Raw genomic sequence first — 103,829 nt, 5'->3', positions numbered from 1 at the left:
TTGTTTTGTTGTTGCTTTTTGTAATAATTTGTATTTGGTTGTTCCCATCAAGCTGCATAACCTGGGGCTTGAGGCATACAAAAACAAAATCAGGTTGTCTAAGTCGTTCTAGAAGCAAACACAAGGGTTAGGAGTGTGTTTATGGGAATTTTTGACCTTTCTTATAGAAGTGCATTTGTGAGGTTAGACATTGATGTTGGATGAGAAGGCCTGGCTTGCAGTCTCTGCTCTAATTCAGCCAAAGGTGTTCTATCGGGTTGAGATCAGGACTCTGTGCAGGCCAGTCATGTTCTTCGTCACCAAACTCACTCATCCATGTCTTTATGGATCTTGCCTTATCAGTCATATTGGAACAGGAAGGGGCCATCCCCAAACAAAGATATTCCCACAAAGTTGGGAGCATGAAATTGTCCAAAATCTCTTGATCTGCTGAAGCATTAAGACTTCCTTTCACTGGAGCTAAGGGGCAGAGCCCAACTCCTGAAAACAACCCCACACCATAATCCCCCCTCCACCAAACTGTACACTTGGTACAATGCAGTCAGAAAAGTACCGTCAAACCCAGACTCATCCATCGGATTGCCAGACAGAGACGTGTGATTTGTCACTTCAGAGAACACATCTCCACTGCTCTAGAGTCCAATGGCTTTACACCACTTAATTTGACGCTTTGCATTGCGCTTGGTGATGTAAGGCTGGGATGCAGCTGCTTGACCATGGAAACCCATTCCATGAAGGTCTCTATGCACTGATCTTGAGCTAATCTGAAGGCCACGTGAAGTTTGGAGGTGTGCAGCGATTGACTCTGCAGAAAGTTGTTGACCTCTGAGCACTATGCGCATCAGCATCCGCTGACCTCACTCTATCATTTTATGTGGCCTACTACTTTGTGGCTGAGTTGCTGTCGTTCCCAATCGCTTCCACTTTGTTTTAATACCACTGACAGTTGACTGTGGAACATTTAGTAGTGAGAAAATTTCACGACTGGACTTGCACAGGTGACATCCTATCACGGTATCACACTGGAATTCACTGAGCTCCTGAGAGCGACCCATTCTTTCACAAATGTCTGCATGCCTAGGTGCTTGGTTTTATACACCTGTGGCCATGGAAGTGAATGGAACCCATAAATGCAATACTTTGGATGGGTGAGTGAATACTTTTGGCAATATAGTGTAAATAAAATCATCAAGCATCTTAAGCTAAAGTACACGGACACAGCAGACGTGGAAAATGTTTATAAACCATTTATATCAATATTCAGCAAAGATGCACAGAGTGTCATAATTATGATTTGCAAGGTTGAAATCAGGTTGAAATGTGACAAGGTTGAAATCAGTTTGGTTTTTTTTATTTTTTTACTGTACTGCTGCTAAAATTCCTGCTGTGTGTCAAGTAACTGATCCAGTAATTGATAGCTGCTGCAGTAACAACACTCCTTAGCTCTTTGACATGAATTAAAGTTCATATGTAAATATGTTCATGATTGTGACACCACAATAATGGTAAATACAAAATAGACTTTTTTTACATCTTAGTTTCCATATATGGACTACATGGACTGAGCACCTACATACATTTTTAAATATTTACATATCATATCAAACTGTTTTATGTCAAAAGGAAAGAAAATGTGTTTTGCATAATATGTAACCTTTAACTAAATTTTTCAGTTAACATGTATGTAGCTGTTCCGTAGTATAGAGCCAGTTCTGAGATGCTAACTGATGTTTCACAGTGTACAGTGTCTTTCAATATCTTCATGTAATCAGTCTGATTAGAGCCTAGGTTTTAATATCTGTGGCAGCACTTTAGAAAAATGCATTAATGAACTGCATTAACACTCTCATGGGATGACACTACCACCACAGCCTACACACTGATCTGGTACAGTACATGATCCTCCCTAAATTCTGTACCCAGTCATGCAACACCTACATATTCCTCTATTGCAACAGACTCATATGTTTTCTGTGAATTTGTAATGATGCAGAGTTTTTGAAGAAGAAGTCACTTGAATCATCTTGTTGTGTTAATCTGTGGTTCTGCTAATAGAAAAGTAGAATCACAGTGACAAAAAGTGTAACGACTTTGACATAATTTCCCTTTGTATAGCCTAGAGACCATATACTGCTAATTTTGAAGAATTTATTCAGTATGACACAACTAATGTGTCTTTTCTCCTAGGAGCATGGAAGAGGCTCATAAGATCACGTCAAAGCATTTCAAAGAGCCTGACGTATTCTGTCATAGATTATCCAGTGGTGTAGGTGTTTAGGCTATGCTAATGTTAATCATGGCATGTGACATGCAGCTTGGTCACAGATACAAACTAGTCACTGCTCCTATTTCTGCAAACATGCCAAGAAAGCAACTCAAATTATGTTCTCAAGGCTGCTATTGGTCTGGCTTGACAAATGAAAGTGTCTTAAATTTAGGAAATCTATCTAACTTGATTTAAATTTAGGAAATCTATCTAACTCTGATTACGAGTAACTTTGATATAAAGTGATCTTCTCTGGGGGAAATTAATCTACTGCACTGGCTGATCATTTTTCTTTCTAATTACTTAAAATCACTAACTAGAAAGAATCTTACAACAATCCCACAATGAAAATTATTAGATAGACTGACTGTGTTTAAGATGCTTCCACTTGCTAAGATATTATTTTTGACAAAGTGCCTCTGATGTTCGGCTATGGCAGCGCAAGCTGCTGTAGTGCTGTCCTGGTGATTTTATAGTGTACTTTTGGCTAAACTTATCCTCTAATGGGGGAATTTGAGGAAGCATGTCTGGGGCGGCCAGAGCCATGGTGGCAAACAGGCATTTGCCCCAACACTTTTTGACACCCCACTACTTTTTGAGTAAAAACCTCCTCATTGGTCTCTGTAATTTGGTCCCTTGCAGTCCACTATTGGATCCAAAGAAAGAGATACAGTATCACTAAAAACCAAATTGCGGTGCAGTCTTTCAAACATGACATGGATATAAAAACAGCCAGATGTTTTTTTAGAGATGTTAGCTAAAAAAATACTGCTATCTGAACCTGCTGCTACGGAAGCAGGATGAAAACAAACACTGATCACTGTTCTTAATCAGGTTCAGAGGTGGGAATATTCGCCTAAATTAATAGTCAAGTAAAAGGTCAAAGTACTGATACTTGAAATACATGAAATAATTAGCTAAAAGTAAAATTACATTCACTAAAAAAAAACTTTAATAGAAATACAAAAGTAGCAGGTCATCAGTCTACTTAAGTACTGAGTACTGTGGTGGAACTTCTTAGTACACCCAGCATTTGTGAGCATAGGAACTAAAGATTGTATGAAGCTGTTCTTATTTTTTTGGGATTCTTTTGGTCTAAAATACAAAGCTCCAAAGTCAGAGATTGTAAAGAAGTAGAGGACTTGCCACCATTGAAACATATTGAAATTAAACACAAAAAAGGAAATAGTATCTAACTATGAATGACTAAAATGTAACAGAGTAAAATGATTCCTTTATTCACTTCAGTATACTTCAGTAGAAGTAAAAGTAATATGATCTGAAAATATGCAGCAGAGCAAAAATTCATTAATGTTTCACTAAGGCACATATACATTAATAAATGTAACCAGTTACCATCTGCCTCTTATAGGTTTATAAATACGTGTTATTAGCATAACATGAAAGGCAATTTTAGTCAGTGGCCTGATTGCATTTTGTCACTCAGTCAGCCCCTTATTTTTGTTTTGAAACAAGATGTTTTGCCCCACCACTTTTGGAGGTGTGGCGCCCCCCCTGGATGTGTATTAAACACCCAGACGTGTATGTAAATGTTGTTAAAGTTTCAAAATGTAATGATGATGTCCCAGTTTAAGCTTTCCATATCTGGAAATTAAAATGTGAAATGTACTATATAACCATTTTAAATGTGCATGTAGTTAATACATTGTGTAGTGATGTAGTTAATAAACTAAGCCCTCAAACTGATTGGGTTAAGGAGACTTTCTCTTTGGAAAGTAATACACTTTTACCAGCCAGTTCAGGCTTATTTTTCTACTAAGCTAAATAAAACCCAAGTCTGACTAAAATGGCTTAATCAATCAATTTAGTTGAATGTAATATCTAACCCTAAACCCAAACTTGACTTCCACTCAAAACTTAAATCTAGTAAGGGGAAACACAAAAGCATTAACATATTTTGCTTCATCACATAATAAGAATGTAGAAATGTGACTGATTTGGATAACACGATAACACGTGAGTGAACTTTCAAATAAGGACAGAACTTGGCACAGGTGATGTCACATCTGCTGAAGAACCCATCAAAGTTAGCAATATGTGCTATGGCCTCTTCCTCACATATAGTGACTGCTCTCCTGCTATTAACTGTGTTGTTTGTGTAAACATAACTTGTTATGAAGGTTTGTTACGCTGTTGTTTGTAGCGTAACTACAGAGTGGTTGAACCACTCAGATCTTGCATGTGTGTGCTGTTTTTAGCATCACTGGTGGTGGTGGACAATTTTTATTTGGTTATGCCACACATTTCCATTAAATTAAATTGAGAAGAGTCAATATACATGGAGTTTGTTAGTCCAAAGTAAAATTTAGTTGTTGATGGAATAATATTGAAGCATTTCAGTGTAATTTATTTGATTGATTTTATGAATTGAAAGGCACTTTTGTAGTTTTAGTCCATTTTACAGAAACTAGTTACTTAAAGAGAACACAATTCATTTATTTAATGTGGGTGTATTATCACTGTGTTAGTAAAACAGCCCGGTTAGTTCAATTTTTGAGTGTGCGCTGTTGACATTGCCAGCAAGACGCTGCTGTCAATCGTTACATGATCTGACACACTCACATAGTTCTATGTAGGCAGCAGCTCAGAATTTTTGAAGCATAAATCTACAATTATTTTGTATTTCATGTACATGTTTTTGAATATAACACTGGTAAACCGTTTTCCATTTGAGACCATGTTAACAGAGGCTTTAATGTGATCCTATGAGACTTTGTAAAGATTTTGCCCTTGGCCTGTAGACTGAGACTTAGCAAGATATTCTGGTATGTTGCATTGTCTCCAGGGTTATCCACTTTGAAACAACAGAACTGAAACATATGGGCATTCTCAGAATCACAAGACTAATCCAAGGCTCAGTGCAGTTTTGGCTTGAGCTGCCTCTCTGCGGAGGGGTGTTACACATTACACACACTCGTTGAAGGAAATATCTCTAGGTTCCAATACGTCATGGCCATCTGCTAGAGTCAGATTCTCTCATGCTACAGTACTGAGCTCACTGGACTTTACAAGCACAGCTAATACACATCGTGACACCGTGTACTCATATATTAGCCTGCTTGGGTGCACAGCATGGCCTGTTGCAGTGTGCAGGAAAATGCAAGTGATAAATGATAAGTAACAAATGAAAATCACGTCAAATCATTTTTAAAGGTCCAAATTACAGAGTTAAATGCATTTTAATTGCTACCAAATAATTACAGAGAGAAAGAAATCCTGGCAACAGTGCTAATTATAATGACTCATTATCAACAGAGTTTCAGAGCTAATACTGTCTAAGGCCACAAGCCATTTTATAGGCTGTGACACCAGCTAAAACCTTATAATTATGAAAAGAAGTGACTGATGCTTTTAAATGCTGTGGTTTAAATGATGTCATGTGATAAGCTTTTACATATTGAGGTCATGTTTGGAAGACATTCTACATATGGGTGTGAAAGGAAATAGATTGCACTGGGAGTGGTGGTTCAGACAATTAATAAAACATGGAGGAAAAGATGGAATGAGTGATAATTTATATAAACTAAAAATACAGAAGAAGCCCATGTTTTATTGAAAAATGGGGCTTATTCCTTTTCTTAACATGTGCCTATGTCTCCCTGTCCTTCCATGTCCTTGCAGTTACACACTCATGCATCTAATCATGCATTGTGACTGATGAGGGAGAGTTTCTTGAGTGTGGTTCTAATAAGGACTGTCACTGACAAAAATCTCTCAACATTCTTAAAGTCTGACAGGGATCGTTGATAGCTCATATATCTTCAAGAAGGAAGGAAAAGAGTTGGAGAAAATATTCAAACAGTACTTTTTTTTTTACAGTGTATGGCATTTTCACTTTGTAAGGGGTTCATTGTTGGTGACTCAGAATTAATACTCAACCTTTAGAAGACTGAGTCACAGAAAACAGACTCTTTTCCAAAGAGCAAATGTCACAGCCCACAGTAATCAAACTTGGCTAGTTTGTGATTCAGGCGTTTGGCTCTGTCTGAGTGTCATATTGAGGCTCTTCTGTTCTAGTGCTTGTTATTGGATACTTTGCACACTCCCTCATTCTTATTAAGAATGCTTTCCTTTCATTTACTTGTGGAAATGCAGTACTATGAAACATTCACTGTACAAACTGAAATTATAGGGAGTTACTAGTTGCGTTATTTTCATAATAATTTACTGTAGCATATTAACAGTAAATAATACTGTGACTAAATAGTAAATTAAATAATAAAATTGAATCATTTTATTAAAATCTTTACTGAACATGTAGACTGAAATATTAGTACATCAAATGTAAGCTGGTGGTTTGTTCATAATTTTAAATATTTTGGGAACAATGAGTAGTTTTGATGTAGAAAAAATGAAATGTTAATTATTAAATAATAAATGGTAATGGTCAATTTTAGTTATTTTTTATATAAAATAGCTACAGGCATTTTTTATTGCTTTGGTCACTGCTGTTTAGATATATGGATTCATTTTATTAAAGTTCATTCTTGATAGCTTCCACAATTTTTACATATCATTTTTACAACTTCCTACAAATGGTTTGTAACCTTTAGTACAGGGGTGTCCAGTCTTATCTGCAAAGGGCCGCTGTGGCTGCAGGTTTTCATTACATTCATGCAGAATCATATATGATCCGTTGTTTGAAGACTGAGACCTGCGGCCTTTTGCAGATAAGACTGGGCACCCCTGCTATAAAATATAAGCATTACATTAAAATAATTTTGTAAATGTATCTGCAACAAACTGTGTTATATATTGTTAAAAACGTTAATTCCAAAGTTTGAACTGTACTATACATTTAATACTTACATACAAGTAATTTTGGGTAATTTATTGGTCCATCAATAAATACTCAAAATATGTACATATATTACAACACATATATAATTTAATTATATCAGTACACTCATTGTCATATGAGAGGAGGGTTTATATGAACACTGTAATATCTCAGGCTGGTTTGTGGAAACGCTCTCTGTGCAGTATGAACATGCTGTAGGGTTCCCTTCTAGCAGAACTGCTTCAACCTCTCAAAGAAATGTCTTGAAAAAGCAATGATCGCCTTTAGGCAAAATACTGCAAAAATGTAGGTCATGTAATGTATATACCTGCAGTTTGAAGGCTGTTTTCCCAAAGCAAGATACTGTATTATTTTATGATACAATCAACAAAAAATGCAACCCCAAACACACTTTACATTTTAATGCATACTTACTCATTCTACACTTTCTATGCCTCAGTAATCGCATGCAGCTATTACTGATATGATTGTTCTGTACCGCGTGACCCTAGTGTTCTTCTGAACATATACATGCCCATGTTTTTTGCATGACTTTATTTGTTCACTGTCTAGCCTTTGTCCAGCCCAACTGTGTATCAGTGTGTACTTCTTTTGTGTGAGCCAGGACAAATATGCAGCGATGTGAATATTCATCATCCTCCCCCAGAGCCGGCTTCACAGCACACACGGCTGGTGTGTGAACAATCGATCCAAGTGTCCATTGACCAGCTATGGACAACAGCGGTCTTATGTGGCTGCTAGGCGTATGGGTGTGCAACGGGTTTAGGGGTGGCGACGGGGTTCGTCACGACCAGCTGGTATGGAGGGTATCTCTGGGTGGAGGAGGGCCCATTGTTCTTCTGCTGTTGCAACAATGGTACATTTGAGAAGGTCACTCTGTCTCTGAGGGACAAGGCACACTCTGAGCACAGTGAGGGAAGGTCAGAGAAACAGACACTGCATGTGATTCAGGCCTGCTGACCACAATGGACTGCTGTTGATACTTGCTTTGGCTTTCTGTCATCACTTTGCCTTGGTATGTTTCCAGTATATGTCTTTTTGGCCTGCAGCCAAGAAGATTGGGCCTTCATGCAATAACATGTCTGGGGTTTATCTTAAAGGAGTGTGTAAACTTATTCAAACTTTTGAAACTGGAAGTGGTTATGAAACAGGTTTGCTGAAGAACAACGTCACTATCACTTTTTTTTAACCATCGCTAGGAAACACTAGCTAACCTTCACATTGTGTGAACATTCCATGATGAATGGACCAAAAGATACAGTTCAAAACGACTTGTAATAAAATCTTGTTAAGGGATTTGTTTGGCAAAAATACAGTACACAATATTCCACTTAACACAGATGTAGTCGATCAATCATGTCATGTTTGGTGTCCAAATTTCGCTTGTGTAGTTTAGCACTGGTGCTACAAGGCTACACATTGCTAATAAACACTAGAAGCCAAATCTTATTTCTAAATACATCCCCAACACTTCTCTCATACTGCATCCAGGTCTTCAACGTTTTGCCAACTTGTCAGCACATCCACGTGAACTTTTCTCTTATTGCTTTCTGCAGCACCAGATCTCTCTGCTTGCTGCTGATGGGCATTTTGATGCATTATAGAAATTAAGGAAGCCTACTGAACATATCTGGGGCAGTATACAATCTCATACACTGTTTGCTGATACACAGTTCTTTACAATGAGACTGTAATACAGAGTTAAGCTTTTTTATGCTTTTATATTTTTCAGAATATATCAGTCATCCACACAGGCTAAAATGCTTGTTCAGGCTCACAAACAAGAAATCTAAAAGTTTAGCTACATTTTGTTAAATCATGTAAACTACATCTTCCTCTGAATCTTCACTGTCAACAGTTCTGTGTAAAACCAGATATTTCCATTATTGTGCAAAACTTTCATGAACTGGCAGATGAGAAAGAGAGCCATTGTTGCCCCTCTCTACTTATTGAGAAAGTGGTTTGCTCTTTGTGATGAAGACCAGTCTATACACTAAAATTTGCAGAACTTTTTCACCACACGGGTGGTAGATTTTGCTGCAATGCAACCCATCATTTTCCGCATAAAGCAGCACAGAATTTTTCATGCCCTTATTAGTAACGCTGGGTCTCAGCTGGATTTCTCTATAGTAGGAATGAATGGGATTTTCAAATATCACTACTGTCATGCTCTGTGGTACACACAAAAAAACACCAAAACTTGAGGTTTTGTTGTACATACATTTTGGCAGTGAATGTCACTGGATCTTCTGAGTTATAAGGTTATTAAGAAGTTAAAATATCAGCTACATCCATGCTAACAGCAAACTACTACTCAAATGACATGAGTGAAATGATGTTGCATGAAAGTAAGTCTAGTATTAAACTTGAAGACTAACATAATAACACCAACTGCTCCTAATATACTTTACTTCTGTCAGAACAACTTCATTACCTCACTTAATAGAGCTTGCTGTTTTTTTTTTTTTTTTTTTAGGTCCTTAACAGCCTCATGATTCAAAGGATAGTGGTGACATTCAGAACAAACATGTGCACAGGAGAAAATCTATAGTTTATAATAATTTTTTATGTGCAGGGAGTGATAGCAGAAATTTTAAAAATCCCATTTCTTTTTGCCATAGAGAAATCCAGCTTAGACTCAACTTAGAATGACAACACAGTACACACGTAGACACACACACAAACTCACTCACTTGTTCAGCTGTGTGGCTCTGCACAAGCTCCATAGTGTTTCATACTAATAAGAAACAATGGAGGTCTACAGTAGAGCAGACAGATCAATATTTCCCATTAGCACTCTCGAGCTGCAGGCTGGGGGCCTTGTGTTTTTATTTTCATCAAACTACCCCCTTCTCACCCACATACCACTCCAGTCTTAGAGCGATCAGAGGGAAACTTCAGGAAATTGATTTTCAGATAAATATGTTGCCTTTTTGTTGCCTGAGATTGCTGTTGAATGTGAATGCAGTGGAGCTGAAATGGCCTCTTATTGGACTTCACTTTCAATGGAGTAAAACACCCACACTAGTAGTCTCACACACACACACACACACACACGCACACACACACACACGCACACACACACACACACACACGTGTATATACACCCTTAAACATTGTACAAACATTTCTTGATGGACCAATAGAAATGGTTCAAAATTACTTGTAATACAATCTTTTTACAGGGATATACAGTACTGTGCAAAGTCACCATCCTTCATTTATTAAATGCCTTTATTACAGCTTCCATTCTTGCTTTCAGTTTAAATAAATCTGCAAAAATGTTTTCCCAACTCCAAAGTTCAGTCTTAAAAGTTGGTTGTATTTTTTGTTTGTCATAATTCAACTAATCGCAAACACATGCTTCTTTTATGTCTATTTCCTTTTCTCAGTAAGGGCACCTGCACACCCTTTCAGATTCATGGTATTGAGTTATCTTCTCACAGTGGAAGGATGGACAGAAACACCTGTGGATTTTTTAGATCTGAAGAAAAAGTGGAGCTTGATTTTCTCCTCTCTCCCAAAATGAAAGCATTAAGTACTGCTAATCTGCAAATATAGCAGAATTTATCTGGAGACTGTTTTGGTGGTCTGCCAGGTCTTGCATAATTGTTAGGAGTTTCTTTGACTTTCTGCTTCCTAATGTAAGTGGATTATCTTATGTCAAATCTCCTCAGAAATATCTCCTGTAAAATCAATAACTTGAAAAGAATGGCCATTCTGACATGAAAAAAAATGAAAGAACTATAGCTCTCTGACTTCTGCACGATACTGTACGTCCAAGACTTCTGCTGTAGAGTTAACACTTCAGAGATTTTGTTACAAGGCTTTGTTACAACAGGGATGATAGGAATATCTGCCACTTTTCTTAAGAAGGACAGCTTTCTTCCTTTAGAACAATACAGACTGTATCTTGCCAGGCCCTTTGCTTACTATTATTTTGTCTCTACATACATTTGTTACTGTCGCTCCCCCTCAACCCCCCTCCAAACAATCCATTTAACACAAACAGAAATTGTTTTCTTGGCAACCTGAGTTATGTGGGTGGTGAAATAGGACATACAGGCTGCCAGTGGGATTGATTGATGGAGCTATGAGAATGGACTCTGCATGTGTGTGTGTATGTGTGTGTGTGTGTCCGCGCTTAGGTGGAATTTTATAGTCATGCCCTTGCTGTCCGGGTCCAGATAACAACTCCCAGTGATGTTCTTTGCAGAGGCAAAGCCTCAACCAGTCTTTCACAAGGGTAACCTTGTTTGGCCACTAATGTAAGAGATGAAGGTGAAGGTGTATGTCTCTCCGGTGAGGATGCTTCATTTTTCCAACATTTTGTCTCTTCTTTCACTACCTAAGACAGCCTACAACAGTGCCTTTTCTGTCTATGTAAGGAATTTTTTATATTTTACTCTCTAGCCTCCACATCCTACCGAGCTTCTGGCAGTCAGAAAGGTTGAGAAAGTATTTTTAACAGGTCAACAAGTTCATTTAAAAAGAGGAAAACTCCAGTACTGTGAGCAGAGCTATAAGTACTACAAGGGGGCTACACACCTGAGATTTTCACTCACCTCCGCACCTGTGTAAATGTAATGTGACAATAAACGTGATTTGATATCCAGTTCCACCAACTAGTTAGTACCCCCCCAATCACATGACACCACCAGCGCTAGAAGGGCAAAAGCTAACACAGGATTGACATGAATCCTGTGACGCACCACCGCATCTTTTTGATGCTGCTGCTAACGCAACATCATTGGACAGCTGAACACGCTCAGAGGAGAACGCCAACCCCGAGATCTGTTACGTCAGCTAGCAGATGGCTGCACTGGCTAGCATCGTACTAGGTGATGGGACAGACAGGAGAGCCATCCTACCCACCCAGAGAGAGCGAGGCTCTAGCATCGCCAGGGATCGAACTTGTAATCTCCTGACAACAGGGCCAGTGCTTAGGTGATTACGCTTTTCCTTAAGGTGCACTTGAAAGGTTTGTGTGGATTTATGTGAAGAACAAAAAATCAATACCCAAACATTTTAAATCTCTCTTTATCCATTACAATTAAACTTTTTATTTTGGTTGTGGTGTCTTTGAGACTGATATATGTAAATAACCCGCGTTCTGGTTGGTTGCCATGTATTGTACCTCATTCAAAAGAAAACCTAAGCTGAAAAACTCCTTATAACTTCAGTGTGAATATCCGGATATGTACAAATACATTATGTTTTAATGGCATCACAGAAACAATGCATTCAAATTTTTGCAGCTTTAGTTCCATATACAGACTTTACTGACTACAGAGCAAATGGTATACATTAAAATGTTTACATACTACATCAAACTCTACTATTTCACACCAGTGAAGAAAATTCAGTTTTCCACATTACAGGCCCTTCAAAAGCTGCAGTCACATAGTGTAGCCTGAATGCAGATTTTACAGTTTCAGTCACAGAATGCTCAGGAGGCTTTGAGAGTAAAACTGTCTATTCCCCTTTTTCTCATGTGCTAAACATACATAACTCCATAGCCGGAAAAATTCAGTTTTCCTCAATGTAGGCCCTTTAACAAACATCCAGCTGCTCTTGAAGCTGACACAGGAAGGGGAGAGGATTTTTAAAAGCTCATTCAAAGCACACGGGAAGGAGGATTTCTGAAAGCACCATACACACAGTAAGCTGCAGTCACCCCTGTTGTAACGTTGCTGTAGTCTCCTGGTTATGCCTCAGTCAGCAGTACAGCACAGACAGCCATGCTGTAAATCACTTAATGAAGCATTCCCCTGAAGCCTCCCTCCATGTCACTCAGTGTCTCCATCCTAGCTTTAGCGTCTGAGTCACGTAGAATGAGAGCAGCCCTGAACTCTGGCCAAGCAGAGAGTGCAGACTGGTGGGGGATGTGTCTGAGGTCAGGGGCGTGTAAATATTTGATGGCCATGAGATTAATTATTGTCTAGCCATATGAACTACCTGTGAATAAAATGAAGTGTCTAGAATTGATACACTGATGTATGCATTAAGTAAATCACTCAGGTTATGGATACCTGTGTAGTGTGTTTCTGACCAACAGAGGCCTAGATATCATACTGAAACCATGTGGACACTGCCCCCCTGAGGAAGGCTATGTTTATATTTATGAAATATACACAAACATACACACAAAGTTCAGAATAAATGTATATCTGCTCATGAAAATTATTTCTACTCATCTTCCTGAGAAATGATCATTCAGTCAATCAATCAATTTTAAATAAATGCATTTTGGTTGAAAATTGTAATGTTACAAATACAGCCACAGCTAATGATATTAGCAATCAAGCAATTTACTCATTTTTGTGGCAAGTTATCAAACAAATTTTAGGCCAAACAATACAAAAACAAACTTAATATGTAATAATAAACCACTCCTTTTCTTTTAATCTTTAAGGAATCCAATAAACAAATTAATACATTCATACTACAATTTTATTGAATTTAATTTTTTCCCCCGAATGCCATATGTGATGTTTATAATAATTTTTACATGATCTTTTTCCACTGTTTCTTCATCCCTTAGAAGTAAACAGGCTGTGCTTTTTATTGAGCCTTTAAGACTGCTATATGTTAATGATTTCTCCTCTGATTGCCGGCCCTGTATTGTACCTCATTCAAAAGGCAGTCAGGACTGAAAAACTTCTTATAACTTCATAGTGAATGGACATGTCTTCCAGAAAAAAGATATGACACCGTCACTGGGGCAGTACACCTCTCGTCAATCAAGGATACATCTCGATACCTAGTCAGGTTACATAATTGTACCATAATCTCTCCATCCATCCATCCATCCATCCAGCTGCTTCTCCATCAGGGTCGCAGGGGGGATGCTGGAGCCTATCCCAGCGGTCATCAGGCGGAAGGCAGGACACACCCCGGACAGGCCGCCAGTCCATTGCAGGGCAGACAGACACACCTAGGGGCAATGTAACATGTCCAATTGGCCTGACTGCATGTCTTTGGACTGTGGGAGGAAACCAGACACAGGGAGAACATGCATACTCCACACAGAGAGGACCCCGGTCACCCGGCAGGGGAATCGAACCCCGGCCCTTCTCGCTGTGAGGCGACAGCACTACCCACCGTGCCGCCCCTGTACTATAATCTACTGAAGTTGTATTGACTCCACACACCCCATCTTGTCCCCAGGCTTTTTTATTTTATTGTTCTTTTTTATAACATTAGGCCACGGAAATGTACAAATATGCACTTTTCACCTGAGAAAACTTATTTCAGGTACAGAATTGGACCTTAAAACTACTGTTGTACCTTTGAGGGCACATTTACATTGTTGAACAAAAAATGTACCTGCACAGAACCTTTATTTCTAACAGTCTATTTTTACAGCTTAATTTCCATATAAAGACCATATGGACTGGGGAGCGAAAAGTAAGTTTGCATACTATATCAAGCTATTATTACCAAAAATGGTTTTCGAAAGCTTTTAAATATTAAAACTAAACTATAGACACTGTGTGGCAAAAAATTTAAAAAGTTTGTCCGTCAAGCTCACTTTCTTACTGTAGGAAAGAGCAGTATCAGCAGTAAATTGCAGACTAATCATTGCAGATTCCCTTAGAAAAGACATTTTAAAGAATGTATTCAAGTAATCAAATTTAACTTTGTGAGTCTTTGTGACAGCCTTGCTACTTAATCAAAAAAACAGCAATACTCCAAACACAATTCATCGGGGGAGTGCTGATCTGTTTGAGTGGCTAAGACAACCAGAGTTAGGGAAGGAATCTAATCCTAGATCAGCACTCCCACTTACTGAGGCTTTATGAACACCAGCCCTGACAGTTTTGGTTCAGTCTGCATGTGTCATGTGGTGTAACCCCTGATCCTGATCCCCATGTAATAGGTTTTTAACACAACTCACAGTTTCCATATAGAGTGTAAGGAGTTCACTTTGGAGCCCAGTTTTCTCACACCCTCCTTTATTTGGAGCAATGCTTTAGCTCTGTATTCTCTCTCTCTCGTGCTCAGTCAGATTGCTTAATGCCAGATCAGTGACAAATCAATCAGAAACACAAATCCCACGATGTTAACAAATACAGTAGCAATACTGCCATCTGCTGGTGACCATGCCGTAAGTGCACAGGGCAGTCTTATAGGTGTATTTCCATATGAGGGTTTAATGAGCTTCAGATTTACAAATGTGAACGTTTTATAATAGATTCTATGACAATCACTCAAACGACTCTATGTTAGGTTTTGTGTGCACGTGTTTGGGTAGATGCACATAGATCAATAAATACCACACGCTCCTCAGTGACTCCTGTATCATTCAAACAGACAGAGATCATGATCCCATTTAGCTGAGTGTGTGTGGGTTGCTCTCTCTCAGTGAGAGCAAAGTGATGTCTGGGTGATGAGGTGGAGACTTGCAGTTCTGCTTTATTAACCACCAGTGTGAGTAAATGGTTTTGTGTATACAAAACAAGCAAACAAACAAACAAACAATTTCACTGCTGACTGGAAACCCACCTTTAGAGACTGTCATTACACCTGCTGCCATGTTGATGTATGTATATGAAGGAGAGAAAACTTAGGTCAGCGGCACGTGAGCGCATGTATTAAGAAACATTAAATGCGGGTGCACATGTGTAGCAGGGAAAGGGGAGTTGAATGCTGCCTGCGGACCTCGCGGCAGCAGAGGGGAGGAAAGATGAGGCAATTTTCCAGCTGAAAGGAAATGACTGAACTGCAGAGCTCCCCAGAGATAGAACATATCATTCATCATAACGCTGTCTATACTGCCTGTACTGCCAGAGGAGAGAGGAAACAGAGGAAACAGCAGTGCACAATCAGAGATGGAGACAGACATCATACAGACATCTATCAAGTACATTTATCTATAGAATGTGTTGAAGTGCTGAACAATTGGTAGAATTCCCCTATGAATCAACTTGAAATCAAGATTGAACTTTTTGTAGCAACCCAATTTTTCGAAAAAAGTTGGGATGCTATGCAAAGCATAAAAAAACAGACTTTGATTTAAAATAGTAGAAAGACAACATATTAAATACTGAAACTGAGAAATGTTATTGCTTTTTAAGAATATATTCCCATTTTGAATTTGATACCAGCAACATGTTTAAAAAAAGTTGGGACAGGGGAAATGTTTATCACTGTGTTGCATCACCTCTTCTTTTAACAGCATTGTGTAAGGAACTGAGAGGACCAGTTGCTGTAGGCTTGAAAGTGATTTTAAATAAGATTTCAGCTGCTCAGTTCGTGGTCTCCTTTGTCATAAATTTCATTTCACAATGTGCCAAATTGTTTCAACGGTCTGCACTGTAGGTTGGCCAGTTTAGCAATGTGTACTGGCATTGTTTTGCTGAAATAAGCAAGGTCTTCACTGAAATATATGTCATCTGGATGGCAGCATGTGTTGCTCCAATACCTGTATAGATCAAACAGTAATGGTGCCTTCACAATGTGCAAGTCACCCATGCCATATGCACTAATGCCTCTATACATTCACGGATGCTGCCTTTTGAACTATATGCTGATAACAAGCCAGATGGTCCCTCTCCTCTTTAGCCTGAAGAATGCAGCATCCATGATTTCCAAATAAATAATAAATAATTAAAATGTTCTTTTGTTGGATCACTTTTCCAATTTGTATCAGTCTGTCTTAAATAAGATCGGGCCCAGAGAAGGTGGCAGAGTTTCTGGACCCTGTTTATATACGATTTCTTCTTTGTCTAGCAGAGTTTTAACTTGTGGACGCAGTGATGAACTATGTTACAGACAATGTTTTTTGGAAGTGTCCTTGAGCCCATGCAGTTATTTCCACTACAAAATCATGCCTTTTAATGATATTATGTACCATAGATGATGAAATCCCCAAATTCTTTGCAAATTTTTGTTGAGAATCATTATTCTTGAATTGTTGCTCTATTTGCCTGTGCAGCTTTTCACAAAGTGGTGAACCCCTCCCATCTTTATTTCTGAAAAACTCTGAAAGACTTTTCATACCAAATCATGTCAAGGAACCTGTTGCCAGTTAATCCAGTTAGTTGTGAGATCTTTTTTGAAACGTGCTGCTAGCATCAACTTCAATGATAGTTTGTCAAATTATGTTGTCTTTGTACTATTTTAATAAAGGTAGGTATAAATGATTTGCACATCAGTGCATTCTGTTTTTATTTCCATTTTGGACAGCATCCTAACTTTTCTGGAAATGGGGTTGTAACTTCATACCATTTTTCTGGTCATAAGCATGGCTCATCAAACCAGAACCAAAACCATTTGGGCTGTAATCTTTGATTGAAATATAGTGACTTTTGCCTGTCTCAAAAGAGTTTTGATTACATCACTGTGGCCCAGTGAACAAGGAAAAGTAATATCAACCAGCAACAGCATGTTTTATCTTCCATTTCCACCACCCCCATCTTCCATCAAGTGAAATTCTCAGCTAGCTCAGAGACCTACCTAACACTATGCTTAATGCTCAACTAATTATTGTATATGAAAAGAAATCATGTTATGATTTCAGATTCACCTTGACTTTACAGACATAGTTGGGCCTGACATAAAGCAACCTGAACCCATACTCAGGCAAAAGTATTGTTATAATAATCATAAAGCAGTGTAGATTTTGTCTTGTCAAATGATGAAATTATAAACAAAATTAGTAACTAACTGTGGGTAAAAGATTCCTTTCATCACAAAGATACCTGAGCAGATGTTTAAGTATAATTATCATTATAGCATTTATAATTACTACCCACCTCTGCCCATAGTGGTAGTGGCAGTGTTTGGAAAATGTTTGCAAAGATTCCAAAAGCAAAATATGGAATTACCATACCTTAATTTCATTTTAATTGGCTGGTAAACCCAGTGTAAACCTGCATAGTCAAAGTTCAGTTTAGAATGAAGCCACCAAAAAGTTAGGACACTGTAGCAATGATTTAAGGTTAGCTTTGTTTAAATGAAGTTTAAATGAAATTACTGCTCTTGGGAATTGAGTCCATAGCTCTCAGAATGTTGTTTTCATCTTCACTAGCTATAATGTTACTTCTGCTTAAGTAGCAATCAGGGAAATCATCAGGCACAAAGCATAGATAGATAAATATTACTTTTACAGCTAAGGGCAATAGTTCAGCAGGAACAGGGTGTAACCATAAGAAAAACATATTATACTTACACTAACATAATATTACCCACCCACCCACTGTGCACCCCTGATCTCTTTCTCTGATAGGCTTGTTTATATTGGTGTTAAGAACATCTCTGAAGCTTCAGGAAGTTTCTTCTCTTACTGGCCCAATTCTCTCATTGACACCTGCTGTGTTGGTTGGTGGGAGAAGGATTTAACCCCAGATAAACTTGAGAATCTTGACATTTGGGTCAGGTATTTGACCTACTTCTAATACCTTTTTGTCCTTATGCCTGAGAAATAAGTTATGTTAAATTTGAGTAGTTGTTGAACACTTGATGACATCATTAATACCCATTAAAAGCTCTCATTCAAAACTCTTATTTTAAAAAATGAATCACACTTACATTACATTAATACACTTTCCTTACCCTCCTCCTACAGCATCTGGCTTTTTATATCATAACAGCAATCTACTGTAATCAGCATACACACAGCATCTGGATTAATACCACCAGACTTCATTGCCTTTTTTTCAGTTTTGCCAATCATAACAAACCCAAGGCTGGAGTGAAAGAAAACAGGTCTAGGATCAAAGATGAGAAGCAGTTTTATAACCCATAAGGAATGTACTGGAACTGTCTCTGCCCTGTATTTGTCCTCACCCTGAGACATCCCTGGAAGTACCATGTTCAGGTGGATGCCAGTGGCATCTCTCCAGGTCATGTCTCTAGATCACCTGCCAACGGGCTTAGTTGCACACATACTAAAGCAGCTTACATTCCTTATCAGCTCAGCTGCTGTTTATGTGCTTTGCTGCAAACTAAAATACCTGAAGAAAGTTGTCCTCCTTAGCCCCCTTCACTTCTGATGCGTTTTTTTTTCCCTTACTTAGATCGGCTTTCTACTGTACAGCACTAAAATATACAGTGTATTATAAGCAAATTCAATTTTTGGGTGTAATTTTAGGCCTAATCCAAATAATACATAGGTAGATTTCACAGTGATCTACATTGTTATTCAGAGCGATGCCACAAAAGAACCACTTTTTGTTCTCTAAAGAATCTCTCAATGGAGGATTTTAGAGATTTTAAAGAACCATTTTTGCAAATGAAATGTTTGAAGATGATTATTTAAAGTTTAAAGAACCTCCAATAATGTAAAAGTTCCATATCAGTTCTAACTTTGGCTGTTCTTTTTTAAGCATAGCGAGATATTAAAAGCAGTTGAATGCATACAGTACTGATTGTTCTCAAACTTGTGTTATCCTAATATATTCACAGATAACCAATAACCAAGAACACAAAACAAGTGAAAATGTCCTCATTACTCTTCTAATTGCCATGTGTCAAGCAGGACAGACAACATGTTAATGCAATAATCACATAATTCGCACGCTGATCCAATGACTAAATCAGACCTCCTGTGGAGTTCCCAGAATGCTTTCATCCTTGATCTCTGTGTTAGAATATAGATAGAATATAATCATCACGACACTCTTGAACCATTTTATGGTCTATATTTTATTATAATATAGACTACATTTTATCTACACTTTATTTACAGTAATAAGTGCTACACACAAACACTCCTTCGTAATTAGGTTTTTACAAGAAACAGAATAATTACATTTATTCAATTGAATATTTACAAAAAATGAAGAAAAATATATAACAATTCTAAACTATTTACAGTTATGAGTACTAAAGTAACTTGTAGTGTCTTGCTTGGGAGACACCACAGAGACCAGCTGGTTTTAAAGTTGGGAGCACCCACAGCCAATGAAACAACAGCCAGGTGAGCCATTCGCCCATGCAGAGCTTAGAGTCAGAGGTCAGGGTTTAGCTGCCACTTTTAAAGTGTCCTCCTGAACTCCAGGGGTCTTTGCAGGCATTCCATTACCCTGTCACTGGATGTCCCTCTGCATCACATAAGCAGCCTCAAACACTTTCTAGTCTCCTAAACTTGTATCAGCTCATTCCATTTGTGAAAAGGACCACTTCCTCATAACTGCCATTTAAATATTTATGTTTCTTTTCAAGTCAGTGGTTTGTATAATCTGCACAAAAGCCTGTAAATATGATCTAATAGAAATCATTCTGAAAAGATAATTCACAAAAAGATCTCAGTATGACGAAAATATTAAAAAAAAAAAAAAAAAAGAAAGAAAGAAAGAAAGAATACAACCCATATCATTGTCCCCCTTCTCAGTCCCGGCCCCTAGTCTGCCCATGAGCATGGTTGGTACTTCAAAAATATGATTATACATTTATAAAAGACATTTATTGAAACTGTCAGTCAAAAAAGTGAAAAAAGCCTGCCTGATGTCTCTCTGTGAGTCAGGCAAGATTCAAACGTAAACTGTGTTAGCATTGAGGTGTTTCACCACAGTTAAACCAATATACCAGAGTAAAATGAGAGGTAAAATGGCACAAGCTGGTCGTGGAGCTAGGGGAGTCCTATTTAAAGAGCTCTGAAAAGATATATTGGGAAAAAAGGTAGAAGACTGGTGAAATGGGAAGATCATTGGCTCAGTTACTGAGAGTTCCATGATTAAAATACTTATGTAAATTTTACCAGGTTTAGATGGGAATTTATGTTGGTGATTATCTTCATGTTGAAAACTTATCAACAGTTGAAAATGGGTCAGTTACGAAACGACAGCTTTCTCTAGGCATCCTCACATGCTGTAGTGTAGCTTTTGTAAAATTAAATATATTCCGGAAGGATTGGTAAAAATGTGCTGCACACAGTCAGCTATGTTATTGAGTTAGCATCTCACATTCATGCTAGTGAGCCATAGTGTTCAGTACTGTTTGGAGACTTACAGTATTCTGATACAACAGCAGACAGAAGACCCGATGAAAGCTGCTTTGATGTTTCATTAAGAGTGTTGCTTCACTGACCTTCCTGTTTGTTCATGCATTTCAAAGTGATCACCGCACTGATTTGGCTATTTGGGAAACTACTTCTAACGACAGTGTTGGCTCAGCCCACGTGTCACATGCAGTGCAAAGTTCATTGAGCCTTGGTCAGATTGGGGATTGGAATAGGTGCAAATATAATTTACCACATCACTTTTAACAGGCTCTACTTCACAGGCTTTTCTATTCCATGGGAAAAAAAAGACAGTATAGCCTTCAAATGTGCTTAGATCAATGTTATACTTTGATTCTAACATTTGATTTGGTGTAACTGCTTTAAAACTGTTGACTGAGGTTTTGCATGTGCTGTTTAGCAACTTAGGAATAGTTGCCATGAGAAGATAATACATATGCTCTTGCTCTGTTATACATCTCACTACAACAGAGGCAGCTGTTGCTAGCCTGCCTCACAGTCAAACCATTAGCAAATAAAACTAATAACTAAAGTTAAACAGTGCATTTGTGCTGAACTACAATAGGAAAGAAAAAATTAAGATAAAGCTGACCGAAATTTTGCAGAGGAAGCAAATTTGTATTTGAATGAATTCATTGAATTTCTGTCTATAGTATCAATTTACAAAGAATTAGATAAAACAATTATCAAAAAATCAAACCAATTATCAAGGAACCCAATTTTTGTATGCCCTTTACCAAACCTCTAGCTCACTGGGTGTCTGTGTGTTCATGCAGTGTAGTCTGAGCTATGTGCTGGAGGTGTCAGAAAGGAAGTCTTTCACAGATCTTTAACTTCGGCTCTAGTGGCCAAAGTTCTAGTGGGTGGGACATGCTCAGCTCACCGTAGCAACAGCCTGCTCGTCTGCTCCTTCCTCTACCTGATTGCCTTTGCCCATGGCTTTCATTTTGGCCATGATATCAGTGAAGGTTTCCTTGACAGTTTTCTCCAGGATCCATCCCTCACTTTCACTCTCAGGGTCCTCTGGGTTGACCAGTGTGGAAAGAGAAGTATTCACATACTGTAGTCCCACCATCACAGCAACCTGAGGGATGAGAGAGAGAAAATATGTATTTCAGATTTACCTGAAGTGTGTGTGGAAGATTGTAACCTGCACTGTCTAACTGGAGTTAAACATTCAGTACATAACTAGGACACAGCTGAATATGCTCCATCTGTTTATGCTGTAGGGAGACTATTAATCTTCATGTTATGGTTAAACTGAATTGTCTTGTCCTTATTAGTGCTTTTTATCTCTATATTCACATCTTCAATGCAGTAAAGAATGCTGCCTTAATTTACAAGAAGGAAAGTGTGATTGGTATATCATGAATCCTCTGCTCACTGCACCTTCTCGTCCTCATAGTGTCCACTGTCTTATGAATCAATATTCGCACATGCTTATACTATATGAGCCACGCCCAGTTAGTATTAATGAATCCCTTACCTTCTGTACTGCTTATGACATATTGGTTTATGAAAAGTTGGGCAAACTCAAGTAATGAAAAATAAGTTGCATTTTAGAAAAGGAATAAAACTAAGAGCTCATAACAAGACAAATTCTGCCAAGGCAATTTCCCCACAGATGCCATAAAACCGTACAAGGAACTACTTGAGAAAGTAACGTCTCTTATCCGTAGCCTCCACCCTTGCAATTTACTTAATCAGGTTTCAGTGGGGTGATATTTTTTTGCTGTGTGCATTGAACTATGACAGTTCATTTTGAAGTGTTACATTTGTGGGCTGGATTTTTATTTTTTGTATCTATGAATAAGAGACTGCCAGCCATTATGCTTTGTGGTCTGTGATGAGAGGAGTTTTATAAAACACATGGTACAGTTAAGACTTACCTCTAGGATAGTAACTAACAGCACCAGTACACCAATAGTGTTCATCAGTCCTCCATAGTAGGAAACTAGAGCTTCCCTGCAGCCACGCTTCCAGATGTTCAGGTCCTCAGTTTGGTGCTCATAGCTGTAGTGGGCAGAGTTGTTGGTGACTTGGTGCTGGATGCAGGGCCTTGGAGAGCTGGGGTTGCAGCAGCTGAACGGGACTCCATCCAACAAGTATTGTCCATCTACATTGCTGCTAATTCGGCTATACATGAGGAAACCATCATTAGATTTTTTGGCATAGGGAGCCAGTCATTAATAATTTGTGTCTATGAGTAGAAACTGTATATATATATATATATATATATATATATATATATATATATATATATATATATATATATATGTATTTAGCAATATACAGCAATATATAGCAATAGTACAATCCTTTGCATGTACACACAAAAATATGGCATTTAAATTGATAAAAAAGAAGAAAATAATGGAGACATATACTTTAAGTTTTCTTTTCAGCAGCTCTAAAATAAGGAATTTATTCCTACATCACTGAGACTTGACTGACCATATTGAACATCAAATCCCAATACCATTATATCAAAACATGATTAAATGTTCAGCAACATTAAGACTTAAGGACTCGGCCTGTGACACCATGATCTATTCCCAGCCAATCATCTTAGCCTTCAAGTGATTGGAAAGGACAGTAAGCCCTAAAGGACGAGGAAATGTGATCCAAGAAGATTATCAACTAAGTCTGAACTGGCTCGCACGGTTGATACCACTTACAACGCAAACTCACCACCTAGATTACCTTTAAACTGTAAACTCACCACTTACACTGGAACTGGACAGCGAAAACAGTATCCCCAATGACCCTTCTGTAATTGTTAGTGCTGACCAAAATATCAAAATTCAGGTGCTCTATCTATGTAATACACACACACACACACACATCTTCTAAGCCACTTCTCCTTCTGGGTCGCAGGGTATCTATGTAATAATCATAATTTATTCAAAATCAGTAGAAGTCAACTATAACAAATCAAACTAATCAAACTTTATAGACATTACCTTGATTAGAAAGAAATCAGTATCAAATTTGCTTTATATTCTCTGAACATTTGAGAGACACTTACTCTTTGACCTCTTTAGAGCTGAAGTCCAGGTAGCGATTGCTAACCCACTGGATCTCAAACCAGTCTTTGTAGTTATTGTTGCCACAACAACGAAACTCCATCTGCATTAGATCCAGAGTTCTCTTCATGTAGCAGCGGCCGGGTACGTCCGTGTCCTTGTAGTACTTCATGCCGTTCTTCAGGCCTTCTGCCAGCGTAAACTGCAGAGGGATGCGCATGGTGAAGCACAAAAGTGCCGAAAAGAAGAGGAGAGCATTGAAAAGCACACAACAGATAAGGAAGGGCTTCATCACTGTCTTCCACTTGGCAAACTTGGAGGAATCCAATGAATCATAGCAGATCTTGCCACCAAAGGCATTGATGCCACAGGCCAACAGTCCTACTCCTATAAGTAGGTTGGGCACAAAGTGGCTTTCATTATTGTCCATAAGTTCACTTCGCTTACGCAATTCAATTTTAAAAAAGAGGCCCAAACTGAGAACCAGCACCCCAGCCATTATGGAGAACCAGTACATAAGCCATAGCATCTGAGCCAGCTTCACCCGCTTCTTCAGGTCAAACTTCACCTTCAAAAGAGCCATATTTGACAGCTACTTTTTATCCTAATAGTGAAAAACTGCCTATTTTTTTTTTTACTGTCTCTCTTCACTGTTTGACCCCTAACAACAGGTGTTAAGATTCCAATGAATTGTTTTAACTAGAGTTCGGTCTTCCTCAGGTGTATATATTCAAACAGGTCTTCAAGCGGCAATTTGTAATCCATTCCAGTGAAGTGGGGTCACATTAGTTGTTTTCATGGTCCTCTCTTCACCCATAATAGAAGTCCAGGTGCAAAGGTGAGCATAAGTCGCTGAGTTCTCTCCTCTTTTCACTTGACAAATGGGTTTCCACCTACAAGGAAAGCAGTTGCATTGATGGGTACTGATGCTAATGTCCCTTTTTACTGCATAGGGAAGTGGACGGCCAAGGATTCAAATGATTAAACCCAAAGTTACAGTACGTCATCCTAAACCCTGCTAATCAGCCTTATCCCATTTACAGAAATCCTTTGCCAGCAGATGAGCCTATCAGTAAGCTGCTGCCGTAGTATGTGATTGGTTTGATTGGTCACATGGTCAGACTAGCAACACTCGAAAGACACCAGAGACCAAAAAACTAAGGAGGACTTAAGACCACATTACTTCCACTGCAAGGGTCTTAGAGTGCATGAGAAACAACAGTGCATTTTTTCAGTGATATGACAGCAAAACACATAAAAAGATGGTTCTTTTCTTTAGTAAATTGTTCTATATGGAACCATGAACATTTAAAGAATCCTTTGCATGATTAAATTCTTTGCCACATTAAATTGTTCTTCAGACTGGTGGAGAATGTGCTGTAGATGGTTCTATGTAGCACATTTTTTCCAAAAAGTTCTAAATAGAACCAGCTACAGAACATTTTAAATCAATCTGAAGAAGCCTTTCGTGATGTGAAGAACCCTTTGATCATGCAAAGGGTTCCTTGAATGTTCATTGTTTTATATAGAAATATTCTCTTTACTGAAGAACAAGAAAAAGGACAAGAGTCAAGGACATACATTACAGCAAAAGCTGTGATGATTGTCATGACTATGCAGTCCATTAATAATATTGAAACAAAACTACATACTACAGAAGGTATCTGATAAAGTGATTTAGTCTTGCTCAAAGGCATGCATCACATCATCGCTGTCCAAAGAAAAGCATTTGTTTTCAAAATAGTAGCTGCAGGAGAAGACCAAAAAATGCTTAACTCTTTCTGTAAGTTAATATAAAGAGGTTTTCTTCCAAGTGATTTCCATCAGGATAAATACATTTCATCATTCTTCAAATTATTTATACGTGACATGAATCAGGATGGAAGAATAGTTGTTATTTCAGTAGCAACACCTGTGTTGAATCCCAGCTTATTATTATTTTCTATCATTTTAATTATCTGCATATGGCAAGGTGATCATAATAGGCTAAAACGGAATGTATTAAATTAATTAATCAAATTCCAAAGGCAAGAAAACAATTCATTATTGGTTAAAGTCATTGCGCAATGATGACCTTCAGTCATTGTTGGTTTGTGTTATGGCTTATGGTGGTATAGGAAAATTAACCATGTGATCTAGTATAGATGTCTCATTAATAATCTGAAATTACTTTGTCATCTCAAGAACTGCCTATGTAGATAAAAGAGTTAGGATACCTACACCTCAGTTTCATCTTGGGATTCCTGACTGAAATGAATGAACGTTAGCCATCTTTACATTGTGACACACCTGTGTTACAAGATTCAAGTTTGTAAACATATAATTGCAGAGACTGTCCAAGGCACATCTGTGTAGGCAGGAAATGTTGTTGTCACTGCAGCTCAATGCGACCTGTGGAATAATTTTATTAAAAATCCATAGCACTTAACACATGCACAAGGTGTTAATATGTCATTTATAAAGCATCCAGGGGTGCTTATGTAACTACCACAGGTAGTGTTATAACTGTTATAATTATATGCATTTCGTTGCTTGTACCCCCACGGTATGGTATGACGGGTCTGTTGATCAGCGCCAGATAATGGCTGCAGATCCGGATGGCCGCTTACTTTGCTGGGTTTCGGCTTAAGCAATGACAATAAATTGAATCCAAACTAGAACAATATGAAATACAAATGATACCAGAGCATGAGGACAACAGTAACTTCCTTTCTGGACCATAAATTAAGTGTTGCCCAAAAGTAAAAAGGATATTAAAGAGAAATATTAAGGAGAAATAACAGAGCATTCAAAATGATCTTGTTATAATGGAGTTTTATTCCATCCTATTAATCAGTGAGATCTAGGAGTGTATCATGATAGAATTTGACTGCATTACATGTTGTAGTGATTAGTAAAAGCATGTAACATTTAGAAGAAAATACACAGTTCACGAGGCTGTCTCCCAAGAAGATATCCTCTCGGGTTCTGCAATTATAGCCCAGTTGGGTGAGGGCGTTCCAGCAGCAAGCCAGTTGAAGTCATCCACCTCGGACCAGTTGTTTCTTTCAGGATCCAGTCCAGACACTTTGAAATCTTTGTCCATTCCATCATATGTCCAGTTAAAGGGAGCGAAAAGGAGTCCATGACAGTCTTCTATTATTGCTCGGCTGGTGACATGGAGGTATATCTGAGTGTGTGTGGTGTTGTGGGTGCGCAGCTGCTGGCAGGCAAAGCCAAGAGTGGAGCCTGTACACTCATCAACAAAAACAGAACTGGACACTGGCCCACTGAGAATCTGGCAATCTCGGACGTTCTTGATGTGCAAGGTGCTCGGGGAGCCATAAAGCCAAACCTTACAGTTAGTTAGGTGTGACAACAGCACATCCCGCTGCTGGATCTCTTCTGAGCGCTTGATTAAAACTACATTTTGGACGTTTGAGAAGCCACACTGTGTGGCACTGACGGCACCACCATCCACAGCAGTGCCGAGCCCAGCCGGTTTGTCGGTGCTGCCTGAAGACGCGGCGGCCGCTGGTGGCTGCTGGCTCGACCCAGCCGTAACGGTCCGAGATCGGAAAGCGAACTTCTTCTTCGGCTTGAGCTCTGCGATTGAAGCCTGGAGTTTCTGCAGAGTCGCCTGAGCCTGCCTCAGCTCGTACTGCGTGAGAAACATCGTGCTGTCATTCAGGAACTTCTGGAGCTGCTGGCTTTTGAGGGTCGCCTCCTCTAACGTGTTGGTGATCTTCTCGTGGTCAGCGCTACAACAGCTGGATACGAGCTCCTCTATCGCAGCCCTCTCCGCGCTGAAAGCAGCGCTGAAGTAAGCCGCGTTTTCCTCCGACACTGACTGACTGTCCTTCGCATTTCTCCGGCGCTCCAACTCCTCCTGCCTCGCCTGGTCCCTCCGTAAAACACTTTCAGGGATCCTGACAGGTTCGCTGGGACCCACCTCTGCTGAGAAAACCTCCATGTTGATGGAAAAGTGCCGCTAGTCCTCCAGCAGGAAGTAAATAGCACATCTTAGGCGTGTCTCAATAAACTCATATGTGATTGGACAGAAAAAGCCCCGCTCATCTTAACTCTGTTTTCATTGGTGCACACGCTTATTCGTAAGTGAATGGCGCAAGCTAACGACAACCCGAGAGCAGTGACGGGCAGAATTTGGCGGCGGATATTTAGTGGGAAAAAGTTTGGACGGTTTCCTTCAAATATTTTATTAAAAAGAAAATGAGAGAAATGGATTACAAAATATTACACCTTATTTATTTTTGCAAACATTAAAAAAAAAAAAGATATTGCTGTAGTTGTTCATTTTGTGACGCAGGTGTAGAAACCGTGTCTGTTTATGTTGGAATTGTCCCCTCGCTGTTTTATTTTATTTTAAGATGTTTTATTTGGGTTTTACAGCATATGTAAATGAAGGTAAAAAAGTATTCTCTGCTCAATCATCTTATACGTTTTTGCAAAGTTTGCATTCACAAAAATAAATTTTAACTGTGTGACCTTTTTTTATTTTTGAACAACACATTAAACAATATCTACATTATATTTCTGCTTCACCCAACATTAAAGGACTCAAGACTCTTACATTGTTTTCTTACTTTTTCTTGATTTTTTATTATTTTAACCCCTAACAGTCTTTTTTGTTATTGTCTGTTTCATTGTACATTATTATGTATAATAATATTATATATATATATATATATATATATATATATATATATATATATATATATATATATATATATATAATGAGCATAAGTTTTGTTTCGTTGTGCGCTATTTTAAAAAAGAACATGATAATGAGTGAGTGACTTTGCACAGTAAAAATGGTTGCAAAAAGAGTTTTTTTTTTTATTTCCAGAGTAGAAAATGTGGTTGTTGCTGCTGCATTGTTCGTGCTTCTTTCATTATCTGACACGGCTACTTCAAGCACCACCATGCAATCATACGTTATCAGAAAAAATCTCAAGATTATAAAAGATTTCAGTGTCATTTCCAATTCATGCTCTCTATTGCTGTTGTTGAGCATGTTCTAAAACTATCTGGAATCATTAAAACTCTGGACTGGAGTTCCTGAAAAAATAATTCGTACAGTAAAGATAGTAAGAGGCTGTTTGGGAAACCCTACAACTGACCCTGTTGAATGCTCTTAGTGTGAAGTTAGTAAGTAGTGGTATAGGCGTATGTATGCGTGTGTGTATATATATATATATATATATATATATATATATATATATATATATATATATGAGTGTGCCAGCGTATACTTTTTACATTACTACAACGTACACTTTTACAGTTTCACATAGCCTATGTATTTTGGGTGTGGTCGCAGTTAACACTCCGCCCCCTATCGCCGGTACTTGTTTTAATTCAACAATTATGTCAATTAGAGAAAACGAGGTGTTTTGGATACTGATTGCACAACTGAGCCGTTCACATTATCCTGAGTTACTGTCTTATACAGTCGTATCTCAGATGCTCTGTTTCTGTCTCCGAGGTGCTGCTATGCTCCTGAGAGAGTCTCCTGTAATGCACTACAGTCGGTGGTGGTTTCCCTTGGGCTGCAGATGCTGCCTTCTGCTGGAGCGGCACTGCTTCGCCGGCCCGTGCAGAGATGGCGAGGAAACCCCGTTGACAAGGCACTGCTTTTTCATGACGGTGAGTTTCCCTTTGAGTGTATTATAATTTTGTGATAAAAATTTCAAGGAAAAAACACACACAACCTCCTTCCTCCCCTTCCTTCGGGGAGGGAAGAGTGAGCGTGGAGAGAAAAATCTATCTGAGACAGAGCGAGGGACAGTGAGAAAAATAGATGAGTGGGAGAGGGAGAAGAAGAAGAAGGAGGAGGAGGAGGAGGAGGGGGAGCAAATTAAAAGTTGCCAAATGGAGATATTGGGTTTCAAGAGGAGTGAGACAGGAGTAAGGGTTTGCCTCTTTTTCAGCCGTCTTTATGTTATGCAGATCGAAATAAATATTTATGGTTCTACACCGGTTTACTTCGTTTATGTTTGTCGACGATTTCGACCCGTTTCTGGAGAGGTGGGGAAACGTCCCTGTAGCCAGCTAAGTTAGCGTTCACACCACCAGAGGAGGCCATTAGCTGTAAAAATGCTAAGATACAGCAGCTAATCTGCTTTCTTCTGTCAAACGGAGATTGCGCTTGTTTAGCAAGACGTCCGCAGTACTGTTAGCGCCGACCGTCTGCATTCCGCCAGCTCAGCCTCCAGAGCAGCGGCCGCTAAGTCAAACGGCGGCCGAGACCTGCGTCCCCCGTGTCCGCCTCGCGGACCGACAGAGCTGTGCGAGAGCGTTTTCGCCAGATCTGCCAATCGCCGTCTGTTAATTATCTCTTAAAAAAACAAACAAAAAAACAAAGGCTGGTCTCTGGTTGGCAGTAATCCTTTCCCCCCCTAAGAGCTGAAATTGGGACTCCTCTGGCTAAGCTAAACCCCGAGAAAGCTTTGTTTCCTGGCTCTAACCGCCCCTGTTTGACAGCTCGTCCAGTTCAAAAGCTGCTGAATGAACAGTCCTCTCCTGTCCTGTCCTCTCCTCGCTCAGACTCGGTTTAAATTAGACTGTACATCGAGGGTCGATGGTTTTTGCTGCGTCTCCTTTCCGCCCCCCTGCCTCAACAATCGAAGCGCACGGCTAACCTTTTGCTAGTCTTTCAGAGAGGAAGGGAAAGAGACATTTCTCCTCCCTTATTTGGCCAGTAAAGTATGACTGGAACTGGCCAGATTGGTGCTTGTAAAATATATTTGAGTCTGGCTCGTGCACTTCTTTTAACGTTATCTTTAAGCTTGAACGCTGTTTTAGTGTAACGTTAACGGCGGTGTGAATTAGCCGCCATGTGGCTGTTTAACAGGAAACAGTGTTTTTCCCCTCAAATACAGAATACAAAGCCAAAAACTAAAGCTGTTTAACTAAACTTCATCTCTGACCTCCCAACGCAGTGCCATAAGTCAACTTTGACATGCAGAAGGATAAGAAATTATCCAGGAACCGAACAGAAGCAGATGAGACAGTCAGTGTTGCCTGCTGACCTGTTTTATACCTGCTGGTGTCAAATGAGAAGAATAATTCGAGCGGTTTTATTCTTTATCGAATAAAGAGATTGTTAGGACAGAACTGCGTGTTGTAGGTCGTGTAACAAGTAGTTTTACATTCACACGGAAACGCACAAGTCACCATTTTCGCCAATGATCAGTCGATTTCCAGTCTGTGAGACTGTAAGTCGGCGAGACTGTCATAATCATGTTTCTTCTGAAAAACAACCTTATCAGTCTCCCGAGTTAAAGTCCAAACCACGAATACTGGCCAAGCAGGTTCTGCCCATCCCCCCTACACTTCCCCTTTAGCCACAGTCCTTTGTGCTTAACGGCTCATCACTCGATTTGTGTATCTGTTTATCAGTACGCAGTGTTTTCCCCCAGTATTCAAATCGCCGCCTTTTATTTTCTAGTTCGTGAGCTTTCTCTCTAATTTGGCTCTCGCTGTGTTCAGTTTGCCTGTGGCTAGAAGAGTGGCGCAGTTTCGCTACCAGCCGCCATTTTACACTCGTTGTGGAGAAGAGGTGCTTTGTGTCTGCGGGCATTACAGAAGCATGTCTAGAAATGCACACAGCTCCCCAAATACTCTTTTAAAGCATTTCAGTGTGTAGCGAATGTAATGTTTGAAAAAAAAAGACCTTCCATGACATACTAACCATCAACTTCTCTCTGTACAAATCTGCAGTTCATGTTATGGTTGTGTTGGTTCCACAAAAGCCGCCACAATTTACCACACAAGGTTGCGTTTTACACCCTGATGTAAACAAGTGTTTACAAATAAACTAAGAAAGTTTTTCTTAAAAACATATTTTCCTTGCATTCACTCATCAGCAATGACTTACATCTAAGTGACTTTTTAGATGACTACATGTCAAGCTTATTTTTATTAGAGGCCTCATTTTTTTAAACCCCAAACTTCCCATTTCAGGACATTCATTCTATTTAGAAACATATGCTACTTTTGAAAGTATATATTTGCAGAAACGATGTTGCCGATAGCTAAGCTGTGGCACTTGGTATCTGGTAGTTGTTAAAGACATCTATAAATATGTTATTCTGTAACCATGTATCCACAGGTGTCATGGATGATGAAGACGATCGCCGTCTTCTGGATTTTATAGGGTAGGTTGGATTATTGAAGTCCATAAATAATTAATAACTAAATGTTTCAGTTTTTCAAGTGGGTAGTGTTTTAACACAATAATACAAGCTTGTCTATGCTAGTGTTCACATTTGCAGCGCTTTGTTTGCCTTTTGTTTTCAAAACAGAGATGTGCAAGATTTGAATGAATATCTTCATGGCAACGATAACAAGTCGGTAAGTTTATAAGGATTGGTAGTACTGCATGTGGATTATTTATTACAGGAACATCCAGATCAGTAGTTTAGTTTTTTTTCCTTGCTCTAACACACCTGGTTTAATTCATCATCTTATAAAATCAGAATTTGAAGTATGAAAAAAAAGTGCTGTGGTTGTTCAGGACTAGGATTGGAACCCTCTGATTGGCAACCTTTTCTTTGAGCAGATAGAGGAGGATGACCTAACAAATGCTACATATGGGTCTGCAGGCTCCTTTTTCACAAGTGACACAGTGAGTTTGTTTTGTAAAAGAACCTATATAGTCAGTTGCTTCCACTGTAAATGACATTCAAAGGCAATTGGTGTTTTACTTTCTTGTCCAGGGTGGCTCAGACGAAGGGCTTAAAGATGGCCACAATCACCTGGAAGAGTTTGGGGAGGCTGGTGGAGCTGGACTTCAGCTCTCCAACAGTCTTCAGTTCATCGAAGATGAGCTTGAAGGTACCGTCTCCCCCAGTGGAATTGATCTTGGTGGTGAGGACCAGCCATTTGACATCCTTCAGAAGTCTTTGCTGGAGGCTGATATCACAGAGCAGACATTGGCTCAAGAGGCGTTGTTGGACTCCCAGCCTACTTTAGCCCCTGCCACTACCACCTTTCCTCAACAGCTGGTCTCTGGGGGATTTGGTGGCGTTTCAGGAGCTGGAGTGATGGCCCCATTGCCCCTTGCTGGGGCGCAACCTCAGGCTTTTATTCAGCAAGTTCCCCAGTTGCCGTTGGCAAATGGACCAGCAGGACATATTCAGTTAGTGGGCTCGTTTAATGGAGGTGCTCCCTCCATGATGACTATCAACAGCCTGGAGCGGCCTCAGATCCTGTTGAGACCTGGTGGAAATGCAGTGACGAACAGTACTGGCCAGGGTGCAGCTTTCGCCCCTTCTGCACCTGGACAAGTGTCCGTTCCCTTTAATAAAAGTGCAATACCATTGCAGAATATTATCATTCAGAGGGGCCCTTCACCACAGACATTAGTTAGGCCCATTCAGCCTAAGCCCCTTCAGACAGGTGGACAAACTGTGTACAATATCAGCAACATAGGGATCCAGCAAAACACCACCACTACTGTAAATCCAGGAAATAATGTCTACACGGTCAATGGATCTCCTCAGACTACTCAGCAGGTAAAAGTACTTAGTCAAGCCACCAGCATTGTAGTGCATTCTCCATTAGGACAGCAAGGTCAGCCACAAACCCAGCCCAGTCTGCCCCAGGGGCAGTTTTTGCTACCCAGTTCTCTGGGTCTCACCACTGGCAGCACTGTCCATGGCTTCCAGGCAGTGAATGGACAAGTTCTCCAATCCAACACACAAGTAGGTGACTCGTCCTTAACTAGCACTACATCCTACTCCATCTTGACCAATCAGAATACAGCAGTACAGATAATTGCTGGACAGAATTTTGCTGCTGGAGGGCAGTTGATAGTTAATCAAGGTGTGGTTGGTGCAGGTCAGATAGGGCAAGCTTCTCCTACAGCTGTTGTACAGGTCTCCCAGAGGCCTGGTGTCGCAGCCAAAGTCTGGACCGCCAATGCATCACCCAGTCCAGCAACTATACCAACCTCCCAGGCTCCAAGTCGTCTCACCATGGTTAACTCTGCAGCCCAGGGGCTCCAGGCACACCAGCAGATATCTGTCAGTGCAGTACCACGCCTTTTAGTGCCTGTGGCACAGAATGCCACAAGCTCTTCACATGTTGCAGGTCCAGAGCTACAGTTTGAAAAGCAGCAGGTACCCTTGAACCAGGTAAAATGTAATATATGAGTATTTTCTTGCTTTTCCATCCTTTTTCTGATAAAAGCATATCTCTGACTCTAAACAAGCAAAAATGTTTTTTTCAATTTCATAGGACTCCACATTACCAATACAAAAAGGGCAGACACAGTTGGTTAATCTTCTTGGTACCAAAGGTATGACTTTATATTGTTTTTTTAAGGTAACCAACTTTAAATGGTGACCTAATATTAATTGTTAAATTCACAGGTGTGAAAACGATAACTCCCACTAACCAGGAAAACACTTCGAAGAGACCCGCAACACAGCAGCTTACTAGAGGAGGAATGTGAGTGTCCAGTAGGATTAACTTATCCCTGCTCACTTGCTTTTTACCTGCAGTGTATTAAAGGGGAATCCCACCAATATTTACAAAATCTTGCATAATTCAGTCACTGAGATGTAAATAAAGTCATTTGGAGTGGTTTGTTGTGAGGTGTATCGTAGAGAAGAGCTCTTTACAGTATTGGTGTCAGGAACCATGGGCCATGATATCTACAACATGGCTATAGCCATTTTATTTGCTACTGAAAATGACCAGTATACCTACACATGTCTTCTACATTTTATATGTAATATTAATAGTGATAATACAGTAATTAAAAAGAGTGCTTTTGCCTTACAGCACCCTGTATCTTTCAGCAAGCAATGGATTCATGGAGGGAAAAAGTGTTTAGACCAAAATTATCACTAAACTGTCATAAAAGAGACATGTCTTGGGCATCAGGTAGCATATACTTAAGCTTTTTGTGTAATAACATACTGTAATGTAGTTTTTAGCATTAAAAGCCTTGGATGCTGTTCCTCTCACTGTCACTGAACAATTCTGACTGTAATTTTCTGTAGAATAGAGCATTTCACATTAAAACCACTCTGAATGATTTTGTTTATATTACAGTGATTGAATTAGGCAGCACTTTTGAGAAATCTATGAAATTCCCCTTTATTATCCTAAAAGACAGCATGACCTCCTTGAAACGAACCTGCCATCCTTTTGCAGGATCCTCCAGCAATTAAGAAGGGATCATACCGGAGTAATGTCTGCAAACCGAGCACCCTTCACTTCTCTGAATGATGTTATTGACAGATTACTACCCTATCATGTGTTCCAAGGAGCACCACCTTGTGAGGAGGATTTTACCAAAGGTATGATTTTCCTGTGCTTTTATTCCATCATGTTAGTACACTGACATTTTGAACGCAAGCTCTAAATGCTCTTTGTCTTTGCAGTGGATGAAGAATTTCAGGCAGTTGCTACACAAGTGTTGAAGAGAACACAAGCCATGGTGAACAAATACAGGCGCTTGCTCATGGTAGAGTCTGAGGTAGGATTACCTCAAGCTCCCTCATTTTAAAGTATTCTTCCAGGGGTCCCAATGAAATGATTCTACAGACTTATCAACATTCCTAAAATCTGTACTTTTTTCTATCACAGCGGTCCAGCCCATCATCAGAAATCGTGATGATCGACAGAACATTCAACCAAGAGGAACGGAGCACTCTGACTCAAGACAAACGAATGGTACTTGTAGACCCAGGTAAAACAAAACCGGGCAACTGACCTGATTTCTTGCTGTTGGAACAAGCATTCTTTACGTTAATGTAACAAGATTTCATTCCTAGCCACTTTGGATTATGTCTGTTGGTCATGAAATGTTCACATGCACACACAACCCTCCCCCCCCAACGAAAAAAAAAGTTCTAAAAGGTTTTGATAGGACAGCCCCAGTACTAACAACTCATTTAAATGAAGCATCAAATGTGAAGGCTATGTTACTGCCTACTTGTTTCAGATGGCTTCCTAGAGGACTTTTGCTGTGGGCCTAAGAAGATGACCTCTCGCTCAGAATCCCTGGATTCAGTTGAATATGAGGGCTTCCCTAGTTTAATGGGGGCATCTCCTAGCCAAGACACAACAAACATGGAAGGTGCACAGGGGACGGATATATGTACAGAGCCTGCTTATAGGACAGAATCCTATCCAGCTTTTGAGGAATCAGGTGGTGGGAAACAGGGAGAATATGGAGAGACTGCCATCAAAATCACCATAGACATGAAGAAAAAGAGGTCCAATAACATCATCAGTAGTAGCAGTCAGCACCATCAACGCCTTCACCATGCTCGGCACTCCACATCCCCCAGTCACTCTCAGCACAGCTCTGCCCAGCCCTATCCTCCAGAACAGGCCCTGTCTTTAGACCATAGTCAAGTCTCACTAGCTGACACAGACTCTGTGCTTGAAGCTGCGGTGAACAGCATATTAGAATGTTAGTGCCATGTTTTTTCTTTGTGTTTGAGAGATGTCAGTTGAATCCCATGATTTGTGCGATTGGAAAACGCATTTCAACAAAACAAAGGTTTATGCACGAAGTGTCCCTTCAGGTGAGTGGTAATTAGGAAAGGGAAAAATAGAATGATGGTGATGATCTATTGTGCCTATCATTCTGGAAACATTCACATTAGAAAGCCTTGTTCAACATTGCAAACACATACACACATGCCCACATATTCACACACAAGGCAGTTATGTTTGAGAAGTTCTGGTTAACCATCACTGATATCTGTAGCTCTTAGATCAATACTGAACATCCCAATGCATAGACCTGCTTTTCCAGCATCAGTTGTAGTGTACTCTTGGACTAAGTGTCCATGGAGGTTCTCTGTAGATTTAGCTTTTACCTGTTATCTAGCTAGCAACATGAGATGCTGGGTTAACATGTGCTTCCTTTTAGGATGGGCATTGTTGCAGGGCAGCTGAGTTCCCAGTTCTGAGCTTGTGACCTGACAGTTGCTCATGATTGGCCAGCGTCACTTTGGGTTTAATCTTTTTGTCCATTTATGCCACTCGAGAACCCAGAAAATTCTTTTTTAGTTTAAGACTGGGCTTCATCTGTGTCTGGAAAAGCAGCCTTTTGCTGATCTTTTTTGCACTTAAGGCTATATATCCTCCTAGATTTTAATGGTTGATTTAAAGTAGTAGTATTCAATCCCAGTCCTGTAAATTTCCTGCACTGCACGTTTTTGTGTTCTCTCTGCTTTTACAATCCTGAATCATTTCTAAAAGGGTTTGGAAATTAGCTAATGAGTGAATCAGATGGAAACACAAAACAGTACAGTCTTGGTGAGGGAATTGCGTACCACTGCAAGAGCATTCCCTGTGCTCGTGTTTCTTGTATTTAGCATTTGGTTTTATACCTTACAGGTATGCAACTACTCTCCACACAAACAAGCTCAACCTGAGTGGTTTTGTGCTCGGGGAACTTAAGTCCTCAGATTGAGGAATGTTACTTTTTCTGTCTTTTTTTTATTTTAACAATTAATTTTTTAATGACTTTGTTAGTCTGTGCTGCTCCTAGCCCTGGACAAAAAGACTGCTGTTGTGTACCTCTAGGATGTGTTTGGGTGAGCCTACAGTGAAAAATGCTGTCTTAAACATTTTTCATTTCCCTTGTGGATGGTGACCCCTGCTGGTCAGGCATTGCTCTCAGTGACAGTTGGTTTTCAGTCTTGGTAGCAACTAATGTTTGCACACAAACATGTTCGTCTCTTTCAAGTAGTCCTTTGTTTTCTGCAGCCAGTGGTCTAGATATCTAAGAACTAAGAACTAGATGAGACTTGTGGCTTTGCTTGCACATTGTTATTTAAGGGAGACTGACAAGTTACCACAAACTTTGTTTAAAGCATTTGTCATTTTATCCTGAGAACATAGTAAAGCCAAAATCAGACATTTCTGAGCTGTTTAAATGATCATTTTTTTGTATGTTACCATTCATTCTCAGAGGTAATGCCTTTTATAATTTGTTTTAACGTGGCTTCTCTGATATTTACAGAAAATAGAATTATACTCGATTTGCTTAGATCAGAAGGTGGCAAACACGACCCCACCTAGTAGTGTTTGAGAGTTCTGTGCTGGGGCTGCCAGATTGTGGCTTTGCAGTTCCTGATTGTGGCTTTAACCCTACTTATAACAAGTTAATAACAGACCTGTTTACTTCTGCAGGAAGAGTTAGACCACTGCAGTATAAAATAGTTTTAAATGAAGGCTGATTAACTGTATGTACATTTTCAGTTTAGCATTTCAGTGTTGAAATGTTGCTTGTTTGCATCTAAAATATCAGTTTCCTTAGTCAGCAACACTAAATGCTTACGTCTTTCCCAGCAATTCAACCAAATATGATGGACGAAAGAAGTTCAGGTTGTATATCTCTGTGAACTGAGCTGTTGTTTGTGTATGTGCGTGTGTGTGTGTGTGTGGAGGGGGTTCACTCAGAAGACCTTTTTGTTTGAAGGGCTTCTTTGCCTTAGGAGAGTGTATGTGAAAACACAGATTTGAATATTGTTTATTGTACTGTGTGAGTGTGGCCTTCACTGAATCCTAACAGCTGTGGTTGGGTTCCCATGCTTTGAACATTTCATTTTCTACATCACTCAAAAGTTTATTTGTAACATTTGTTTTATATGACAAAATGTGAAAAAAAGTGAAACACAAAATATTTATAATTTTTGTAAAGAATGTAAAAATGAAACAAAAATGAAGTTATTTTTATTATGTTCGTTAAACCATGTTTATGTGAAATTCAAATATATGGTCAGCTCTTGATTTTTTTGTGTCCACTACAACAGCAAGGATCAATCAATATTAAACTCATTTTGAATACAATGGTCTTTCATATTGCTGGATTCACTGGAATTACTGGAAGTTAAAATTGTTCTTATGTCATTTTATGACTTACAGTAGTTTGGACAGGAGCAAATGTAGAAATAAAGTATCCAGAATCCTTTTTTATTCAAGTATTTTTTACTAACATGTACTTAAGTATCAAAATTAGAAGTTGCTGCTTTGTGTTACCCCGCAACCCTGACGGAGAAGCGGCTTAGAAAATGGATGGATGGATGGATGCTTTGTGTTATCCATAGGATAAACAAAGGAATTCTTGAAAGGTCTGAAGTGTAGACTGAGCTGTTATTTCTATCTAAAAAAAAAACAACATAAGTACATCACAATACAGTTGAGCAACAACAAATAACAGTTTACTCTAAAGGATCATATCATGGAAAAACAAATCTTTATTATTATTTTTTAAATAAAAGAAGTAAATGTATGTAAATATAAGTCCTAAAATGTACCACTTACTTCCTAGTCCATCAGGTCTAGTTCAGTAAAAACCCATTTTGAAATAATTGCTTTAATAATGTCACATTTACATACAGTATTGTTGAAAAGTCTTAGGAACTGGTGGTAATTGTTTTAACATTAAGGCAGCAAAAAGATGTTTTTTTTTTTCCCTCAAAGTAGTTAATATCTTGATACGTTTAATTGCAGATTTCTCTTCAATACCTTCCACCATCATATGAATTTGTTGAGCAAATAATTATTTACTGCCCAAAATGATTTTTTTCTAGGTCAAATTTTCTTATATAATTTTGCACAGTACTGTAAATACATTCATACAGCCTACAGCCTTTAGCTCTGCTGCTTTGGACAACTTTTGAATGGGGCACAATACAGGGCAGCCAATCATAACAGAGCTTATTTGCATATACAAATCCTAAAGGATCAGTAACAAACAGCTAGTTTAATTTTAAGGTAAAATGAGAGGTTAGAAAATGGTCATGCATCAGTTTATTTTAAAGCTGAAGTACAACTTCAGTCACCATACCATGCATTTATCAGGACTCATAGAGGATTGTATCTGTATGTATGCAAGTGTGGCAGAAATTCATTGTTTTTATTTTTTTTATTAAAAACAAAACTTTAAAAAGTGAAAATAACAACAACAATAATAATAAATAATAATAATAATAACAATAATAACAATAACAATAATAGTAATAGACATTTTCTAAATAAAAAACATATCAATATGTTCTTAAATGTGTCACTTTGTATCCCTTCATATTTCCACTATGGTTCAAATACTTCTGAAACATCAATTCTAAAATCCTCCACTCTAGTGGTACTTCCTCCAGTGTTCTTTCTCTGTGAAGTAACAGATCACACATAGCACTCATTATAGACAACCTGGGAATTTGAAGAACAATCCATGACTGAGCTGTAAATTAGACTTACTGAGATGAGGATAACTCCATATGTAACTTAGTACACAGTAACCAGCAATCAGCATTGTAATTCCTCCAATTCCTCCTTTCTGCACGTCAATGTACTTTCTGTAATACCACTGCCAACCTGACCACACCAAAGATGAGAGCACACAGAAAAAGTCATCAGAACTGGAGCACATGTTTAGAAAACTCTACATTTGAACAAACTTTAAAGTACTTAAAATCACTAGTATGAATGTTTGGACGTTTTCAATCACAACTCTAGTTGTGGGAGTCAGAAGGTCGGAGTCCTGCAGAGCTCCTGCTCTAACACACTTAATTGACATTTTCAGCTACAAAGCCATTACATTTCAGGACTGTGAGTGTGCACCTTTGTCCTAACATTTGATATAAAAGGACATTTCTTTTCATACACTAACATGTGAACTAGACAAACACCTCTGCTCAACATGGTCATGGCCTCTCTGGGTGATTTTGGTGTCCGAGCACCAAGCCAGGCAGCAAGCTCGCCAAGTCTTACATCCCCTAGTCTCTGCTCTGTCACAGGACCTGTAGATGAAGAAGTTTAATCACAGTATGCCTTCTACTATACATATTCTGTATACATATTGAGAAGATCGCTTGTAAGAAAAAGAGAATTGGGATGACTGAGCAACTGCAAAAATAGAAGAAGTGAATTGAAAAGGTTGGTCAGTTGATTAATCAGTCAGTTTTAGAGATAATGAATCCTTACCTCAAAGACTCTTTACAACCACGCTGAAGGATATGTAACCCTATCATTTAATTCTAGTCAATCAAGAATGTTTATAACTGATAGCTTTAGGGTGACCTAATGTAAATATGAAGTAGTGATACTTTATCTCATTAAGATTTGCCTTAATTATATAATAAAATATTATAACAATAAAAACTGAACATTCCGTTTCACTAATCAGCTAATTTGGGGAACAAAAAAGTTTTTCTATTCTCTATATTTTAGATATTGAGTTCTTATGCTAGGATAAAGTTGTAAGCTTGTACTATATATGATATTTTACCTTGACTTTGTGGACGAGACCTTGTGGATTCACACTTTGCCCATAAATCTTCATTAGAGGAAATTTCTGGGTTCCTGAATGGTGAGAACAGTGCTCCATCATAACCTGCTGCCATCTCAGGTGTCCGTTTCACGACAGTCTTGCTTTCTAATACTAAAGTAAGCAAGTCTTCAGCAGGCCTTTTGACTGAAGTCTGGGCAGATGCAAGCAATGGTGCAGAGGATGCCTTTGTAACAGAATTCTGATTATTTTCTATATGAGCCTTGTGTAGAAAAACTGTAGTATTTTTACAGTTAGAAATAGATGCTTCATGTGTTTCTGCTGTGGGGTGTAACAATGACATAATACCAGATCTCCTGGCATAAAGTCCATGTTTAAAGTGGTCCCACACACAAGTCTTGGTTTGAAAGAAACTGAAATCTGCTCGCTCTTTTACTGTTGGAGTTGATGCATGATCTTTGGTCAAAGCCTTTGGGGTAATTTGTATTTCTTCCAAAATGTTTCCTTTTGCTTTACATTTTGGCATACTTCGCTCAGCCTGGGAGCCTGTGGTCCATGTAACATGCAAAACATCAGGGGCAGTGAACTTCTTGGTGGTTACTAGTGTGGTCAGTTTGGCCCCTGTAAGCATTTTCTGATTCTGGCCTTCTGTTTGAAGTGCTCCTTTAACTTGGCATTGCGATGTTTCAACTAAGCAGTTATCCTTCTCCTGTAGAGAGTCTGAGATTAATTTGCTTCCCTTTGGTGTTAAAAGTATAGCTTGTTTAGCCATCTCCTGTTCTCTTTTTGCAAGCCACTTGATTTTGGGCTTCACTGTAGCTGGGTTCCTTCGCTCTGATGTCAGGGCTTTGGTCACAGTGAGCTCATCCATATTTACCTTTTCAGCTGTCATACTGACCTTGGGTTTTGCTGAAATTTTTGAGATAGTCTGAAAGGAAGAGTCATTCAGCTTCTTGTCAAAGACATTTACTTTGCTTTTCTTTTCTTTAGGAGGTGTGTCTTTAGGAGAAGTAGTGAGTGATTCTGCAGGAGCTTTATTGTTTTTGGTGGTCTTAGAACCAGGAGACATTTTACAGTGAGGGAGGTGAGATTTCAGCCTTTTGAATGGCTTTCCACAATATGGACATGGCTCTGTGAGAGGATTTAAAAATGAAAGCTTAATTCATATGATGTAATAATAACAACAATAATAATAATAATTGTATATTTACAATACTTTCTGTATTTAAAGCACAGTTTTGTAAGAAATGTATTTGGAGTTATTAATTAAATTCTCTTGCAGTATAGAAACAAATTAAAGGGGAACACCACCATTTTTCAAAAATTATGCACGATTGAATGGTTAACATGTCAACAAAATCATTCTGAATGGTTTGGCGTGAAATGCTATGTTCTTGAGAAACTTATTTAGTCAGAATTGTTCACAGTGGTGGTGACAAGAACCAGATGTCTGAGGAGTTTAATGCGCCTAAAATCTAAAAGTTATTACATTAAATTGTTATGAGTACATTGCCTAAAGTCTGAGACATTGTCTTACAGCAGATCTGTGATATAATGTTGGTCTAAAACATATTTTAATCCATTTATCATAATCCACTTCTGGTGGATGGATACATGAAGGCAAAATAGTCCCTAAAGAAAACACATGCAGGTTCACTGATGGTCTTGGAGAGTAAATACAATGTCAATGTTTGCATTGTGTTCCTATCTCCACCGCTGTAATGAAATATGAGTCTATGATAGATTTCTCTGCGAATAAACCAGTTCTTATCAATCTGAATATCTTTATTTCTCCACCACTGAATTATACAGAAATTCTGAAAAGTCAGTGGAATTCCCTTTTGAGTGCCTGACTGTACTGGATCAAACTCGGTGCGTGATGACGATATTTATGATTATTTTACATCAAAGAAGGCATGATTACATGATTTAGTGCAGTGCATTATGTGAAACGTTGGACAAAAAACACTGTATTCGTAGTTTTTAGTAACCGAATATGTTTTAAAACGTGGCATTGACGGTTCTTTCCTTTCTGCTCCAACTGTGTTAACCCAGCGAACTTTAGAGAAAACTAAACGTCATGATCCACTGTGTCGTCATATAAAAAGTATCGCGATATTATATGTTTACTACATCACCCACAACTACTTCAGACTTATGTTAACTTATATAAGGTACTCACCTAAGCTCATCTTGAAATCTTCTCTAAACCGCGAGGTTTGTGGAGCCTTAATTAAAAGCAACGTTACTGAAACTCGCTACCTCCTCTGTGCTGAGCCGCTGCACAAACTTCTGCCATGTGTATTTTTTGCGAAGACATTTGAAAGACCCATATGGCTGTACTGCCAGTGCCTGAATATAAATAATAAAGTTAAAACGTTTTATTTAAAAGGCGTTATTGGAGAGCAGAAAATGTCGACATTCTTCCATAGCCAACGTGTGAGAGTATGTTAAAACTGAAAGCAGATAACGGGCTGCGGTCTGAAGCGATAACTACGCCTGACAGCGTTACGTCATTCACTGTCGCAGCTGAAACGGCTGAAACGTCACGTAAACAGCAGCAGATGGAAAAGGGTTCCTGCTAACTTAATACAGTCCAGTGTAGAGACAATGCTGGCTGTCAGGAGTGAGTTACTCAGTCCACCTGCGTCTGAGACGTTCAGTTGAGTGGTAGCTATTATCTTCTTTTTATGGATAGTTATAATGTGTCCGTGCTTGCCTTATTAAATCTTTTGCCGTGTTAAAGGACTGAGTACCATAGCCGCCAGGCAGTGGGCTGTACCACCCAGAAAACTATACAGGCTAGCCAGTACGCTAACTTGACCTGTCAGACCCATTAATGCACATTTAGCACTGACTGTGTCTGAACCGTCAGTGTGTTAACGTTAACTACATCTGCGTCATATTTAGGGCGAACAGGTCATTAACGTCGGGTAAAAGCAACCGTGTTTGTTCTAGCTAACCTAGCTTAGCTAGCGAACTAAGTTAGGCAGGTGAACGTGTGGCTAACTGGGTAGCCCGCCGGACTACAGAGCGAAGAGTCTGTATAGATATCTTACGCTCTGTGACCATCTATATCTGTCTTAACATCTTACAGCTGGAGCTGTTCTAAATGTTACCATTGTTCAGGGTGAAGGTGTTAGGTTTTGCATAAATGTCCACACAGTAGGACAGCTTAGCTAAGCAGCCTCCAAGATTTGGTTTAATGCTGACTGTGTGTCGTTAGATGTCTAACTGTTTGAGGGAAAACTAAGAAAAGCTGTTGGAGCCTGGTGGATCCACTAGAAGACGCACGAGTCTGGGCACAGAGCCCCCTCCCTTCCTAGTGTCTGCCTACCAAATGCACAGCTTCCCGATGCTGACAGAAAGCAGGTAGGATTTCTCAGCAGTATTTTTAAAATCCATTTTGTCTCGAAATATGTTCTGTTTTAGCCTCTTTCCTACCAGGCATGTAGGACATGTTACACTGACATCGTACATGTTGTGTGAATACGACGGCCAGCCATCCGAGAGCTATTTTTAGATTTTCAGCCAAGTGAAACGAGAGCTCGGCTTGGCCTCTTATAAAGGCTGAATTGTAAATAACTATGTTAAAGAATCTTCTTTGCAGTTGCGACTAAGACGGAATTATTGACTGCTCACGTCGATATGATCCTATGTTGAAGTAGCTGAGTCATAATTTGCAGTGAACGCTGATAACTAATGACCATTAGCTACCCTGTGTTGCTCTGCTGCTGAAGGAATGAACAATCGTGGCACTTATTAAAGCAGCACATACCATACAAGGTTAAAGCTGCATAATGTTCATAACCAGGCTAAATACCATATCATGGCCTATTATGGTGAATTATTCCAGTCATATCTATGAGACTTGGTGCAAACTGACCACGGAAAGTAACCTTTCATCCTCTTATTTCAACAGAAAACGGCGTCACAGCTGTGATGTCGAGGATGCGCAACATCTGCTCCAGGCTAAGCGGTTGGTAAGCCAGCCTTTCCTCCCTGAACTGGGCCGTGATGTTTGGGACTCTGAGGTGAGGATGTTGATCAGTGTCCTTGGTTTAATCAGTATTTTTTAAAACATGCAATGCAGATGACCATTGGTCAGATATCTGAAGAACTTATTTTGCTTCTGTTCTTTACACCAGTCTTCCAGCAGTGACAGCAGTGGCATTAGCAGTTCAGAGAGTCTGGCAGGAACCAGTTCCATCAGCCAGTCTACAGACCAAAAAGGAAAATGCATCCTAACGGATTCCTGTGGTTCCAGCAGCTCTAGCAATTGTGCTCACCTAGTTGAAGAGCCGGCCTTCTCCTTGAGTGAAAGTGATTCCTCTTACAGTCATATCAACCGTATCCTTAGAGAGGCCCACTTCAGCAGCCTGCAAACTCGTGGCCAGCCAGGTCCAACATGACCATCCCTGTCTCTTTTAACGCCCAATTACCCAAAGGCAAAAACGGCAGTGCATTGGGTCACTGTATATCTCCAGCTGTGGCACATGAGGTTCTCTTTTCTTAGTTTCTTTGGCTTGATTTTGTTCTTGTCCACTAGCACATTTCCAATTCCATTACTTGCTTGGAGTTTTTTGGTTGTTGTATTTATCATGATCTCCACTTGGGTGCTAGAGTACAAAAAGAAACCTCAAATGGCACTTAATGTTATGTGCTTGTGATATAATCTTCCCTTATTCCATTTACTCAACCAGGCAGATACACATGGTGCTATACACTAAATGATTCAGTAAAAGGTCATGTTTTCTTAAATGATGGGGTTGCACAAGGTTCTTTTTGTTAGATGAAGATTAATGAGTAGTGTGGGAAGGGGTGGTGTACGTGGAGAAATGATGCATATATATTTTTTACCCTTTTTGTACTACAGACCTCTGGGAGCATGTAGTAAGTGTACCTAAGCACACGTGAGTATTCCTGCAGTCTTTCTGTAGTTGACTGAGGAATTACTCCACAATAATAATTGCCTGTTGTAGTCTGTTCACAGAAGATCTGAAGGATAATTGTGTTGCCATAGGTTTTACTGGTCTTTTGACTCTTTCAGGAAGCTTTTGGAGCTCAATTATATCTTGCATATTAAAAACTCAGGCTTTAGGATTTCCTCCATGTGTGCCATGAAACCAAACTAATGGCAAGCTGTTAGTTCTAATACAGACCTGTGTCGAACAAGTATGTGGTTTAGGTTTCTAATTGTAAATAGATGAATAGTACAAGCTATTATTTTGCTTTATCTTAGCATTTGGATGTACAAGCTAGTACCACACTGTAAATGTAGTGCAGTGGGATTACTGGATTGTGAATATCTTGAAATACATGTTAGACTCAGGTCTGTTTTAAAGTATTTTTTGTAAGGAGGTCTTAGGAAGAATTCAGACTACTTTTGCACAGTGAAAGTAAACTGAGGTGCTCATAACTTAATTTTGACCCATAAAATTACTTAAGAGCCTTAAATGAAACTTGTCTTACTAAGGCCACTGGGTTCCCTGTAATAATAGGACTTACAAATTCCCTAGGAACAGACCACGGAAATGTTCAGCCCTAAAATTAGCCTTCTTAACATAGCACCCACGGCTCCAGTAACACCATCAGTCATGAAAAGCATAGGATGGTTTTAGTACCTACAGCTTTACATGTTCATGAATACTTTAGCTTTAGCTACATATATACATTGGCTATTTTTGTGATGTAATATATGCATTTTATGTGTTTGATATGCAGTGGCCTGTGTTCTGTTTAGAATGACTTCTCACTCACAGAGAATAATTTTCAGACAATGCTTGCAATTTCTGACCAACCCAAGCTCCACTAACATTTAGCACGATTCTGGTGTGAGTAATATGTATTTGACCCGAGGCCATAATTGAGTGTCCAGGCGAAATATTTGTGTGAGCATCTGTGCTTCTATATGAAGGGCACTGATACAGCCCTTTACTCATCATGCACTATTATGAAACACTGTGGTTTGTCCATGTGAAAGACTATCAGTTTTTGAGGATAATCATTACAATTTCTTTCATGTTTTGTATGTAGAATTGTACATACAACATATAGCTAGCACACTTACAAATTTTGAATTATTTTATGAAATGGTCCTCTAACAGTACTGAAAATAAACGTTTTTTTTAAAGTATTTTTATTGTGTTGGTTTGTAGATCCATACATAAAATGCAGAAATTGGAGGAATTGAGCAGATATTCTGTCAGAACCTACATTTGCCGTTACATGGCTTTTGTCACACATCCATGACATACAAATGTTTAATCAACTAAATGGCATAATCTGCAAAGACATGTGGTTAACTAATATTTCAGGGCCAGTTTTCATGAAGCTTTTTGAAGTAGAAACACTAATCTAGGATCTATTCCTGTCAGTAAAGTCATAGTAAATAAGAGAGGAACCTGATCCTACATCAGCACTTTCTTAGAAGCTTTGTGAATGCAATGAGGTTTGGTAACACCAAAAAAAAAAAAAAATCAACAAACAAAAACCCACATCTTTACGGTAAATGCTTAAAGTGGAATTCCATCCATTTTTTCTAATTTCTGCATAGGTCAGTTGCTGAGATGTACACAAAGTCATTCAGAGTGGTTTAAGTGAACTGCTGCATTGTAGAGAAACTGGCCCTCAAACCTCTCTGACAGACTCTGTATATATCTTTACTGTTTAGTTATGAAGATGTTTAAAGAAATCAGTGGAATTCAATTTTAAGGTGGCTATGCTTGTGTTATTTAATCATGTAAGATTGGAAGACACAAGTGCTTTTGAAGATTAACTCCATAGTGCAAAATACAAACATAACACTATATTAATCCTGATATATCTCTGTCTCAGCCGTCAAAGTAAAACACTCAAGTACTTAATTAGCTTTTGTTCATGATTAATACACAAAAAGACCAGACAGTGATGTGAGGAATTGGGTGTACAACTGCACTAAAGTGTATAAAGAGATCTTAAACCAAAGCCTTTCTTCATGTGCTGGAGGAATATGGATGATTTAGAACTTTCCATATAACCCCAGGAAAATTATGAAGTAATCCTGGGCTAGTTAGGGCAGACCTCACAGTACAAATGAGACCCTCTGAACACTTCAACCACATACACTGCACCACAGTTAAGTAACAGGATTCTGAAGCCAGGATGCAGATTAGCAACCCCAGGCAGTGAAATATTCCAGCTGTTTTCACTTTTGAACTCTTATTGTTCTGCAAATGGCCAAAACAGAATTACCAGATGAATGTGTAATTTGTAGGAGAGAACAGCATAATGTCAGCCTATGAAACCTTTGTAATTTGGACAATGTCCTACATAATTCTGATGTCAAACTGTAAACAGAATCATATTCTTGTCAAGGTCAGTCCCTGGTTGTGAACCACAGCAGCGTTCAGATACACAGAGTGTAAGTGTTCATTGCATTTTTGCACCCTACATGCATAAACATCTGTGGTGAACTTCCTGAAAATTGCAAGCTTGTTTGTTTACATTTTTTTTAAGAGTTAGTAATGGGACCACTGCCGAAGAAGAACAAAAAAAGACTGCCACTGTATGCTGAGTTCTGGAGAATTGATGTGTTTGGAATTCAGAGGTTTTGTTTAGGTTTATGTCATTAAATAATATTGCACCATTTATCATGGTGTTCTTCTGTCAGACACTTAGAGGTTGAGGAAGGTGAAGGCAGATACTTGTCCATTGCTGTGCTGGAGTTCACTGCTAGAGGAATCTGCCGATTTTTCTTTCCTTTTCTTCACAGCCAAATCTGTATAGCCTTCTGCCCCTGTCTGGCTATCTTGTTCCACAGGAACAGGCTCAACCAGACACACAGGTTTCCCTCTGTTTACCAGCTCCATGCCACTAAACAGTGACAGCGTGGTATGGTGTCTAAGGGGCTCGGGGGCCTCACAAGACTCTCTGGGTCTGTCCCTGTCCTGATGAATAGTCTGCTGGTCCTCTGCCTTTTCCTCTAACTGTGCTCCATGAGCAGATTCTTCAGCAACACTATCGGCCTCTTGCTCCAGGCCAAGTCTAGTAGAGAGAGCCTGTGGGCAATTTATTGATGAAATACTTGATGGTGCTACAGCATCCAATGGTGTTGGGAGAAGGGGGTTGGCAAGGGTGGAATCTAATGGCTGCCCTGAGAGTGAAGGGCTGGATGATTCTGGACAGATCATAACGTCACTCTTCGTCACCGGCGTGGGACTGCCCAAGAGAGCTTCAAATTGCCTAAGGAGCTATAGGAAGACACAAAACATCCACGTCTCCATTTCTTTTTCATGCTCAACTGTAAACAGCAGTCACTGAAGTCACAAAGACACATGTACTCCCTTATTTATACTTTACAGTACCTTGGTTGCTTTATTTGCTACAGGTCCTGCTGTTCCCTCACTCAGTTGGGCTAGGGGCTTCTGTGTGACACAGAAGATCTGGTCCAGAGAGAGGAGATCTGTAGACATCAGACAGGCAAGGCCACATAGCGCCCTCTGTAGAGAAAAAATAGAAATGATCACAACTGATTTTTCCAACAACATTCAGACTAGCAATCACATACAGTATAATGGGGCCATAGTTTGTTGATCTCCTTGCTCAAATGCAGCTATTAAACGCATGTCAAACCAGTCATTTGTGAGCAGGGAAATCACAAAACGTACTGGACAAAGGCCCTCCAGAACCAGGGCTGGAAACCCCTGTAGAACAAGATGGTGTGCTATGACACAATACTGTGTCATACATTTCAGATATGCTGAACAGGAGTAATACGAAGAGCTGTACCATTTGGACAGTCTGAGTGGGGTCCTTCAGTTTGTGAGAGAGAAGCTCCACCACTACCTCACAGTTTAAAGTGGAACACCTGAGAAAGTAGAAAGATGCTGATTAAGAGAACTTTACTGACCACCAGAAAAATACTAAATAACCTTTCATAGCTGTTCATTGTAGCAATGCACTAATTACACAATTCTCAGCCCATAATTATCTACCATGTTCCAAATGGTTCTAACACAGCTGCTTACTCTTTTATGAAACGCTGGCTTTCATCTCTAGACAGGAAGATTTTGGAACCGTTAGACAGATTGCTGATTAGTGCCAGCTCTTGGCCACAATCTCCCAACTGCATAGCCTCCACTCTGAAAAAAAGGTGTAAAAAGGTGAATACTGTACTCATCTGAGAGGCTTCTGAATGTGACTAATTAAGTCTGCCAAGAATGTTTTATTTAAATGTCATCAAGGTATATTATGTATTTGAAAGGGAAATGTTTTCAGTATTTCTTTACCTCTTTATGGTACAGAAATGAGCAATTATGGAAAACTATCCAAAAATGGTAACAGGACTACTGATTAACGAATCAGCATGACCTCAATTTTAATTTATGCTCTAGCTAGATTTAATCTGTTAGCAATATAATTTTTTTGGCAAAATATTAATTCAAAGTACATTACAAATAACTGCCTATGTGATAATCTTCACAATGAAATTCCTCTCCTATGCACATTGACCTTGCTTTCATGAATCCAGGTGCTTGAGCAGATAAGTATCACTAAAACTCTCTATTTACTGAACCCTACAGTTATAGTCTAAATCAGGATCTTTACCGTTCTGACAACTCTCCACTCTCTCGGCTGGCCCCTGAGTGGCTGCCTGTCTCACCGGATTTACTGCTGCCCCCCCTGGAAGTCTGGCTCAGTGGCTCAATCTCAAGAGAGGAGTTGTGAGAGGAGCTGTGACCACTGCTGGTCTCCTCCCAGCCACCACCAGCCTGCCCAGGGCACCTGTGAGAGGCTGAGAAAATCTAAAGCTAAGAGATTCTTCTTATTAACACAACTCTGAACACATAAGATTAATTACTCATATTTTGAAAATAATCAGAGTAACGATTATTACTCTGGTTTGCACTGTTTGAGTTTAGTACCACAGCCAGAGAATCAAAGGGTTGGCTCAACCTGTCATGTGGAGGGCTTGTACACGTAGCTTACCTTTATGGCTGTGTGAGGAAACATTGTAAGCACATGCTGGCACTGCCACCTCCACAGCAGCAGAGGGTGCAACCACAGCCCGGTAGAGGTTGTCATGGAGACGAATACCAGGCTGCTCGGTGGGTGGAAGGACAGCGCTGGCAACTACTTCTGCAGCTTTCTGAATCTTATCCAAAAGAGTCGCTCTGTCTTGGGAAGAGAAAGCAAAGATGCTGTATAAAATAAAAGGAGAATGCAAAAGCTTGGGCACATTTGGTCAAGTGACATATTTTGTTGATTTTTGTTCAAGTGAAAATAAATACTCATCCTCCACAGGGAATACTTCTGCACATTTTAATGCACAGTTAATATTTATTTGCTGAATGTAGCCTATTGGAAAAAATAACACAAAACATGGCCTGTGCAAAAGTTAGGCAAATTTTTTTTATTATTATTTTATGATTACTGTCTCTTACTGGATGGTTTCCTCCCAGGGCTGTTTCCAAATCCCTGCATTCCTGACCTGAGAGACTCTGATCCCATTCCTGACAAACAGAATACATTACTGGATGAAAATATAGAAAATGACAGAAGTCTTCATTTTTAACTGCAGTTAATGAGATAGCCAGTCCTTCAATGAAAACATCACACCAAAGTAATTAAATGTTCCTTTTTGTTTAACAACTTAGGTGCTGCTGACATGTCAAAGATTCCCATTCCTAACTCCTATAACTTACAATTTAAAAAATAAAAATGTTTTCTATTCAGCAATTACATGTAAAAGCACTGAGATGTAATATTATCCCCTGAAAATGGCAGGCTTATTACTCAGTAGTTAAATCTTCAGTAACTACTATGATTTACTTGGACACTACTACACAATTAACATGCAATTTTATATTATAAGAGTGAGGAACCGAAGTGTGGGAAGGCATACAGGTCATCACAGCTAAAAGTCAAATGAACAAATTATTATCAGTAAATAAATAGTTAGCTGTCAATAAAGAGGAAAGTGCTTGAAAAAACAGAAATGCACATACAATGAGCAATTCACTTTTCATCAAGGATCATTCTAGTTTTTTTAAATTAAACGTACTGTATGTACACAAAACATACTGCTTGTTTTAACTGTGACCACTGGACAAGTAAGGGCCGAATCACCAATGATTCACATCATGAGCACTTTCTTACCCAGGCTTGGAGTTGCTGCTTCACATGGAGAGAGTCCAGTGTTTGTGGACAATGTATCATTGAACATCACACTGGCCAGTTCCTATATAGAAGGAATTTTAAACCACTTATAAATAAGCAGGAAACATTTCCATTCAATCGAATGAAATCTCACCCAAAGACTATTTAGGCTAAACAACATTAACACATTACGTGGACACAGTAAGCAGCTGCAGACACAGAAAACAGCCCCAACTGATGAAAACACATATTGGCCCACCTGTCTCAACAGCTAAAAAAACAGAGTTTATATCTTACCTGCGCTGAGACACGGACTCTTTGAAAAGGTGCGTTGCCATGAATGGGGTCTGGGGGACCACTGTAAACTGAGGGAGACAGAAACACCATCCTGAAATTCACAGGCTGCCCTAAGTTATGCCTGCATTTATAAACTGAAAGAAAAAATGTAAAATAATATTTTTATTTTTATTCAAGTATATTTGTGTTTTTAATCAAGTATATTTACATTATTTAGTCATTAACATTAATCACTAGTTACCACTTTTTATATTTCATTTCATTATGTTTTACAATATAACATAAACAGATTTTATTATGTTAACTTTGTGACTAACAGATTTGCAACTGATAACCGATATCTTACCTATAGTACTTCAGTTCCAATGCTGACAGGTGCTGGACAGACTTAGTACATAAGAGGTTTTTTGACTAGATACTTTTGTACTTCTGCTTAAACTTTTTTCCTGCACATGTCATAATTTCTATCCTACCCATTTCTAAACAGCATTATTTTTTACTCAAAGGAAAATGAAATGTAAACAGGTACACTATATGTACATCATTCTACTGCACATCTGGATTTAGCGATTTGGGACAACAGTTGGTTCTCTTTTTCCTGATGCTATGAGGTTAGACACATTTTGTTGCTGTTCAATGAAAAATATATGTTTCTCCATTTTTTGTGATTTTTACTTTTCTGCATCATTTGAGCTCAGCAGCTGTCCTTTACATTATGTGGACGATTGGACCAACAGGAACACTCCAAAATTGCTTGGAATAAAATCTTTCCATTAATTTACATCGAAAGTAAAGAGCGTTTTTGCCCTCTCCTGTAAAGTTACTTTTATGGAGATACATGTTTTTCTTCGGACAGTGATAATTTGCAAGCTCCTTACCAGTTACTTCTTGGATAAACGTAGCATTTCGCCTCAGCTCTGTGAGAAAGGGAGGAGGACCGTGGCCACAAAGATGCAGGAGGATCTTCAGAACCTTGGACAGAGAATAGAGGGCTTGAATATCAAGGTAATTTGAAGAAATAGAATAACTAACATAATATTTCATCACTTCTATATCACAGGATGTATATGTATATTTGACATAAGCATAAGATACACCCAGTTTCATCCACCTTCAGCTTCACATGACAGGACTCCACCTGCAGACGCTCCAGGAGGTATTCAAGAAGACACTGACAGCAGCCCACTGACTCGTGTGAAATTTCTGGGATTTTATGTACATTAAGGACTCTGACTGACAATTGCTTTTGTAATCTCTAAACATTAATGTCAAACTGCTGGAAAACGGATACTGCTGATTTCTTCAAAGAGGTATCCGGGGCAGGGCGCTTCGTCATCTGCAGTCGCCTTCATAAGTGTCGGTACCTGAACAGTCAGAAAAGGCCAGAGTTAGCAGCTGGCAAAAAAAACCCTCTATGAATTCACCTCGAATCAGGAGGCAGATCAAGGTGTATAGCTAACTAAATAAACCTGAAATCTCGACGAGCCAAAGAGATGTTTCTGTTTCATCCATGGGAGTTTGCTAACGTTAACCTAGGTTAGCTTACTAGCTAGTGCTAGCTGCGGCTAAACACACCATAAACATTTCAAGGTAAAATTCAAACGGCCAAGGACTCAGCTGCCTTTCCAAACGGATGACATGAATGATACCTACTTTCTGAAGGAAAGCCAGTCGTTCCATTAACGTAGCCATCGCGTACCGCTGTGGAGGACGCCGCTGCTCTGTGTACCATTGCTGAACGGGACTGGGCGGATTACCGCGCACTTACTGATGTACCGACACCTCAATGAATCGCTCTTTTGAACTGAGCAAATAGCGAAACGGCTTACAGCTGAACTGCAGTTTCAATGGCAATATTTTAAATTCAACTAACATCGTAGAAAATGCGTCTATTCTTTCCTTACATTTCCTCTCTGTATGCTTCTTCCTTCCGGTATGTATACAATGTGTATGATGTCAGGTTGTTTACGGAGAAGGAAAAGTAAATATAGCCCTGGCTTGACTGATCTTCACACCCGCTGTCTCGGTACGACTCAGACACTCGGTTCAGTGAAACAATCACTTCGAAGGAATCGTTTAAATAGACTGAGCCGCCGTCACATAAGCCACATTCTTCACTGCACTCGTTCTGCGCGTTTTATTGGTCCGTCGCTTTGATGGAAATATCGGCGGCAGCGAATGAGCAAATAGAATTGAACTGTAGGGGCGGAGCACACGCAGGCTCGACCAATCACTGGTCAGACTTGAACAGCGGTCACTCTGGCGTGCTTTAGTTTGCGACGAGTGATTTGTGTTTTTACAAACTTTCAGATGATTCAGGTATAAACTGGATATTACAGTAATGAGTCCTATGGGCATTTAAATGCGTATCGCCTGTCAGCGGTGAAATGTTGGTTGGAACATAATTTAAATTTATCATTCTCATTGTTTGTCTACGGCTAGGCGTTAGCAAGTACGCTAACGTCAGGTAATGACCGAGCTCTGGTGAGAGCCGAGGCTGTGCAGTCATGTCAGGGCCAAACGTTTGGACGCGTAGCCGAGAGAGGATGAGGCGATTCCCCGACTTGCTTGCCCAGTGCTCCACAGAGGTATTTTGAGAAAATCGAGACTCTTAGCTCGTAACAGTTAGTGAAGAAACATTTCGGCTGTTTGTAAAACCTCAAGGTTAAGGCGAGCCTGGCGTTGGCTTCCTATTCTGCAGCTTCTTGTTCCAATTTTCCCGTTCCACCTTAAGTAGTGCAGTGTAACTGCCTCGCGTTTAAAGTGGAACTGGAAAATTCGAAGAAGAGACTGATTAAGTTTCTTGGGGTTAAGCAAGATGGCCAACTGTTCCACAGTAAACTGTTGTGTTTTGTTCTGTAGGCAGCGGCTTATGGCAAATGTGTGGTCGCCACGACTACTGGCAAGCAGGAGCTGAAGAAGGATTTATGTGCAAAAGAGTTTGAAGGACTGAAGGCCTGTTTTGTCTCTGCTGTGAGTGATACTGAACTCTGCAGTGAAATGAGCATTATTTACACCGATTAGCCATAACATTAAAACATAAAAATCCATATTTCTACACCCATTGTCCATTTTGTCAGCTCTTTCTAGTTCTACAGTTACAGACTGTAGTCCACCTGTTTCCATTCGTACTTTGTTAGTTTTTCCCCCTGTTGTACTGCAATGACACTGACGTGATGGTGGCCTGTTAGCGTGTGTTCCGCTGGTTTAGGTGATCAGACAAATCAGTCCTGCTGGAGAAACAGATGGACTGCTGTCTGTAATTGTATTGTAATAGAAATTAAGGATTACAAAACATTAAGGATAAAAACACAAGTATAAAAATATGCTCCTAAAAGAGTTTTCCCTTATTAGTGAGTGGTGTTTTCCAACGTACCGTCAAAACTGTATTCTAGTCATTCATATTCCAAGCATGATAAACTTTGAGTTAAATTAGGAGCTTTAACTTAATTTCTTAAATGTAATAATCAACTAAATGTCTAATTATTCACTTGTTTTTGCAGGCAAAGCGGGGTATGAAGTAAAGGGGCGAACTGCAGCCTTAGTCTGTATTGTGGATGTATACACTAATATAGGCTGTATAGATGACCAGTTTCTGTTATGGGACTTTTTTTTTTTAAACCACAATCAGCAGATATTGTATTATTTTATACAAAAATATTTAAATAGAAAATGAATGTTTAACTTATGTTTATATTGTCTTACTGCAAAAAAATAAACTATTTGTATGGCATCTTTTTTTTATGAAAACGAGAAAGAATTTTGTCATGAGCTTGACTGCATGGTGAATTTTTGCACAGCCACACTAAATAATGGATGAGAAAATCTGACAGTCATACTCTTTAATTTAATAGATTAGGCCATGAAACGGATGAAAGAATTGAACTAACCATAACCAGATTGTTCACTGGTTTTACACTGACGTAGCTAGATGGATGTAGAGGCCAAAACAGGCAGGATGAGTGATGAGGTGTGTTACAGCTCTAAGGGTGGCACAGTCTAGCCTTAATTGCTGCACTTGGATCTGTTTTTAATGCATACATTAAAAGACAAAGCTTTGAAGAACTGGTCCTAGCCTAGTCAGAACGAGAGATGGACATAAAAAGGCTAGCTGATTAATGTTTTGCCATGGGTTTCATGTCACTGGCACTCCAAAAGCTTATGTGCTCCAGCTTGCCACATATGGCAATGCAAGCTGCAGCAGTATTATTGACGCCCTGCTGGAGAACTCGCACCCTTGTTAGCCAGATGTTAATTGATGGAGTGACCATAAAGGCAAGTCAGTAATGACTTGGGATCAACATACAGTCCAAACAGCCAATTAGAGAATGAGCAACAGGCTTGAGTATATAAACGTTTGCAGCCAAGAACTGCGGCTAAACTCTGCTTAATCTATAGAAGAAACATGTTATGGAAATTCTACTTAAATTCACTCTGCTCTGGCTGAATCACTGTTTGAGGCTTGTCTTCATGTGGTGGTGAATCACATTTTCAGCAGTGTACAAGGTGTTAATTAATAGAGTCTGGCCCTGTGTATGTGCTTATGTTCTGCCAAACTTGGCCTTTAGCCTTGATGTTCAATGGGAACCTTTGAATTTCTTTGAGTATATGCTGCACTTAATAATTGAATTGCTTCATTCTTATTAATGCACAGTTATCCTTCATACTGTTTTAGCTAAACTCCACAACAGCAGTCATGTTACTTGTAAAATGCTGTTTTTCAAATCTTGGTAAATTTCTTTTTATAATTATCTGCAAACAAGTTACACACAAATAATGTCATTTATTATTTATTTATTTTTTAAAAATTTACTTAAGATTCTAAAATTTGTCAATTTTTAGAAAAGGAAATGGTTCTATATAACCTTTCGCATGATGTGCTGTAGATGGTTCTATATAGAACCTTTTTGAAAAGGGTTCTTCAATTGTTATTGTCAAACCTGTAACAATAGGACCTTTTTCAAAAAGGTTCTATATAGAACCATGTACAACACATCAATCTGAAGAACCCTTTAATCATGCAAAGGGTTCTTTGAGTATTCATGGTTCTATGTAGAAATGTTCATTACTAAAGGAACCATCTTTATAAAGTATGTATAGATAGTGTTAGGACACTAAAGAATGAGTTTGTTTGAATCAATATACTTGAGTTATGTTTCAAAGTAAAACCTACAAATAATTGAATGAGAGACTTGCATGATTTCAGTACTAGGTAACAACTAGGGCCGGATTCAGGAAAGCTTTCTTAAGAAAATACTTGCAAAGGTTCTAAAGACAAACCCTAAGAAGTTTATTGGGATGTTCTTAAATGCATTTCTGAAAGAAATGTTCTTAAATATTCTCTTAAGATATTCAGTTCCTTTTTTGGAAATTTTGCATTATTTTATGTATTCTATGGTGCATTTTGCATCTTAACAAATGCAGCAAAATGGAGGAAATACATTGAACAGTGTGTTTAAATGATAGCAAACAAGAACTAGAGGCGATGGTGAAAGAAACAACCAACAGGAAAAACAAATCATCCTTGCAGAAATCGATAATCATAAGGTTAATAAGGATAATAGTTTACTGTAAGGCTGAGATCACATTTAAGAACAATCTTTTCAATAATACCACTTTAAGAATGAAGTTAAGAAAACACATTTAAGATTTTCTTTCTTTAGATACTTATGAACCCGGCCCCTGATCTTTAAGCCAACAATTCAAAGCAGAGAAAAGCAATTACATTTCTCTAGTTTTGCTATTCAACTGAAGACAGCGTTATAATGCATGTAGAGAGTATGAATAAGGACTCCAAGCACAAGTTATTTACATTGAACTTTATTCCTGAAACACAAGGGATGTGGTAAACAATATTTCCACTCAAAGGTTGCTTGAGGGAAAAATGTCATTCATATCCTCCACAAAACAAAAGTCTTCATTGGTCAAGTGTCCAAACACGTCCTCATCAAAACTCCTGCAGGTATCTAAAGATTAGGTTCAATCTGATAAATAGACAATGAGTAGAAGACTTAGAAACAGAGTGACCGGTTGAAGCAGACTTAACCAAAAACACTAGCACTTAAACCACACCGGGGTCACTCAGAGTACTCTCAGTGAAGGAATAAAACCACAAGTTATAGGAGGCACTGGAAGAGCAAGAACACTCAGTGTGGGAGCGACACCCACAAGGCACTAGAAACATGAAACATTTGTAGATAGGAACAAGGAATGTAGAACCAGACCCTGAAAAATACTGCACACTTTCTGAACACTATGGATTAAACCCACACAAAATGGAAATTATATTTGTTAAAATGGTCCAATTTTAGTCCTCACAGTATCTTTCAGGTCTTGTGAGCAAAAAACACCAACACAGGAAAAAATACATTTTGTAATTATAAACAAACAACCTCAAACATCAAATGACTTAAGCAAGAATAAAGATACATTTGCTTTATATTTGTTGGAAATTAACCTTACAATGTTTATAAATAGCAAATTAACCATTGACAGTTGGGAAAGTTAATTTGTATTGAGCACAGCCATCCCGAAAAATAAATTACAAAACATTTAGGTCTAGAAAAATAGAATTTCATGAAACTTCACTATTACATTTTTTTGTAATGTATCATTTACGTTCCCATTACCTTCTATTAATGGAACATTCGCAAAGTGCTCCAAGCATTTGAAAACAATTTTATTCAAGGTGTGTAATTATGACCCAGGCACCTCATGTAGCCCTCATCTGTGTGGACATCAATGGCCATAAAGTTGGAGCCACAATTGAACAGAGCGCTGTGAGAGGCAGCATATGAGGAAAAACTTCACTTTTTGTTATGCAGCTTTCCAAATACTGCCTTTGACATGACTCTTAGGTTCAAAGCAAGCTCACCAGCACAGCATCTCCACAAGACAACTTAAAACAGAGCAAAGCTGGCAACTTGGGTATTTTTACAGTGATAGGTCCAGTAATCAAATGTATATGGATTATAAACAGTCAACTCCAGCACTCAGTTATATCTCACTTCAGAGAATGTTTTACATACATTTGTCATTAAACAAGAAACTTTTCAGCTTACTATATAAAATAACAGTGGAAGTGCATTCAAATGACCTAAAACACACTGCACAAATCCATGAAGCCTTGACCTCATATAAATAACACAACAAACGATGGACTCAAATCTTTGGAAATAAAGACAACTGGATGGAACATACTACTGACATACATCCCAACCTTTACATTGAGTGTAATAATGTTCCCGCAACCACTTAGCTGTTCTAGGACATGACTTAGTCTAGTGCACTACGTCTGCTGCACAGAAGCAGAAGAGAGCACAGGTGTGTAAGTACTGGTTGCTCTTGCCGACAGCTATTAAGCCTATTTGAGATGGTGGTAGATGCTCTTAAAATTTCTCAAGTGTCAAAGTGACCCTCAACCACTAAATGTAAAACTAAGCATGTTCATCAGAAGGTTTGCTGAAATGCTTAGTTTATGACTCACATCTGACCCTAAGCTGCTGGACATCTCTTTGATTCATACCTCTTTCATATCCAAAGTCTCTTGACTTCAAGACAATGTGACCCATGGTTATTATTTAGAATGAACATAGTGTGTCCAAGTACCAAGTACTGGTGTATAATCAATGAAGTCAAAAGCATCAAAACACAGGCCCTGACACAAATACCGACTTGGTGTCATTGACCATAAAAATGTTTTGGGAAGAAAAAAGAAACCGAATTGTTACTCCACAAAAGATAACACACCTCTGTAGTCAGAGTCATGCCCGTATTAGGAATGCTGAGTCCCAAAAAAAAAAAAAAAAAAGAAAAGACAATTGATGCAGGAAATCAAAGCTATCGCACCTTGTGGTAAAGAAATATGTTCAAAACATGATACCTCTTCTCATGTACAGTTCCCCCATTACTGGTTGTGTGGTGTATTTTTTGAGAGGCTGTCAGTTTTATGCACAGCAGTGTTAGTTTGGATTTTGCAATAGTCATATTTAGACTCTTTAATAGTCTTGTAATTTAGAGGATCAAGTGACGTTAGCAGGAAAAAAGTATGTTTGGCAAAATGTACTGAGTCAGGAACATTGTTTACCAAAAGGCACATGCCACTGGTTTGTCCCATAGAGAAAAAAAAATCTGGGCGGGACACTGAATACAGAATGATGACAGGACTTCTGAGGTCTGCTTAAAACAGGAATCCTCAGTATGTCCATTTATGTTTGAGAAAATGTGTGTAAATGTGAGTAAAATTGGGATTTCACTTTTAAAATAACATAAGCAGACCTATTAAAGTAAAGCACAGACAGAACCCTTGAAAAGTATAACTACTAAGTACATTCCACCTCTGTCTAGCTGTGGAGTAAATGTTTCCTTTAGTGGGCATGCTCCAGTGACACAACCTTTCAGTCTTGAACCAAGTTTAATTTACTGTATATATTTTAATATTGCACTGTGAACTGTTGATGAAAAATTTGTATCTTTGGAGGGGGAAAAAAAGTATTTTACTATGAGAGAAAGAGGGAGCGATATCCTGGGTCCAAAAACTAGAAAAAAAACTTTCTCTGAAGTCTCTGTGTGTTTACATTATTTTTTAATCCTCCTATTCAGAGTTTTGCCTCTGTGGAGTCTGTTTAATCTGGCGGGAATGGACAACAGCTCCAGCCAACAGCTGATCCTCTAGCGCTGCATGGAGGTCTGACCCTCCCAGCTCCAGCAAGGGCTCGAGCCCAGGCACACCTCTCTCCTCAGCCCCCAGCGCCCTGCGCCTCCTCCTCAGGTCTGTATCTCCCTCTTCTCTGCTCTTCTCATCTTTCCGAGGCTCCTGTCCTTCAGGAACTAAATTCTCCTTCAGGTCCCTGCCCCCTTTCTTCAGAGGTTCAGGCGCGTGGCCCTGTTTAATTTTGACCTCATTCTGATTGACGTCTTGCTTTCTGTCTATCACCTGCTGCATCTGGGCCAGTTTCTGGATCTGCTCTTGCATCTTCTGCTCCTTCTCAGCCAGTTTTACAAGCTCGTTATCAGTCTTCTCCTTTTCTTTCTGTAGTCTCTCTGCTTCCAGTCTCCCTTTCTCTAACTGTTCTTTCTCTTGGCGCGCACGTTCCAGCTCTTGCTCTCGTGCCAGCTTCATTTGTTTCTCCCTCTCCTTCCGTTCTCTCTCCACTCTGGCCTGCACTTCCTTCTCGATCTTCTCTTTTTCCAGCCTTTCTTTCTCTATCCTCTCTTTCTCAGCTTCCAGCTGGGCAAGCCTCTGTCTTACTCTCTCCTCTTCTGCTGCAATATCTTCAGGCTTTAGCTGCTCCAGGTCATCTTTGGGCTTTTCTAGTTTGTCTTTGCCAGGGTCAGGCTCACGTTGGCGCAGCGGAACCCCTCTCGCACCCAGCTCTTTCTGCAAGTCTCCATCTACAGGCAGTGCTTCTCCAACACCAACATTGTTCACTCCTTGAGGAGGCTGCTTCTCCTGCTTTTGATTCACCACAGCATCATCTTGTGCTGGGTCATGTTGAGCAGGTATGTCAAGCTCCTCTGCTGCATTTTTCCCACCATGGGCTTGCTGTTCGTGGACATGTGCGATTTCCTGATGGTGCTCTGAGCCCAGTTCAGGAGCTTTCACCTTCCCTGCTCCCTCCATTAGATCAGGCTGCTGGTGCACACCTTTGCCCATTTCTGCTGCAGCTTCAGCTAAACAGAGAACATGATGGGTTATTGTACCGGATCCAGACAAACATGCTCAGGACTGCTCAATTTCAAGAACATTTTGACATCATTACAGTTTCAATTGATGTGGTGCTCATAACAATGAATGAAACGATAACAATTTTAGCACTAAACAGTATTTTAGGTTTCAGACTAACCTCCAGCAACTTTAGGTTCATCCTCTTCCTCCTTCTTCTGATGAATTTCTTTGTGTTGCTCCTCAATGACAGCCAGGAGTTTCTCCTGTTGGTCCAACAGCCTCTTCTGCTGCTCTTGTTGCTCCTTAATTACTTGCAGCAGCACAGCGTGGTCAAGCACCCCCTCTGTAGACATTTAAAATATTCTAATTATCAGGGGCAAGCTTTTACATGATCAGGTATTAGAAGTGCAGACAGCAGATTTCATAATTGGAGTTGATTCATTGGATAAAATATTTTCACTCTGCATTTAAAGTTGAGTGCAGTTCACATGTGGTTGTTCATGCCTGTCACTCTAAATCATGCTTATGGAATTTGCAAATCTGCACTGCAATAATGATAAAGAATTAAAATGGACACCAGTTGATGTTTGGTATTCTGTCAAAACATGAATACTGAATTCAGGGATTTTACCGCAAATGGAAAAACCATTTAAAAATCACATCAACATGTTTTTAATTTTGGATTTTCCAGATCCATAGTACCCTACACAAGAAACTACAGATAAGTAGAAGTAGAATGGAGATTGTGGAAGGAAGCTGAGCATTATTAACAGCAGGGGTCCTAAGGTAGACTGCTACTGCCAAAGCATAAACTGCAAGTTAGAAATCAAAGGAAAAAGAAACAAAGATAACCACAAGCTAGAAGGAAAGAGAGACTCATACCTGCAACAATCTTTTTAATCACTGTGGCAGAGGTCCATGGCACAACAGAGCAGTGGGGCAAGAGAAAGAGAGAAAAACAGACAGAGCAAAGAGTGCCATAATAAAAACCAAGCCAAGCAAGAGAAAAGGGAAATACGATTCACTGCGTTTTCACATGATATTTCATCATATGCTGACAATGCTGATGCATGATCAGTTTGGTGTGACTTCAGAAAAAACAGCATAAAATGTTTAAAAAAACATAAAAGGCTTGAAGGACAGAAAAACCTAAATGAAGAAAACATGGTGCAAAGGCCTACTGACCAGTGGAGGTTACAGCGAGTCAGCAGTCAACTGAGCAAGATGTGCAAGTTTTTATATCCATATAACTTACACAGATGCTTTTTAAAAATAAAAAAAGGTCAGAGTTCACCCTTCATTTTTGATTTTCAATCAAAAGAGCCATTGAGTACAAGTTTTTCAACATCAATAACAAAAGCAGAAAACATTTAATAGAAAATTACACTGAAGCCTCAACACCTAAATATAATAACTTAATGGCCACTTTGACTATAAATTAAATAAAAGAAGGATGGACTCTGACTTTTACATAGCACCGTACACACAGGCATTTCACTCAGTAACTTGGGCCTGAACTCTGATACTGAACTCTTGGAAAATGTTCACTGGGGCAAACAAAATAAGGAAAAAGAAAATGATCATGAGGACAAATGAGTTCCTCTTGGTCTGCTCCTCTTCCCAAGTCTTAAACAGGGAGATAGATTCCCCTCATGGAGAAGACAGGAGACAAAGAAAACATCCTTAATAGAACTCAAACCTAATGAGTGTGATACTAATATGCTCCATTAATTCATTACTCACTCTCAGACATGTGTAAGCACAGGTGCAGACACAGAAAATAAATATAACAAAAAAGCTGTTTACAGCTTTTTTTTTTTTTTTTTTTAAACAGAAATGCTGTTTACACCTGGTTGTTTCAAGTGGCTTGTATCTGCACTGCTACCTGATAAGACTGCAACCACATTTATGCTTGGTAATCAAATACACCTCTGGTTAGTCAGATTGAAATCTGACTGCTGTATGGTGCATAATATGCAAATCAGCTCATATACTTCAAACAATTGGCTGTGTAATCCCTAGTGGTTCTTTTCAAAATTCAGCATTTAAGCCTTAAGCCAGACCTCTTCATGGCCAAAAAAAGGAGCTGCAATATTCATCAGCATATTCACAATTAGATTCTCTGCTCAAGTTATGAGCCCTAATTTACACCATCATTTACTAAAGATGCTTAGCCTTCTGTATTACTCCTCACCTGTCACGGACCATGCAGATAGCGAACGATGATGAAACAAAGTGAAGATCAAAAAAAACTGACACTTTATTTGAACAAGCTCATGCCTACAGATATAAACTCAGATACTTGCAACAAAGGTTGAACTGAAGGAGCAGCAATGCCTCTTTAGTGTTGGCAGTCTGTGGGTGTTTTTCCCCCCTGAAAACAGCTGATGGGGGGATTTTGGTTGTCGAATGAGGCTTGGAGAGACAGATGCATTACACTTGTATAACATCTGGCTAAAATGCAGCTTCCTGAAATGGATTGAGTGATTAGATTTAAATCCGTTTTAAATGTGTCTTGGGTGCATTTTACACCTGCATACATGAATAATCCCTATGTGAATATAACCTCAGGACGCATGAAACAGCCAAGTGTAAAAGGGGTCAGAGTGTCTTAAGGCAAGACACACAGGCATCTTATTCCACTCCCTGAGTCACAAAGGCCCCCGACTAATTTTATTGTACAAGGTCACGTGAGAATGGGAAAAGAAGACTTGGACACTCAATTACTCACTTTCACACAACACACAACACACACACACACACACACACACACACACACACACACACACACAGCTATGCCCACCCTGAGGAAAAAGAAAAATACAGGCACAGAGAATGACAGCTTTTGTTGTTAGCATACGCACTGAAAAGCAACACAGCTACTTTTTGCCACTGACGCTTCAATGAAACACTATGTAAACAGAAACTTCAACTTGTGGCAGCCACTTTATACATAAACATCAATAACGTCAGCTCGCTAAGCTACATTAGTTTCTGTTCTCTGGCACAGTTCTGCATTATAGAAGACAGATTACAACATCTGAGCCTGCAAGAGTTACAGGTGTGCTGAAGGTCTGACCACATCTCTGTGAGTTTAGTAAACTCTCAACAGGATAAAAATCACTTACCCTCCATCTTGTCTCCATCTCCATCCTTCCCATCCTGGCTCTTCTCCTCTTTATGCTCTTGAACGGGAGCCCCATCATGCACCTCAGGCACAGGGACCACAGCCACAGGCTCTGTACAGTGAAATCAGTGAATGGGGTCAAAAGCTCATCTCAAATCCTGAGTGTGCTTAAGCCATTTCAGAACAAATAGCACAGGATAAGATCCCAGGTCCTTCCTAAGAATGTACACCAATGATACTTGATAGACTTTGAATTCAAGGTGATCAAAGATACTCACTGTTTCCAAGCTCAGGTTCAACCGCTTTTTTAATGGTCTCTTCTGATTTATCAGCAGCTGCTTCATTCTTAGCTTGTTCCTTCATTAAAGATGGATCCTTTTGCACCACCACCACTGGCTCCAACTGCTTCTGTTCTTTAGCCCCATCATCCACATCATGGGCCAAACGATTTTCTACACCTTCCTGCTTTTTAGGCACCTCCTTTGCCTTCTCTTGCGGGATCTCTGGTACCTGCCCTGCTTCCTGCTGGGCTAACTTCTGTTCCTCTATAACAGGCTGGTTCTTTTCTTCATCGGGTTTCTCTCGGTTTTTATGCTCCTCTATCTTTCCTTCATGAGGGATGGGTGGCTCATGGCGATGGGCCTCTCCATCAGGCACTGCAACTTCTGCAAAGGGATATTTTTTGTTTTTGTTTCTGTATATCTTAATTTACTTTTACTCTATCTATTTCAATATTTATAGGGTGGGTATCAATAGCAGGACGATATCAGCAGAAAATGCTAGATTATTTGATACAATTCAGTAACAAATCTAGCCTGAAATAACACTCATTCATACTGTGTGGTGTGATGTGATGTTAGTCATATAATTCTACATGTGGGGTCAGTATAGTGTTTGGGTAATTTGAGTTTGAGTGATTACTACCTTCTTAAGTGAGGTGCATTTAAAAATAGCTCATTAAAGCTTAGCAGAAAATTGTCAGATTGGTATTGAACAACACTTCAATTAGTTTGTACAAAAAACAGCCGTAATTCATTTATGCTCAATTCATTTATAACCATTTTCCAACCTCACTTTATCCCATAGAATTAAGCTGTACTGTGCTAAAACTTTCTTTACTATTAATATAAGTTAATATGAAGAGATTTTATTTCAAGCAACATTGGAGCGTTTCTATTGGTCAATTCATCATTAAGTTTATATGATCTATGTTCTGACAGGCATACCTGTATTGTGTCTCATTCAAAAAGCAGTCTGGGCTCTAACCTTTTAACTTCAATTTGAATGGGAGGAACTACACTGTCCTGGGCTGAATGGGCACATATACACTATATGGACAAAAGTATTGGGACACACCTCAAATCATTTCATTTAGGTATTCCATTTAGTTCCACTGCCACAGGTGTATAACATCAAGCACCAAGCCATGCATTCTGCCTTTACAAACATTTATGAAAGAATGGGTCGTTCTAAAGAGCTCACTGAATTTGAGTGTGATACTGGATACTGTAAAAGGACGCCTCCAGTGAAACAAGTCAGTTCACGAAATTTCTTTCCTCTTTGATATTCCACAATCAACTGTGAGTGGAATTACTGAAAAATTTAAGTGGCAGACCCCACACACAGCAGGGTCACAGAGTGCGGAGGTGTGCGGTGCATAAAAGTCAGCAGTGCTCTGCTGACTCAATAACTATGTTCCAAACCTCCTCTGGTATTAACATCACAAAAACTATGCTGGGAGCTTCAAGCCATGGGTTTCCATTACTGAGCAACTGCATGTGTTGGATGGAGTGGTGTAAAGCACCATACCACTGGACTCTGTAGCAGTGGAAAAGTATTATGTGGAGTGACAAAACACGCTTCTCTGTTTGGCAGCCTGTTGGACGAGTCTGGGTTTAGAGAAAGCCAGGAGAATGTTACTTGGCTGACTACACTGTGCCAACTGTAAAGTTTGGTGGAGGAGAAATAATGCTATGGGGCTGTTTTTCAGGGGTTGGCCTAGACCTCTTAATTCCAGTGAAGGGAAATCTCAATGTTTCAGAAAACCAAGACATTTTAGACAACTGTATGCTTCCAAATTTGTGGGAACAGTTTGGGGAACTGTTTCAGAATGACAGTGCCCAAGTGCACAAAGCAAGGTCCATAAAGGCATCACTGGGTGAATTTGGTGTGAAAGAACTTGACTGGCCTGCACAGAGTCCTGACCTCAACACCACTGAACAACTTTGAGTTGAACTAGAATAAGAACCTCGGACCTCACAAATGCTCTTCTCGATGAATTCCTACAGACACACTCCAAAATCTTGTAGAAACCTTCCAGAAAAGTGGAAGCTGCTATAGTTGCAAAGGGGGGACTAACTCCATATGAATGCCCATGGATTTAGAATGGGATGTCAAAAGCTCATGCAGGTCATTTCCAAAACTCAGCTGCCTTATATGAACTTCGTGGCCTGAGGAGTGAACAGGACCTTAAAGATGTTTACATACTACAACAGTTTTACTTTATAATAGGTGAGGAAAATTGAGTTTTTCCCATGATGTGGGCTGTGATGTTAAAATTAAACTTCTATTAGTCTAATTTTTATTCTGTTCTTCTTACTCTTCACTATTTGTCAGTCTGTACAGAACATTGCCTGGAAATATTCACTCAAAAAATCAAAATAAAAGTTTGAAACAAGGAAGAGGCATAGATGGAAAGCAAAACCACAGACATAAACCTGGTGTGATCTAAAAACAAAAAATAACTTAAATGTAAAAAAATAAATAAATAAAAATAATAAAATTATTTAATAAAATAAATTTAATTTATTTACTTTATTTAATGTTTGTTGTATGAAAAACTCCTAAATGCAAACAGCTGACTGATGTCTACATTCATTAAATTGCACTGCATTACCTGCTTCAGGCCGGTCCAACTGCACCTTTTCTTTCTTTTTCATTTCAGGAATATCTATAGGTCCTTTAATCTGTGGTGGCTCAGCCGGGTCCTTCTCCTCTGGGCCCAACTCTTGCCCTGCAGGTGGGACCTGGTCCACGGCAGGCACTGGAGCCACCGGGGTTTCTTCAGCTGAACAGAAAGAGCACAGTCAATAATGCAGCTCCAAAAAATGTAACTTATGCTTTTGGTTCACAATTTCAATGCATCACAACAGATTTTATATTGAGCATGTCTTCTAAAAAAAATGGCTAAAACTTCAGAACACAGCCCTGTTTGTCCATCGCTTCACAGTTAATTCATAGTGAAGAGCAGAGAGACTAGTCATTCACACAACACTGATCAGCAGAGGGCAGCAGAGTATGAGTGACCACAGAGCACAGGCACTGCATTTGGAATTCTCCTGGAGATAAGAGATAGATGGATGCATAGTGCTTTCCATATAACCTTGCCTTTTGTCCTGAGCAAAATAGCTTTTGAATATTTACACTATCTGCACCTCCCTTTATCCTATGGCTCTGGTGCCACAAAGGATTTTTGAGCAATATCATAGAAGAAACACTTTTGGCTACCTAAGAAAAGGTTTAAAAAAAAAAAAAGATTTGTAAATGTGAAGAAACTTTTAAAGGCATCACAAAATGTAAAGGTTCTATAGTACTTGGTGCTGAACCAAAATGAAAATTCTGCTGGGCTAAAAAAACAAACAAAATCAGTCTACATAAAATAAACTTACTAAAATAATTACACTAGTAGGCTACAGTATATGCCACAAAATTAAATGTCCTTGACAAGAGAGAACGGTTGGTTGTCCAAGCCAATGAATTTGTTCAGTTTTAGCTATACTTTGCACTTCAGTACAAACATTTGTGAATTATTTTCTTCATTTAAAAAACAGGCTACAGATAGCATTGGTGTGCTAGCAGCAACTTTTCACTTGCATTGCTTGCTGTATTCTGAATATTGCCAGGATGCTTTCAAGTGGAAACAGTGATTATAAATCGCTTGTCTAATGTCCCTCGTAGAAACTGTGAAATGGTTCCACACAGCTGCTCTGCTGTCCTGCAAACTGTTCAAACATTTCTGTGCCGTCTGCTCAATCACCATTTCTGGTATTTTCATAACCATTATTTTCATAACTACAACCAAGTATTCAATTTTGACACCTAGTTGTAAGCTTATTATTTAATTTTTTTTTTATTGTTTCTTCTTTTGTCAAAATTGTTATTTCTTCATAAAGTGCCATTTTGACCATTTTCTGTGGCTTAAAAAAAAGCAATTAAAAGGGATCTTCCTAGAATACTCATGATATGTAGAGGGTCTTAAAACTTAAAAATAGTTTTTCACTCTCACATCTCATTTACAAAATAGGTTTTCCAAAGAACCATCTACTGCAAGGTTTTAGGGACCTAAAAATGGTTTTCTATGGCACGCCAAAGCACTATTCTGGCACCTTTATTGTTATGGATGTAAAAGAATAATATACTTTCAGAAGGCCACATTGCTTTACACACTTGATGAACCCCAGTCAAGATAAACCAGACTTTCAAAGAAATCCATTCTATCCATCATGGCTGCAGAACAGATTAAAACAGAGGAGACAAAGCGAACAACAAGAGCCAGCAAGACCGTCAAAAGCAGAGCATGGGTTTGTGCAGTCCTGCGCAAGCAGACACACCTCTACTTGGCTGCAGGCTTTTTTACTCACTCCCCCATTCACACTCACTCACTCCCTGAGTCCTGCGTTTCCGCACAGCTGCCCTCACCAGCACGCTGTAAACAGGAAACAGGTGTGGAAGTGGGTGTCCGCTCAGTGATAAATGCCAGTGTCAGTCAGGGGGAAGGGAGGGGGTGCGGTGAGTGAGAGAGAGAGGGGGGACTGGGGGGGGGGAGCGAGAGAGAGAGAGAAAGAGAGAGAAGTGAGAGCAAAGAAAAGGGCTGTTGGGACATAAAGCTGTCTGAACTGCCCTTGTGCACTTTTTTTTTTTTTTTTTTACGATCCTCGTCCCGTTATACAGTGGGGGAATTCGAGTCCCTTCGTCATTTCCTTTGCCCTCTCCTGTATTTGGATGCCCTCCTGCCCCCCTCCCCTGACTGGAGCTAGAACGGGAAAATGCCAGCGGCTGTCTCGCTGCTGCTGCTGTGGGACAGCGCGCACTCAGGTTTGAAGGGCATCATTCAGGTCACACCGCCACTGAAAGGCCTACTTCTGCTCATCCTGCCCTCTCTACACACCATGCACTTTTTCCTCGTTCTCCATTTCTTTCTTTCTCTACATTTGTCTGTTTTCTCTCACTCTCTCCACAGCACAGACATACCGGGGTGTTTGGGCAGCTCTGTCACAGCAAAGCCAGACTGCCTGTTGACTATTTTTGGGGGTATAGCAGGTGGACCTGGTTGTGTCGTCTCACTGGAGATGGACAAAGTGGTGAAGGTGCTCAAGAGCAGAATCCCAAGGCCAACCCACAAAACTAGCTAAAAAGAGGCAGAAAAAGAGGGAGAATCAGAGAAAGCTGATAAACATAAAATGTTGATACATACAAAACTGAATCTTTTCCATTTCATAGCATTTATCCAAGTTGGCCACTAAACAGTAAATACTTCAAGATACAGGCTCAATAAAGGCCACTATATTCATTATTCATGTATATTTATATTCACAAATAGCACTTTGAACTGAGGTGAAATCTATTAAAACGGGTTTTGACCAGCCCAATATCCCCCGGCTCTGTGTGCATTTTTTCAACACCAGTGGCATAACACGCTTCAGGCCACTTGGCATGAAAAAGGGGCACTATCCTGGCAGGGGGGCATTACTCTCTCATGCCAACCCAAACATCTGCTGTGGCCATTATGAAGGGGGGAGGGGAAAAAAAAACAAAAAAACAATTGCCAATTCTCTTTTGTGTATTCCCCAAATTAGGAGTACCACCCTTTTGGGCAGACTCTACTGGCTGGGCAAAGACATTGGGCAATCTTGGAGGCACAGAGAGTGGCCATCAGCCTGTGACGCCCATGGCATGTTGCTGTCACATTGGCGCGACTGTCCTGAATAACGATGAAAGTCATGGTGCTGCCTGTTCAGCGACCACACTTCCTGAACAACATGTGGGCAACGGACAAAACAGAAAGGATCATATTGGCAGAAATGTTGCAGTTTATTTAACACTCAATATGATGGACTTCAGTTTTATTTAATCTGTCTGTTTCTGTGGAGTTGAGTAATTAAAGCGAAAGTCTCAGGCACTCAATAAGACAGACTCTGGCTACACTCTCACACAAACACAAAGTCAACAGCTGTGGGCACCTCTAAGCTAATGACAATATACATTAAAAAGAAGTCATTAAAAAGTAGCTAGTATGTGTGTATGTATGTGCACAAGCTCAAGTACACACATAGCCACTGTGCAAATGCATTTCTCACACTTGTGCACCCACTGTTTCCTCATTCCAACAGCAGAGATTATGCTGAGACATTAAACACTCTCATTTCATATTCTGCTCCTGCCTCAATGAGCCCAACACAGCAAAATGCAAGCCATGTGAATTCACTGTAGGCTGAAAAACCCAAATGTCTTGCTCCATCAATTCCAACAGAGCAGTGCAGGAGAGCAATGCTCTGATGTTTTTAGTTCCAATCAAAGCTGTACTGACTGATTGCAGTTTAAATGAGGCTCTTAGACCGATCTGAAATCAACATACAATGCTAATCATGCATAAGTATCTACAGAGACACAAACATGTGAACACTGACGTGCTTCTTTGGGTGTAGTACCTGAGCTATAAGGCCGTTCTTCATGATTTTCCTGTAGATGAGAGCAGGACAGATAAAACAGATCAAACTGCCCATAGTGGCTCCTGTCAGACCCAGGATAGTCTCCACTGAAAAACACAGTTTTATTATGCCACATGTTATAAAATGTAACAACGATTTATATTATAAATATACAATACTATGCAACACTCAGAGACTTAATTCTAGTCAAAACAGACATTGAATACAAGTTATTCATGTTTCAGGAAATATTTCTGAGGAGATTAGATACAAGATAATCAATCCACTTGCATAACAAAGGGGAAAGAAAAGAAGAAGGGAAAAAATTTATTTTCCAGTTTTTCAGTCCATCCTTCCACTGTGACACTCAACATTATGGGTCTAAAAGGAAGTGCAGTTGTCAAGAAGCTGTTACTTAGGAAAAAAGAAACAGACAAAAGAGAAGTAAAAGTGAAAATAAAACAAAGCTGCTGGTGTTCTCATAGCAATGGACTGGCCACCCCAGAATCCTGACCTCTACATCATTAAATGTGTTTGGGATTACACGGATCATGAAATGCACAAAATTCAACTGATGTCTAAAAATGAACTTTGGAGATGTGGAAAGAAGTCAAAAGTGGTCACACTAAATATTGAAACATTTAAAATTGTATTTAGTTCTTTAGTTTTGTGTAAATTTCTGTTAAATATATGCTTTCTACTTCCATATTGATGCTACCCAACAGCCAATTTGACTGGAAAATAAAGGAAGTATAGTCTCTGACTTTTGCACACTCTATTGTAAAACGAAACACTAGTACTGTTTAAACAACATTGAGTTCTATATGTGGAAAACATCTAATCTTTTGGTTCGCTGCACCACACTTTCATTGCTCTCTCCACAAACCTCTTGCCATCTACTCCCCACGCTGCCCTCACACTGCCGGTCTGGGCACAGGGCCTGCTGTGCATCTTTCATCCTAAGAGCAGCCATATTGTTTCACTCAAATTTATGCCCTTCGGTGTATGTTTCCCTATGGCTGGATTTGTGGCCATGAGGACACTGGCGGCAGTGGAGCCATCATGGAGGACAGAGCTATGCCTCCCCTTTCAATCCCCTTTGTGTGTCTCACCCTCTCCCACTCTATTAGCCTAATTGGGTCCACAGAGCCAAGCAGAATCCATGCCAAGAGTAGCCAATCTCCACAAAGTATGAATAAAACATAGACCATCTTCTGCCTAAAAATGCATGTCTTTATTATCCCGCTTTACTGATAATGAATGAATGCTGCAGAGAGGGAGGAGATGGTGTGACAGAGCATCTGATGGAGAGTTATTTTAAAGAATGGAATAAAGTGAAGTGTGACATCAGCATAAGTGACAGTGCCGTTAAGGTCAAACTGACTAAACTGACTGAGGTAGAGGAATTTAAACAAGTCACTAGGCACACAAAGACAAATACATATTATTGTATGCACACACTAACCATTTGGGATTAGGATACCCCCCAACATAGTGCCGAAGACGATGCAGAGTGTAATGCTCTTGAAGCGAAGGGGTGGCATGTATCCACCAGCAGCAAACGTGCCATCCTTTTGCTGAAAAATACAAACAAGGGACAGGATGATCCACTGAAGCAATGATTAATTTCATATACCATGTGAACAAATATTTCTGGAGCAAACATATGCAGTGAAACATGATGTGACGCATACAAGAAGAAAAGTAACAGCTCTCTCAACTGAACAAAAACTTTCAGCATGTTTGTGAGTCTGTGTCTATGTGGTGGCATCTCAGCTGATTCAGCACAGCAGCAGTAAGAATGAGAGCCAGTGTCTTAGTAGCTTTTATGGAGGAGCTTTCTCCCGCTCATCATCAATCCCAAGTATTTATTTCCCTCCTGAATCTGTCTGCTATGTAGCGGCTGGCTAATGGCTTAAATCACGACCCCAAGCATGGCTAGACACATGTTGTCTGGAGTCGGAGAGTAGCCACACTAGACTTGGTAAGATCCACCAAGAGGGTAAGAATCAGAAGATGTGATCATATTCCAGCATATAGAAAAACTGGCTCTGTCAGATACTTTCATATATGCAGTAGGATTCCCAACGAACAATCTTCAGCATTATGTGCCCTATGGCTTCTTCTCTCTACGTGCCTATCACAGTTTTGATCTCTTTCAAAGTTTTGTTGGTGGGACGGACAATGTTGCAACAAAACAATAGGAGCCATGTTGCTTCTAACGCTTTGTGTGTATTAATACACATAACAGAACATTACTGTATGGTTTCAATTTTTCAAACACAGCAAGTTTGTCCATAAACACCATAATAGTTTCAGATATAATAACATGTGGGTTAACCATTATGTTGATTTTGAAGAGCTGAATTATGGGTGCTGTCTCACAAAGGATTCTCAACTTATGGTTCCATCTCACAACAGCCAACCCCATGAAACATGAAGATCTGGCTCATTTTTATAGAAAAAGAAAATCATACTTTGTAAATATTTAGAAAGTAAAGAATTTATAAACAGTAACACCATCACCGCTGCCACTGTGCTAGTGTATACTGGAGTCATAATTTATATTCTTGATATCTATATAATAATGTCGTTTCCTCTGTTGAGAGTTGATGAGGCCCAGTCTCACCTGCTGCTCAAACAGCATGGTGTTGATAGCCTGTCTGCAGGGCAGGATCATCATGGGGAAGCCGACTGCCACAGACATCATGAAGCCCACTCGGATCATCTCTGTCACCAGGTTGGAGGGGAAATTCATCAACACGTTTCCAGCTATTGTGTCTGTGAAACTCACATAGCCAAAGAATCCCACCTGTAGCACAGGGAAAGAAGAAAAGGCGAAATGAATGAATGAAACAGCAAAGACTACCAAATTTCTTTATTTATCTCTACATAAAAATTCCTATATGGCTACTGACTGATATCTCCATGGTGGCCTTGCTACACAGCATTGCAAGCTTTAGTTCGTCATAGCATTTCTGATGACCTATCAACCTCTCCAGATGGCGCAATAAAATTGTGTTTATTTGACTAAACAATGGTGGAAAACTGTAATGGAACACATTTTTTCCTAAGTCTTTTTGATCCCACAGGCCCCTGCTCCCCCACAGTAAAGAGAAAAAGCAGCAGGACCCTCCCTCCACAAATTGGCCTTGATCTATCCACAGAGGCAAATAGAGGGATCCTCCAGGAACAACACCAGACAGAAGTCCTTGAGAGCACCACAAAGCTCCCTTGCTACTCTGTATACAGCCCCCCTTTTTCCCTGCATTTGTTCAGGCAAAGAAAGCGAGAGGCTATGAAATACAAAAGGGGGAATGTGCAGGAACTAACTGAAAAACACATGAAAGCACTATTAGCTCTCAAGGTAACATTTACACTCTGCAGTTTAGAAAAGAGAAAGGGACAAAGAACAATCTGACAGCATCTTAAATAGCATTCTGCACACAGCTCTCCTGAAAACATTTATGAAGGACTAAAGAAAGGTGGGGACTGATGAAGTGGGTTGATGTTTATGGAGTGGGAGACAGTGCCATTCAGATCCATCCAGTCATTCTCACTTTACCGATTTTCTCAGTTTACACTGAAAAGATAGGCAGCAGGCTTCAGGGAATCACTGTGCACTATGGAACTGACACAGAGAACCACAGAAGACCCAAAAGTAGCTGCAGAAATAGATGGAAATCACAGGTCACAAGAGGTGAACACATACTGGCACTCCTCTCTCCTGTTACTCTGCTCTTTGACAGAAGGATCATGCACATGCTTAGCTCAGCTCCTAAAGCCAACCTTCTTTTTAAAAAAGGGGCAAGATACACATATTTTTTATATAACAAAATAATCCCCTAACATCTCTCACCCTAGAATTTAAAAGTGACCAGAATTTAAAAGGCCCAGTCGCTTGAGTGTGTAGCATAACCACTCCCCTCACCCTTTCTACGTCCCTCTGATACAATACATCCAGTTGCCAAGTTTTGATCACCGACAGAGGTTGGGTTTCCACAAACGGGTTCAGACAGAGGGGCATATATACATTTCTGTGCACTGCTTCAAACATTAATTTTATTTTAAAGCATTCCAATACGACTGAAATCACTCCTGGATCAACCTGTCAGCCTAATCATTCCAACCCTGTCTATGACAATTCTCACATCATTTTCACATATACCAGTTGTCCACATTTTTGTGTTGCAAGTTGCAACAGACTAAAAATGAAGACAAGTTTGAAAAGCACTGTGAATACAATGTATATACTACAGAAATAAGTATGTTTTAAGCCTTTCACATTCAAATGAGCACAGGTGTCAATTTCAAACCTCAAATGAAACAAAAGGAAAATAATGAATCTTTCCATTCTTACTTGCACACACATACACAGGCACACACACATACTTACAGTGATGTAGAAGGTGGTGACAACATTGAGAGAAGAGGTAAAGATGGTACTCATTCTCTTGACTGAGGGCTCATCCAGGCTGTCATATGTTGGCAGCACCTGCCTATAAAACAGAGGAGCTTTTATTCTGCACAAAACACACATCCTCTCAAACACTTCAGAACTCCAGAGCTCTCTTACAATACATAATTATGGTAAAAGGATCATTAATGACATGCACTGTATTTTATGCTTTGGAATTAACGTGATAAAATCATCTTAAGAATACTACAAGTGATCAAAACCTGGCTACATGCATCCACTTCAAATAAAACAAACTCTAGTTAGTGAACTGTGAGCTTAGGCACTAGAGGGAAAGGAAAACATGCAAAAAATGACGTGAAGCAAGGGATAAAGAAGCTCATCATTTATTTCAGACATACAAAAGGCAAAATGGAAAAATGGAGAAAAGGAGAAAAGGAGAGAAGGGTAGAATGGGCAAATGATGAAGAGCTCGCTATCTCTGAGAAACAAAAAAGTCACAAAAAGAACAAAAAAAATCCATATGTGTCATCAGGACAACCAATAAAACTGGAGGCCAATGAAACATTAAATGGGAAATTTACAATGGCTATATATTAGCGACAAGTGCTAGTCAGATTTTAGAACGTTATAAAGTTTCTTGGCAGCCTGGGCTTTTGTTTGGGCCTTCTTTCTCTCACCCACTCGCTGCTCTCTCTCAGACATAGTCTGAGCCCATTCTCGGTTTTATTGGAATATACAGCACTGTGTTATGTGCTTTTTAGCCAAAGCCTGGTCTGGAGCCAAAGGCCAGCCAATCTCATAGCTGGAGCCCACTAGCAATAAAAACTAGGAGAGGGAGGAGAGAGACTGGCTTTGACTGAGTAGGACTGACAATCAATAGCTTTTACAGCCATGCTACATGCACAGCATTCAGACCTTCACTATCTCTTATGAGACATGGAGAACGACCTAGTAAAACCTCCCTTTACAGAATTACAGGCTGTGGGCTGGGTCTGTGCATTTCAGCAAGATTTCATACACCGAAATGCCACTGAACTGAGTGTCTATATTATAAGAAATGGAAAAGTGTTGACACCGTAATTATTTTGTGATACTACTAAAATGATCATGACACCTGCTCTGAAAAGTGTTACTTGAGGCTTTCCATAAGCTGTCATGACAATTTTATGACAGAAATAACACCATTATGGTGTTTACACATTACAGTGGTATTTACACATTAAACATAATTTCTGTGTGCCAAGCTAACACCTCATAGTACTAAAATCAGACTTTACTGTGTATAATAAAGATGACTCATTGAGTCAGTTAAGGTTTACTGACCTCTGTGTATTTAACTACTGCCTTGAGACTAAGGTAAAAATGAATGGTAGGGTAAGGATCCACTAAGGTAAGGGAATTAATTTCACTTGAAAATGAGGTTTCGAATAAGCAGTATTTGATCTTCTATGTGGTTCAAGGGGCATATTAGTGTAAGTAAAGCTAATTAAAGTATATCCAAAGGTGCTTAAAGGGCTTTTTTTGCGGTCAGATCAGGAGTCAAATGTCCTCGTATGGCAGTGGCTTGGCGCTCCAATAATGATTTGGCTTAAGTGGCATCGTGTGACACACTTTCTGACCACTGTCCAAAGAGCCAGAGCCAAGCATCACTCATCACCATCTGAGTGAGCGTTAGAAGGTAACAGTCAGCCACATTACTTCATCACTGTACTCATTAACACTGTAATCCACCACTTACACTTCCTCCACCCCAACACCCTCACTAATGCACACAGTTCTCTAGCATCCAGAAACTCTGACACACCTTTCACACCCAAACACTCTCCACGCACCAGGCACACACATTCTCTCATGTTGACAGAGCAAAGCTGGCTCTGAGAGAACATGCAGATGGCGAACTGCAGTGAGTGAGAGATGAATGGATGAAATAAATGCCTCTTCCTTTTAAATAACAACTTGGCTGACTGAAGTCTCAGATAAAGTCCCAGGGAACACAGAGCATAATACTAAAAAGGTTTGCATCATACCAAAATCAGTCAGTGTTAGACTAAACATCCAGTGAAGTTTAAATAAAAAATAAAAAAAAACAAAACAAATTAGAAATAAAATAAAACATGGCTTAAAAATCGTATATCAGATTTATCTGAGAACTGTCTGGGTATTGTCAGAATATTCTGATGAGCACCTGTGATTGACAGTCCTCAGTTCAACACTCCCACTCCTGCGACACCACTGAAGCTGAACTAAACAAACAGTGCTAAGGGAGGAAAATGAGTGAAACACAGTATACAGACTGATGGTGTTGCACTAGTCTGCTGTGTATAAACATTATTCAGTTTTTATATGGTGACGTCTTAAAGGAGGTAGGATCCTTATGCACGTTCAAATTCAGCTATCCACTCCAACATTGACTGCCAGATGTGCATTTAGACACTGCTAGAGTGGACAACTGAATATGTGACAAACGACAGGCAGACATAGCTTGACAGCTCAGTTATGTTTGCCAGGCTAGCTTTTGCTTGGTTGGTAGCATTCATCTCAAGTTTTTCCCTGACTCAAAAAGAGAAACTGCAGAGGAACATAGTTTTGTTAAAGGTGTGTGAGCAGGACAACCCACACAGCCTTGTGAATGGTGAAGTTACTGCTTACGTACGTGAGACCCAAGATAAGAAATGCCTGGTTTACACATAAAAAGAACTTTGGCAAAATACGACCACATTGGAAAGTTATTCACAGGACATACCTTGCACTTGCATATTTTGTTTCCACAATAGCAAGATTAAAAATGCTTAGGAAAAAAAAAAAAAAAAAAAAAACATACTTAGGTTCCCTGGGCCTTTAACATCTTCTTAGCAAAATGTTCAAATTCAGATTTAAAAGAAGAGAAAAAGTTACAATACAAGGAAAATCTTTAAGCTGATATCAATAACCAACAAACATTTTGCAAAAGAACAGTAAATGAACAATAATTATTGCCTGTAATTCCAATATTAAACTTAGAAAAATTACATTTTCTTATTTACTGACTAGTCTACAATTCTCATGATATCTTAAAGCTCATAGAAGAAAATGAAGACAACTATTATGACTAGAGCTATGATAAACATCATTAACAGCTATGATTAACTATGTCGCATTACTACATCTGAATTTTTGCGTTGCACAATGCATTGTTACACCTCTTTTTACTGACAAATAATATATCAGCCATCCATAAACTGCGCACACTAGTGGACAGGTATTACAATTACACTTAACTATGTCATCATCCTTTCAAAAGTCACAAAAGAATACCCTTTCAGAAGCTCTGGTTCCTTTCTTTTACGTGATCCACAAAATCAAAAGAACGTAGAACGTCATTTGAGGTGTTATTGTTTGTGTTGAAGTATGTCATGAGACAGCATTAGCAAAAATCATTTACCACAGTGAGAAAGTTAGTACCACTAGTGCCACAGTATAATATCCACAGACAGACAGAGATCGAAAGGGAAGCATTTTGCAGGAGGAATTTAGCACAGTCCCAGCTAATAGATGGGGTCCATTTTCTCAGTGCAAACACTTGATACACCAGCAGCTTACAGCTGACTGTTTTATGTCATACCTTCAACAAATTCTGAGAGCAGTCTTAAGGGGGAGGGAGAAAAAAAAAAAATACAGGACTGATATGGGCCATTATGCACAATGAAAATGGAGCCCTATTACCTCTATTACTGTCTATCTGTCCCTCTGTTTGAGGCAACAACAACCTCACTACCTGATAGGGAGACAGGCAGAGGAAGATTGAGCAGGGGGTTAGGGGAGTACTTACGACTGACAGGCGAATGCCATGCCACAGATAGGGATGCAGCGAAAGACGCCGTCCCAGCGTACGTAAATGACCCTGCTGAGCCACAGGCCACTGAGGAGGCCGTGTTTGAAGGAGGACAGCACCATCTGTGGTGGAGGGGAGAGCAGCAGGGTTACAGCATGTCCCATAAAGACAGAAAGGCCGAGAGAGAGAAAGACCTTTGACCAGGCCATTGGGTTGGCCAATGGAAAGAAAGGAAACCCATAGTGAAACATAGAAGCTAAAAAAATGGCAGGCTAATGGAATAGTGTTCCACACTACAGCCAGTGACCACAAAAACTGCATTTGCATCGCCCAGGTTGACAATCGGACGGGCCTGTACAGATAGGGATCGTTTACTGGCACTGTTCTGCATTTGCCAAGACTGACAAAAAAAAAAGACTTTAAATTAAGCCTTCTAACACACTCTGAGGACTTTCACTTACATACAACCTGATGACACAAAGATGATAACATGGTCTCTGAGCAAGGGACATGGTGAATCTCAGGAGCAAGCAGGATATCAAGAAGGAAAATAAAAAAAATAATAAAAAAAAAGATGAAATAAGTAAATGAAAAGTCAGAGGAGATAAAGGATTAACCCTTTGTGGCAAGTGGCCACTTTCCCTTAAAATTTCAGAATATCTGCTGTCCGCTGAACCACAATCACGAGCACTCTTAAGCAAGTCATAGGCCCTCAATGCGGTGAGAGGGAGTCAATGGTTTGAATATTTCACACACAAATGTGCGCACACACCACACACAGAAAGATTAAACTAACACACTCGCACACACAGCTGATTTAGTGAAAATGAAGAGAGAAGAGGGGAGTTGAGGTAATGCAATGATCGGGTTGAGTCCGTGACGGTAGTGCGCTCCAGTCCAGGGCGTGGGCTACTTACGGGTGGCAGCAGAAGGTAGTGGCGATAATTGGCAGACACTGCACCACCCCCTTGATGCGCCAAAGGTGCACTCGCTCCACCCATGACCCACTGATAATGCCGTAACGCAGAGAAGACAACACTATCTAGAAGCAGCCAAGGCAGCGCCCGTCAGGGAAGCGGAGCGTGAGGGGAGTGGGGTGGTTCAGAAAGGAGGGCAAAGGGAAGACACATTTTGGTTAGAGGGTTAAAAGCCAGGCCGACAGGGCACTGCAAGGGTTCAACGCCCCACGAAGTCGGCTCAGGTACCTACACATTATTAAGCAACTATGAAAACAGTTTGAATCTAGGCATTAAAACATAAGACACTAAAAATCTGTCAAATTATTATGTGACAGTTACACTGAGGACATAAAAATGTTATGACACTAACATTAAGTTTCAAATACAACTCTAAAAACAGCGTAGCAGCTCTGTTATTACTGCAGTTGGCAGCACCGCCAGGACACATTACAGCAGTTTTAAAAAATTATTAAGGCTGAATTATGAGTCATTTATGCCAGGCCAGGCCATTACATTAAATGAAACAGATGCATTAGCTGTGACAGGGAAACATTCATTAGCTTGTGATGGATTTTGCTGAAAATTAGAGTAACTTGCACTAATACAAGCATAATGTTTTTGACTAGGGAGGTCTGAGTGGTTGAGGGGGAGTGTGAGTAAAAGGGGCATCATCGTGTCCCTCAATGCATAAGAACCTGGCATTTTAGCTGAAGGTGATTTGTGTTTTGAAACACTCAGTTGTGGAGAAAGAATCATTACATGACCAATATGTGCAGCTCTAAATAATATCTGGGTCAGCAAACTAAGGTTGTGGCATACTGTGATTCCTGGTCAAGTTCTGCTGCCGAAATCAACATCTGGTTACTCTGTCCCTCACCCCTATCTGAATCTACTTCAGTTGAGGTAATAAAACAATGGAACAGCCCTTTAATGAGATTGAGGACTGCCCAAGGAGAAATAGCGAGGCCAACTGGATAAGGGCATGCTAAAAAAAAAGATGGTTTGCATGCAGCACAAAATACTTAACTAGAATTTTGCTTGATAACGACATGAACTGTATAACTCATGTTGTGATGTTTATTATTTGTTTTTTGTGTTTCATTGATTTTATAGCTTTGTTCACCATATTTTGCTGCCTGTGTGAACACTGTAACCCGCTGACATGGTCACTGCAATCAAAAGCAAGACATTCTAAGTGGCTAACACCATGCACATGTAGTATGTGTTATACAGGCAGTACAAGATCGCACAGGCTGAAAACACTACTATGCATCAGGACATTGTGCATGCCAGCCATAATGTAAAGAGATCCTGTCAAAAATTAGCACCCTCGCAAAGGCAAATGCTCACATCTATGTTTAAAATTTTCTATTCCTGCCAACAGCAGATAGCCAACTGAAACGTACTTTAGGAAATATTGTGCTTGACGCTATGTATGATGCTTAATCTCAAAACACACTGGACCACAAGATGGAACCACTCAGAACAGAAAGAGGAGTATACAGGTCAGACTGGATTGAAATTGAAAAAGTGACATATTGCAATTTAATAACACTAAATATAGTTACACTAATATCACAACAGTTTTCTTTATAATCAGTGATGTCTTTATCATTACCAAACTGTTAAATATATACATGCATACACATAATATTACATAATTATATACTCTTTTAAGAGATTTCTTTCAAAAGTTCTTGACATTGTAATGCCATTTAATCAATGTAGCTTTGGTAAAACCTAACGTTTCAACTGTCTTGGTTATGGAAAAGGAGACTTTTATAAAGCACGTAACACAGCAGGCGACTCACCGTGAACATGAAGAGGGTGTAAAAAATCAGTGCCATGGCTGAAAATGACTGGATAGATGACATCATGTTCCTCTGCAGACTCAGAGGTAGCACAATGAACAGTGACACTGCAATCAGCAAAACGACACGGAAGCTGCCTGTTACCTGAGGGGGGTGAGAGGAATCGTACACATCATACATTTCAAACAAAGAGATTACTTTTCTTACATTAGTAAAGAATTTCAATCCACACCTGCAGTACTCCAGGAAAATAACAGCACATTTGTGGGAGAAAAAAAAACTAAAGGTAACTCACCTTAATTTTTATCATTAAATACAACGCAAACTAATAGAACCTTTCTTTCATCTTAGTCTCCAAGCACTGCTTACCTGAAGACCTAATAGCTGAGCAAAGAAGTTGGACCCCAGGTCTGCAATGACGACATAGAAGGCAATACATGTTCCCAGCATTAAGCCTATCATACTAGAGAGAAAACGAGAGAATGGGAAAAATGTAACAGAAAATGTATACTAATTATTTAATACATCATAATATACACTCACCTGCCACTTTATTAGGTACCTAATAAACATAAGCATTAGAATGGGGAAGAAAGGTGATTTAAGTGACTTTGAATGTGGCGTGGTTGTTGGTGCCAGACGGGCTGGTCTGAGTATTTCAGAAACTGCTGATCTACTGTGATTTTCTCGTACAACCATCTCTAGGGTTTACAGAGAATGGTCCGAAAAAAAGAAAATATCTAGTGAGCAGCAGTTGTGTGGATGAAAATGACTTGTTCATGTGAGAGGTCAGAGGAGAATGGGCAGGCTGGTTTGAGATTATAGAAAGGCAACGGTAACTAAAATAACCATTTGTTACAACCAAGGAATGCAGAATACCATCTCTGAACGCACAACACGTCGAACCTTGAAGAAGATGGGCTACAGCAGCAGAAGACCACCCTGGGTGCCACTCCTGTCAGCTAAGAACAGGAAACTGAGATTACAAATCGCAAGGGCTCACCAAAATTGGACAACAGAAGATTGGAAAAATATTGCCTTGTCTGACGAGTCTCGATTTCAGCTGCGACATTCAGATGGTAGGGTCAGAATTTGGCGTAAACAACACGAAAGCATGGATCCATCCTGCGTTGCATCAACGGTTCAGGCTGGTGGTGGTGGTGTAATGGTGTGGGGGATATTTTCTTGGCACACTTTGGGCCCTTTAGTACCAACTGAGCATTGTTTAAATACCTCAGTATACCTGAGTATTGTTGCTGACCATGTCCATCCCTTTATGACCACAGTGTACCCATCTTCTAATGGCTACTTGCAGCAGGATAATGTACCATGTCACAAAGCTCATATCATCTCAAACTGGTTTCCTGAACATGACAATGAATTCACTGTACTTCAATGGCCTCCACAGTCAACAGATCTCAATCTAATAGAGCACCTTTGGGATGTGGTGGAATGGGAGATTCGCATTATAGATGCACATCCGACAAATCTGCAGCAACTGCGTGATGTAAATATGTCAATATGGACCAAAGTTCTGAAGGCAAAATGGGGTCCAACCTTTTACTAGCAAGGTGTACCTAATAAAGTGGCCAGTGAGTGTAATGCCAGTGCTGTAACAAAATCTTGTGTCTCCAAAATGGCATCTTCACAGGAGAAAATATAAATGTTCTATGAATGGAAGTTGATGGAAAAACATTTTTCCAAATTATTCTGGATAATTTTTATCAGCCCATTTGTCATTAAACATTGAACACTGCAACCGACAGTTAGCATTTTTAAATTCTGTGAAGGAACAAAACAAAACAAAAAAATTACAAGGTTTTGTTCCAAAAGCAGCAATATCTTACCTTAATTCAACAAGAGCCTTCCCTGGTTTACCAAAAGCATGAAAAGCTGTTAAAAAAAAGGAAAAAATTACTTTATCATTTCATAACTGTTTTATAATTGCAGTCCAGGGAATAACACAACAAAATAAATAAATAAGCAGTGTGACAGTCATGCTAGACAAATCAATAGTCATGTTGCCAACTGTCATTTTCAAAAGGTCAGCACTGCATTTGTCATTCTCACCCAGTCCGGCGTATGTCCTGCGCTTGGTGTTACTGGCTGTGTGGACCAGGAACATACAGGACTGGTGGGTCATCCAGGAGCAGAAGAAAAGCAGGAGAGTGCCTAACACTATACCACACTATACAAAAGATGAAGAAATTAGACAAGTGGAGTAAATGACAGTTAATGCAAGTTCAGCTGCACACAGATTATTGTTCATATAAGGTCAAACCCAGTAGATCATTTGTCTAATACTAATTATTGACGCCAAGTTGGTATTAAAAAAACTACCCCATAAAAGAAACGAGGCAAAGTTATGGCCACAAAGGAAAGTTCACAGGTCTTCCCACACAGTGTGCTCCCATAGGGTCTTCATTCATAAAGCCCACATTACAGCACAAGATCCTAAACACCCAGTTAACCCATACTTCACTCTTCTTTCATCTGTTCTTTCATCTATTATTAGGTCTGTTTCAGAAGAAGTTTTGGTCCATCTTCCAAAAATGCCCTTAACAATAAACTCCCACTACCATCACACATGACATCCCCTTTCTGTTAAACGTTTGAAGTCCTGTTCACCAACTGACGCCCAACTGCCTGGATATGGAACACGTACAACTGTATGTATGGACTGTGTGTGTTGTGCAGAGTCCATAATTGTATTTTGTCTGTGCACTAATCTGTGGAAAATATTTTCTCATGGGGAACAATAACAGCAAATTCATTACACATAGTGATTTAGTCTAAATAAGAATAACCACCCATGTGTAAGACGTGGGTAAATAAGCATATGGCAGAGTCTAGCATACGGACCAACTCTGTAAGACTGTAGAAAGCCCATTTTCCCACGGCTTGTCTGTCATGATGGACTGTTTACCTGTTTGAAGCAGAAGGGCATGGTCAGCACGCTGACACCCACAATGCTGTTCACAACGTTCATAATTAAACCCCAGTTAGACGACGTCATTTTTACTCTCAGTAGGGTACAAATTTTATATCCGAATGACCAAGGAGAAATGGTCAGCGTCTGCTATCTTTAACTTGGATACTGAATATAATATGGCCAGTCAGGTCCCCCTCTTTCAGCGTGGTCTCCACGGGTTGGTCCAGTGACGTGGCGCTCTGTAGACGCAGAAACACACACACAGTGGGCACTGTGAGACACACTGTGGAGGCATACATTGAACCTGTAGTGAGTGGACATTCTGTAAAACGTCTCACACAACATACATAACTTGTGAACAGTGCCATTTTGACCTAGTATGTTCAGCTTTTGTATTTAAAAGTAAACGGTAACCTACCTAGCTACCTAGCTTGCCACGACAGCCGATGTTACCGCCGAAGTTTGGGCCCGTAGCTCTTCCTCACTCTCATCTCTCTCATGTCGTAGGTCACCATCGGCAGCGCTTATGTTTTCAGTGTGTTCCGGATTTTTTCTCAGCCCAGACAGATACGAGACAGAAGAAATAACTTCTGAAAATTCACTCTTCCCTGTCAAACACAGCTTCTCTGATGCGAAAGTAGGAAGCACACACGACTTCCTTTACGTGCTGCCCCCTGTGGACAGGAGGAGGAATAAAATGTGACTTCTGATGCGCTCACCTACACTGACATTTTTCTGTATTTCCTTGTTTTTGTGTATTTTTTAGATTAACTTATGACATTTAAGCTGTTTGTTCACCAAAAACTGTAATTAGACTTCAGCCTCTCTCTACAGATTGTTTTGATGTTATTCCTTTGAGATTGAGCTAAAGCCGCTCTGGTCTGTCTGGCTGCAGTGTTCTGCCATATCCAAGACAGCAGCCTGTGCTAAAAACCATGCTAAACTGGTGTAAGTTGAGCAGGCAGTTATGTAGGTGTGCTGTTTTTTCTGACGTTTCAATGAGCTGTGTTTTGAAATTTTAACATACTTATTTCATCAAAGTGTTTTATAAAAAAAAGAGGTTCATTTTATTTATTTATTTATTAAGTTATTGGTATGAAAACCTGAAACGACAGTGGTTCTTTGCAGACAAGATTGGACACCCCAGCTTATGTGGAGGTTCCTTCAACTTAAAGGCTCTTGGGGAGCCAAAAGTGGTTCTCCTACAGCATCACTTCTATTTGGTGTCTTTTAAGATTGTACTTAACTACAAGAATGGGCTCACATGACCTTGCTGACAGCATCAACTAACAAGCATTTTATGCTGGTCTAAGCTGGTCTGGTCTACTACTGGTCTGGTTCTGATTTAGCTGGTTACCCCAGCAGGGACATGCTGGTTGACCAGCATACCAGCATCAAAACACAACATATCGCTGTTGCTGGATTAAAACTTTGTCTCTCCAAAATGTCAACTTTACAGGAGAAGGAAAAAACATACCTTACTTTTAATGTAAGTCAATGGAACCAGACGTTTTTCCAAGTCATTTTGGGTCATTTCTGTTGGTCAATTCATCATGAAATTTGCACTCACTGGCCACTTTATTAGATACACCTGTTCAGTTGCTTGTTAATACAAATAGCTAATCAGCCAATCATATGCCCGCAGCTCAATGCATTTAGGCATGTAGAGGTGGTCAAGACAACTTGCTGAAGTGCAGACCGAGCATCAGAATGGGGGAAGAAAGGGGATTTAAGTGACTTTGAACGTGGCGTGGTTGTTGGTGCCAGACTGGCTGGTCTGAGTATTTCAGAAACTGCTGATCTACTGGGATTTTCATGCACAACCATCTCTAGGGTTTACAGAGAATGGTCTGAAAAAAAAAACTATCCAGTGAGCGGCAGTTTTGTGGACGAAAATGCCTTGTTGATGTGAGAGGTCAGAGGAGAACGGGCAGACTGGTTCCAGATGATAGAAAGACAACAGTAGCTCAAATAACCAACCAAAATCTCAGGAATGTTTCCAACACCTTGTTGAAAGTATGCCACGAAGAATTAGGGCAGTTCTGAAGACAAAAGGGGGTCCAACCTTTTACTAACACCTACCTACCTGTACCTAATAAAGTGGCCTGTGAGTGTACATAAAATATATAAGACCACAGGTACTTTAAAAGTATGAAAAACTGAAAAATGACAAAAATGGAAATATGAGGTTTTGTTCTGACAGCAACGATACAGTGGTGACCTGCCATGCTGGTCTGTGCTGGTTTTTCTAGTATTGGAGTCTTACTCATGTTCTTAGGCAGTTTTTTTTCTGCAAGCTAATTAGGGTTTTAGACCTATACATCTCCAGAAGGTAGATTTGGGATAAGTTTGACAGGTAAAAAAGGGCTATAGAAAAAAAAAAAACATTAATTGAACTGCATTGCACTGAATCTACTTATTTACCTCTTGTTCTGTGCAAAGCAGCTGCAAAATCCATGTTTATTTTCTTTACAGAGTCAGTAGTACACTTGTCATTCCTGCGACCTTGCATTTTATACAAATATGGTAGAATTTATTATTTGCATAATGTATCATTTTTATATGCATTCTACTAATACACTTTACATGTTACAATTGATCATGGTGTCTGTCAGTCATTGCTTAACCCTGCACAGATCAAACATGATGTTATTTTATTTGGAAAGAGATTTGAGCAGGAAAGAGCAGCAAGAATGAGGGATGTTGATCTGCAACAGGAGCTTTGTGGAATCCGGCCCACAGGTTTCTCTTGTGCTGTTAGTGGTTCCGCCGGAGGAGCGAGGTTGTGACCAGTGTGTGCGAACCAGGCATTAACAAAGTCTCTGAGGACAGGATTTGAGACTGGCTGTTTTTAGGAGGCAGGTTTAGATGGGAGACAGGAAAAGTCTGGCTATTGTGTATCACTGGCCTCCTAACCAAACTGACAATTCAGCTTATTGGCTGGAGGGTCTTGTCACTCCACACCTAATCCCTGAAAATTGGAATTAGGTCCCTGCAGCAGAAGGGGAGACAGGGGGCAAGACTGCAGACCAGTGGGGCAGATTGCTGTGCAGATTTGAGGGGTACACTCTTGCTGGGATGAAATTAGACACAGGCACCCGATTGAACTGCTGACCTCCAGGGGAAACCCCTGGTCAGTGCGGGGTCATGCCAGCACAAAGCAGAGTGCTGAACTGTGAGAGGTCAAGCATGCGCGCAACTGAAAGGGAGTCTTTGTGAGCTAAGGCATGCACAAAGTTTCCCATCAGCCAACAAACCTCACAGACTCCCCCAGGAACCTAAGGAAGGGGGATGAAACCTGCTGCACCCCCTGAGAGAGAGAGAGTGTGTGCATGTGTGTGTGTGTCTGTGTGTGTGTGACCTCAGAAAGGACACACACAAACTGCCTCAGTAATCACATTTAATTACACATCAACCAGGCCTGTGAATGGGGTTTTTAATGCAGGACTTCTCAGCACACAAAAAGACTGACATGTCCAGCTAAACATTGCCTACCTTTGTCCTCCTTAAATCTATTAAAGCATTCTCTCGTAACCATCAGCAGTGCTAAAGGGCTTCAGATAACAGCTATTATGTTGATAATCATGAATAAAAGGAACAAAGGCTTTTTTTTAACAAGAGTGGTATGCCATTCAACCAAAGGTCAGTACCATTTATTATGGAGGCCTGAGAGAATGTTAGCACCAAATTCAATCAAAGGCACTATAATCTTAGTCAAGGGGTTCTGATCAGTCAAGGCTCAGATACAAAACAACTGATCTATGAAAAAAAATTGATGTTATATAAAACCATAGAAGAAACATCGGATGTATGACCAAATTATTGTTCACATAAACCAAACTGTTTACTCTCTGATTTTATCTGACAGGTTATGATGCGTAATAACAAAGCATTGTACATTTATTAGTACATCGCAGCATATTTTATTTTAAGCGCTCAATTTAATAACCAACTTTTAGAATTTAAAGGCCCCATATTATAATAACTGTATCTTCATCATTTTTAAACTAAAGAGATTGATATAGTATTTAGCATTGTTTAAGTTTCAAAACATTCACTTCACAGTACATGTAGTCCATATGAGCAGGCTTTCAGCTCAGTTTAAAACACTGCTAGCTCTATGCACTTCTATTCAGTAAAGGCACTTTGAGTTTTTTGTTTGATTTTTAATTTCTTCTCTTTTAAATCTATTGTTAATGCTTTAATAATGTTTTTCATTTCTATTCACCTACATCTTTTTACATTTTTATTTGAATTATCTTTATATTTTCTCATTTGTAAAGCACTTTGAATGAGTGCAGTGTATGAAAGGTGTTATACAAATAACTTGCCCTGCCTATACTAATTTTATAAAAAGTCTCTAAATTTTTAAAAAGTCTCACTTTGAATTTGTTACTTTTGTGTGTTACTCAAATGAATATCTGTCCACCCATCAATTCATCCAGTTTAGCCCCACCCATTCGAACTGAAGTTGTAAGGAATGTTTCAGCCTGAAGTTTTTTGAAATGAGGCATAATATAGAGCAGCCAATCAAAACAAAGATGATTTACATATATCAGTTATGGAACTGTTATAAGTTATAAGGAACAGTAACAAAAACAGCTTGTTTAACCACATGAACCCAGCATGGCAGAAATAACCCTGATTTTGAATCGGGTTAAATAGATCTGTTATGGTACATAAATCTACACAAATAAGTGGACCTCAGGGAAAAAAAATAAAACATGAGGAAAATGTAGTATATGGGGCCTTTAATGTTTAGGCCCTATGGGATTTTTCATGTGAGGTTTTCTTTGTGTGTGTTTCAAGTGGAGTTCCATAAACTATTCACGAACAGAACTAAGCCACAGAGTCATAGAGATATTATTCACCAAGGGTCAGATGGCTGACATGATTTTGTCTTCTTAAAGTCACCCTCACGCATTGCACATTTCCTTGGCATGTGTGACTGGACAGTAAAAGTGTCAGTGTGACATTTACACCATTTGGTCCAACTCAATCCTCCACATCATTCATCCTGCTTTTAGACTGACCAGCAAACCTTCCACAAATTATAGTTAGGGAAAATGTGCATTCAGATGCAATGTTTGACAGTTATAATTCTGGCTGTGTAAGAACATAAGGATGGGGTTTAATAAAAATGAACTTTGTTTTCTTTTCAGATTAGTTATTTGGTACTTTTATCAGTTGTTTATCTGCAATTGCGCTAAGGGAACGTGTGTGAGAAAGTGCAGATGAACTTTAATTTCAAAGAAAGCAGAAATGTCTCTCTTCATTAAAGAGCACAGACATGGCAGGCGTCTGTGCCTGACAGGCAGCTATTTTACAGGTCTGAAGGCCTCCCTCCTTCCTTCCTGCTGTGCTTTTCCATACTTTAAACTCCTCCCCCCATGTCCTCCAACTATGAGGACTGTGAGGGCATCTCAATTAGGTCTTCATAGTGATTTAGGCTAAAATAACGCCATTTAAACAAAAAAAAAATGAACATAAATTTTTGAAGGAAAAGACAAACTCATAAAAAAGGAGAGGTGACAAGAGTTGCGCTGATGGGTTGATCTATATAGCCTCTCCACCTCAGCTTGCTTATGGCTAGCTCTTCAAGCCCTCCATATATCAGCCACTGGGGATGCAGAGCAGTGTCAATGGCTGGGCCTGTTACCTACAGCAAGCGCAAAAAGAGCCCCTGTGTAGTGTCCTGCTGAGTCGCTCCTATTAAAATCTCTCCATGAAGCATGGTTGTGTGTGTGAATGCCAACATCCAACTGATTTTTTGATATATGGCCTTGGTGGGGAGCTTTCGTGAAGAAAGGAGGCATCTCATGACTGTGCAGTAGTGGTATGCGGAGGAGGTATTGGATTGCTTGGAAATAAGAGATCTTTGAGGACTTTATGGATGAAACTTTTTAGAAGCAAAATGTTATGATAAAAATACTTTGATTCAGCTCACTTTACCCATTTGTTTACCATGGAAGAACCCTCAACACCACTCATCACTAGAGCTATTTCTACTGTTAGTTCACTCTATTTCACCTTACGTCTTTCAAGAACTGCCTAAGTCATTTTTCAATCACAAAGAGATTATCATGCATGTAATCAAGTGCAGGAAGTGACCACCAGGTGAGGGAGGCCCAGAGCACAGGCAATTAATGTGAATGAACAGACACACTGTCATGACCTTTACATAGCACAATTTAACATCTCTTCATCATGAAGCGTGGCTTACAGCTGGTCAGGAGTGAGGGGAAATGCATGTAGACATCTCCTGCCCCCTGTCTCTGTACTACAGATGAATTTCTTTTAGATGCTGTCTATAGCTGTGCTGCCCTGAGAGTGACCTGACTCCAGCACCTGACTCTCCTTCATTCTGACTGAGAGGAACAGATGGAGCTCAGGAAGACCCCACTCTCTTCTTTCCCTTTCACTCAATGTATCCCTCTACTACATTTGCATACCACACTCCTAAACTTTTATGGACTGCTAAGTCCTAAGTTATGCTTTCTCCTTCGAAGGGTGGAGATAGATGGCTTTCTAAATACAATGAAGTAACAGTATGTATATGGCTGGGGGCTAATGCCAGGCATAGGCATAATTTACTCTGGAGACACTTTTGTCTACACTACTTTTTGAATCTTTTATATAATAGCTTGCAGTGGTAACCTGTCCAAACATTTTCTGAAACGTCACCACAGACCATGCGTAAAGATATCTTCAGTCATACCTCATCATAATACTCTGGCAGCTACTACACACTGCACTGACAATAAATAACAATCCAATGCTGCTTTTAAGTTTTGTAATGCTAAAGGCCAACTAGCCATAACACTGGCATTTTGACTTATCACTGGCATGGCTTAATAAATTTAAGTACTTTTAGAAGTATGGCCTGTTCTTAACTATATGAACCATTCTACTAATATAGTTCAAACTGCAGACCTACAGTCAGAAAAAATCTATTAAAAACAACAAGTATCAAGATTTTACATATTTGCAAGGGTTAATCCAAGGCATTACTAGAAATAGTAATAAGCTAAAAATATACAAAATAGTAACTCACAGATTACTTCCTGTAAGGAGGTGGCTATCCCTAACTCTAAAAAAAATAGCATTTTTTTCAATGCTCTTTCTTATTTCTCTCAAAGTAAAGTCCCATATTTTCATGTCATTCCTGAAACATAAAAGATTTTATTCAATATGTGAAGCCTTATTTTAGCCCTGCATTTTGGAGCTGATGAAAATCAGCAGTTTGAAAATCAGTATGTAATCTTAACAATTGACACTACCAAAACACATATTTTCAGCCATTAAATAAAATGAAATGTATGGCCCACTGGCATATGGCATACCAACAAACAAGACATGCTAGCAGGGCCACAGTGCCCTGCTCCCTGCACTAGCACGGTCCTCACTGGCACCAGCTCATACTTCTCACACTCTGCAATGCTCTTCTTCTTTCATCCATAAGTTATTTTCTCCTCTCCTTTGGTCCATTTTCTCTCTTTCGCATAGTTTACATATCTCTCACTGTAATCTCTGCCTGTCCCCCTTTCCCCATTCACACCAAGCCAGCAGTAGAAGTGAGCAGGAATCAAAGACACATCAGGGATTTTATATTGGCCCGAATGGCCACACAGTGGTGACAGGTTAGAATCAACATTCATCCATTTTCTCGCCATCCTTTCACAGAGCTCACAGTCACATGCACATGCTCCCAGTACACTGGAATCTCAGACCCCCTCCACATGCTCCCTCATTCTCTCACTCTCACTTTTTATTGCTCTGTGTCCTCCTCCTCCCTCGTTCTGTCATTCAGAAATGTGAGGAGATTGCTATAGCACAGCTGGTGGCTGGAGGTTTGGGGTTAGCCAAAGAAAAACACATTATGCTACACTAAACAGGAAATGTCTTTTTTTTAAAAAATAGCAATAAATACAATATAGACATGGTAATAATTTTTTATGAACATCCTACTTTTGTACTTCCTGCAGAAAAACTATATATATATATATATATATATATATATATATATATATATCAGATTTTGGATACTGTAGTGCAGAGCTTTGCAACCTTTAGTGTCAGCTGAACCCATTCAACCTAAATTATTTGCCATAACTACTGCTTGAGATTTTTAGTAGGCTGATGTAAAAGCAAACAACCTTCCTAAATGAACTCGTTCTACTGCCAGGTTTACATAGTTTCCAGAGGTCTCTTCAAGAAAGCTGGCTTCATTAGTTGATTGGAAAGCTTTTAAATATTTCAAACATATGACGTAGGCCCATATCCTACATATTTCTTGCATTTTACTTTTTTCCTTCTACTTCCAACATTGGAAGGTCCACTTTCAACATGTGTGTATGTTTATGTAATGAAAATAATCATGGTTATTTTTACATTATCCTTTTCTAATATTTATTAATCCTTTAAAATTAAACACTTGTTGCTGTGCTTTTAAGACTAATATAACAAAATTATCTCTGTTCTGATTGCTTGTGATTCATTTAAAAAGCACTACTGAAACGCTCTTTAGAACTTAAATATAAATGAGAGGAGATAATCTGCTGTAGAATGAATAGGTTTCTATACACTGATGAGCCAAAACATTATGACCACCTACCTAACATTCTGTTAGTTTTCTGAGTGCTGGCAAAACAGCTCTGACCCACAGAGACATGGACTCATGAAGACCTCTTGAGGTGCTATTAAGGTGCCTTGTGGTATCTGGCACCAAGATCTCACAGAAGATCCTTTAAGTCCTGTAATTTGCAAGGTGGAGTTGCTGCGGATTGGACTTGTTCCAGCACATCCTGCAGATGCTTGATTGGATTGAGATTTGGAGGCCAGGGTGCCATTCTTCATCATGTTTCTCAAACCATTCCTGAGCAATGTGTGCAATGTGGTAGGGCACATTATCCTACTGAAAGAGGCTGCTGCCATCATGGGATACTGCTGCCATGAAGGTGTGTATCTGGTTCTTAACGGTCTATAACAATATTTAGGTTGGTGGAATGTGTCAAATTGCTGTTCATATGACTGGCTAGAGCCAGGGTTTCCCAGCAGCACGTTACCCAAAGCATTTCCCTCAATGCCTTGTCTTTGCCCCACAGTGTACCTGCCTGCCAACATGATATTAAAATAGCACTCATTGAGCCAAACATCTTTCCCTAATTGCTCCAAGGTTCAGTTCTGACATATGCATGCCCATTGTATGCATTTTTGCAGTGGACAGTGGTTAGCAGGATCGATCTGTCTACTCTGCAATTGTGCAACAGTAGCCATTTTGTAGGTTTGGACAAGATGGGAGGGCTAACCTTCATTGCCCTTGGGCATTGATGAACCATGAGCACCCAACACCCTGTCAGTGACTGGCCCTCCTTGGACCACTGTCTGGAGGTACTCACCATTGCGGACTGAGAGCACACCAATAGCTTAGCCTTGCCCAGTCATAAAGATCTGGCCTTTGTCAGATTTGCTCAGGTCTTCACGTCTCCCCATCTCTCCTTCAACCAGCATGCTGACTACAAGAATCAACTGTTCCACTGATTGGAACTAAACTGGTTGACTAGTATCAGTTGAAAATCTTCTTAAGGTATTAGTTTTGTGATTATTGTTATATTGATATGTACATAAATGCATGTGATGTACAAACAGTGCAATACATGATATTTCAATCACCTTGTGTAATGAGTTCCAGCCTGAGGTAAGTTAGTCAAGTTTGTTGTCAAAGGAGCATACATCAGATTGTAATGGGTTAATTAGTTAATGAGGGGAAAATAGAGTGGAAGGAAAAGTCAGTCTCTTTATCTGTCAGCTATTAGCCTAACATGGAGACTAGCTGGCCTTCTGTGTGCACAGTGTATGGTGCTCCTTGCTCAGCCAGCTGCTTCATGTGATACCACAATATCGGCCTACAAGCTGAGAGGCTTTGCGGCTTAATATTTACTAAATTCTAGTAGCATCTCATGACGATCGTAGATTAAAGCTTGAGTGTAGAAGACGCACAAATGAGACAAATGACTTTTGGATGTAAAACAACATTTAGCATCATTTCTGTCAGGCTCACAGAAGACACTATGGGCTTTACATATGCTCACCTTCATCTCATTAGGGTTGGAAAGCAATATTGACATCTGCCTATATATTGTTAATTTGTTTTTACTATTTCACCCAACAAAAACATTTTACATTAACTTCAGCAGAATATAGTTCTTTTTAAAAGTGAAGGGACATCCAGAATAATAAGTCACTGTTAATCTAACCATCCAACCATCCAAAATGGTTTTATTTGAAAAATAAAAATAAAAATTATAGAAATACAAGAAAACATGACATTTGCAGAAACCATCAGTAATCTTAATTATAACATGAAATATATTTTTGCCCATACTGCCCACTACTATTTTGAGGTGGTTTATATATTTTTTAACTTGTAAAAAATATTTCAGATTTAATATAATTGGATCCTGCCTTCCACCCAATAACTGCTGGGATCCAGCTCTCCCCGCGACCCAGAAGGAAAAGCGGCTTAGATGTGTGTGTGTGTAATATAATTGGACAATGACATTTTCATCCATCTTACAGACTTCCTGCAATGCCACCACAAACCCCTAGGCATTTGCTAACCCCTGGTTGGGAAACCCTGATGTAAGGTACTGTATGAGTCTATATGTGGTATCTGTATTTGCTTGAGCGTAATGAATGGCCCTAGCACTGTGCACGAGTGAGTGCCCTGCATACAGACAGCAGCCATCCACATGAAAGCCTGCACTTGTCTTCCCAATCTGTGCATTTTTCTTCCACTGGCCTGATCAAGGGCAGTCTTTGTGGGCTCCCTCAGCCCTCCCTGAACCCACTTTCTCCTTAGTGTCTTCTCCCTCGCTTTCAACTCCTCTGTCTGAAATTTAGCTCTGTAATGCTTTCTCTTTTCTTAGGGCAGCATGAGTGAGGAGAATGAATGGCAGTGTGTGATGTGTGTTGGTTGTTGTGGGAGACAGCCTGGTGGATGGAGCAGAGTCAGGGTAAGGAGCTTTCGGCAGGAGTGTGGCAGAGGTGGCCAGTGCGGTTATGGAATAAAACTGCTTTCCCTTTGTCATTATGCTGTCCTCCCTGGACTGTTTTTGAAGTGTCCTGAAAGAAGCCGGCCTATCTTTTGTTTTCTGTAATGGTAGTTATTTGCTTTGCTGTGTGTAGCCCATGCCAAGGCCACATTTTTCAGCATGGCTTTGAGCTGGAAACCACACAAAAAGAGGAAAAACGCCTGCAGTGCACGTAAATATTTGGGTGCAGGGTTAAGTGTGGGTGGCTCTCTCTGTCCCTGACAGGGAGCAGGCATCAACATGGGTACAAAGAGACAGAGCTATCCGTTTTCTCTGGCGCCATCTGAACCATGCAACTTACCAACCACACCTTCACTGCTTAATTAGTGCTGAGGAAATTGACCACAGACAGCCACAGGCTCATAAAGGCAACAAGCTACTTTTGCCTGAAAATGGCAAGGTAAATAGAAGAGTGCTGTAAAACTTTATTCCAGCAGAAGCACTGTAACTTTGGAGAGAAGCAACTTGAGTAGAAGCAAATGCAACCCTTAACAAACACTTTCTAAGCTGCTTACCCTTCTAGGTCATGGGGGAGCTGGAGCCTTTCCCAGCAGTCAGTGGGTGGAAGGCTAGCTGCATGCAGTGAAATATAAATGTATTCTGATTTAGAAATACTTTAACGCATACATTTTAAGTAAGTTGCAAATTAGCACTTACTTGTGTACAGTGAACACGTACAGACGTGTTATTTGCAATATAAACTCATAGTACATTTGTATTGGTATAAATCAGTAAGGAATGATGAGTTACATTTTCTCTGTCATATATAAATAATTAACTCATTAAAACTTAATTCTTGTTTAGGTATTCAGATATACTCCTGTTTTTCTAATAGAGACAGTTTCAGTTCAAAACAATATGCTTTTGTAGAGATTGTTTTAGAACATTTGAGTAAGGTAATCAATTAAACTCGATTACAAAAGTATATAAATTCAAATAAATATAACTGAATTGATAAACAGTGACCCATTTAAAAAAAACACCCGAGGCAACATATTGATATAATGATGTAAATATTGCGTGTAATCTGTATTGAGTCATCATATATATCCTGTCAAAACTGTAACTGGGCCAAAGCTTTACAATAAGACTACCATAAAAACTATCTGTGAATTGTTTAAAGATTTGTTTATTTATGATTATAAATTAGGTCATAAACAGTGTAAAAATCATGAATAAGCAGTTAAAACACATAAATATGGAGGGCAGCAGTGACTTGTTGCTGGCCAAATACTGAGCCCACATTTGATTCTGCTAGATTCTGCTCAGATCTTGCTGTGTACTAATCTTACTTTGTCTTCTTCTTCAGTCAGCATTATGCCTGTTAGCTTCATCAGATATTTATACTCATCAGATGTAACAGCTCACTGTTACCCTGTTGTTTATGGCTTAATTAATAACCATAAAAACACAAATTTCAAACCAATCATAAACACTTTGTAAGAGTAGCCTCCTTGTTAAGTGATGCCATGATCAATGGGACTAAATTGGTTAAAATAAATACATAAATGTCTCTTTTCTGATTATTTTCGGTCTATAATGTAGCATATTTGGGAAAAAATGCAAACATAACTTGCACTCAGATCCTTATTATCATTTATGTCTAACTGTTAATACAAATCTTAAATAAAAGCTACATTAAGTTTCCAAGCTAGTCAGACGGCATAACTTTTTTCTACAAAGATAGAAAAATGGCACAAGTTCACCATTCACGTAAACCTTTTTACAATAACATTTTTAAACCTAGTGTTGTTGACACATCACAGCTTTTTCTCAAAACCTCTGTGATTTTGACAGTAAGGGAAAGAGACATAACATACAGTGTCTCAACCCACCTGCAGTTAACTGCAATGTCCTGCACTGCTTGTCCTAATTGCCCTAATGCTAACTTATTTTCAAGCCATTTGTGAATTGCATTAGCTAAATTATGTGTGCTCTTACTGGAAACATACAGGGGCTCCTAAAACTGATATTGAGAGTAACACTGCAAGACAAATGGACTTGCGGTCATCTGCAGAGGTCAACATCTTTTGCCGCACACCCTGGGTCCTGTTGTGGAATCCATTATCAACTGTACCCCTGCTGTCCAACCTCTCTTCTTTGTGTCATTTAAAGTTTAAAGTAAACATAATTGCCCCGGTACTACATAGGCCATTTCTACAACAACAATCTATACTAATGGTGAGGAAAGTGAATCGTAATGAGTCAGTGGGGCTATTTGGGGTTTATTGAAGGTGGTTGAGGATCAGGCATGATAATGAGCAGTGTGAGGTCAGAGTGTTGGGTGAGAGAGGGCTTGTGGGATGTCAGAGGTAGGGTGAATTTGCCCATTGGGCAGATGGACATGCAGCACAGGAACATGTGGGTGTACTTATACTCGACCTGACCAGCCTCACCCCTGGCCCTGCCCTAGCAGCTCTGCTCTAATCACAGCCTCCATGTCCTCAAGCTACGCAGTGTGGTCAGCAGACATTCTGGCTGCGGCACAGAAACTTCACTCGCTTGTATAAACTTCTCTTTTTCTTTTTTTTTTCCCATTTTTTACTGAACCTCGCTGTTGACCTCAGGCTGGCCCCTCGCTCACCCCAGCCTTCAAGCTTCCAGCGCCGGACCAGAAGAACTTTTAACATTCTACCCTTCTCTCCTCCTCAAACAGCCAAGCGTTCTGCGCTGAGCTTTTGCCTGTGTCTACATTGAGAGTTCAGGCAATCATTTTATTTCCAAGCAATAAATCTGAAGTGCTTTCGTTCACCATGCTCCTTGCTGGTATGTGTGTGAGTGTGAGTGTGTGTGTGTGTGTGTGTGTGTGTGTTGGTTCGCTGCCTGCTGCATGCACGAGCCACAGGTTGCGCATTTGGTTTTAATTGCGGCTGTTTCAGCCCCCCTGCACAAATGGAAAGCATATGGGCTCCCCTCCACCTGCCTTCAGTCAGCTACTGACAGAAACACAGCAAAAGCCTCACTGACCAGAGGAGGACGGGAGGGAGCGGAAAATAAAAGCAGAACAGAAAAAATTTTGAGGAGCTTATGTAGGTAGAGGAAGCGGTTGGTAAACACAAAATATGTGTTGATATCTAGACATTAAGAATCACGATACAGAGAGGTACCTAAATATTTGTTGGCCTGGTCGTATAGTTTGAGGATAAACTTTAACTGGAACTTGTGCATTTATTTTTAAAAGTTATTAAGTAATTTAGCAAATTGGTTCTTTATAGAACTCTGTTGAAAAGGACCTCCATTTCTAAGAGTGTAGTTTCCATGTAAGCCCCTAAAACTATTGTTTTACTGTGTGGAACATGCTAATGCATGTTGTTAGAATGTCCCTGCCCTGCTTAGTTTAGAACAGAGTTTCTTTAAACATTTAAAAGGTTATTCACTCTCAATGAGATTCTCCTCATTAACAAGCATGATTATTTAAAGCACTATCCACTGAAATGTTCTTCAGGGAACCAATGCTGGTTCTTCTATGGCATCATTCCAAAGAACCCTTTTTGGTACCCTCATTTTTAAAGCGTAGATTGCATGTAAGACCCTAAAATTGATGGGTTTCCTGCTTTGGAACAGACAAATGCAGTGGGTCTGGATGTTGGAATGACCCTGCCCTACTTAGTTAAGTGTGTGGAGGTTCTTTAAACTTTTAGAAGTTTCTTCATTCTCAGTGAGATTTTTCTTATTTAGAACTTTTTTTTTTAAAAAGAACGATCCATTGAAAAGTTTTTGGCACATTTATTTATAAGAATTTAGATTAAACCTGTAACCTTAATGCATTGAAAAGGCTCAATGTTGGAATGTTCCTGACCTGCACATTTTATTGCTTTCCCTGCTCTAATACACTCAGGTCAGGTGAGGAGAGGCTTGTTAATGAGCCGACGAGTTGAATCCGACAAGGAAAACACTAAACTGTACATGCGAGGGGCGACTCCAGGAAAAAGTTTAACAAACACTGGACCTAATATACAGATATAGCTACAGCTCCACCTCTCACAGGCAGGGGGAGCAGCACCGTCTGGCCATCTGAGCAGTTTGGACATGTGTGTATCTGGATGCCTTGATAAGAAACACATGCAATCTCGTCAAAGCGACTCCTCTTGTATGTTTCCCTTTGCAGAGGCGAGAACATAAACAAGCTGATTCAGATTAAAGAACGCTTTGTCAAAATATTTAAGCCCACACAGCCCAGGCTGAACTAAAATCCACAGGAATATGACTGCTGCCCCACGAGATACCTGCCTAAACGCTCAGCAAGAAAGAAATCTTTGATGATGCAACTGAAGCCAGCAACAAAATCTGTTTTCAAATAGGTCGAAAGACTCTACAGTAATTAGGGAAACTGGTGAGACTGCAGAGAGCTTTCCATCAGCCAAATCTCTCAGTATCAGGACAGCCTGAATCATGTCATTATCCAAAGTGTGCTACAAAATGCGTAATATCATTGCTGTTGTGAGAAAACCTCTCAAAACAACCCCCTTTTCAAGAGGGAAGGAAAACATCTGGGCATTTCACAGTTTTGGCCTAATTATCACAAAACTTCAAGGTGTTTAGAGCTTTTTTTTTTTTTTATTCCTGAGCTATAAAATGCCCAGAGGTGAAAGTGAGCTTGTAAAAAATCTACAAAAAGCGTTTATTTAAACAGCATTAATATATAGTTTGAAATCCTAAAAACAAAATGGACGTGTGTGAATTGAACAGTGTTCAGAGAAATCCCAATCAGCCATTTTTATGTCTTTTTATACCATTTAAAAAGGTGACTGTTGACCCACTATGTCCAGCAATAGTCTGCGATTCAGATATACTAACTGGTACAACCTGCAATTTGTGCACAATAAGAAAAACACCTAACAAAAAGCTTTCTGGTTTTATACGTCTTCTTCACTGCTTTGAATTTACTTGAATTAAATATGTACAATGCCCGAAAAAGGGTACTGTCCAAGTACATTTCAGTCCCACAAGGTATAAACAATGTGAATGTATAGTTAATGGTAAAACATGGTCCTTAGGGTGCAACAGTGTACCTAAAATGGGTTTTCAAGGCACATTACATTAACTTTTTTTTAGGGGAAAGGGGCATACTTTTATCTTTTCATAACTTCAAAATAAAATGCCTGGAGTCAAGACAGGGTGTATGGAGTGCAACTTAAAATTGGAGTGCAATTATTTTCCCTAACCAAAGTTACTGAAGACGTACCCTTGAGGTACACCATAGTGACGGTATTTGTATCCTGAAAGGTCTCATTTGTACAAAGAGTGTACATTGGTTGTGCATGAATAACAAATTACTGCTCTCAGAACAAAACCTTGTTTCTCCAAAATGACGACTTTACAGGAGAAGGAAAAAACTTTACTTTTAATGTAAGTCAATAGAACCAGACATTTTGGGTTGTTTCTTTTGGTGCATTCATCATGAAATGTAATGTAAATGTCCACTGGCATTTTCAGATTATATCAAAAAACTGAAAAATGACAAAAATGGAGATATGAGGTTTTGTCTGACAGCAGCAAAATATAACATTAATACAGTTCTTGCAAAAGAAGTAAACTGAAAAAGTTTCAGTAGTTGTGTTAATGTGGTATATTTCCATTATGTGCTACCAATGTACACATTTGAATTAAATTTTCATTTTTTTAGGGTTCATCCTAAATAACATATAGTAAATAGCATATCTATAAGAACAGAACTGTATTTATTGGTGAGCTGAATTTGTGAAAGAAATCATTTAAATGTTGCCAGGTCAGGATGAACAAACAACATTACACTCACAGCTTGAAAAATTTTCTGAAACATATCGGTAACTGAAATATACGCAAGCATTCCTACTGAATGGACTTTTCCAGCTTCATGTGAATATTTATGTTTTAACTTACCTTCTGAGACCAGTATCTAAACAAACTTGTTGATAAATGCAGACTGGGATAGCATTCCTTTAGCTTCCCATTTTATCATGACAGAAAAACAAACATTACTATAAAAAAATGATGCCTCTTAATGACCCTCAAGTTAATGACTTACTGATATCTTTCTCTTTTTCCAAGCTGCTGCTATCAGAAACTTTAATTGGATAGCAGGGCTGTTTGAATGCAGCACTGAGTATTCATGAGCGTTTTCATGAAGAAAGGGGTGGGGGTGAAGGGTGGGACTGAGTTCCCTCCAGTTCTAAACAAACCAGCTGCCATATAAAGATCATCTTCCATTTCATTTGGAGTCACTCAGCTCTGCTCTGAGGGTCCTCCTCCCTCTTATTTATACCTCTCTGTTCCATTTAAGAAACCCCGCTCCTCTCAAGCCTTCTTAGGTCACTGCCAACCAAACAAATGAGTTTCGAATGTTCACGTTATTTATGATTGGGTATCAATTCACAGTACAAATCCCTTGCAGATGTTTGCGTCTTCCGTATATGTATCTATGGATGTGTGTCTGTGTATGTGCGTCTGGTGAGGATGTGTGTCTTGTATGAATTATACATACAGCAGGTGTTACTGTTTACCGCTGAGCTTTGCCTGCATGTCACCATGTGGCACTCTC

At 39.5% G+C, this 103,829-nt stretch overlaps 8 protein-coding genes across 15 annotated transcripts; 3 read left to right on the top strand and 5 right to left on the bottom strand.

The window, feature by feature from the left end:
* Positions 1 to 19,800: 19,800 nt before the first annotated feature.
* On the bottom strand, positions 19,801 to 25,020 carry prph2a (peripherin 2a (retinal degeneration, slow)). Its single transcript, XM_017696108.1, has 3 exons — positions 24,083 to 25,020; positions 22,944 to 23,190; positions 19,801 to 22,138 (listed from the first exon to the last, which is right to left on the bottom strand). Exons 1-3 carry the CDS (start codon positions 24,661 to 24,663, stop codon positions 21,929 to 21,931), a joined length of 1,038 nt encoding a protein of 345 aa, XP_017551597.1. The 5' UTR covers positions 24,664 to 25,020; the 3' UTR covers positions 19,801 to 21,928.
* Positions 25,021 to 26,877: 1,857 nt separating this feature from the next.
* On the bottom strand, positions 26,878 to 28,110 carry tbcc (tubulin folding cofactor C). Its single transcript, XM_017695895.2, has one exon. The coding sequence runs from the start codon at positions 28,030 to 28,032 to the stop codon at positions 27,010 to 27,012; it is 1,023 nt and encodes a 340-aa protein (XP_017551384.1). The 5' UTR covers positions 28,033 to 28,110; the 3' UTR covers positions 26,878 to 27,009.
* Positions 28,111 to 29,522: 1,412 nt separating this feature from the next.
* bicral (BRD4 interacting chromatin remodeling complex associated protein like) lies at positions 29,523 to 39,027 on the top strand. Of its 2 annotated transcripts, none has more exons than XM_017696105.2 (11): positions 29,523 to 29,726; positions 32,194 to 32,239; positions 32,387 to 32,435; positions 32,644 to 32,709; positions 32,801 to 34,219; positions 34,323 to 34,383; positions 34,457 to 34,535; positions 35,247 to 35,392; positions 35,477 to 35,571; positions 35,682 to 35,784; positions 36,040 to 39,027. In XM_017696105.2, the coding sequence occupies exons 1-11, from the start codon at positions 29,636 to 29,638 to the stop codon at positions 36,516 to 36,518; spliced, it is 2,634 nt and encodes an 877-aa protein (XP_017551594.1). In that variant the 5' UTR covers positions 29,523 to 29,635; the 3' UTR covers positions 36,519 to 39,027. The 2 variants fall into 2 exon arrangements, with proteins under 2 accessions (XP_017551594.1, XP_017551595.1); XM_017696106.2 differs by lacking the exon at positions 29,523 to 29,726 and adding an exon at positions 29,797 to 29,987.
* Positions 39,028 to 39,441: 414 nt separating this feature from the next.
* Positions 39,442 to 43,783, bottom strand: si:dkey-21c1.4. The gene is made up of 5 exons (XM_017696103.2): positions 43,529 to 43,783; positions 41,347 to 42,477; positions 40,748 to 40,858; positions 40,317 to 40,433; positions 39,442 to 40,226 (listed from the first exon to the last, which is right to left on the bottom strand). The coding sequence occupies exons 1-5, from the start codon at positions 43,536 to 43,538 to the stop codon at positions 40,198 to 40,200; spliced, it is 1,398 nt and encodes a 465-aa protein (XP_017551592.1). The 5' UTR covers positions 43,539 to 43,783; the 3' UTR covers positions 39,442 to 40,197.
* A 93-nt stretch (positions 43,784 to 43,876) lies between these two features.
* si:dkey-21c1.1 (protein FAM104A-like) lies at positions 43,877 to 47,482 on the top strand. 3 transcript variants are annotated; one of them, XM_037544433.1, is made up of 4 exons: positions 43,877 to 44,008; positions 44,573 to 44,718; positions 45,269 to 45,380; positions 45,495 to 47,482. In XM_037544433.1, exons 2-4 carry the CDS (start codon positions 44,687 to 44,689, stop codon positions 45,756 to 45,758), a joined length of 408 nt encoding a protein of 135 aa, XP_037400330.1. In that variant the 5' UTR covers positions 43,877 to 44,008; positions 44,573 to 44,686; the 3' UTR covers positions 45,759 to 47,482. The 3 variants fall into 3 exon arrangements, with proteins under 3 accessions (XP_037400330.1, XP_037400331.1, XP_037400332.1); XM_037544434.1 differs by having other exon boundaries at positions 43,882 to 44,016; XM_037544435.1 differs by having other exon boundaries at positions 43,888 to 43,972.
* On the bottom strand, positions 47,483 to 54,841 carry tepsin (TEPSIN adaptor related protein complex 4 accessory protein). The gene is made up of 13 exons (XM_017696101.2): positions 54,436 to 54,841; positions 54,074 to 54,146; positions 53,894 to 53,985; positions 53,661 to 53,754; positions 52,783 to 52,850; positions 52,486 to 52,567; positions 51,771 to 51,839; positions 51,316 to 51,504; positions 50,935 to 51,121; positions 50,355 to 50,468; positions 50,116 to 50,194; positions 49,692 to 49,826; positions 47,483 to 49,577 (listed from the first exon to the last, which is right to left on the bottom strand). Exons 1-13 carry the CDS (start codon positions 54,472 to 54,474, stop codon positions 49,002 to 49,004), a joined length of 1,797 nt encoding a protein of 598 aa, XP_017551590.1. The 5' UTR covers positions 54,475 to 54,841; the 3' UTR covers positions 47,483 to 49,001.
* A 168-nt stretch (positions 54,842 to 55,009) lies between these two features.
* On the top strand, positions 55,010 to 56,515 carry ndufaf8 (NADH:ubiquinone oxidoreductase complex assembly factor 8). 2 transcript variants are annotated; one of them, XM_017695894.2, is made up of 4 exons: positions 55,010 to 55,101; positions 55,225 to 55,370; positions 55,645 to 55,755; positions 56,286 to 56,515. In XM_017695894.2, exons 2-4 carry the CDS (start codon positions 55,290 to 55,292, stop codon positions 56,304 to 56,306), a joined length of 213 nt encoding a protein of 70 aa, XP_017551383.2. In that variant the 5' UTR covers positions 55,010 to 55,101; positions 55,225 to 55,289; the 3' UTR covers positions 56,307 to 56,515. The 2 variants fall into 2 exon arrangements, with proteins under 2 accessions (XP_017551383.2, XP_017551382.2); XM_017695893.2 differs by lacking the exon at positions 56,286 to 56,515 and having other exon boundaries at positions 55,645 to 55,842.
* A 2,071-nt stretch (positions 56,516 to 58,586) lies between these two features.
* On the bottom strand, positions 58,587 to 86,871 carry slc38a10 (solute carrier family 38 member 10). Of its 4 annotated transcripts, none has more exons than XM_017696097.2 (18): positions 86,635 to 86,871; positions 86,211 to 86,455; positions 85,355 to 85,472; positions 85,132 to 85,177; positions 83,654 to 83,747; positions 83,285 to 83,428; positions 81,432 to 81,556; positions 76,680 to 76,782; positions 74,913 to 75,095; positions 73,749 to 73,860; positions 72,284 to 72,390; positions 70,827 to 70,983; positions 68,473 to 68,643; positions 65,855 to 66,241; positions 65,578 to 65,688; positions 63,332 to 63,352; positions 62,628 to 62,792; positions 58,587 to 62,454 (listed from the first exon to the last, which is right to left on the bottom strand). In XM_017696097.2, exons 2-18 carry the CDS (start codon positions 86,298 to 86,300, stop codon positions 61,376 to 61,378), a joined length of 3,213 nt encoding a protein of 1,070 aa, XP_017551586.1. In that variant the 5' UTR covers positions 86,301 to 86,455; positions 86,635 to 86,871; the 3' UTR covers positions 58,587 to 61,375. The 4 variants fall into 4 exon arrangements, with proteins under 4 accessions (XP_017551586.1, XP_017551584.1, XP_017551588.1 ...); XM_017696095.2 differs by lacking the exon at positions 81,432 to 81,556 and adding an exon at positions 80,512 to 80,636; XM_017696099.2 differs by lacking the exons at positions 63,332 to 63,352; positions 81,432 to 81,556 and adding an exon at positions 80,512 to 80,636.
* Between the last annotated feature and the right edge of the window lie 16,958 nt (positions 86,872 to 103,829).

The sequence above is a fragment of the Pygocentrus nattereri genome, chromosome 13 (assembly GCF_015220715.1).
Source record: "Pygocentrus nattereri isolate fPygNat1 chromosome 13, fPygNat1.pri, whole genome shotgun sequence".
NCBI classification, from domain to species: domain Eukaryota; kingdom Metazoa; phylum Chordata; class Actinopteri; order Characiformes; family Serrasalmidae; genus Pygocentrus; species Pygocentrus nattereri.
This window is presented reverse-complemented; position numbering and strand designations above follow the sequence as displayed.

Bases quoted from the DNA above. Each gene is read 5' to 3' on its own strand.
- si:dkey-21c1.4 (XM_017696103.2), bottom strand. The intron at 40,434-40,747 runs GTGTTTGTCTAG...TGGTGTGGTCAG, and splicing joins CATGACCATGTTGAGCAGAG to GTTGGCAGTGGTATTACAGA. The intron at 40,227-40,316 runs GTAAGTCTAATT...GTTACTTCACAG, and splicing joins ATGGAGTTATCCTCATCTCA to AGAAAGAACACTGGAGGAAG.
- si:dkey-21c1.1 (XM_037544433.1), top strand. From the start codon at position 44,687: ATGCACAGCTTCCCGATGCTGACAGAAAGCAG. The intron at 44,719-45,268 runs GTAGGATTTCTC...TTATTTCAACAG, and splicing joins CCGATGCTGACAGAAAGCAG to AAAACGGCGTCACAGCTGTG. The intron at 45,381-45,494 runs GTGAGGATGTTG...TCTTTACACCAG, and splicing joins GTGATGTTTGGGACTCTGAG to TCTTCCAGCAGTGACAGCAG.
- bicral (XM_017696105.2), top strand. From the start codon at position 29,636: ATGCTGCCTTCTGCTGGAGCGGCACTGCTTCGCCGGCCCGTGCAGAGA. The intron at 32,710-32,800 runs GTGAGTTTGTTT...TTTCTTGTCCAG, and splicing joins CCTTTTTCACAAGTGACACA to GGTGGCTCAGACGAAGGGCT. The intron at 35,393-35,476 runs GTATGATTTTCC...TTGTCTTTGCAG, and splicing joins TGAGGAGGATTTTACCAAAG to TGGATGAAGAATTTCAGGCA.
- tepsin (XM_017696101.2), bottom strand. From the start codon at position 54,474: ATGGCTACGTTAATGGAACGACTGGCTTTCCTTCAGAAA. The intron at 50,469-50,934 runs GTAAAGATCCTG...CCTTTTTTTCAG, and splicing joins AGTGGAGAGTTGTCAGAACG to AGTGGAGGCTATGCAGTTGG. The intron at 49,578-49,691 runs GTACTGTAAAGT...GTCTTCCTATAG, and splicing joins TAGCAAATAAAGCAACCAAG to CTCCTTAGGCAATTTGAAGC.
- tbcc (XM_017695895.2), bottom strand. From the start codon at position 28,032: ATGGAGGTTTTCTCAGCAGAGGTGGGTCCCAGCGAACCTGTCAGGATC.
- prph2a (XM_017696108.1), bottom strand. From the start codon at position 24,663: ATGGCTCTTTTGAAGGTGAAGTTTGACCTGAAGAAGCGGGTGAAGCTG. The intron at 23,191-24,082 runs GTAAGTGTCTCT...CCTCATGTATAG, and splicing joins AGCTCTAAAGAGGTCAAAGA to CCGAATTAGCAGCAATGTAG. The intron at 22,139-22,943 runs GTAAGTCTTAAC...CTCATCCCTCAG, and splicing joins TGTTAGTTACTATCCTAGAG to GTTGCTGTGATGGTGGGACT.
- ndufaf8 (XM_017695893.2), top strand. From the start codon at position 55,290: ATGTCAGGGCCAAACGTTTGGACGCGTAGCCGAGAGAGGATGAGGCGA. The intron at 55,371-55,644 runs GTATTTTGAGAA...TTTGTTCTGTAG, and splicing joins TTGCCCAGTGCTCCACAGAG to GCAGCGGCTTATGGCAAATG.
- slc38a10 (XM_017696097.2), bottom strand. From the start codon at position 86,300: ATGACGTCGTCTAACTGGGGTTTAATTATGAACGTTGTGAACAGCATT. The intron at 65,689-65,854 runs GTGAGTATCTTT...TTCACTGTACAG, and splicing joins TGAACCTGAGCTTGGAAACA to AGCCTGTGGCTGTGGTCCCT. The intron at 62,793-63,331 runs GTATGAGTCTCT...AAATGTCTACAG, and splicing joins GATTAAAAAGATTGTTGCAG to AGGGGGTGCTTGACCACGCT.